Source organism: Chiloscyllium plagiosum, unplaced genomic scaffold, assembly GCF_037043375.1.
Source record: "Chiloscyllium plagiosum isolate Xiang-an unplaced genomic scaffold, Cpla_swu_hap1 HiC_scaffold_30, whole genome shotgun sequence".
NCBI classification, from domain to species: domain Eukaryota; kingdom Metazoa; phylum Chordata; class Chondrichthyes; order Orectolobiformes; family Hemiscylliidae; genus Chiloscyllium; species Chiloscyllium plagiosum.
Window position 1 is genome coordinate 5,105,260 of NW_028270168.1, and position 144,179 is coordinate 5,249,438.

At 44.7% G+C, this 144,179-nt stretch overlaps 1 protein-coding gene across 2 annotated transcripts; it reads right to left on the reverse strand.

Annotated features, from left to right (window-relative positions):
• Positions 1–1,836: 1,836 nt before the first annotated feature.
• Positions 1,837–83,751, reverse strand: LOC122563477 (S-adenosylmethionine decarboxylase proenzyme). Of its 2 annotated transcripts, none has more exons than XM_043717242.2 (6): positions 83,322–83,751; positions 55,589–55,646; positions 52,343–52,469; positions 50,957–50,999; positions 13,027–13,151; positions 1,837–2,815 (listed from the first exon to the last, which is right to left on the reverse strand). In XM_043717242.2, exons 1-6 carry the CDS (start codon positions 83,335–83,337, stop codon positions 2,645–2,647), a joined length of 540 nt encoding a protein of 179 aa, XP_043573177.1. In that variant the 5' UTR covers positions 83,338–83,751; the 3' UTR covers positions 1,837–2,644. The 2 variants fall into 2 exon arrangements, with proteins under 2 accessions (XP_043573177.1, XP_087833124.1); XM_087976998.1 differs by lacking the exon at positions 1,837–2,815 and adding an exon at positions 12,039–12,619.
• Between the last annotated feature and the right edge of the window lie 60,428 nt (positions 83,752–144,179).

The following is a 144,179-nucleotide window of genomic DNA, read 5'->3' on the forward strand; positions in this document are numbered from 1 at the left end:
AGGAAGGAGGCCCAGGCTTATGAAAAGATTTGGGAGCTGTTGTAATAGATTGGAAGTATGGTGTGTTAAGATATTTAATGTTGCAAATAATTTTATCCGCATTCTTCTGGGACAAGGTGGTGTCTGTAATAAAAACAGCAGGTGCTGGAGAAATTCAAAAGGTCTGGCAGCAAAGAGAAACAGGAGATATTGTCCACTTAGTTTTGAATGTCAGTATTAAGTATTTGTAGATCAGATATATCCTAGACTGAAAGCAGTGTTAGCACCCAAACCCCCGCCACATATTTGCCTGATAACGTTATCCCATTCCTAATGTCACTAAAAGAGAAATCTCGACTCAGCTTGAATGACTTTCCTCTTTCCAATAACTGCCCATCAGTATAGTCCCTTTCAGAAAATTCTTGTAAATGTATTAAATGCAAGGACCATTTTATTATATGGTCTTCTAACCACTGGGAGCTCAAGATGGCCCGAGTGTCTTTTGTTCGGACCTAGATGTCCCAGACAGAGTTTCATATCATCTGTTTTGGGCTAGATTCAAACCCAAATCTCAGTGTTAAATCCACTTTGTCATTCAGCTTTCTGTAGAAAAATACAGAAGTTTGGGAGTTGTATATAATTATTAAATAAACTTTTATTAAATTGTTTGTTAGTCCATTTTCAGTATTACCTTTGTTTTAAATGTATCATTTTAGAGCTTTCTACTTTTGTATTTGTAATGACCAGCAATTTGCATCTATACAGGAATTTTGTCAAACAAAGTTTGATACTGAGCTACATAAGGATCTATTGAGGCAGCTGGTCATGTGCTTGATCAAAGAGGTAGGTTTTAAGCAGCATCTTAAAGGAGGTGCGAGCATTGGAGAGGGTTACAGACAGAGTTCCAAAGCTTAGGACTAAGGCAACTAAAAGCATAACTACCAATGGGGAACACGTAAGTTATTTCCTTTTTTTTACTGTTAACTTATATTTTCTGAGATATTAACAGCCTGGATACATTTCTATTCTATTAATACACCAGGAAGAATTATATCAGAGCAGATTTATCTGACTGTCAACTAATCATTTATTAGAAGTTTTTTAAAGGGGAGACATCTGATTAAATGGAATAGGTAATAATTGTCTGCACCTTTCCATATGTTCAAAATGCAAAACATTATGTGTAACCATCAGTATAAATGTATTTTACTTTAAAGAATTAAAAAATATCAGATCCATTCAATCAAATGCATCCAAATGATAAAACCATTTCTCATTAATCTGCTCAGACTGCACAGCAGGAAGATATATCCTTTCCATAGAGTGACAGAAGTGCAAAGCTGCAGGCTGATTTTGGATATATGTCATATAAATTTGATACAAGAATCTGGATTACTCTTGTTTTGGAATATATAGTTGGGTTTTATGTTGGTGAACAGACTTTATATTAAGTCAATTGAAATTGACTTTGCATTAATATAGATTAAAATTCCCCTTTGAAATCATAAGTTCAGATGCTCAGTACCATTTCAATTGATATAAAATGGCAGCATTTTTTGAATGTCTGAACATCTGTTGAACCTCATGAGGATGTGTGAATATCCAGCCTCTTCCCTGCCACTATTAGACAGATGAATGGACTCTCTAACTTCAAATAATGTTGATGTGGAGGTGCCGGTGTTGCATTGGGGTGGACAAAGTCAGAAGTCACACAACACCAGGTTATAGTCCAATGGGTTTATTTGAAAATACAAGCTGTCGGAGCGCTGCTCCAAAGGCTTGTGATTTCAAATAAACCCGTTAGACTTTAATGGTGTTGTGTGACTTCTGACTTCAAATAATGTTGATCTTGTAAATGTTATTTTTGCCTCGCACAAGCCCATGTGTTGTAACCTGTATGTCTCACTCTGTCCAAATTTTTTTTCAACCTATAATCTGTATGGCCTTGCTTACAATGATCTGCCTCTACTGCTCACATACAAAGCTTTTCACTGTACTTAGGTACATGTGACAGTAAAATCAGTTGCAGTCAGTGGAATATTGAGGTACAAAGGTCTATAATATTGTAAATTATTTATTCATGATGATGAATACTATTCAATGCTTTTTGAGATGACCTGGAATTTCGTTTACAAAATGTGTTTTCCCAGAGCATATAACTTATTAGATGGAGGAAGTTAATTTCAGCTTTGACTTTTATACAACAGTTTTGCTAATAGTATAGCTCTAATTTTTTTAAGTAAGTCTTAAATGTTTCAAGTTTAAAATCTATCAATGAAAATCGTGTGCACCAAATCGCTGCGTATTGTACAAAGCTATTACCTTAACAATATTGCACAAGTTATTGTACACAGAAACAAACAGAGAGAACATTGAAGAATCCTGCAGGTCTGGCAGCAACTGTGGAGAGAGATACAGAGTTAACATCCCAAGTCTGATATGATTCATCTTCAGAGTCTGGCTGCAATGGCAAGACAGTAAAAGCTTAGGGAGGCACGCCGGGAAGGTGGAGTAGAGAGATCAGCCATGATCTCATCGAATGGTACAGCAGGTTTGAGTGACCTACTCCTGCTCCAAATTCGTACATTCATACTCAGTTTCTCCATCCTTTTTAACTATGACATGCAAGCTGTTACAAACAGATGAATGTAATTGATGCAGTAATTCATGTTTCACTCTGTGCAGCTGGGATGGTTTCTCCTCTGCTGTGAAGTGAATGCTTGACGTAACTCACAAATACAAAGCTGTAGTTGTTGAACTGAGCGTACAGCAAATCTTTGCGCTTGAATCCATCCACGGCTGGAGGTGCCGAACAGGAGATGTGACATTTCAAACTCTGCGGGGAATCACCAAAATTAATTACCATGTCTGGACTTAGCAGTGTGCTACTGCTATAGATTTATAAGCATGTTATTTTCTGTTTGTGCTAATATACTTATTAAATCTACAGATCTAATGCTCAGGAATATAATATTCATTTCCTCTTAATAATGTGACAGCATCAAGTAATGTGAGTTCAGCTGGAACACGTGGTCAATACACTGCAGGGATTTCTGTTCATCTTCCTGCACCAGCAAGATGCTCAAAAACCCAAACACACACTCTTCCTCTCTCTGTGATGCTTTTTTAAAAAGAAAACAAACTGTATTTTGTTCCTTTCTGATTGACATAGTAATCATTTCTGTGTAATTTTAACTGATATATTCATTTCTCATGAAATCATAAATTACAGAAATCATAGAAAAAATAATTGCATTCATTACTAAATGGAGTTGATCAATTAGAATTAAGCCAACCCAAAGACTTTAAAAATCATCGCAGATACATTCAATGGTTTTTGGGCAAAGGTGGTGTGAATGCCTTCAATAACTAGAGCAGCAGAACACAAAAAAGGAACAAATTTTATACCTAATTAATTTCATCTAACCTACTGTCTTCCTGGGGTCTAGATTAGATGCCTTCAAGGATGCCTGCCTTGAAGAAGTTTTCCTCCTCCCTCTACAAGAATATCAGTGAGGAGAAAGTGAGGACTGCAGATGCTGGAGATCAGAGCTGAAAATGTGTTGCTGGAAAAGCGCAGCAGGTCAGGCAGCATCCAGGGAACAGGAGAATTGACGTTTCGGGCATAAGCCCTTCTTCAGGAATATCAGTGAGTCTATGCTACTTTCTTCCCACCCCCCACTCTCCTCTCATTTATCTCTCCACTCTGCAGGCACCCTGCCTCTATTCCTGATAACCTGAAAACGTCGATTTTCCTGCTTCTCGGATGCTGCCTGACCTGCTGTGCTTTTCCAGCACCACTCTAATCTAGACTCTGGTTTCCAGCATCTGCAGTCCTCACTTTTGCCTACTGGCCTGTTTACATTGTTTACTAACTGGTCCTAGGAATGGTGAAGCTAAATGAAATGTTCATGACTCTTATGAGTACAACTCAATCTCTCTTCATCGGAGCACAGGAACAGAAGTAGGCCATTCAGCCCCCAAGCCTGTTCTACCATTTAATGGCTGATTTGTGAAATAACTCCATATTCCTGTCATTTATCTCTCTCAGATTTAAAATTAACAACTATTCCTGCATCAATTGCCATTTGTGGAAGAGAGTTCCAAACACCTACCACCCTTTGTGTGCAGAAGTGCTTCCTAACACCACTCCTGAACAGTCTGGGCCTAATTCTCAGTCTATCCTCAGTTCAAGAATCCTCATCCAGTGAAAATAGTCTATGTACCCTGGCTTTACCAGGAGACTGTCTTAAAGACTTTCATCAGTTGCCCCTTAACCTTCTATATTATAAAGAAAACAGACCTAATTTATATGCTCTTTTCCCATAACTTAACCCCTGAAGTCCAGGTATAATTGGCACAGCCCCGTATCTGCGTGGGTTTCCTCAGGGTGCTCCGGTTTCCTCCCACAATCCAAAGATGTGGGAATCGGTTGAATTGGCCATGCTAAGTTGCCAATAGTGTTGAGGGATGTGTGGGTTAGGTGCATTAGTCTGGGGTAAATGTAGACCAATAGGATAGGGGAATAGGTCTAGATGAGTTACTCTTCAGAAGGTCAGTGTGGACTTTTTGGGCCAAAGGGCCTGTTTCCACACTGTAGGGATTCTATGATTCAATGATAATTCTTGTAAACCTACATTGTACTTCCTCTAAGGCCAGTATGATACCCTGATCTGCGCACAGTATTCCCAGTGGGGTCTAACCAAGGTTTTGTATACCTACAGCATGATATCTCTGTCCTTGTTCTCAAGATATAAAGGCCAGCATTCGATTAGCTTTCTTGATTATTTTATGCATGTTTTCATGTCATTTTAAAGATCAATGCCCCTGAACACCCAAGTCTCTTTGGACATTCACTGTATTTAATGTTATACCATTCAGAAAGTACCATGATCTGTCCTTTTTCAGTCCAAAATAGATAGCCTCACACCTCCTTACATTCATTGAATCCCTGCAGTGTGGAAACACGCCATTCAGCCTATGCCAACTCTTCAAAGAGCATCTGACCCACACACTCTACCTTCTCCTTGTAACCCTGCATTTCCCCTGGTTAATCTACCTAGCCTGCACATCCCTGGACAATGCATGGCCAATTCACCTAACCTGCACAACTTTGGGCTGTGGGATCAATCCAGAGCAGATCCGCACAGATACGGGGAGAACATTTATACTCCAGACAGTTAGCCAAAAGTGGAATTGAACCCAGGTGCTGTGAGGCAGCAGTGCTAACCACTGAGCCACTCTGCCACCCATTGGCTCCATCTGCTATAATTTTGCATAGTCTGTCAGTATTCTTTGTGAATTCAGCAAATGTAAATATACGAGTTTCTAAGCCATTATCCATATCATTAATAAATAATGTGAATAATTGAGGCCCTAACACAGCTCCTCATGGGATACCACTGGGCACATGCTACCCATTTAAATTCATGGCTATTATTCCTACTCTCTGCCATCTCCCACTCAACCAATTTCCTGACCATGTTAGTAATGTGCCCTCAGGTTCATGGGTTTCTACCATAGTTAACAGCCTCTTATGTAGAACCTTATCATTTGCCTTATGGAAGACCGTGTAAATGGCATTCCCCTGTCCGCCACTTGTATCTAGGAACTCTGAAAAATTATAGTTAGGGTATTGACAATGTGCTTCCCTACTTCCTTTAACACCATCAAATGAAAACCATCAGATTGTGGGGATTTGTCACTCTTTAATTTCATTAATTTCCTAATTACCAATATTTTACTTAATTTTATTTCATTCAGTCCCTGTCCTGATTCACTATTAATTTCCATGGGATCTCCAGCAACGTTTCCTGCATTTTAATGTAAATACTGAGGCAAAGTAACTATTCAACATGTCCATCACTTCCATGTAGCCACTGACAATATCCCCATTTTCAGCCTTTATGGGCCAACATTGCTCCTGTCCAACCACTTGCCTTTTATGGAACTATAAAATTTCTTCTTATTGATTCTGCTGTCCCTGGCAAGTTTCCTTTCAAAATCCTGTTTAGTAGCTCCGAAAAGCCCCCTTGTGGTCCCTTTACTGGTCTTTGTATTTTTCCCATTTGACAGCATCTGTGTTTTTGTTTTGCATTTTTGTAAGCTCTTTCTTTTAGTTTTATGCTGTCTCTTATCTCTTTACTTGTCCTTGGTTGTTTTTTTTGCTCTGTGAAATGTAGCTTTTTCATTTCAGAGGTATAAATTGAGTGTGTATTGTGTTAAATGTTTCTTTAAACGTCCTCCACTATTCCTCAGTTGTTTTACCCATGAGTAGATTTTCCCAGTTTATTGTGGACAGTCTCTATCTCATCAAGTTAAAGTTGGCTTTACCTAAATCTAAAACTCTAGTAGCTGATTTATACTTTTTGCTTTCAAATACTACATTAAACTCTGTCATGTTATGATCACTATTTGATAAATGTTCACACACAATTAGGTTACTAATTCAATCCGGCTCATTTCTCATTACTAAATCTAATATTGCTTGTTCCCTTGTTGCATCCAAGACATATTGGTGCAGGGAACTATCCCAAATACATTCCTGAAATTCAGAACCTTTCTGGCAGCTGCTTGTCTATCTCCCAGTCTAAGTTAAAGTTAACATCCTCCATTAATACTACATTGGCTTTGCACACACTCACCTGATGTCTGCATTTATACAGTCTAGAACTTCAGAGTTGCTACCAGGGGTATCTACACAAAAATTATTACAGTTTTAGATTATTTACTGTTCCCCAATTCCACTGAATGTTTTCTCTGCATTATATCCTCTCTTGAAGAAATTTTGTTTCTAATTAGTAAGGCAACTTCACGTCCGCTGCCATTTTTCCTGTCAGGCCTGTGAACCCTATACCCTGGTATATTTAGTTTCCAGTCCTGAGCATCATACAGCCAGAAGACAATTCCTCCATACCCAATACCAGCCTAGTGAACCTTCTCTGGACACCCTGAAATGCCAGTCCATATTTCCTTAGATAAGGAAACTTAACAACCTCCTTGGAAACCTAAAACTAACATCCTGAGTTCCTGGCAGAGCTTGCTTTCAGAAACAGTTTTATGTTGACTAGTGAAAATTCCCATTTCCAAACCCATTGCTTCAAACTCTATTACGCACTGGTGTTTGGTGACATCAGTCATCGTGTTATCTCTGGAGTACAACCATTTGCATGCCCACCCTTTGCTTATCCATGCCAACCTGACTACAAACCATCCGCCAACTGTGAACATAACCTTCACCTCTCCACATTTGTAAAAAAAGCACACTAAAAGGAAGTTTACTTCCTGGAGTAGAAGGCATGCAATGTATCTGCAGTCTGCTGTGATGTGGTGTGTGAAAACTTTCAGAAAATATACTCAACGCGGATGGCAGGGCCTATGAAAAATACACTGAACCATGAGCTGCTTGTACCTGAATTGCTTCCCTAATGGTCTGCAATGAAAATGGAGTGGACATTTTGGGGTCTCTACTCACTTCCCCAATCCCTTGCATCAGATAAGAAATTCCCAGCTGAAAGACTTTTCTCAGAGGGACCTCAGAATCGCTCAGAAGCAGCTTTGTGCACTGAAGCTTAACTTTGGGCGGTTTTTAGTAGCTGCAGCACACAGTAAAAAGGAGCAGAGGCAGCAGTCAGATAAAATAATTATGTCTCTACCAGCCAGACAGTAGGGAAGTGTGTTCTAGCTGCATGGGTAAACCTGCACCTCCTACCCCAGGCCACTCTTCAGAACATAATAACAAATCATTTTGTCGCCATTCATGTCCACCTTTTCGAAGCCCAAATTAAGTCCAGGAAATGAGCATGTAGAAACTGTTGGTGTAAACTCTTACCCTCATGCTTCGTGGCAACTGGTTATTATAAGCACCACTAAACCACAAGCCCTGTCAGCAATCATCCGAATAAACTTCCTTTTGCATCAGTCGTATATTTTGCAGTTTAAAATGGATCTCAAAGTTTGCTCTATTTTACCTTTTAGATGTGGCCATGTCAGTATGTTAATGCATAAATGAAAAAAAAAATCCATACCAGACTTTGGAGGTTCAGAAATGTGCAATTAATTCAACTCTCATCGCTCCAGAAGTGCATTTGGATAATAGCCTCCATTTTTAAACTGACTACATAAATAAGAGTATTATAGATTCTGTTCCATGGGAATTATAATGAACCGTCAAAATTCATTTAATGAAATATATATCAGTAATAAAATCAACACCAGTATTTAAATCCCTCAACATTTCACTATTCAAAAGCAGTCTCACACTCAAAACCGACTAAGCAAAAAGTAACTATTTTGTAATATGATGTAATGGAGTCAATCTCAAAGTCAGAAGAAGAATTGGAAAATGTAATAACCGTAACTGGATAATAAGATGCAAGACTGAGGGCAACATACGGTCCATTAACCTCACTCTGTCATTTCATTCTGTATTTAGGACCTGGGTACGTTATTCTTTTTCTTTAAGTTAGGGGAAATGAAGATTGAATAAACAGATTAAATAAACATTCCAATTTACATGAGAGTAATTCGAACCATCTGTTCTCATATGTGATAATCACCAATGCTGAGTTTAGGGAGTTGTTACAGGCATCCATAGGAAGGCGGCAATGAGTTTGACAGTGAGGGAGGCTAATGCTGGAGCTCTCAGTGGCTCGACACTATTTCCTGATGCTCTCACATCTGCTCAATTTAAATGTATGAAAGTGGTGAAATACTGCCTCAGAATATTTGCAATTTTTTGTAACTTACAAATGATCTATGCCCCCATCTGAAAGTTGATTCAAGTGCAATGTTGAAATTCAGAAAATAAATCTAAATAATGACAATTCAAATAAATCTTCCTTTTAAAGAATTGCAAATGATAAACAACCATTCAAAACACAGGGCAGCAGGTTGTTCTCAGACTGGTACAAAGCAACTGTGTGCATTTAACAACAAATACTGGATATCACAGTGGGTCAGGCAGCATTCATGGAAAGAATGCATACTAACGTTTCAAGTCTAGATGACTCTTCATCAGAGCTGTCTCCCAATAAAAAGTCATCTAGACTCAAAACACTAGCTTGGTCCCTCTCCATGGATGCTGCCCGACTTGCTGCGATCTCCAGTGTTTGTTGTTTTCAGTTCAGATTCCAACATTGCAGTAATTTGTTGCTATACTATGTGCATTTAATATCCAGTTTTGGATATAATTCATGTTATTTCACATCATTTTCAATTTAGTTGAAAGTAATGACAATGCCTAATTAAATTGTGTAGAATACCGAATCTATGTGAATTTTAATACTGATTGGATCACTCAGTTTTGATTAAAAAAAGCTTTGCTTTCATAAAAAGTCTATCAAATTCAGAAGAAACCACGTGATAGGCTCTCAGATGCCACCTTAGTGTTGCAGCTAAATGCCTATTGAAACCAAAGTCAAGCTATCCCCAAATATAGGGATGAATTGTCTAATATCTGGATTTTGTAAGTGTCCTCCAATCCTTTCCAACTCTGTGCTTGCAGTTTTTATGTAGAGACTCATTGATATGCAATTTGCCACAGGCAAAAGCAATGCCATATGTCACCAGAAAGCGTTGTCTTGTACAGTAAGCGGGGTATTGACTTGCAGTGGATTTTAAATACCATGTCACAAACATCCTGTGTTAACTTAAAAAAAAATGATTGATCAGCCCACTGTGTAGTGAGAGGTTAGAAAAATAAATGTCGCTTCAAGATCTTGTGTGCTTGGAAAAACTGCATTTGAAGTTAAAGATTTCTGAAGGGAGAAGCCTCCTAGCAAGGCTGTCTTAATTGTAGATGAACCGCTTCCTGCTTAAATGTGTTGTTTATTTGACTTGATTTTATCCGTGAATTATGTTTACTGACTGGTGATAAATAAACCACCAAATCTTTTACTAAATTTTTGATGTTCTAACCTATTTATAAAAACAGTTTAATGTTTTACTGTACTCTTTGTTCCGAACACCCATCAGCATGAACCAGCGATGCCTTTAAAATGGAATGGATCCAACTAAGTAAACAACACACTTGGTTACACACATGTTACATGGATCCGATCCACGACGGTGCTATATATGTAAGATGCAACCCAAAATCTAATGTTCCACTCCAAACTCTCATTTCTTCACACATCAAATCAGTTCGCTTCTAAAATGATGGCCATTCACTTCATGAAACCTTCCATAAACTCTGACATCTATAACCAATTACAATCTGAAAAATCAAGAGGAAAATAGAAGGGAGGATCTTAAAAGCAATCACCAACTCCGATGAGAAGGTGCTGGGAAAACTACTAAACCCAAAGGCTGACAAGTTCCTAGGCCAATGCCCTCATTCTGGAGTCTTAAAAGAAGTAGCTACAGCAACAAAATAAGATTCCATACATTCTGCAAGTGTCCCAGCAGATTGTAAAATGGCCAATCTAACAATTTTATTCAAGAAAGAGAGAGACTGAAGTTAGTCTAGCAACTGTCCCAGGGAAATTGCTAGATTCCATTATTAATTATTAAGCAAAATAGAGCTCATGGTGTTGGATGTAAAATAGAAAGATAGATAGAAGATTAGTTAGCAATAGAAAATGGAAAGTGGGCACAAATGGGTCATTTTCAGATTGCTGGAATTAATTAAGATGAGGATATGTGTCATAAGGCTCAGTGTTTTGGGCCTCAATTGTTTCTAATTGTGGATGGCAAGTAGCTCAGTGGTTAGCACTGCTGCCTCCCAGTGCCAGGGACGTGGGTTCGATTCCACCCTCAGGCAACTGTCTGTGTGGAGTTTGCACATTCTCCCCATGTCTGCGTGGGTTTCCTCTGGGTGCTCCAGTTCCCTCCCACAGCCCAAAGATGTGCAGGTTATGTGAATTGGTCATGCTAAATTGCCCATAGTGTTCAGATATGTGCAGTTAGATGCATTAGTCAGGAATAAATGTAAAGTAATAGGGTAGGGGAATGTGTCTGGGTGGGTTACTCTTCAGAGGGTCAGTGTGGATATGTTGGGCCCAAATGGCCCATTCTCACACTATAGGGATTTTCTGAATTCAATGAAATAATTCATATCAATGACTAGGACAAATATATCAAAAGTATGATAACTAACTTTGCTGACGATACAGAGGTAGTAGGAAAGTAAGATTATGAGAGGACACAAAGAATTTGCAAAAGGGAGATAAACAGGTTGAGTGAATGGGCAAACCTTTGGCAAATAAGAGTATAGCATGGGAAAATGTAAACGTGTCTACATCTGACAGGAAAAGCAGCAGAGCAGCTGAGCAATCAGAATCAGGGTGTCCTGGTACATGAATTACAAGAGGTTAGTATGCAGATACAGCAAGTGATTAAGAAAGTAAATGAAACATTGTTGCTGGAATATAGAATGGAATTTTAAAAAGGTGTGTTGCTACAGCTTTAATAGAGTGTTTAGAAGGTCACATCTGAAGCACTGTATAAAACTTTGGTTTTCTTATTTAAAAAAAGGAATGGATGCATCAGACACAGTTCAGAGAAGATTCACTAAATTGGAACTCTGTTGGAATCACTCACATTCCTGGAATGGTGGGATATCTTAGGAGGCCAGTTTGGACAGACTGGGTCTGTGTCCACTGGAGTTTAGAAGAATTAGGTGATTTTATTGACACATGTACGATTGTGAGGGCAACTGACAGTGTGAATTCTAGAAGGATGCTTCTTTTTGTGGGAGCTGAGAGTGAGGAACATAATTTCAAAATAAGGTGTCTCCATTTAAGATGGTGATTAGATTTTTTTTTCTCAGAAGGTCTTTGGAACTCTTTCTCAAAGACATTGCAGGTGGGGTCATGGAATAACCAGAGGAAGATAGATCCTTGAGTCACAGGGTTTGTGGAGTAGACAAGAACATGGAGTTGACTATACTTGTCAGGCATGACCTTACTGAATGGCAGAACAGGCTCAAGGGGCTCAATGGCCTACAACTGTCCCTAATTCATATGTTCACGTCATGAAGCTATGGCAAAATACTTAGATAATCATAATCTGATCAAGCAGAGTCAATAAGACCTTTGTGAAAGAGAAATCATGCTGAATGCATTTATTAGGTAGTTGTTTGGTGATACAGAATTTGAGAATTGCTGAAAAAGATACATTTTGTGAAGCTTTTCATCTTACTCCCATCAGGACAATTCATGAGAATACCAATTCAAGGAGAAAACCAATATTTATACTACATGACAGGCAAGTAATGATTGATTAGCAAGAGAACTTTCGTTGGTAGAGGTGTTGCCATGGAGAAAGCACCAATTAAAGATAATTCATAATTAACTGCCAAGTTTTGTTTAAACATTATACCAAACAAGTTGGTCCTGAGAAGCAAGCCAGTAAATGATTGTCCCTTATTTTGTTGAGTTGAAACAGTTGCTGTGGATGTTCATGTTCTGTGTCTGTAAAGAACAGTGCTTTGGGTATTAACGCATGTCACATTCAGGATTATCCAACAAATGTCCAACTGTGGAAACACATCTATTGTTGGACACTTTGATATGGGCTTTGTAAGCATGGGGTGGTTATTTAAGGTCAGTAAATTGCTTGTGTAAACAGCCAAAGTGATATGCTGTTTGATACAGTCCATCAGTCTTGGGACATCCGGCCAACATACGTGACATCATACCTGTGCAAAAATTCATACATCACATGAGTAATGTTTCACAGGCAGAATTAGATTTTTGATTGCCAAGGATCTCAAAAGGTATAGGAGATGGATGAGAAAGTACAATCAAAGCTATTATCAGATGAGCAATGAACTTATTGGATGACAGTGGCAAAATAGGCTTGAGGGATCAAATGGCTTAATGTTTCTTCTAACATGTATGTTCATATGTTCAATACCATGTATCCAGTATTGGATACATAGTATTGAACATATGAACATACATGTTCACATTCTTTCTGAGAATACTGAGTTTTCAACATATCATGTTCCATCATGTAGACTGGATCTACACATGCCACTAATCTAGATTTACAAAAGTGACTTTACAAAATAAAACGATTACAAACTCACTAGTTGGAACTCACCTGGTTCGCAAACAGTGTTGTAACAAACTTCTCCAGCTTGAAGATGTCCGCAACCTTTTTAATCAGTTTGGTGTAAGAGTTCAAAGCGAGATTAGTTTCAAAGCCTACATAAGAGAAGTCAGGTTCTGGTGTGATGTGAATAGTCCAATATGTTCCCAGAGATTATGAAAAGACAAAGAGAAAAGAGCTGTCATAGAATGGATGCATTAACGAAAAAGCCAGACAAATAGCAGCTCATGCAGCAAAAAATATAAACCAGCAGTATTTACCATCGCTTGGAAAAACAACACAGGAAGAAGCGTGCATACATCTTCAAATCAAAGCTCGAAAGCTTTCTTGTAAAAATGTGGCAAATGCATTTTTCGGTTTAATATCCTCAATATTCTGCACAGATTGTTGAATATTTACAGGTAATCCTGGCAGCTCCGCCAGAAATTCCTAATTGCAAGACACTGTTAAAATTGACAACCTGAACAGTGAGAAATCATTTACTCAAAACCTATGTGAACATGATTATATCTTGACTTCTCCTGTTCTTGCTCCTTAGTATCCTGATCAAGCAACACCTTGATTTTAAAGTTGTATGTGCACATCCCTCTGTGGTTTCGCTCCTCCTTATCTTTGCATTGTCCTCCAGACCCACAATCTCCCACAATATCAGTGCGCACCCAATTCTGACGTCTTCAGCATGCCTGATTTTGTTCAAATCCCTGATGAGAAATGTCTCGAACTGTTCTCTGACATTAAAGGTGCTAAACAAATACAAGTTGATCTCATTATTATACGCTGACTTGACAGGAGTCATGATAATACAGATGTTCCTGTTGGATTGTGACAAAGATCTCTTTGATTTACATGTCTGATACTGTTCAATCTTATAAACATGTAATAAATTCTTCGTAAAACACAACTCAACTATGCAGGATACTGTGTCAATCTATAGTGTCTTATGAAGTATCTCAAACAGCCAAAAGCACTTCATAGAAAGTGAATTACTTGAAAATTCATTAACTGTTTTTCTGTAGATAAACACTAAAACATTAATTTTTAAAACTGCAAATATGAGATGTCGTTAGGGTAATAACAACAAAGTGCTTCACAAGGGCATTATACCACAAAAATGGCACTGAGCCAAATGAGAAGATATTACAGCAGGTGACAAAAAAGCTTAATCAAAGAGGGAGTTTTAAGGAACATCTTAAAGAAGGAAATAGAGATGGAGAGGATGGGGGTGGGGTGGGGGTGTTGCAGGATTTGCAATGCAGGCAGCTGAAGAGAGGGCCATCATTGGAGGACTGATTAAAATTGGAGATTCTTAAATAATACATTAAGATTCCACAAAACAGTACTGAAGTGAAGTCACAGTATATTTGTTTTTGGTGGCATTGTTCAATAATAGATTGTTGTAACAAGGGGAGCAGATGGTGTAATGATACTGTCACTGGGCAAGGAATCAGAAGCCTAGGCCAATGTTCTGTGTGCATGGGGTCAAGCCCCATCTTGGCTACTTTTTAATCAAAATTAGAATTTTGTCATTTAAATTTAATTATTAAATCTGGAATATAAAGTTAGCCTCAGTGAAGGCTACCTTGAAACTCTCATTCATTAGTTTTTACAATAATGTTCTTTAAGGAAGGAAATCTGCCATCAATACCTGGTCTGGCTTCTAGAAGACTCCAGACTCAGAACAATGCAGTTGACTCTGGATTAGCCCAGTGAGGCATATAGTTGTAACAAAGCCATCATAAATGTCTCATTCCTGATGGACTGCAATAACTGAAGGCAGCAGATCACTATCACTTTCTCAAGGGCATTGAGGGATGGGCAATAAATGTTGGCCTAGCCAGTGACGTCCATGCCCAATAAAATGATTTTTTAAAAATCAAGACCAAATTCCCGCTGTAATTCAGATAGGGCAAAGGAACATGTTATGGCAACATGAAGCATCTATAACAGCTAGTGTTTTGGTTAGAGTAAGATATTGAAATACAGGCATCTTTACAGAAGTAGAAACATGCATTTCCATGGAAAAATCTAGTTACTAAATTCATTTTGTATATATCTCAGATGAAAATATTTTTGACAATAAATTAACACATCAAAATATAGAGTGTATGTATATTTATGCTTATGATATTGATGTAAATCAGAGAAATACATGTAGTGTGTGTAGTTGTAACGTGGTCAGGCAGCTGGACATCATAGAATGAGTTCCCTGATTGGGGCTGTTAATCTGGTCCAATCAGGGAGCCCTGGCTGACATAAATGGATGAACGTCAGGGATACTGGGCTACCTATGTGCCCGACTAAGTGAGTGGCAGTGCTATTGTCAAAGACTATGCATTTGTCAATAAAGGATAATTGGTTATGGAGTGCTGGCCTCTGAAGAGTTATTTCACTGTCTGCTGTGATTATTCTGTTTTCACTCAACATTTAAAGATAAAGATTGTATGCTCATTATTAAACTAGTTTTTGTGGGAGCTCACTGTCTTCACATTGGCTGCTGCATTTCCTACATTAGAGCAACAATAATCTGGTGCTCCCTTGGCTGTAAACTGCTTTGTGATATCTTGAGATTTTGAAAGATGCTCAATTATTGAAAATTTCTGCTTTACTTTTTCATTCTTCCGAAGAGAATGGTTAGATTTTTGTGAAACAAAAAATTTTGTGATGGACAAGTTGTTAAGTAAACGTGAAATTTTAGTTTCCCTTCCACAAAAGGAACTGGAGTAAAATCGACAATGATCTTATTGAACAGTGGAGAAGGCATGATAGGCTGAATGGATCGTTGCTCTCATTTCTTACTCTGTTCCACTCCACCAGATAATTGGAAGGCGAGACTGGTTGTTGGGAAAGTAAAAGTATGCTTCTTTAAGAGCTTTCAGGCAGACAGGACAATTATCCCTTGCTGATACTGAAGGACAACCCACTTTGCTGCATTGTTCACTCATCACTCCACTGTTAAAGTCTGTTCCACAGTCGACAATTCACAGCACAGGATGGCAACAAGACCGCACAATTTCAATGCTCAGTAAAAACATGAGACTGCTTGGAACTCTTTCTCTGTAATTTTGTGGCACTTTCTGCTATCAAACTCTGCAAAGCATTCCCAACGACAAATGTACTGGCGCCTTTGGCATCGCCTGGAAGACCAGTTTTTTACGGCCTGTTAGATTTAGCAGCAATAAAGAACAGCAAACTCCACACTCTATCATTAATTGGATCAAGTGCTTCTGAACTCCAACAGCAAACCGACTAAAAAATACGTATTTGAAATCACAAGCTTTCAGAGCACTGCCCCTTCATCAAGTGAAGGAGCAGCACTCTGGAAGCTTGTGACCTCAAACAAACCTGTTGGACTATAACCCAGTGTTATGTGACTTCTGACCTTGTCCACCCCAGTCCAACACCAGCACCTCCACATCATTTCTCAGGTTCTATAGTGAATCGAAGGCTGGTTGCTGACAAGGTATTTACCCGATCTATTAAACTGTCCATGGAAATGAAAGATATTGAAACAGCACAATCTCAAACCAGTGATAATGACAGGAGGGAGACAACAGAAGTGACAAACAGGGAGCGACCAGTGGGACAATTTAGCTGACTTGTCTGTATGGGTGAGGTCAGATTCTGGGACATTTTCAACTCACTCAGGTTAAGAAATCAGAAATAACCCATGCCAATTTGGGAAAAGCAAAATCTGGGAAACCCCTCTCAACCCAACCACCATTTCCCCACAAAGGATTATCAAAACTAGACCAAGACTCAACTTTAAACCTGATTATAGAAAAAGATACAGAGAATGCTGGAGGAACTCAGCAAGTCTGGTCACATCTGCAAACAGAGAAACAGCGTTAATGTTTTGAGAAGGTCTGACTCTTCTCCAGAACCTTCCAGAAGTCAATGATGAAATTCTACCTCACAAAACTACTCTAATCCATTGCAAACAGGTCAGTGTCCTCTTCAGCTCAAACAGCAGAAGTAGTAGTAACTTTTGGAATACTACGTACAGTTCTAGTTGCTCTGCTATAGGAAGGTTATTACTAAATTGGAGAGGGTGCAGAAAAAATTCACCAGGATGTTGCCAGGACTGGAGTGTTTGCATAAGTAGAGGCTGGATAGTCATTGTCGTAGTCATAGAGATGTACAACAGATCCCAACTTGTCCATGCTGACCAGATATCCTAACCTAACCTAGCTCCATTTATCAGCACTTGGTCCATATCCCTCTAAACCCTTACTGCTGTCTTATGGTAATTGCTTGCAAGTGTTTATCCCAAAGGTGTTCTGCGTAATTTTAATCAAAGTACAAATCAGATTCCCTTTTCTTGAATTTTACCTACGTATAACAAATTCTTTTAATAGGCTGCAAAATCTCAAAATATTTTTTATCACCAGTTCAATAAAGTATTTGGATTTTTAATTATCTAGTTGAATACGTACATCTGTTTTCAGTCCATTCACTGAGTAGCCATAAGGGTTGAACATTGTTGCATTTATAACAGGGATCAGGTCATGTATCCCACTTATCTGAGGAGACAGATTATTTTAGGAAAGTGTAAGGAACACAATGTGCAAGTTGTACATTTCAAATCATTTGCAATCAGTCTTTATGAAACGTTTGTTTCAGGACTGGAGTTTTAGAATTCTGAGCATTTCAAAATGTTTAAAGATCCAAATGACAAATCAACAGAATGATTTCAGTTTTTAATTTGTTTCCTGTCTTTATTCTGCAAAATAAGCTACAGTTCATCTGATTTGAAGCATGAAATTGATAACTAAGAAATTGCATATTTTCTAAGTACACTGTGCTTAAATGCTTTGAAATTACACCTTTAATTTCTCTTTTATAATATTTCATTTGCAATTGTATTCCCCAAAAAGGGCAGAGCAATTAAATTATAACATTCCATTGTCTTGGATTCCCTGAATCATAAGCACAGAGAGTTCCTTGGCAAGAATTTGTTGAGTTCTCAGTAAGTGAACAGACATGAATATTACATGTTAATTCACCATTTACTGAAGTGAGTCAGGATCACTTCTCACCATGTGTCAGAAACCAATGTCTTTCATTGTAAGGAGATCGAAAATTTTTTTTGCATGTCCCAACTTCACTGATGAGACCAATCGTCAAGAATAGACAACTTTGCAATTGTTTATACTGAAATTTGAAACAATAGTGCAGATAAAAATATTATTTTTTTATTCTGTTACATCGATCCTTTCAAACCACTAGGTGTTGTGTTTGAAATCAACTACCCCAGACAGCTGTGAACTCAGTCATTAAGTCTCTCTCTTCTCATGTATTAGAGTTGATCTTTCTCTGCACTTTCTCTGTAGCTGTAACAGTGTATTCTGCATTCTGTTCTATTAGCCTAACATAATTACATAATGATTCGGAGATGCCGGTGTTGGACTGGGATGTACAAAGTTAAAAATCACACAACACCAGGTTATAGTCCAACAGGTTTAATTGGAAGCACACTAGCTTTCGGAGCGACGCTCCTTCATGGGAGCGTCGCTCCGAAAGCCAGTGCTTCCAATTAAACCTGTTGGACTATAACCTGGTGTTGTGTGATTTTTAATAATTACGTAAGGTATGATTTATCTGGGACTAGCAAATAAAACAATATGTTTCACTGTATCTCAGTACATGTGACAATAATAAATCAAATCAAAGTGTGTTCAGGACTGAGATCCAAAGGTTTTTGGGCTGAGGGAATTAAGGAATATGAGAATAATGCAGGAAAGTAGGATTGAGGTAGAAGATCAGTCAAGATCTTTTCAAATGGTGCAGCAAGCCAGTTGACTGATTCCAGCTATTATTTCTTATCCATGAGGCTGATGTGTCCACCTTCTCTTTAAAAGCATGTTTCTAGATCTATTAAAAATATACAGAAGTCACAAAAGCATGAAGTTCTAAATCAGACTAAAACAATAAATTGCTGTCTAAATGTTTTTCATGAATCATTAATGACAGATTTCCATCATCTACAGTGAAGAGGGAGATGGCACAGGGCAGGGTTACACTAGGCACACAGACACACAAGATGGCCGCTGAGCCATCAGTTAGCCAACTTGACACACAAGATGGCCGCAAGATCACAATATGGAGAGAAACAGCAGAGCAGATACAGACACTGCCTGAGGCCACCAGAATGCCAGCACACTGCACTCACAACCCAGTTGATTAGTTTAAGGCAGGTGGGGGAGAGAATACACATGAGTAACGTACACTGCCCGCCGAAGTGTCTGGGTCAAGCCACCACCTTTTATAGAAATGCTAACAGCTTAATACAGACTCAATACAAAATGCTAATAGCCAGGGCTGCAGTAATCGTTCTTCTTAGGCAAAGTGATTAGTGCCCATTACTATAGCAATAGATTTCCGTGCAGATATTGAAACTGACAATGACCACATGGAAATTGACAAAGGTTGCGCTGGAATTGACAAAGACTGTGTTGAAACTATCAATGATTCTGCAATGATTGCCATAAACCAACCATGTTACAAAGACAATAATCTCATCACTGACCTATTGTATCACAAGATGTATAAAAGTATCTTGACATGTGCTCCGGGTCAAGAGAAGACTCGCAGCTGACCACTGTGCTGTTGGTGTCTCTCTCTATCTCTTTCTCCCCAGAGCTCCGGTATTTCCTTGTGCAATGAACTCTGTCATTGAACCCTGATTCTGACTCCAAGACTGTGTTTGTCCCCACAACATACAGTATTAATTTTACAAAAATTAAATTCAAATTTTCCATTTATATGTCCATTTCCATGTGTCTGAATGATTGAGTGAGAGAGAGCGAGAGAGTGTGTGAGTGAGTGAGTGTGAAAGATTGCATATGTGAAAGTGAGAGTATCTGTGATTTAGTGAGTGAGTGAGAGGGAGCTATGGGGTAAGTGGGTCAGTGAGTTTGGACGATTGAGTCAGTGGGTGAGCAAGTGTTAATAATTGAGCGTCTGTGTGTGTGTGTGTATGTAAGCAGTTGAGTGCGTGATTGAATAAGTGGGTAAGTGAGTGTATCGGTGGATGACTGTGTGTGAGTGAGTGTGTAAGTGAGTATGTAAGTGGATGAGTAAGTGAGTGTATAGGTGGATATGTATGTGTGAGAGTGTAGAGTAGTAAGACATTTATTGTTAGGTTACAATTTCCATTCCACACTTTAGTATCACACCTTTTTTGCTGGTAAAAGTGTAAAGAAAATGTAATACAACTGTATAACCGTTCGCATTGGGAAAATTATCTAATAAGTACTTAATTTTACTTTGTTCCCTCTCCATGTAGTTTTACTCAGGCTTCATTGTACTCTTGGCAAAAGTGAGAACTGCAGATTCTGGAAACCAGAGTTTAGATCAGAGTGGTGCTGGAAAAGCACAGCAGGTCAGGCTGCATCCGAGGAGCAGGAAAATCAATGTTTCGGGCAAAAGCCCTTCATCGGTACTCTGCCAATGCTGGTCATCCTTACTGTCCGTCATAATATTGATAATAAAAAGATTTAGAAAGGAAGGTTCACAAATTAGGAAATCACCCTGGCAGACAAATAAATGTAGGTACTACCCCAATGTTTACACTTGCAATTTGAAGACAAATCCATATTTCCAAAAGATTTGTTTATCTTGCTGATGTGCAAGATTAATTTTGCAAAACTCCATGGTTCTGTCAGCGAATTAAAATTATGTTTTGAATTAACCTGATGATTATTTTCATTTTCTTGGGCAAAAACAGATATTAAAATACCTTGGGACTTCTGATGTGGAAACACAGCATTTTCTGGAAGTTTTCATGACGAATCTTTGCATTTGGTGTTCACTGAAAGTCCTGCTTCTCCCTTTAACTTCCAAATGGAAGGAACATTGCCAAGTGAATATTTATATTTGGAGGTGAAATTTATTTTATTAAACTAGCCATGTATTCTGGAAAAGCCCTGTCTGAGATATCGAGTGAACACTATTTATTTATCATCTTGTAGCAAAATTTACTCTTCACAAATTATTCATAAAACAGTTAACATGACACAAAAGACCCAGAGTGTCTAAACCTAGTGTTATCATTTCCAACAGCAAAGCCCTCTAAGATCTGTGTACCTAAATCTCCAGCCCCTTGAACATACTGTTTTACTTGTTCCATCATTAACAGTCATGCCTTCAACTGCTTCCAGAATTCCCTCTCTAACCCTGTCTCATCTTTCTGTCTCATTTTCCTCATTGAAGATGCTCCTCAACATTTTCTTCTTCAAAGATTTGTTATCTAGCCTGTCGACGCTCCACTCATACTATTTGTACTATCTTTTAACACTCTCTATTGCCTGGAATTATCTTGCCATTATCTCTCTGCATATAAACTCTGTGCCTGTGCGCTTCCCTTTACTTCACCTGATGAAGGAGCAGCGCTCCAAAAGCTTGTGATATCAAACTAACCTGTTGGGCTGTAACCTGGTGTTGTGTGATTTCTGACTTTTACCACCCCAGTCCAACACTAGCACCTCCATGTCATCTTAAGACCATCATTCAATGTTCCATCATTCAATCATGGCTGATAAATTCCTCAACCTCTTTCTCCTGCTGAGGTGTCAGTGGGGGAGCACTTTGGGGCCTGCGACCATAATTCTATTAGTTTTAAAATAGTGACTGAAAAGGATAGACCAGATCTAAAAGTTGAAGTTCTATTGACATTATTAGGCAAGAACATTCAAAAGCTGATTGAGGGCAGATGTTTGCAGGTAAAGGGACGGCTGGAAAATGGGAAGCCTTCAGAAGTGAGATAACAAGAGTCCAGATTTAGATTACTTTTTAGATTTCCTACAGTGTGGAAACAGGCCCTTTGGTCCAACTAGTCCACACCGACCCTCCAAAGAGTAACCCACCAAGACCCACTTCCCTCTGGCTAATGCACCTAAGACTATGGGCAATTTAGCATTGCCAATTCACCTAGCCTGCACATCTTTGGACTGTGGGAGGAAACCGGAACACCCACAGGAAACCCACACAGACACAGGGAGAATGAGCAAACTTCACACAGACAGTCGCCGAAGGCTAGAATCGAACCTGGGGCCCTGGGACTGTGAGGCAGCAGTGTTAACCACTGAGCCACCATGCCACCTCGTGGTGGGCAAGTTGTTGGAGGGAATCCTGAGGGACAGGATGTACATGTATTTAGAAAGACAAGGACTGACTAGGGATAGTCAGTCAACATGGCTTTGTGCATGGGAAATCATGTCTCACAAACTTAATCAAGTTTTTTGAAGAAGTAACAAAGAGGATTGATGAGGGTAGAGCGGTATATGTGATCTATTTGGACTTCAGTAAGGTGTTCAACAATGTTCCCCATGGGAGACTGGTTCGCAAGGTTAGATATCATGGAATACAGGGAGATCTAGCCTTTTGGAAACAGAACTGGCTCAAACATAGAAGACTGAGGATGGTGGCGGTAGGTTGTTTTTCGGACTGGAGGCCTGTGACCAGTGGAGTGCCACAAGGATTGGTGCTGGGTCCACTACTTTTCATCATTTATATAAATGATTTGGATGTGAGTATAAGAGGTATAGTTAGTAAGTTTGCAGATGACACCAAAATTGGAGGTGTAGTGGACAGCGAAGAGGGTTACCTCAGATTACGACGGGATCTTGATCAGATGGGCCAATGGGCTGAGGAGTGGCAGATGGAGTTTAATTTAGATAAATGTGAATTGCTGCATTTTGGGAAAGCAAATCTTAGCAGGACTTATACATTTAATGGTAAGGTCCTAGGGACTGTTGCTAAACAAGGTGACCTTGGAATGCAGGTTCATAGCTCCTTGAAAGTGGAGTCGCAGGTCAATAGGATAGTGAAGAAAGCATTTGGTATGATTTCCATATTGGTCAGAGTATTGAGTACAGGAGTTGGGAGGTCATGTTGCAGCTGTACAGAATATTGGTTAGGTCACTGTGGGATTATTATGCGCAATTCTGGTCTCCTTCCTATTGGAAAGATGTTGTGAATATTTGAAAGGGTTCAGAAAAGATTTACAAGAATGTTGCCAGGGTTGGGGGATTTGAGCTACAGGGAGAGGTTGAATAGGCTAAGGCTGTTTTCCCTGGAGCGTTGGAGGCTATGGGGTGACCTTGTACTGGTTTATAAAATCATGAGGGGCATGGATAGGATAAATAGACAAAATCTTTTCCCTGGAGTGGGAGAGTCCAGAACTAGAGGGCATAGGTTTAGGGTGAGAGGGGAAAGATATAAAAGTGACCTCAGGGGCAACGTTTTCACACAGAGGGTAGTACGTGTTTGGAATGAGCTGCCAGAGGAAGTAGTGGAGGCTGGTACAATTCCAACATTTAAGAGGCATTTGGATGGGTATATGGATAGGAAGGGTTTGGAGGGATATGGGCCAGATGCTGGCAGTTGGGACTAGATTGGGTTGGGATATCTGGTCAGCATGGACTCTATAACCCTTGATCCCCTTGGTACTCAAGAACCTATCTATCTCTGTCTTAAATATACTCAATGACCTGGCCTCCACAGCCTTCTGTGACAATGGTGAATGTATGAAATTCACTCTCTGGCTGAAGAAATTTCTCCTCATCTCCATTCTAAAAGGTCTTCCCTTTACTCTGAGGCTATGTCCCCGGGCTCTAGTCTCCCCTACCAAAGGAAACATCTTCCCAACATCCACTCTGTCCAGACCATTCAGTATTCTGTATGTTTCAATTAGATCCCCCCTCATCCTTCTAAACTTCATTGAGTATAGACCCAGAGTGCTCAAATGTTCCTCATATGTTAACCGTTTCATTCCTGGGACCATATTCATGACCTCCTCTGAATATGCTCTAAGGCCAGTACATCCTTCCTGGATTATGTGGCCCAAAACTGCACGCAATACTCCAAATGTGGTCTGACCAGAATCTTATAGAGCCTCACAAGTACACCCCTGCTCTTATATTCAAGTCCTCTCAAAATAAATGCCACCATTGCATTTGCCTTCCTAATTACTGACTCAACCTGCAAGTTTACCTTGAGAGAATCATGGACTAGAACTCCCAAGTCTCTTTGAACTTCAGACTCCTGAATTTTCTCCCCATTTGGAAAATAGTCCATGTCTCTGTTCTTCCTTACAAAATTACATGACCTCACACTTTCCCACATTGTACTTTATCTGCCACTTCTTTTTCCATTCTCATAACCAGGGCTTATGCCCGAAACGTCGATTCTCCTGTTCCCTGGATGCTACCTGACCTGATGCGCTTTTCCAGCAACACATTTTCAGCTCTGATCTCCAGCATCTGCAGACCTCACTTTCTCCTCAAATCCTTCTGCAGCCTCCCCGCCTCCTCAATGCTACCTGTTCCTCTACCTATCTTTGTATCATCTGCAAATGTAGCTAGAATGCCCTCAGTTCCTTCATCTAGATCCTTAATGTATAAAGTGAAAAGTTGTGATCCCAACACTGAGCCTTGCAGAACACCACTCAGCTGCCATCCTGAGAAGGACCCTTTTATCCCCACTCTCTACTTCCTGCCAGACAGCCAAGCTTCTATCCATGCTAGCACCTTGCCTCTGACACCATGAGTCCTTATCTTACTCAGTAGCCTCCCATGTGGCACCTTGTCAAAGGCCTTCTTGAAGTCCAGGTAGATAACATCCATTGGCTCTCCTTGGTCTAACCTGCTCCTTACTTCCTCTTCTTCAATGGCCAAGCTTTTGGCCATCTACCCTAATCTATATGAAGGGGACTTTGTGTTATATTGCATTTAAAAGTGCTTCAGGGAACTGTCTTGGGATTTTTTTTAATCATAAAGATGCTGGAGAAATGCAAATTGTTGGTATGGACTGGGTGTTCTGACTTTAATTCTTGAAGGATCCTGAGGAGTGTAGTGAGTTAAGTTCCATCTTTAATCACTCAACACCGGTTTTGCTGATCCCAAAATTCCCTCCAGCACAATTTGGCTGCATGCTTGCACTTTTAATTCCATCAATTCCAGGTCCATCCCCTGGCCTTGCAAAACAACATCCCAACCACTCACCCTAAACAACCACAGCCAACCCAATACATACTGCCCATCACATTACTGCGTGTCCTCACTTTCAATATTCCCCAGCTCTGGGATTAAACAGCCATGTAAAGATAAAGCTCCAGCTAGAATTCCATTAGTACTGACAGACATTTCCAGCCAGTTACTGGAATAACTTGTCTTACAGCCAGAAGGAGCTCGGTTTGATTCTGCTACCCTGTTTCATATTAGTGCTGGAATCAGTACAGCAGGGAAAGGGCCGGACGGGTACTCAATGTATGACTGACTGCATTAGTAATCAGCATTAAGCTGTCCTCATAGATACAGGCAGGGGACAAAACGTCGTGACTGTTAAGCACAAGTCTGCTTAAAACTGAAGTACCAGTGAAGCAAGAGGGAGTGACTTATAATCGAAAGAAAGTTATCCCCATGCCAAGTCACAATTTCTTTCTCGTCTGTGCTGCACTAAGCCATTTGCTTGAGGTGTAAATGGATAAATGAAATAAAAGGGATTTAGCTGAGGATCAGAATTTAGGATTCAATCTGACTACTAGTAATATCATGTCCTGGTTTATCATTTCACAAACATTGATCATCGTTTTACTCAAGAGAATGTACAGTACAGACCTATATTTAATTAATGAAAAAGTAAAGTTATTTAATATATATTTTTATTTTCATTGCATTCCTGTCAGCTTGATGGAAAACAATACCCTGATGTTTCTGCACTTCAGGAGAGAACTGACATCCTAAAATTAACAGGCTGACATTGGCAGCAATTGTTCAATATACGAATATCTTGTTTATCCTGCTATCAATATAGTATTCATTGTGATTTATAGGATACTAGTTGCTAATAATTATATCCTTTCATCACTCGTTGCCTATTCTGAATGAATGTTTAAAGTAGAAATTTTCTGACGTGAAGCTAAAGTTATTTTGTTTTTCAACTTCTCTGCCTCCCACCCTCTCCAGCACCTCACCTCCCACAATATTACATTTATATGCTTGACTCTCTAATTCCTGTTCTTGCCATGGTAGTATTGCTCATGTGTAGGGTGGGAGGATGGCCTGTTTTCAGCTTCTGTTGATGCTGCTGTGTAACCAGCAACTTTTTTTTTTAATTTCAAAAATATACTTTATTCATAAAATAATTTGATGGTCTGTACAGTTGGTCATGCCATACATATGTAAACATGTACATACAGAGATCAGAATTTATCATTTTTATACAGGTCTGTACATTTTTCAATCATATGTCCATATAATTAGTTGAGGCGTCAGCAGAGCCCAAATGACTGCATGGGCCCCCTGTTCTTCATTAGGCAGGCAGACTTTACACTGTGGTCTTTCCCCACCGTGCCTTGGCGGCAGCTGCCCCAAGCTTCAGCGTGTCCCTCAACACGTAGTCCTGGACCATGGAATGTGCCAGTCTGCAACACTCAGTCGGGGTCAACTCCTTCAGCTGGAAGATCAGCAGGTTTCGGACCACCCAGAGAGCGTCCTTCACCGAGTTGATGATCCTCCAGGCACAGTTGATGTCCGTCTCGGTGTGCGTCCCGGAGAACAGACCGTAGAGCACGGAGTCCCGCGTTACGGCGCTGCTCGGGACGAACCTCGACAAACACCACTGCATTCCTCTCCAGACTTCCTCTGCGTAGGCACATTCCAGAAGGAGGTGTGTGACAGTCTCGTCCCCCCCGCAGCCGCTTCGAGGGCAGCGTGCGGTGCGGCTGAGAGTCCGGGCGTGCATAAAGGATCTCACAGGCAGAGCCCTTCTCACCACCAGCCAAGCCATGTCTTGGTGCTTGTTGGAAAGTTCTGGCGATGAGGCATTCTGCCAAATGGCTTTGACAGTCTGCTCAGGGAACCACTCGATAGGATCCGCCCTCTCCTTTTCCCGAAGGGTCTCAAGGACACTACGTGCTGACCACTTCCTAATGGACTTGTGGTCAAAGGTGTTTTTCTTCATAAATTTCTCCATGAAGGACAGGTGATACGGAACGGTCCAACTACTCGGAGTGTTCCGCAGCAGCGAGGCCAGGCCCATCCTTCGCAACACCAGGGACAGGTAGAACCTCAGTACGTAGTAACACTTGGTGTTTGCGTACCGGGGATCCACGCACAGCTTGATGCAGCCACACACAAAGGTGGCCATCAGGGTGAGGGTGGCATTGGGTGCATTTTTTCCCCCGTTGCCCAGATCTTTATACAGTGAGTCCCTTCGGACCCGGTCCATCTTTGACCTCCATGTAAACTGCAAGATGGCCCAGGTGACTGCAGCGGCACAGGTTCTGGGAATAGGCCAGAACTGTGCCACGTATAACAGCAATGACAGTGCCTCACACCTGATGACCAGGTTCTTACCAGCGAAGGAGAGCGACCGTAGCTTCCATCTGCCCAGTTTCTGCCTCACTTTGCTGATACGCTCCTCCCAAGACTTGGCGCACGCCCCAGCCCCTCCGAACCAAATACCCAGCACCTTCAGGTGGTCGGTCCTGAGGGTGAAGGGGATTGAGGATTAGTCGGCCCAGTTCCCGAAGAGCATGGCCTCGCTCTTGCCTCGGTTTACCTTGGCCCCCGAGGCCCGTTCGAACTGGTCACAAATGCACATGAGTCTGCGCATGGAGAGTGGATCCGAGCAGAAAACGGCGACGTCATCCATGTACAGGGAGGCTTTAACCTGCAGGCCCCCGCTGCCAGGAATAGTCACCCCTCTCAGGCTCGCATCCTTCCTGATGGACTCGGCAAATGGCTCTATGCAGCACACAAACAAGGCAGGAGAGAGGGGGCAGCCCTGCCTGACTCCAGATCTGACTGGGAAGCTATCTGATTCCCACCCGTTGATTGAGACTGCACTGGCAATGTTGGTGTAGAGCAGTCTGTTCCAATTGCAGATTCCCTCCCCAAAGCCCATTTTGGAGAGAACATCTCTCATATACGTGTGTGATATCCTGTCAAAGGCTTTCTCCTGGTCCAGGTTGATCAGGCAGGTGTCCAACCCTCTGTCCTGCACGTAGGCGATCGTATCCCTGAGGAGTGCGAGACTCTCAGCGATCTTCCTGCCTGGCACAGCACAGGTTTGGTCAGGGTGAATCACCGACCCTAGAGCAGACCTGACCCGGTTGGCGATTACCTTTGACAGACCAGCAACAAAGAGGCAATGAAGCTGAGATAAGGTAATCACATTTTATCTCTAACATCCCTTTCCACGGGGGCATGTTTCTCTTCCACTCTTACAGTTCCACACCAACTGAGCAAGTCACAAGTACTGAAGGAACACAGAACCACAGCTGCCCAGGCTGACTGTAGAGAAAATAGCAGTCATGCATGGAAATCTGTTCACAAACAAATATCTATAAACATGCTAATTGACCTGGGATATGTAGCTAGATCACCAGATCACAAACCAATGTGGACATAAAATAACCAATAATGTTGCTTTAATTAACAACAGAGCAGCATAAATTGACCAGAATGATTCCTGGACTCCAAGGGTTTAGCTGCAAGGGGAGGGTCGAAGTAGGAGCAGCAGAACCTTGGGCAGAGTATTGTTGATGCTGACCAATCAAAGACAGGGATCCATCCCTATGAACTGTCCATTGAGGTAAAAGGTTGGTAGCCCTACAGTCTCAGCAGTGCCATCGCTGGGTCCAGGGGGAGAAGCCCTGAAGGAGCAGCCACTTATGAATACAGCGGAGTTGAATTGGGGACACTAGGGTCAGGCAGGAAGGCTCCAGCAACTGGGGTATGTGGATGGGGTGGGGCGTGTTGTGAAGCATCGGCAGTGCCATTGCTACCAGGGTAAACACTGTCACCAGGGAGTCCCTCTGTGGATCACAGAATGCCCACAACAGACACCTTTTTCTCTTCCTGTTACTTGCCTGCAGGATACCACGAGGCGAGAATTCACCCTTTGTTTACCACTTAATTGAGGGCCACTTAGCTCAGTTGGCTTGCAATGCTGAGAGACAGGAACAAGGGTTCAGTCGCCATACTGGCTGAGCTAATCATGATGGTTCCACATTCTCAAATTTGCCTGGGTGACACTCAGTTTACATCACCAGCAGTTGTCACTCTAATGAGTGGGACTGTGGTGACTAAGCATCTCGATTGGCTACCCAGTCAGCATCCAAGCTGCCGAGACTCCTGCCACTGACAACAGAAGAGTGGGCTCCATTTTTGATGTCTCCTTAACATTTTGCCACTGCCTCAGCCTCAGAGCAATTCATTTTGTGAACTTAGTTTTTCTCTCTCCAAAAAGGCTGCCCTGACCTGGAAATATTTCTAACATTTTCCATCTCAATGACGCAAACACTGATGGTCACCTCTGGAATATAGATTGTGGGGGTAACATAATGAAGGTTTGAGATAATAAGGTGTTAAGGGGAAGGGGACCTTCAGAGAAACTGTTTCTATGGATTGGGAAATCCAGAACTAAGAGGCAGAGTCTAAAAATTACAGCCTGATCTTTTGTGAGTGAAATTAGGAAACACTTCTTCACACAGAAGATTGTGAAACTTGGTTAACTCTTTGTAAACAGTAATTGATACTTCATCCACTTTAAATCTGAAATTGATAGACTTCCGTTATCAAAATGTATTAAGGAATATGGACAAAAGGTGCGTATATGGAGTTAAGTTACAGATCACCACAATTTCATACAGCCATCGAGTCCTTACATCATAGAAGGAGGCCCTTTGGCCCATCTTGTCCATGCAGTCAAACATCCATCTGTTCTAATCCCATTTTCCATTCTTGGCCCATAGCCTTGCCTGCTACGATATTTGAAACTTTATTACTGGAACAGCACAGCAGGTCAGGCAGCATCCAGGGAACAGGAGATTCGACGTTTCGGGCACAGGCCCTTCTTCAGGAATGAGCAGAGAGTGTTCAGCAGGAGAAGATAAAAGGTAGGGAGGAGGGACTTGGAGGAGGGGCGTTGGAAATGTGATAGGTGGAAAGAGGTCAAGGTGAGGGTGATAGGTCGGAGTAGGATGGAGGCGGAGAGGTCAAGAGGAAGACTGCAGGTCAGGAAGGCGGTGCCGGGCTGGAGGGATCCGGCTGAGACAAGGTGGGGGGAGGGGGGATGAAGAAACTGGTGAAGTCCAAGTTCATCCCCTGCGGTTGGAGGGTTCCCAGTCGGAAGATAAGACGCTCCTCCTCCGACCGTCGGGTTGTTGTGGTTTGGCGGTGGATGAGTCCAATGACCTGCATATCCTCGGTGGAGTGGGAGGGGGAGTTGAAATGCTGTGCTACAGGTTGGTTGGGTTGGTTCGTCCGGGTGGCCCAGAGGTGCTCTCTGAATCGCTCCGCAAGTAGGCGGCCTGTCTCCCCAATATAGAGGAGGCCACACCGGCTGCAGCGGATGCAGTAGATGATGTGGGTGGAGGTGCAGGTGAATCTGTGGCGGATATGGAAGTTTCCTTTGGGGCCTTGGAGAGAAGTGAGGGGGGAGGTGTGGGCGCAAGTGTTGCACCTCCTGCGGTTGCAAGGGAAGGTGCCGGGAGTGGAGGTTGGGTCGGTGGGTGGTGTGGATCTGACAAGGGAGTCGCGGAGGGAGTGGTCTCTACGGAAAGCTGATAGGGGAGGGGAGGGAAATATATCCTTGGTGCTGGGGTCTGTTTGGAGGTGGCGGAAGTGACGGCGGATGATGCGCTGTACATGGAGATTGGTGGGGTGGTAGGTGAGGACCAGTGGGGTTCTGTCCTGGTGGCGGTTGGGGGGGCGGGGCTCAAGGGCGGAGGAGCGGGAAGTGGAGGAGATGCGGTGGAGGGCCATCTGTGTTGTACGTATTTTGAACTACGTACAACACAGATGGCCTCCATCTTCAAGGACCGCAATTTCCCCCCCGACATGGTCGACGGTGCCCTCCATCTACTGCATCCGCTGCAGCCGGTGTGGCCTCCTCTATATTGGGGAGACAGGCCGCCTACTTGCGGAGCGATTCAGAGAGCACCTCTGGGCCACCCGGACAAACCAACCCAACCAACCTGTAGCACAGCATTTCAACTCCCCCTCCCACTCCACCGAGGATATGCAGGTCATTGGACTCATCCACCGCCAAACCACAACAACGCGACGGTCGGAGGAGGAGCGTCTTATCTTCCGACTGGGAACCCTCCAACCGCAGGGGATGAACTTGGACTTCACCAGTTTCTTCATCCCCCCTCCCCCCACCTTGTCTCAGCCGAATCCCTCCAGCCCGGCACCGCCTTCCTGACCTGCAGTCTTCTTCTTGACCTCTCCGCCTCCATCCTACTCCGACCTATCACCCTCACCTTGACCTCTTTCCACCTATCACATTTCCAACGCCCCTCCTCCAAGTCCCTCCTCCCTACCTTTTATCTTCTCCTGCTGAACACTCTCTGCTCATTCCTGAAGAAGGGCCTGTGCCCGAAACGTCGAATCTCCTGTTCCCTGGATGCTGCCTGACCTGCTGTGCTGTTCCAGCAATAAAGTTTCAACTTTGATCTCCAGCATCTGCAGACCTCACTTTCTCCTGCTACGATATTTCAAATACTCATCTAAAAACCTCTCAAATGTCTTGGGGTTTCCTGCCTCTACCACCCTTTCAGGTAATAGGTTTTAGAGACCCAACATCTCCTGGGCTAAATGTGTTTTCCTCAAAACCTTCTGTCCCTTTCCTCAAAGCTGTACCCCCCGATTACTGATCCCTCTATTAATGGGATAGGGTTTTCCCTATCTACTCTATTTACAGCCTTCATAAGTTTGTACACCTCTTTGAATACTGGAACAGGCAAAGGGGTAAACTATTTCTCTTGTTCCGGTGTACCTAGTGTTAAAAGACATTCAGAGGAATGTACTTGAGGTGGTTTCAAATAAGAATTTTTGTTAATTCTCCACCAGTTTTAAAATTTTAAAATTTCTTTTGAAGGTTTGCAACAACATTGTGTTACTTTTAAAATAAAGCACTCCATTTTTGAAGAAATGCAATTGAATCTAACAGACTGTCCAGCTGGCTCGGCTGTGAATGCCTTTGTGTGTAGTCTGACACAGCCATCAGACACATCAACCTGAAAGACCAACAAGCAATAATAATGAACATGATAAATAGTTTTCATGATGGAAATTCAGGTTTTCCAACAAAAAGTAATTGCCCTATGTATTTTATACAAATTGGCACCTGAGTGACATCATCAGCAATAACACTATCCTTCAGGAAGAATTGCTTAACTACATCCAGATCCAGTTGACTCAGAGTCATACAGATGTACAGCATGGAAACAGACCCTTCAGTCCAACCCGTCCACACCGACCAGATATCACAACCCAATCTAGTCCGACCTGCCAGCACCCGGCCCATATCCCTCCAAACTCTTCCTATTCATATACCCATCCAAATGCCTCTTAAATGTTGTAATTGTACCAGCCTCCACCACTTCCTCTGGCAGCTCATTGCATACACATACCACCCTCTGTGTGAAAAAGTTGCCCCTTAGGTCTCTTTTATATCTTTCCCCTCTCACCCTAAACCTATACCCTCTAGTTCTGGACTCCCCGACCCCAGGGAAAAGACTTTGTCTATTTATCCTATCCATGCCCCCCATAATTTTGTAAACCTCTATAAGGTCACCCCTCAGCCTCCGACGCTCCTGGAAAAATAGCCCCAGCCTGTTCAGCCTCTCCCTTTAGCTCAAATCCTCCAACCCTGACAACATCCTTGTAAATCTTTTCTGAACCCTTTCAAGTTTCACAACATCTTTCTAATAGGAAGGAGACCAGAATTTCGCATGATATTCCAACAGTGACCTAACCAATATTCTGTAGAGCTGCAACATGACCTCCCAACTCCTGTACTCAATACTCTGACCAATAAAGGAAAGCATACCAAACGCTGCCTTCACTATCCTATCTACCTACGACTCCACTTTCAAGGAGCTATGAACCTGCACTCCAATGTCTCTTTGTTTAGCAACACTCCCTAGGACCTTACCATTAAGTGTACAAGTCCTGCTAAGATTTGCTTTCCCAAAATACAGCAATTCACATTTATCTAAATTAAACTTCATCTGCCACTTCTCAGCCCATTAGCCCATCTGATCAAGATCCCGTTGTAATCTGAGGTAACCTTCTTCGCTGTCCACTACACTTACAATTTTGGTGTCATCTGCAAATTTACTAACTGTACCTTTTATGCTCGCATCCAAATCATTTATGTAAATGACAAAAAGTAGAGGACCCAGCACCAATCCTTGTGGCACTCCACTGGTCACAGGCCTCCAGTCTGAAAAACAACCCTCCACCACCACCCTCTGTCTTCTACCTCTGAGCCAGTTCTGTATCCAAATGGCTAGTTCTCCCTGTATTCCGTGAGATTTAACCGTGAGATCATTAAAATTTCTAGCGTTTGACCCGGCTAGAGGATCCCAAAATCTTCCCTGATCCAGGGTGTAGAAGTATCTGACAGATCAGTAAACACATGTGCGTAGGCACAGATGGTGAATCTCACTGCTCTGTCTGTCTCACTGGAATGTTCATGTTTTGGAAACTGCAGTTCACCTCCACAAACATTTTCACAGTCAAATTCCACACCTCTGATTGTTGAAGGTTCAAGTCCTACTCCAAGAAGCTCGAAGGCCAAACTAGATACCTCACTTTTGAACTACATGGGGAGAATCCTACATTGTCAAAGGCACCACCTTTTGGGGGGAATAAAAAGAACAAATGTGAAGTACAGTACAGGAGCCTGTACCGAGCCTCTGCCGATCATCATGCCCTAACTAAATTAAAGAAACAAACCTTCTGCCCTTATTAGGTCCATATCCCTCTATTTCCTTCCTATTCACGTAACCATCCAGCTGCCTCTTAAATATCACCAACGTGCTTCTTCCAGCACCTCTCCTGGCAGTGTGTTCCAGGCTCCTACCCACTCTCTGTGTGAAAATCTTCCCTCGTACACCTCCCTTAAACTTTCCCCCTCTCACCTTGAACCTGTGCCCCCCTATAATTGAAACTTCAACCTTAGGAAAAAGCCTCTGACTATCCACCCTATCTATGCCTGTCATAATGTTGTAGCTGTTAAGTGGAAGCCTGTTTAGGTAAATATAAACAATCTTAAAGATCCCACACGCTTCTTTACAGGACAGTACGGAGGTTTGACAGTATCCTCATTCATATTTATCCCTTTGCTAATGCAACCATTCATGCAAGATGGTTATTCATCTCATCGCTGTACATAGGCTGTGTTTGCTGATGTCAAATATAGTGGGAACTCTTCACAAGAGACGTGTTGATTGTGAAGATGCATCAGGTTCCTGTGAATACAAGACCTTTTCTTTTCGCTATAGAATACAGAACATTACATCACAGGAACAGGCCCTTCGGCCCACAATGTTGTGCCAAACATGACACCAAATGAAACTAATGCCTTCTGCCTGCCCTTGGTCCATATCCCTCCATTCCTTGCATATTCATGTGCTTATCTAAAATTCCCTTAAACCCCCCCATTCTATCTGCCTCCACCACCACCCCTGGCAGCATGTTCAAGACTCCTACCACTCTTTGTGAAAAAGTTGCCCCTTACATCTCCTTTGAACTTTCCCGTCATGTCAAATGCATGCCCCCTAGTATCAGATATTTCAACTCTGGGAAACAGATTCTGACCATCATCCCTATCCATGCGTCTCATAATTTTATAGCCTTCTATCAAGTCTCCCCTCAGCGTCTGCCATTCCAGAGAAAACAACCCAAGTTTTTCTAGCCTCTCCTTATAGCTCATACCCTCTAATTCAGGCAGCATCCTGGTAAACCTCTTCTGCACCCTCTCCAAAGCCTCCACATCCTCCTTGTAACGTGGCGACCAGAACTGAATGCAATACTCTAACTGTGGCCGAACTAAAGTCTTATAAGGTGCAACATGACATCCTGACTCCTCTACTCAATTCCCTGGCCAATAAAGACAAGCATGACATACACCTTCTTTACCACCCTATTACCTTCAAGGAGCTATGAACTTGAACCCCTATGTTAAATAACACTTCTTGCTTTTATAATGTGAAAACTGGTTGAATCTTTTGGCAGTTCCTAAGTACTGTGGATGAAATAGAGATTTTTTAAATTACATCTCAAACACCCCAAGAAAAGACATGAATTATTGCAGCAGATCCTTTTGGGTCCTTCTATTTAAAAAAAAAGTGCAATCCAATTGCAACAACATAGTCAGAGTCACACAGCACAGAAACCGACCCTTCAGTCCAACTCACCCATGCTGACCAGATATCCTAACCTGTTCTATCCATATACCTATCCAGATGTCTTTTAAATGATGTAATTGAACCAGCCTCTGCCATTTTCTCTGGCAACTCATTCCATACACACACCACCCTCTGTGTGAAAAAATGGCCCCTTAGGTCCCTTTTAAATCTTTTCTCTCTCACCCTAAACCTATACACTCTAATTCTCGATTCCTCTGCCCCAGGGAAAACACCTCGTCTATTTACCCAATCCATGCCCTTCATGATTTTTTAAACCTCTATAAGGTCACCTCTCAGCCTCTGATGCTCCAGGGAAAATAGCCTCAGCCTATTCAGCCTCTCTGTTTTGTTCAAACCCTCCAACTCTAGCAACATCCTTGTACAGAGGAACTTTGATTATCCATGGGAGCATGGTGGCTTAGTGGTTAGCATGCTGCCTCATAATGTCAGCGACCCAGGCTTGATTCCAGCCTCAGGCGACTGTCTGTGTAGAGTTTGTACATTCTCCCAGTGTCTGTGTGGGTTTCCTCTGGGTGCTCAAGTTTCCTCCCACAATCCAAAGATGTGCAGGTCAGGTGAATTTGCCAAGCTAAATTGCCCATAGTGTTAGGTGCATTAGTGATGGGTAAATATAGGGTAGGGGAATAAGTCTAGGTGGGCTACTCTTCGGAAGGTCGGGGTGGACTTGTTGGGCCAAATGGCCTGTTTCCATACTGTAGGGAATCTAATCTAATCTAAATATTAAATACTGCTTAAATGTTTCTGACTCAATTTCCCCTTTCAGACAGTGAGTTCCTGACCCCCAGCTCCCTCTAGAGTGAACACAGTTCATTTCAATTCTACTTCCTATCTTAGGTCAACGTTCCTTGGTTATTGATTCTCTATTGTTGGAAAAGGTGCCTTCCCATCCCTTTATCAGGCCTCTTCCCAACCTTCCCTGTTCCAAGCAAAACAACCTTAGCTGATTCACTCTGTCTGCACCATAAGGAAATGCAGAGTATGGACACAAATGGGATTCTCAACTTATGATCTAATTCATGCAGGGCACTCCCTGTATGGATGGGGCAGAGGTCACTCCATTTACCTCCCTTTCCCAGTGTTCTCTATAGCAGCATGATCTAGGTGAGGGTATACATAGCATTGGCCAGTACACTCGCTGTGTCCAACCAGGATGAATCACAGGGGTACAGATTGTCCTTTGGATGCCAATACAATTACGATTAAATAGTTTAATAAATTTATACAATTGTGCCCTTTATTGAGCAGACAGGACATTGGTGAGGCCACTTTTGAAATACTGCATTGAATTCTGGTATCCCTATAGGAAAGACATTAAACTTGAAAGGGTACAGAAAAGATTTACAGAGGAACCTCGATTATCTGGCATTCAATCATCCAAATTTCGGTTTATCCAAACAAGGTCACAAGGTCCCGATGCTTGGCTAAACTGTGTTATCCGGTATTTGATTATCCTAACATTCAATTATCCGAACAAAATACTCCCCACCTGTGTCATTTGGATTAGATTAGATTCCCTACAGTATGTAAACAGGTCCTCCGGCCCAACAAGTCTACCTCAGCCCTCCAAACAGTAATCCACCCAGATCCATTCCCATACTCTATATTTACATCTGACTAATCCACCTAACACTATGGGCAATTAAGCATGGCCAATTCACCTGACCTGCATATCTCTGGACTGTGGGAGGAAACCCAAGCAGACATAGGAAGAATGTGCAAACTCCACACAGATAGTCATTCGAGGCTAGAATTGAACTCAGGTCCCTGGCGTTGTGAGGCAGCAGTGCTAACCACTGAGCCCATTTAATTGCATTACTACAGCCTCAAAAGCTGTGAACCAACATCTGGAAAACAGGATTAGTGTTGTGAGATATTTGTTGATTGACACAAACCTGATGGACCAAATGGCTTCCTTGTGTGTTGTCAATGTCTATGGGTCTCTGAGGAAGGCACCCAGGACATGTTCAGCCAGTGGGTCACAGGCTCAGGCAATTAAGGGGACTGCCCTCCACCCCCAAACCCTCATGTTTGGAATTCTGGTCAGCCCATCATTACTGATCCTCCACATACCCCCACACCCCTTCTGGAACTGTGTCACATCATTACCTCCTCAACCAAGCTCTACCACCATTGTGTTGCACAGTGCCTCTCATCAATGTCCTGGAGGGGGTGACTGCTAATAACCCCCTCTCACTATGTCATCTCCTCTCATGCACTTGTAACTCCCTCCATTACATGGTGAACTAACCACCTGCACAATTCTTGTTGCCCCTGGCTTCCTGTTGCCTCTGCCCCTCTATCAGGTCCCTTCTCAACCTTTGCTGCTCCCTGGTTGCTGCCTCCAATTCCAGCACTGAATCCCCCTCAACTTCCCTAACACAACTTCACAGGATAACCCAGAACAGAATTACTGTGAAATTATTGTTAAATTAATTCTGAACACAATTAGTCAATGCTCGATAGCCAAGCTCCCTGTCTATTCACAGAGGCATATGCAGTTTCTGTCTGTTATTGGTTCACTTTTACTGTTACTGAAAAAAAAGTGAAAGCTTCAAAGTGTGTGATGGTCCCACATTGAACAATGGGACGATGTTGGACTAGTGGGCATTGGGGAAAGAGTAGCACTGACCTATACAGGGGTGTAGGCTGGGATGTGGCGAAGGAGAGGTAAGCTGTGTGGCCTGGTCTCAAACACAGATGTGCAATGAAGTGGTAGTGTGCCAATCACGTGCCCTAGTGAGAACTATTCAGTGGCTGCTCTCTCCCATCATGTGCACAGTGAAGGGCAACTCCAGACCAGATGCAGAACTCGTCTCCAAAGAATTTTTAATATTTATTCATGTGATGTGGGTGTCACTGGCTGAGCCAGCATTTATTGCCCAGGTGCCAGTTCAGAGCCAAACACATTGCCCCGGGTCTGGAGTCACGTGTAGGCCAGGCCAGGTAAGGGTGGCAGTTTCCTTCCCTAAAAGGCCATGGGGTTTACCCCAAACAACTGGCAACAGTTTCATGGTCACCATGGGTTTCCTCCTGGTGGTCCGGTTTCCTCCCACAGTCCAAAGATGAGCAGGTTAGGTGGACTGGCCATTCTAAATTACCCTGTGGTGTCCAGGGACCTGCTGGCTGGGTGAGTTTGCAACGGAAATTACAGGATTGGGGAGGTGGTGGGTCTAGGTGGGTTGCTCTTTGGAGTCAATAGCCTGTGTGGCCTGATTCCACACTGTCGGGACTCTATGATGATCAGACTTTTAATTCCAGATTTCTTTTATTGATTGAATTTAAATTCCACCATCTGTTATGGTCGGATTCAAACCCAGGTCTCCAGAACATTACTGGGGTCTCTGAAATAATAATCTAGGGACAGTACCACACAGCCATTGCCTGTACTGAGGATTCCAGGCTATCTGGCTGTGCCAAGGACTTGCACCCCCAGCGAGTCAGACAACAGGATGAGCAAGCACCAAAACAGAGTGGTGTTAGGTAAAGAGGCACAAGTTTGAGCATGAGGAAACTCACCAGGGGTCAGGGACAGAAACTCTCCATGGAAGTCACTGGTAATTTCTGGCGAGATATAGTCTATGGTTTCACTGGGTGCTTATGTGCTAAAAGCTAGCACTCAAGCTATTTAACTAAAGTATATGTGATCTCAAACTGTCCTAGCATGCTGCTTCATTGTATAGTGATATCTTTAAAATCCATCTGTTCTTCCCCTTCAAAGAGACTTGCAGATAAAAGCAGCTCTATCCACATCTTTGTTTTTTATACATTGTTAAAGAATGTTCAAGGTAAAGAAATTCTCTCCTGAGAGTCTCAGTTCAAAACAACATTCTGTGGCCAGGAGGGGAGAGAATTCCAGCTTGTTATCAGTCATTGTGCAGATACTGTGGACTTCATTTCAAGAAACTGCTGTTGGAGGCCTGGTGAGTAACTGGCAAACTGTGATACAAATCACCATTTCTCAAACCTTAATATCAGTCCAATTCCATGAACTGTATATCTCTAAACCCGATTTCAAATAATCTATTTTAGGTCGCTAATTATTCAAATAGATCTAAACTCAATCCTTCAACTGCAATTATTACTGTCCTTACCTGGTCTGGTCTACATGTGACTCCACACCCATAGCAATGCGTTTGACTCTTAACTGCCCTCCAGGCAATTAGGGATGGGCAATAAATGTTGCCCTCACTAGCAACACCCACACCCAATGAATGAAAACAAATTTGCAATTCTTAAAATATCTTGTTTCCCATCTATTTATTGATGAAATTGATTAAGTACAGATTTCAATCCCAAAAGGGATATGGTTAGGGAATGAGAAAGTGGTGCAAGAGATCTTAAATACCAGTGCTGAGCAAAAGGAGAATTTAGCACAGCAGGTAGTAGCATGGCTGAAAACTGATTTGTGTCTAAAAGTCAAATATTAAGCCTCTCAGGTGATATTGTACAGATTGGAAATTGTTCAGTTTGATCTCTAGCCTGTGCTAAATTAGCTGATCCCAGCAATTGATCTCAGGGAAGTGGGGTTAGATGGTGGGGTAAATAGTTAATATTTGCACAGACTTTCAATTACATTAAATACTTAAATGTCTAAAACTATTTTAAAGGACATAAACTAGGAACATAGGAACGGGTGTAGGCTATTCATCCCATCAAGTCTGACCCTCCATTTAATATGATCATGGATGTTCACACACTTCAATGCTTTTTACTCACCTCATGCCCACAACTCTATATCCCATTAGTCAGAAATCAACATTCCCTGTCTCAAATATACTCAAAGATTGAGTCTCCACGGTCTTCTCTGGTAGAGAATTGCAAAGGTTCACAACACTGAGTAAAAATTAAAGTCTCCTTATCTTGGACATAGTCTAAGGTGTTTTATTTTTAAATTCTGCTTGCTTGTTCTCAACTCCTGAACCAGGGGAGCCCTCTTACCTGTGTTTGCCCTCTCTACCGCTTTGAATATTTTGTAGGTTTCAATGAGCTCATCTCATTTCAGAACTCTAGAGAATACAAGCCCAGTTTGCCCAATCTCTCTTCGCAGGACTGTCCCACCATCCTGGGTGAACCTTCCTTACGCTACCTCTACGGCAATAATATCCTTCCAGAGAAGTGCAGACCAAAACTGCTCACAATACTCCACATGCAGTCTAACCATGCTCCCTCTCAATTGGAGAAAGACTTCACTACTGCAGTGCTCAAACCTTCCTGCAATAAAGGCTAGTATTCCTCTAGCATTCCTAATAGCGTCCTGCACGTAACCTTCTGTGATTTATCAACAAGGACACCCTGGTCTCTTTGTGCATCTACAATTTCCAGTCTCACCACTGAAGAAGTACTCTGCACATCAATTCATCCAACCAGTGAAACGGATTTCTTCCATTTTACCAACTGAAAGTTAAATAGCCAAAGAAACTTTAAGGCCAATTTTTATTTTAAATGTGTAGTCACTCCTGTAATGTGGGAAGTCTGGATACCAATTTGTAAACAGCAGGCTCCCACAGCCAGCAATCAAATAAATGAGTAGATCATCTGCTTTAGGTATTGTTTGAGGGACAAACATTGTCCAAGGCAGGGAGAGACCCCCTTTTCTTTTTAAGGATAATACAGTGGAATAGGCAAGCCCTTGGTTTAATGTATTATCTGAAAGGCAGCACAGACAGTTGCACACTCCCCAGGTGCCGCAGTAGAGTGTGTCAGCCCAGATTATGTCTTGAAGTGAAGGCATAAAGAGGTGAGAGAGCCACTGACTGATCTGTGGCTGACACCAATCCTCAAGCAGCAGTCACTGCCTGAACACGTACCCTTCTCAAGGTAATTCTGAGACCGGCAACAAATGCTGGACTTGCCTGGAGAGAGCACATCCCGTGGTGTGGAATGCTTGGAGGGCTGGTGTAGCCTTGTGAGGCTGTGCAGAGCATTAGTCAATACTGTTACAGGGATGTTACAGACGATAGAAAGCATCCTTTTTTAAAAACAAAAGCTTATCAATGGAATTATAGATTGTGGAGATTTTGACTTCCCCCACCCCCAAATCAATCTAAGCAGAGATGTTATTACACATTTCTGGAAGAGGTGGGACTTAAACTCAAGCCTTCTAGTGCAGTCATAGGAACACTGCCATCGCACCACAGGTGCGGAGGTTTTGATCAGTCACAGTAACACAATGTTGTAATGGTGAGCAGGATTTTCATGCTAGAGGTGGGAAAAGGTGGAATGCATTGTTTTCTGGAGCTCACAGAGGGTTGTGATTTTTATGGAGGGGCAGATAAACCCCCTATTTTGTAGCCTGGAAACAGAGAGCCTGTCACATTAACAATAGCTGGTCAGCTCTCAAAACAGGATGGCCAATTCAGTTTGGAATGGGCAGCAGGCTGCAATGGAATGTGGGGGAGAGAGAGGGCAAATTAAGATAGACACAGCCTTCCTGCAATATTTTTAAAGCCTTAAATTAACAGATGGGTTTTCCAGCCAGACCATTTCTGTTCATAAAAACACCTGTGTTCTCCCAGAAATTTCTGCTTTCAAAGCAAGAAAAGCCTATCTGGATGATTGGCTCCCAGACCTTTTTGTTTTAAATTCATCCACAGGACATGGGCATCACTGGTTGGCCCCAAGACCATCCAAAGTGGAGGAGGAACATCTGGGAAGGTGTCAGGCAGCTCAAGACTTGGATAAAAACAGAGGCCAGGTGAAAATAGTAAGGACCATGCTGTCACACCAACTCCCCACTCACCCACCTCCTTTCCCATGACTACCATCTGGCCTATGTGTAACAGAACCTGCATCCATCTGTACAGCCACCTACAGACTCACCCTGAGAGGGGAAGACCGTCATCCTCATCTGTGAGGGACCGCCTATGATGATGATGATGGCACTCAAGAGTCAACCACATTTCTGTGGGTCTGGAGTCACATGTACACCAGCCAGGAAAGGCCAGCAGTTTCCTTTCCTGAACAACATTTGTGACCCTGATGATTCTGCAACAATGATTAATAGCTGTTTCATGGTCATCATTACACTTTTAATTCCAGACTTTTTGTTTTGAATCAGACTTAAATCCCACCATCTGCTGTGGTGAGGTTCAAACCCAGGGTCCGAGGTGCTCACTGAACCCAATGCCAGTGAAGAATTGAAAAACAAAACTGATATCTCTGCCTCAGATTCTGTTAGGTTGCTGCAACTCCTTCATTCCTGCATTATGGAGCGGTGCACTTTAAGACAGGCGGACCCCCACTTTACAAATGCCCGATTTACACACACTCGCGTCGGTGAACGCAATCCCCCACTGGGGTATCATTTTAAAGACCCAACATACATTCCCTCACTGTGTTCCGACTCGTGTACAAAGCCCACTCACATCCCGGGGACTGCCGGAGTAATATTTCAATCCAGCCATTTCCGTGATTGATTTGCAGCAACTCCCACCAACTGCACACATTCCCGAATACCAGCTTCATCTACTCACACCCTTTAATTCAGCACATGTTGTCATGGATAGAATTGACGTTCATGACAGCGCAGACTCAAAATTTACACATTTATTCAGCAGGTAACCTCCAATTCCATAAAACCATTTGTAATTAATCTGATCTTACAAACAGTTAATGCTAGCAGGGCTACTGTTATATGTGCTGATCTTCCTTCCAATATTTCGATGTAATGCTGCATAATTGCTAACTCAAAAACCGTACACAGATCTGGGCTCGATCCGACATGAACTGTAACTGCTAGTAATTAAACGTCATTAAACTGGAGTGGGGAGTGTGGTGCTGGAAAAGCACAACAGATCAGGCAGCATCCCGGGGGCAGGAAAATCCACGTTTAGGGCATAAGCCCTTCATCAGGAATCGGGCTGAAACGTCGAATCCCCTGCCCCTCTGATGCTGCCTGACCTGCTGTGCTTTTCCAGCACCACATTCCCCATTCTGATCTCCTGCATCTGCAATCCTCGCTTCCTCCTGGTCATTAAACAGGACTACGTTTGAAATAGCAATGCTTGTTTGATAAAGAATTCCACACAGAATTGTTGGAGAAAGAGACCATTCAGCCCATCAGGCCTGTTAAACGAGTCTCATTACCTCATGCCAATCTTCTTTCACCCATAACCTGGCACATGACTTTTAGCCAGCTAACCCCCTCTTGAATGCCTGAGTTGAACGTGCCTCCACCATTTTTCAGGCAGTGCCTTACAGACTATAACTGCTCTAGTCTTTCCACACTGCACCATGGTTTCTTTTGCAGATCCCTAAGTCTACGCTCTTTTATTTTTTGTCCTTTTGTGAGAAGGAACAGTTTCTCCTGATCTACCCTGTCCAGCTCGTTCATGATCTTGAAAACCTCTCTCACATTTCTTTATTGCCTTCCGAAGAGAACAGTCCCAACTTCTTCAAACTCCCCTCGTCGCTGAAATTCCTCACCCGGGAACCATTCGTTTTAACCGCTTCTGCATTCTCTTCAATGTGTTCATAAAACCCCCTTCAGCCAATAATTTCTGAAGCTACTGGAAGTAATTGAAGTCAGATGTCTCTGTGAACTGCTGTGGGCTGCCTGAATTCAGGTGTCAGAATTCCCAAATGGAACAGTGTCAGGCCACATTCCGAGATGGTATTCCCATTGGTAGTAAATCTCCCGGCAGTCACAGGGAGCCTGCCACCCTGACTGTTTCTGAAGTTTGCAGCACTCCTCATCGAGCCTGAGAACACTTGCTGTTTCCCAAACTCAAAAAGACTGATCAAACAAAGAAACAAATATTATAAACCTCCCAACTCCTGAAAGATGTGTGCTGGGAATTTTACAGAATGCCTCCCGTTCTGACACAGTAATTATGGCAGAAACCTTACTCATGTCTAAATATAGAAGCTAGTGTTGGCATAGTGATAACATCCCTGGGCTAGTAAAGCAAGCCGAGGGATATTATGGCAGCTGGTGCAATTTAAATTCAATTAATAAGACAATTTATAAAAAGCGAGTATCACAACCATTGTCAACAGTTGTAAAAACCCACCTGGTTCACTAAGGGAAGGAAATCTGCCATTCTTTCCTGCTCTTGACTATAAGTCACTCCCGACCCATTGCAATGTTTTCAGAAAAGAGGTAACAGATTTCAAACAGAGATGAGAAATTACTTCCCTCAAAGGGTCATGAATCTGTGGAATTCACTCCCCCAGAGTGCAGTGGATGCTGAGCTATTAAGTAAATTTGAGGAAGAGATAGGCAGATTTTTAATGAGTAATGGGTTGAAGAGTTATGGAGAGCGGGCAGGTAAGTAGAGGTTGAGAAGAGATCAGCCACAGTCGTATTAAATGACAGAGCAGGCTTGAGGGGCTGAATGGTCTCCTCCTGCTCCTGTGTCTTATGTTCCTATGACTCTTAACTGCATCTGAAAGGGTATAGCAAGGCTCTTGGTTCATGGGCAATTATGACATGCCCAAGTGCCATGAAAGAATACAGAGAAATAAAACAAGGATTTTACCAAAATGGTAGTGGACATCCAAGGAAGCTGGGAGTATGATCTTGGAGCAATTATACTTATAGCATAATTTACAGAACATCAACAAAATCCTTGGTTAAGATGTGAATAAATTTGCTTACCTTTTCTCCTGTATTATAAATCAATTGTTTTGTGCTGCTTTCCCTCAGCAGATTTGCAATATTTATTTGCTTACGGAGCAAACACTTTGTTTATTTACTCTAATTCACTTTGTGCTTTTCTTGCCAACCTGCCTCCATTTTCCTGTTTTTTCCCATGATCACAAAATATATAATTCCTCTCACGTCACCCCTTTATTTCTCACTGTGAATGTCTGAGCACGAAACTACTACTGTTAACTTAAAACTCCAAATTCAAAGAACACAACATTGTTCTGGATATTCATTTCTATGCTACACATAATAAAATATTGAGGGAAAAAAACCTAATTTTAATTTTGATTGGTTACTCATCACTGTGTGCTCTTTGGTGTTATGACCACATTTCCTGCATCGCTCTGATTTAGCTAATGGCATTAATGTTCCAAATAGGGTGAAAATGATAAGAGTTCATTTACTGAGTCTGCACTCCAGATGGGGGAGCTGTGCCCACTGGGACCATGCATTCGAAGTTTGTGTAAACTATGCCCGCAATTTCCAACCCTCACTGCACGTCATCAATAGCTTTAATCCTATCCACCTTGTTTCAATCTGAGACACCGTATGGAAATAGGTCAGAATTCATACTGTGCACTGCATAAAATCACAGCAACCTGAGAATGAAATTTGGTAATCCATCCCGGAGACAGATGATGCTGACGCTCTGTTGGAGCTTTGTTGACTGGGTTAGGGTGTTATTGGAATTCTATACTGACATTGTCTGACTCATTTTACTGACTCACTGCCAGAGATTTGTTACTGTATATTTATCCACTAAATGCGTATCATACACAGTACAAAGTCTCCCGTTTTGTGTGAAAAATCTGTGGTTGTGGTATAACCAGCCAAACACTTTCTGCTCCCCTTACCATTGTCAGCATCAGATAAATGTTAGAGCGAGTGACACAGCCAACGATAATAGGAGGCTGTATTGTGGTATTGTTGCTGGAGACACAGGTAATGCCCAGAGGATCTGGGGTTAAATCCCACCATAGCAAATGGTGGAGCTAGTAGCATGAAAAATTGTGGAATTAAAGGTCAAACTGTCACAAAAAACCATTTTGATTGTTGTTAAAATTCATCTGATTCACTAATCTCTTTAAGCGAAGGGAAATGTCCACTTCCAACAAGAGAGAATCAAACCAATGCCCCTTGCCAGCTTAATGGCATTGCCATTTGCTGAATCCTCAACTATCAACATGAAGAAGCATTTAGACAGGTACATAGATGGGATCGGTATGGAGGGATATGGACCAAACACAGGCAAATGGGATTAGTTTAAATTGTGAAAACTGGATGACATGGGCAAGTTGGAGTGAAGGGCCTGTTTCCATGCTGTAGATCTTTATGACTCGAACATCCTGGGTGTTACCATTGGCCAGAAACTGAATCCGACTAGTCAGATAAATACAGTGACAACTAGGGCAGTTCAGACCCTAGGAGTACGGTAGTGAGGAGCTCACTTCCTAACTCCCCAAAGCCTGTTCACAAGGCACAAATCAAGAGTGTCACGGAACGCTCCCCACTTGCCCGGATGGGCGCAGCTGAAATAGCTACAAGAAGCTTAACACCAGCCAGGTGTGAGCCTGCTTGATTGGCTTCATAGAGTCATAGAGATGTACAACATGGAAACAGACCCTTCAGTCCAACTCGTCCATGCCGACCAGATATCCCAACCCAATCTAGTCCCACCTGCTAGCAGCCGGCCCATATCCCTCCAAACCCTTCCTATTCATAACCCTTCCAGATGCCTTTTAAATATTGTCATTGTACCAGCCTCCACCACTTCCTCTGGCAGCCCATTCTACACATATACCACCCTCTGCATGAAATGTTGGCCCTTAGGTCGCTTTTATATCTTTCCCCTCTCACCCTAAACTTATGCCCTCCAGTTCTGGACTCCCTCACTGCAAAGAAAGGATTTTGTCTATCTACGCTAACCATGCCCTCATGATTTTATCAACCTTTATGAGGTCACCCCATAGCCTCATACAGGGAAAACAGCCCGAGCCTATCCAACCTCTCCCTGGAGCTCAAATCCTCCAACCCTGGCAACATCCTTGTAAATCTTTTCTGAACCTTCTCAAGTTTCACAACATCCTTCCAATAGGAGGGAGACCAGACATGCATGCAATATTCCAAAAGTGACCTAACCAATGTCCTGTACAGTCACAACACAACCTCCCAAATCCTGTACTCAATACTCTGACCAATAAAGGAAAGCATACCAAATGCCTTCTTCATTATCCTATCTACTTGCTTTCAAGGAGCTATGAACCTGCACTCCAAGGTCTCTTTGTTCAGCAACACTCCCTAAGACCTTACCATTAAGTGTATAAGTCCTGCTAAGGTTTGCTTTTCAAAATGCAGCATCTCACATTTATCTAAATTAAACTCCATCTGCCACTCTTCAGTCCATTGGCCCATCTGATCTGATGTTGTAATCTGAGGTAACCTTCTTCACCATCCACTGCACCTCCAATTTTGGTGTAATCTACAAAATTACTAACTATACCTCTTATGCTCGCATTCAAATCATTTATATAAATGATGAAAAGTCCACCACCACCCTCTGTCTTCTACCTTTGAGCCAGTTCTGTATCCAAATGGCTAGTTCTCCCTTTATTCCATGAGATCTAACCTTGCTAACCAGCTTCCCATGGGGAACCTTATCAAACGTCTTACTGAAGTCCATATAGATCACATCTACCGCTCTGCCCTCATCAATCCTCTTTGTTACTTCTTCAAAAAAACTCAATCAAGTTTATGAGACATGATTTCCCACGCACAAAGCCATGTTGACTATCCCTAATCAGTCCTTGCCTTTCCAAATACATGTACATCTTGTCATAGAGATGTACAACATGGAAACAGACCCTTCGGTCCAACCCATCAATGCCGACCAGATATCCCAATCCAATCTAGACCCACCAGCTAGCACCCGGCCCATATCCCTCCAAACCCTTCCTATTCATATTCCCATCCAAATGCCTCTTAAATGTTGCAATTGTACCAGCCTCCACCACTTCCTCTTGCACCTCATTCAATACACGTACCACCCTCTGCGTGAAAAAGTTGCCCCTTAGGTCTCTTTTATATCTTTCCCCTCTCACCCTAAACCTATGCCCTCTAGTTCTGGACCTCCCGATCTCAGGGTAAAGTCTTTGTCTATTTATCTTATCCATGCGCCTCATAATTTTGTAAACCTCTATAAGGTCACCCCTCAGCCTCCGACGCTACAGGGAACACATGTCCTTCAGGATTCCCTCCAACAACTTGCCCACACCTGACATCAGGCTCACTGGTCTATAGTTCCTTGGCTTGTCCTTACCACCTTTCTTACATATTGGCACATCCACATCCATTCCATCCACCACTGGCCCTCAGTAGCAGCAGTGTGTACCATCTACAAGATGCAGTTAAGTAATTCACCAAAGATCCTTAGATAGCACTTTTTGAACCCATAACACCGGCTAGATGGCCAAGGGCAGCAAATATATGGAAATACCACTACCTGCAAGTTAACCTCCAAGTCACTCACCATCCTGACTCGGAAATATATTGCCGTTCCTTTAGTTAAAATCCTGGAATACCCTCCCTCAGGGCATTGTGGGTCTCCCTATAGGCAATGATCTCTAAAGGTTCAAGAAGACAGCGCACCACCACCTTCTCAAGGATAACGAGGGTCGGGTAATAAATACTGGCCCAGCCAGCAACACCATGTCCCCGAATAAATTTTTTAAAACTTGGCAGTAGTAGAGGTGGCTTGTAATTGGTTAACAGTTTGATTTGTGTGTGATTCATTTCAATCAGAGGTCATTAAAATATTCTTTAGCAAATCAGCACTTTGGTGCATTGACACAAGCACAATGTCAAAATGGTGTAGAATATAGAATCATGAAGCCTTACAGCATTGAATGAGGCTATTTGACCCATCAGGTTCACGTCAAGCCATCCAGCTTCATGTCAGCGCCCAGCTCTTGGACTATAGTTTTGTTGGGAGCGACACTACTTTATGACCAGATGAATATCCGTTTAAGCACAATGAAAGGTTCTGCCTTAACTATTATTTCAGGGAATGAGTTTCCATCCTCCAGGATTTTTCAAACGTGCAAAGTAACAGATTCATTCAACAGTTACAAAAATCTGCCCTAGTACTGATCTCGGGGTAGCAAGCCAGAATGATGACAGTGGCTGATTGGTGTTGCACATTCTTGCACAATCACTGATTCCCTGACTCAGAACGAGAAATTTGCGACAACTAAGAGACGTAACCTCATGCCTATTGATGTCAGATCACGTCCTGCAATTTATCCCCTTGGTTCAATCAAGTGGATACCCTTCAAAGAAAACAAGGACAAACGAAACACTCCTGCAACTGTTGGGTTGGGTTGCTCTTCGGAGGGTCGGTGTGGACTGGTTGGGCCGAGGGGCCTGTTTCCACACTGTAGGGAATCTAATCATATTGAACTTTTGCCTCATTCCTTCATCTAGAATGATCTTGGCTGATGTCTACCTCCAGACTAAACACCAGGCATGGCATCTGCTCCCAGAGTAAATAAGTGCTGTTACAATTATATAAGGCATTGGTGAAACTGGAATACTGTGTCCAATTCTGGTCTCCTGACTTGAGGAAGGATGTGGTGGCACTGGAGGCAGTTCAGAGGGGGGATTCACCAGGGTGATTCCAGGAATGAAAGGACTGTCGGACCAGGAGCGGTTGAATAGTTTGGGCTTGTACTCGCTGGAGTTCGGGAAAGTGAGAAGGGGGCAGATCTGATTGAGGTATGTAAAATGCTAAAGGGTGTTGATGAGGTGGATGTTGAACAGATACTTTTTTTTATTACTTATTAATAAGATTTTCAGGCTGCTATACTTGGTAGTGGTCAAAAACCTGGCAGATGGAATATAACACGAGAAAATATGATGTTATGTAGTCTGGCAAGAAGAATGGAATGGCTGAAGATTATTTGAATGGGGAAAGACTGCAGAAAGCAGTTCAAAAAAATTATCCATGGCATGAGGGCGTTGTTGGCTGGGCCAACATTTATGGCCATCCCTCATTGTCCTGAAGAAGGTGGTGGTGAGTTATCTTCTCAAACTGCTGCAGTCCATGTGTGGTAGGTTGACCCATAATGCTGTCAGGGAGGGGATTTCAGGATTTTGACCCAGTGACAGTGAAGGAACAGTGATTATATCCACAAATCAGGATGGGAAGAACTTGCAAGGGGTGGTGTTCCCATGTATCTGCCCTAGTCCTTCTAGATGGAAGTGTTCATGGGTTTAAATGGTGCTGACTAAGGAGCTTTGGTGAATGTTTGTTGTGCAGCTTGTAGATAGTACACACTGCTGCTGTCGGTCATGGAGAAAGTAGATGCTTGTGGATTTGGTACCAATTAAGCAGACTGCTTTGTCTTGGAGGTTGTCAAGCTTCTTGAATGTTGTTGGAGCTGCACCCATCTATGCAAGTGGGGAGTATTCGATTACACTCCTGACTTCAGAGGCCCTCATGTATAAACCACATAAAGCCAGTATTCAATTTCAGTAGAAAGCAAATGCAATGATGACCTTTATTCAAAGGGAATGGAGTATTAATAATAGGAAGTTCTTCTTAAAGCTATACAATAGTTTGACCACACCAAGAATAGTGGGAACTGTTTTGAACAGAGAAGGTCCATTCGATTGATTCTGGGTAGAGAGGCACTGTCTTCTGAGGAGAGGTTGAGTAGGTTGGTCCTGTACTTATTGAAATTAAGAAGAATGAAAGGCGACCTTATTGAAATGTACAAGATTCTTAGGGGACTTGATAAGGGAGATGTGGAGAAATTGTTTCCCCTTGTGGGAGAGTCTCGGACCAGAGGGTATCATCTTTGAGTAAGGAGTCACCCATAAGGAGGAATCTCTTCTCTCAGAGGGTTGAGAATATGTGGAATTCTTTATCCCAGAGAGGGCTGATCTTATGGTTTTACGTCAAAGTTTGTTATATTCTAGTGGCTGCTTACTGTCTTAAATTGGTTTATCCAAAAATCTGACAGTAAAGTGTATTCAGTATAACATACCAGCAGTCGGAATGAATACATCCCATACAATGGGCCGCACCATCTGGAACAGAAAGAGAAATTTAATCTCTCCATGTCAGTCAGCTTTAAAATATTGCAGCAAATTTAAACATTTTATTTCGGCTTACTTGGAAACAATTTGTTTAAGAACCCTACTTCTTCCTTAAAGCTCCTATGAGGATAATCTTGGCTCATAGGTTTTATAACGTTTATGTGAAAGTAAAGGATGTCCAGTAAAGAAAAAAGGTTCAAACATCAATTATTTCTCTTGTGAGCTGCTTGTCAGTTGCTTCTTTCTTTTTCAATCCTCGTCTTTTTTTCTGTCGGATTTATTCACCTTCACTGTTCTGCCATTTCTCACGGCATGTTTCTGAGTTCATGAAAAGCTGCTGGTTAACAGTCAAGGCTGAACCTTCCTGGCCAATGAATGAGGTAGGAAATGGAGAGGAAGGTGAGAGAACATAGAACAATACAGCACAGAACAGGCCCTTCGGCCTTCAATGTTGCGCCGAGCTGTGAGCTATTCGCAGCTCGTCCTCCTACACTATCCCAAAATCATCCATGTGCTTATCTAAGGATTATTTAAGTCTCCCTAATGTGGCTGAGAATCATGTTGAATTGCCCAGTGAGGAGCTCCTCAAAATCAAGAGCACAAGGTCCCATTTTCCAACTGAGTGTTGAACGATGAGATGAGATTTCAACTGAGGAGCTGTGAGAGGACTATTTACATAAATGAACATATATTAACATCCTCATTATTTCGCCATCTCTCATTAATATGCAGTCTCCCATTCCACAACCACTCCTCTCCAATAGAAACCAGATGGAGACAGTTCCTGACATGAAGTTCCGAGCAGGTTCCTAGTGACTCCAGTTCATCTCTTGCTCTGCTGGATCTTCATCAATCACCAGTGTCTCAGGGCACATGCCATGGGCAGTGACCACACACACAATCCCGTTCACACGGACCCCCAGGTGTCCAGCAGCACAGTAAGTGGCAATTCCCCTCTGCCTGACACATCTGGGGCAGTTAACAGGATCCGTGCAGGGTAGCTGTGAACGGTTGGCACTTGATTGGGTGCCCAGCTGCACTTTAAAGATGGCACCAGGAATCCCATCAATGGACTGTATTGTGGTGAGTGGGACAATGGTGCATCGGTAATGAAGAGAGTTTGGAAAGATAATGCGAGAAAACCCACTAATGCTCACGGAGAGAATCCCTCCATGAAATTCACAAAATTTACATTTTGCCGATATCTAGTAAGATTCAGCCCATAGTCCAGACTCCTGTCACTTGAGTTGGATCGTAAGTAGTCCTTTCATTTTGCACTGTATCCTTCCTTGACTTGTTGGTGAAAAAGTGAAATATCCCCGGTTATTTCTTACCTCAATGGTGTCAAAGCCACAATATGTTTGTGCCAGCTCAAAAAGGGGTCCCATTGCTTGTAATAAGATGGTGGTACCACAGGTCTTCAGAATGTAGCATCTCTTCGACACAAACATACTGCTCTCACTGGCAAGAAACAAGCAATAAAAAGGATTGCACCTCACACAACAACAGATTATACTTAAACGGCATCTTTAACATCATAATATATCCCAAAGCACCTTACACAAATGTTGTAAAGCAAAATTATACAGGTAGTTCTGCTATAACGCATGTTTCGTTAACACGAATTCGCTACAACGTGATTGACAGTTTGGGAACACTGTTTGTAAAGCGCGAACTTTTAAAAACGTGTGTTGGCTGTAATGCCATTACGTTGCCAACACGTTAAGCGCTGTTTCTAAAGCACAATGTTTCCATAATATGGGGGTGCTCAAGAATACAATCATCGCGTTATAGAAGAACTGACTGTAATCAGAGAAACTCTACAGTGTGGAAGCAGGCCATTCAACCCATTGAATGCACACCAACCCTCTGAAAAAGCATCACACCCCCTCCCATGGCTAATCCACCTAACCTGCATATCTTTGGACTGAGAGAGGAAACCCAAACAGACACAGGGCGAATGTGGAAACTCTGCACAGACAGTCACCCAAGGCTGGAATTGAACCTGGATCATTGGCGCTATAAGGCAGTAGTGCTAACCGCTGAGTCACCATACAGTGATGTGTGACATGCTGAACCAAATAGTTCAATATAAAAAAAAGCAGGTAGCCAAACACTTGGTCACAGAGTACTTTAAAGGCAAATAGATCGGTTGGATAGGGATCTGTAGAGCTTAGGGCTTTGGCTGCTGAAGGCATGGCCATCAATGATGCAGCAATTAAAACTGGGAGTTGATTAACAAGCCAGAATTATATGAACACAAACGTCCTGAAGGCTTTTAAAACTGGAGAACATTTCCTGGAGGTGAGGGATTTGAGAATGAGGTGGAGAATTTTAAAATTTTCAATGCATGTCTGATCTAGTCCAAAACATCTAGCAAAAGAAATGTTGAAAGTGTTTGAGCTTTCACAGATCATTTACAATCGATTTTGAAGGGGATAATTTTTTTGATTTACTTATTTTAGCAAAAGAGGTCAGAAATTGGATTTATATTCAAGCCAGCATTTTGACAACAAAAGAAAAATACTCAGCTGGTGTAACATCAGTCCCAGAATAATACCATGGGGCTCCAGCATAAGAAAATCTGCTGTATTTATTTATATACTGGGAGAGAAATTTCAGATAAAAAGGTGTTTAGTGCAAGTGTGTAATACCCAATCACGTAATTTCACAGTTACTGAAGTTTATAACTGAGAACAAGGGTCCTTTTGTTTCATTTCTTTTTCTGGTATTTCTCTGATTACGCTGTGAGGAGATGATTGAGAGTGACCTGAAATTACTTTCCTGGCAAATTTCCTTACTTTCCTGTGCCAGCTTCCACTCAGTGTCTCTCCACAATGACAAGCTAAGATTACAATCTCACCACTTGGGAAATCACAAGCATGGCCGATGTCCCACTCCTCTTTAATTCTGTGTGTTGCTGTTCAAATGTGCTTCACTGTTATTAACACTTCTGATAATTACTCAGATTCTTATTTTTGCTGTAAGCTTACCCAGTCGAAATTGCACGGACAAGAAAAGGATTAAATGCTTCTAAACTGTACAATGCAATAACAATGTATGACTGCCTAAGACTCCAATCTAAATGTCTTCTCTTTGGTCTTTTGATAAAAGTTAGCCCATTTATTTTAAATAGCAGAGAGAGAAGCTTCATCCGAATGAGTAGATTCACAGCATCTTTTCTATGTTTTATTGTTTTCTGTCTCCTTTAACCTAATTTCCTAGCAGTCTCCTTTCCGATCCTGGAGAAGTCACCTTCACGGGGCATCACCTTGCCCAGCATTGGTCAGCAGCAACCCTGTTCATGCATCCGCCTCACCAGATGGCCCTGCAGTTTTACACACACTCAGCTTGGGGTCTGTCTGTGATTAAAAATGTAAAGTTGACGTGCCAAGTGTGAAGCTGATTTTGGCTCTGGGAGATTGCCCGTAGGAGAGTTAAGTTGAGATGGTGAAAAAGCAAGGCAATTTTAATGCTTCATTGCTCAAGGTTAAATTTCAACCCTTTACTTTAAATATTCAGCCTGATGATTCCAGTGAATCATTGTGAACTGAGCAATTTATTTGCTAACCCAGATTCTGATCGTGATCAAACTGAAACTTATTGGACTTTTTGATGTTAATGTAGAAAACAATACAGACTCACTACAATGCTGCTGAAACTGGTTATCAGCAAAATATTGGAATTCCTTCTAAAAATCTCAAAACTGTGCTGAAGAGAAAGAATGAAATTCAATTATCTGGCTAAACATTAGGTTTTAGGTTAATGTGCTTTTAAGTCAATGGGAACAAAAGGGTTGACCTTCTCAATGACACTTATGCAAACATCACTGATGGATAATTTTTCACTTGAAGTGACTTATATCATTCTCTCCTTCTTATTTGGTTTCGATGTGGAGCATTCCCCTGTCCAAGGGAAACCACTCGATTTGTTCTTGGCTCCCTATCACAGCCACTAGAACTGACAGAGATCTCCCTGCAGTTTGGGCTAATACACCTTCTGTTTTCATTTCCTTCCTGTGGGGAATCATCTGGTGGGGTCTGCATGGACTGCACAACTCAGATCAAGAGCTTACTGTGTGGGCATGTGAGGGTGTGAAGCTGTAACCCACTGCTCCTCTGTCACATGGCATTGCTTGTCATTCAGGGTGGTTTTTGATACCAGCTGTATCAGGAACGGGCAGCAGCACTGAAACTGAGATATGACATGGAACTTTGGAAAAGGATAGTCAGTTGCATAGAGAGGCTGACTGCTTATGGATGGGGTGGTGCTGGGGGCGGAGGATGGACCTTAAAAGAAAGCTTCACAGTGGTGATTGGAATCAGTGGTTCCTGTCGATGCACTCATTCATGTGGTTGAATTGTGACGTTTACATTTAGAAGATAAACAAGGACAACTTAAGCCCAAAAAAATCATTGCATTGTTGTTTCATTTAATTGAGTCTGACACGTCATTTATTTATTTTAAATATCTTTTCACTCTATTTTACTCTGTTTCATTTAAATAAACATAGTCATTTCACATGTGTACACATAACTTAAACACGATGTACAAATGTAGGATTTCAGTAACAGACTTACCCAGCTGCTTCCTCTGTGCTCCCTGTTTGCTCGTTCCCACATTTCTTTTCAATCAAAACTGTAGGGACATCATTAAATACTTTCACCCCATTGCCAAATAACTGAGTTAGGTCTATTACGTTCTTCTGCACAAATGTGAGTGGTCGTTGACCTATTATTTGTGCACATGTTTAACAAATACAACGCTAATCTTATACCAGTGTTCCCGAGAACCTCAAATGGTTAATTTGAGTCCCATTTTATAGTTTTACTCCCATAATTTTTGTTTCCGCACTCTATCCTAGAATTTTCAAGGTTGTGTACATTATGGAAACCTTGACAGTGAAATATTTGCAGACTGCACATTGAGGTAAAAGTACAAGTCTATAAATTCATCCGGCTCTGACTATGGAATACAATGGTGAAAGACTGAGTCAAACCGTTGGGTTTAACAGCAGATGGAATACACCTTCAGTACAAAGACTGGATTAAAAGATGTACTTGGCTGATTTACTGGGTGACTGGAATAATTCATTGACTTACTTAGCCTCTGTTTAAATGTACTGAGCAAGTGAGGTTTTTCACCTGAGTGCGAAGTTTTGTCAATATATTGAAAAGAGCAGAGCTCTGTGTCAGACCAGTAACTTATTACAACTGCAAGATAGACATGAGTGGAAGAATTTTCCAGGCTGTAAGGAGATGAAGGTGGGGATTTATAAGAAAAATAGCAGTGAGCCACGTCAAACATTCTGATAAAAAGCCATCAATCTGAAAGGTTAGCTCAGCCTCTCTCTCCATAGATGCTCCCTGACCTGCTCAGCATTGCCAACATTTTCTACTTTTATTAAACTCCCTTTGTTAAGAATTTAATTAAAGACAAAACTCTGCAGATGCTGGAAATTTGAAACAAATACAGAGAATGCTAGAGAAACTCAGCAGCTTCTGTGTGGACAGAAACAGTTTACATTTTGAGTGCAGTGTGGTTCTGAAAAAGAGTCATAGCCTGTAACTTATGAAAAAGGTATCATTCTCCTTATTTTTTTATTTGCTTATTACGAACAAAATATTCAAAGCTTAGTCAAAATTTGTACAGATTCCTGACTTACATTTCTATGTTGAGTTCATGATAAAACAAAAATTAGAGCATAAGACCATTCGAAATAGGAACCAGAGGATGCTGTTCGGTCCCTCGAGCCTGCTCCACAGGATCATGGCTGATCCAACATTCCTCACATCCACTTTCCTGCTCTTTACCTGTAACTCTTCTTTCCCTGACTGATCAAGAATCTATCTCAGCCTTAATTATACACAAGGACTCTATTCCCACTGCTCTCTGTGGTAAGGAGATCTGAAAGACTTACAACTCTCTGAGAGAAAAAAATCTTTCTCATCTCAGATTTAGATTGGTGCCCTTTATTCTGAGATAATGCCATCTGGTCTTAGACTCTCCCATGAAGGGAAACAACCTCTCAGCATTTACCCTGTCAAGCCCCTTAACAACCCTATATGTTCCAATGAGATCACATGTCATTCTTCTAAACTCTAATGAGTAGATTCCCAACATGTATAAACATTGCTCATAAGACAATCCCTCCATACGAGGGATCATCTGACTAAACTTTCTGTGAACTGTCTCCAATGAAATACTGTCTTTCCTTAAATAAGGGAACCAAACCTGCTCACAGTGCTCCAGATGTTGCTTCACCAGCACTGTGTACAGTTGAAGGGAGACTTCCCTGCTCTTATAGGGAACACAACAGGCTGGTGGTATTATTGCTAGACTATTAATACAGACACTCAGCTAATGATATGAGGACCCAGATTCGAATTCCACCATGGCAGATGGTGGAATCTGAATTCAGTTAAGTATCCACTGATGACACGAAACCACTGTCATAAAAGCCATCTGGTTCACTCATGTTCTTCAGGGAAGGAAATCTGCCATCATGTGACTTCAGACTCACAGCAATGTGGTTGACACTCAAGTGCCCTCTGGGTAATGAGGGATGGGCAATGAATGTCGGCCTAGCCAACAACGCCCACATACTGTGAATGAAAAAAAGAACTCCAAACCTTTGAAATAAGAGCCAGCATTTGAATGAATGAATGAATGATTTTATTGTCATGTGTACTTTACAGTAAGAACATAATAAGTGAAAAGCTTTCATTTGTCACTACGATTCAGCACCATTTTGAATAAATTAAGAATAAGAGAAAAAAAAAGCTTAAAGAGAGTGCCTCAGTCCTGAGCCAGCTAATCACCAACAACGTTTGCACAACCATCCTTCTTCCACTGCTTTGCCGCTGTCTCCACCGAACCCAAACAACACCAAAGTCGCCAATCTTCAGGTGGTATTTTTCACCACTGGGCTGATTCTCCTCCGTCACCACCTCAGCATCTGCACCAGACCAATTCCTGAGACTTCGCTGCTGTACCTGTGTGCTAGCTTTCTGTAAAAGATTCCCCCCCCCCCAAATACCCTTCTGCAGCTTTTCTCCATTTTAATAATACCCTGCTCTTTTGTTCTCCCTTCTGAAATGAACAACTTCACATTTTTCCTACATTATACTCCATTTGCCAACATTCTGTCCACTCATTATCGATATCTCTCTGTGAACTATTGTATCCCTCTCCCAACCAGCTCTTCCACCTATTTTAGTGTAGTCTGCAAATTTGGCTGTAGTGCATTCGCCTCCTTCCTGCAAGTTATTAATATATATTGTAAAAAGTGGTTTATTGAACACTTTTAGAGAATTCAAATGGATTGTTTAAATAGCTTGGAGGTCTTATTGTACAATAAGCAGCACTCCTTCCTGCCTCTCAGCTGCAAGGTCTGGGTCTGAGATTGCCCCAGGAGTTATTGGCTCGGGAAGATGCATCCACAATAGGACCCGACAGTATCAACCTGCAAATCCCGCCAGCTCATGCCAATAGCAGGTGATAAGAGTGAGAGAGACTCCTGGTCAGCTACTGGATGGAAAGAAACCTGAGCCTCTCTCATCATTATCCACAGTTTCAGGCTACAACAGACACGTAAAAGGTGCACGTTGCCACGGCAACGTGGACTCCCTGAGTGAACTGTAACACACTAAAGCCACTGCAGTAGCAGGAGCAGTGAATAATATGGTGCAATAAATTTTTTTTTTCTCTTGATTTTATGGGAATGCCCAAGAAAAGATATTTAAGTCGTTCTGAGTTACTGTAGACCTTTAAGTCTTTTGGGTGGAAAGGTTCAAACTCCATTACAGAGCTGCTGCAATGCGGTTCTTAGTGAATACTCACTGTCTGAAGTGCTATTGTTCAAACGAGATGGAGTCAAACAGTCAGAGAGCTGTACAGCACGGGAACAGACCCATTGGCCCATTCGTCCATGATGGCCAGATATTCAAGATTAATCGAGTCCCATTTATAGAGTCATAGAGTTATAGAGATGTAATGCTGGCTCTTATTTCAAAGGTTTGGAGTTCTTTTTTTCATTCACAGTATGTGGGCGTTGTTGGCTAGGCCAACATTCATTGCCCATCCCTCATTACCCAGAGGGCACTTGAGAGTCAACCACATTGCTGTGAGTCTGAAGTCACATGATGGCAGATTTCCTTCCCTGAAGAACATGAGTGAACCAGATGGTTTTTATGTCAGTGGTTTCGTGTCATCAGTGGATACTTAACTGAATTCAGAAAACAGAAACAGATCCTTCGGTGCAACACGTCCATGCCGACCAGATATCCCAACCTAATCTAGTCCCACCTGCCAGCACCCGGCCCATATCCCTCCAAACCCATCCAGATGCTTTTTAAGTGTTGAAATTGTACCAGCCTCCACCACTTCCTCTGGCAGCCCATTCCACACATACATACCACCCTCTGCATGAAAAAGTTGTCCCTTAGATCTCTTTTATATCTTTCCCCTCTCACCCTAAACCTATGCCCTCTAATTCTGGATTCCCCCATCTCAGGGAAAAGACCTTGCCTATTTACCCTATCCATGCCTCTCATGATTTTATAAACCTCAATAAGGTAACCCCTCAGCCTCCAATGCTCCAGGGAAAGAGCCTATTCAGCCTCTCCCTATAGCACAAATCCTCCAACCCTGGCAACATTCTTGTAAACTTTTTCTGAATCTGTTCAAGTTTTACAACAATCTTCTGTTAGGAAGGAGACCAGAATTACACACAATATTCCAACAGTGGCCTATCCAATGTCGTGTACAGCAGCAACATGACCTCCCAACTCTGTACTCAATACTCTGACCAATAAAGGAAAGCATACCAAATGCCTTCTTCACTATCCAATCTACCTGCGACTCCACTTTCAAGGAGCTATGAACCTGCACTCCAATGTCTCTTTGTTCAGCAACACTCCCTAGGACCTTACCATTAAGTGTATAGTGCCCTGACTTGCCTTTCCAAAACGCATCATCTCACAATTATTTAAATTAAACTCCATCTGCCACTCCTCAGCCCATTGACCCATCTGATCAAGATCCTGTTGTAATCTAAGGTAACCTTCTTCGCTGTCCCCTACACCTCCAATATTGGTGTCATCTGCAAACTTTCTAACTGTACCTCTTACATCCAAATCATTTATATAAATGATAAAAAGTAGAGGACCCAGCACCGATCCTTGTGGCACTCCACTGGTCACAGGCCTCCAGTCTGAAAGGCAACTCTCCACCACCACCCTCTGTCTTCTACCTTTGAGCCAGTTCTATATCCAAATGGCTAGTTTCCCCTCTATTCCATGAGATCTAACCTTGTAAGCAGTCTAACTTGGGGAAACTTGTCAAATGCCTTACTGAAGTCCATATTGGTCACATCCACTGCTCTACCCTCATCAATCCTCTTCGTTACTTTGTGAAAAACACACTCAAGTTAGTGAGATATGATTTCCCATGCACAAAGCCATGTTGGGTATCCCTGATCAGTCCTTGCCTTTCAAAATACATGCAAATCCTGCCCCTCAGGATACCCGGCTAACTGGTCTATAGTTCCCTGGTTTTTCCTTTCCACTTTCTTAAATAGTGGTACCTCTAGTCTTCCGCACCTTGCCTATGGCTATTGATGACACAAATATCTCAGCAATTACCTCCGCAGCTTTGCACAGAGTTTTAGGGTACACCTAATCAGGTCTAGGAGATTTATCCACTTTTATGCATTTTAACGTGCCCAGCAACACATCCTCTGTAATGTGGACATTTTTCAACAGGTCATTACTTATTTCCCCACATTCTCTATCTTCTGTATCCCTCTCCATGGTAAACACTGATGCAAAATATTTGTTTACTATCACCCCCATCTTCTACAGTTGCACACATTGGCAGCCTTGCTGATCTTTGAGGGGGAAGTGAGGACTGCAGATGCCAGAGATCAGAGTTGAGAGTGTGGTGCTGGAAAAGCACAGCAGGTCAGGCAGCATCCAAAGAGCAGGAGAATCGACGTTTCGGGCATAAGACCTTCATTAAGAATGATGTTTGAGGGTCCCTATTCTCTCTCTAGTTATCCTTTTGTCCTTAACATATTTGTAGAATCCCTTTGGATTATCCTTGACCCTATTTGCCAAAGCTAACTCATGTCCCCTTTTTGCCCTCCTGATTTGCCTCTTAAATATACGCCTGCTGCCTTTGTACTCTTCAAGGGAGTTATTCAATTTCTGCCATCTTTATCTGACACATGCTTCCTTCTTACTCTTGACTAAAACCTCAATTTCTCTAGTCATCCAGCATTCCCTACACCTACCAGCCTTTCACCCTAACAGGAACATACTGTCTTTGGACTCTCGTTATCTCAATTTTGAAGGCTTCCCATTTTATAGCTGTCCCTTTACCTGCGAACATCGGTCCTCAATTAACTTTTGAAAGTTCGTGCTTAATACCGCCAAAATTGACCTTCCTCCAACTTAGAACTTTAACTTTTAGATCTGGTCTATCCTTTACCATCACTATTTTAAATGTAATTGAATTATGGTCACTGGTCCCAAAGTGCTCCCCCACTGACACCTCAGTCACCTGCCCTGCCTTATTTCCCAAGAGTAGGTCAAGTTTTGCACCTTCTCTAGTAGGTACATCCACATACTGAAACAGAAACTTTTTTTTGTACACACTTAAATTCCTCTCCATCCAGGTCCTTAACACAATGGTAGCCCCAGTCTATGTTTGGAAAGTCAAAATACCCTAACATAACCACCCTAGTATTCCCACAGATAACTGGAGTCTCCTTAAAATTTTTTTCTGACTTTCCCCCAACTGCTGAGGGCTGTATAGCACAATCCCAATAAAGGGATCATCGCTTTGTTTTTTTTTAGTTCCACCCAAATAACTTCCCTGGACATATTCCCAGAAATGGAAAAATTGGCAGGATCAATGTGTGGCTTGAGAGATGGTGCAGCAGGGAGGGGTTCAGATTTTTGGGACACTGGGACCAATTCTGGGGGAGGTGGGACTATAATAAATTGGACGGTCTACACTTGGGCCTGACTAGAACCAATGTCCTTGGGGTGCTTCTGCTAACACTGTTGGGGAGGGTTTACACTATTGTGGCAGAGGGTTGGGAACCAAATGAGGAGGTTAGTGGACAGTAAGGAGGTAGTAACTAAACCCTGTAAGGAACTAGATAATGAAGTCACTGTGACTAAAGGGAAGAGTAAGTAGAGAGCAGATGCTGAACGCAAAGGAACAGGTGGTACGAGGTGCATTTGTTTTAATGCGAGAAGTGCAGTAGGTAATGCAGATGAACTTAGGGCTTGGATTAGTACCTGGGAGTATCTTGTTATTGCTATTACTGAGGCTTGGTTGAGGGAAGGACATGATGGGCAACTAAGGATATTGATGCTTCAGGCGGGACAGAGAGGGAGGTAAAAAGGGTGAAGGAGTTATATTACTGGTCAGAGAAGATATCATAGGTGAGCTGAAGGAGGGCACTATGGAAGACTCGAGCAGTGAGGCAATATGGGCAGAGCTCAGAAATAAGGGTGCGGTAACAATGTTGGGGCTGCACTACAACCCTCCCTACAGCAAGCATAAATATGTCAACAGATTATGGAAAGATATAAGAGCAATAGCGTGTTGGGGATAGGAGATTTTAATTTTCCCAACATTGACTGGGGTCACTTAGTTGGAAGTGGGTACTGCAGATGCTGGAGATTAAAGTCAAGATCAGCGTGGTGCTGGAAAAACACAGCAGGTCAGGCAGCAACCGAGAAGCAGGAAAATCAACTTTTCGGGCAAAAGCCCTTCATCAGGAATGATGAAGGGCTTTTGCCGAAACATTGATTTTCCTGCTTCTCGGATGCTGCCTGACCTGCTGTGCTTTTCCAGCACCACGCTGATCTGGAATTCACCTAGTGTTAGAGGTCTAGATGGAGCAGAATTTGTAAGGAGCATCCAGGAGAGTTTGCTAGAGCAGTATGTAAATAGTCCAACTTGGGAAGGGGCCATACTGGTGTTGGGAAATGAGCCCAGCCAGGTGGTTGCAGTTTCAGTAGAGGATTACTTTGGGAATAGCGATCACAATTATGTAGGTTTTAGAATACTCGTGACAAAGACAAGAGTGATCCTAAAGGAAGAGCGCTAAATTGGGGGAAGGCCAACAGTAACAAAATTCGGCAGGAGCTGGGAATGTAATTGGGAGCAACTGTTTGAGGATAAATCCACGTTTGATATGTGGGAGGCTTTTAAAGACAAGTTGATTAGAATGCAGGAGAGATATGTTCCTGTGAAAATGAGGGATAGAAATGGCAAGATTATGGAACCATGGCTGACAGGTGAAATTGTGAGACTAGCTAAGAGGAAAAAGGATGCATACATAAGATCTAGATGACTGAAAACAGACAAAGCTTTGGAAGAATATCGGGAAAGTAGGACCAATCTGAAATGAGGAATTAAGCGGGCTAAAAGGGGTCATGAGATATCCTTAGCGAGCAGGGTTAAGGAAAGTCCTAAAGCCTTTTATTCATATATAAGGAGCAAGAGGGTAACTAGAAAAATGGTTGGCCCACACAAGGACAAAGGAGGAAAGATGTGCGTGGAATCAGAAAAAATGGGTGAGATTCTTAATGAGTACTTTGCATCAATATTCACTGAGCAGAGGGACATGATCGATGCTGAGGTTAGGGATAGATGTTTGATTATTCTCAGTCAAGTCAGCACAAGGAGGGAGGAAGTGTTGGGTATTCTAAAAGGTGAACAAGCCCCCAGATCCAGATGGGATCTATCCCAGGTTACTGAGGGAAGCGAGAGAGGAAATAGCTGGGGCCTTAACAGATATCTTTGCAGCATCCTTGAACACGGGTAAGGTCCCAGAGGACTGGAGAACTGCTAATGTTGTCCCCTTGTTTAAGAAGAGCAGCAGGGATAATCCAGGTAATTATAGACCGGTGAGCCTGACATCAGTGTAAGAAAGCTGCTGGAGAAGATACTGAGGGATAGGAATGTATTTACATTTGGAAGAAAATGGGCTTATCAGTGATAGGCAACGTGGCTTTGTGCAGGGAAGGTCATGTCTTACCAACTTAATAGAATTCTTCAAGGAAGTGATAAAGTTGATTGATGAGGGAAGGGCTGGAGATGTCATATACATGGACTTCAGTAAGGCGTTTTATAAGGTTTCCCCATGGTAGGCTGATGGAGTAAGTGAAGTCACATGGGGTCCAGGTGTTTTAGCTAGATGGATAGAGAATTGACTGGGCAACAGGAGACAGAGAGTAATAGTGGAAGGGAGTTTCTCAAAATAGAGAACTTTATCAGTGGTGCTCCACAGGGATCCATGTTGGGACCACTGTTGTTTGTGAGATACATAAATGATCTCTCGGAAGGTTTCGGTGGTCTGATCAGCCAGTTTACAGATGACACTAACAGTAACGTAGTAGCAGATAGGGAAGGGAACTGTCAGAGAATACAGCAGAATATAAATAGTTTGGTGAGTTGGGCAGAGAAATGGCTGATGGAATTCAATCCAGGCAAATATGAGGTGATGCATTTTGGAAGATCCAATTCAAGAACGAATTATACAGTAAACGGAAAAGTCCTGGGGAAAATTGATGTACAGAGAGATCTGGGTGTTCAAGTCCATTATTCCTGAAGGTTGCAATGCAGGTTAATAGAGTGGTCAAGGCGGCATGTGGCATGTTTTCCTTCATTGGACGGGTGTTGAGTACAAGAGTTGGCAAGTCATGTTATAGCTGTATAGGACTTTGGTTCAACCACATTTAGAATACTGTGTACAGTTCTGGTCACCACATTACCAAAAGGATGTGGATGCTTTGAAGAGGGTGCAGAGGAGGTTCACCAGGATGTTGCCTGGTATGGAGGGTGCTAAATATGAGGAGAGGTTGAGTATATTAGGATTATTTTCATTGGAAAGGAAGAGGTTGAGGGGGGACCTGATTGGGGCCTACAAACTCATGAGAGCTGTAAACAGGGTGGATAGTAAGAAACAGAGTGGAGGACTCAATAATTAGGGGTCTCAAGTTCAAGGTAAGAGGGAAAAGGTTTAAGAGAGAGATGTGTAGCAAGTTCTTTATGCAGAGGGTGGTGAGTGCCTGGAACGCATTGCCAGCAGAGGTGGTAGAGGCAGGCATGATTGTGTCATTTAAGATGTATCTTGACAGATACATGAATGGACAGGGAGCAAAGGGATACAGACCCTTAGAAAACAGGCGATCGGTTTACATAGAGGATCTGGATCAGCGCAGTACTGGAGGGCCAAAGGGCCTGTTCCTATGCTGTAATTTTCTTTGTTCTTGTTCTTCAAATATCCTCCCTAAATACAGCCAATAATGTTATCACCCTGGAACATTAAGCTGCTAGTCCTGTCCATCCCTGAGCCACATGTCTGTAATCGCTATGATATCAGAGTCCTATGATCCCAACAATGCCCTGAGTTCATCTGCCTTACCTGTTAGGCCTTTTGCATTGAAATAAATGCAGTTGTTGTGGTTCTGTTCGCCGAGCGGGGAATTTGTGTTGCAGACATTTCGTCCCCTGTCTAGGTGACATCCTCAGTGCTTGGGAGCCTCCTGTGAAGCACTTCTGTGATGTTTCCTCCAGCATTTATAGTGGTTTGTCTCTGCCGCTTCCAGTTGTCAGTTCCAGCTGTCCGTTGCAGTGGCCGGTATATTGGGTCCAGGTCGATGTGCTTATTTATTGAATCTGTGGACAGTCTTACCGCAAATTCAACCCAAACTCTGGGTCAGATATGTGGATGACACCTTTGTAATCATTAAAAAACACAGAAATATAGAACACACACCGGATCATCAATGCCACACTCACAGGAATCTGATTCACTAGAGAGGAAGAAAAGGACAACCAACTCCCATTCCTAGACGTGATGGTACAAAGAACACCGAACGGAGAATTCACCACAAAGGTATACAGGAAAGCCACACACACAGACCAAGTCCTGAACTACGAAAGCAACCACCCCAACACACACAAAAGAAGTTGCATCAAGACACTGTTCAAAAGGGCCACAACACACTGCAGTACACCAGAGCTGCAAAAAGAGGAAGAAGAACACCTCTAAAATGTATTTGCCAAAAACGGATACCCCCGCAATTTCATCAACAGATGCCTAAGGGAAAGACAACGAAATGAGGACATGCCACAACCCAAAGGACTAGCCACACTACCATACATCAAAAACATTTCTGAACTGACAGCCAGACTACTGCGACCACTAGGACTCATAACAGCACACAAACCAACAGCCACTCTCAGACAACAACTCACCAGGACGAAGGACCCGATACCCAGTATGAGCAAAACCAATGTAGTGTACAAAATCCCATGCAAGGACTGTACAAAACACTGCATAGGACAAACAGGAAGACAGCTAACGATCCGCATCCATGAACACCAACTAGCCACGAAACGTCACGACCAGCTATCCTTAGTTGCCACACACTCAGATGACAAGCAACATGAGTTCGACTGGGACAACACTACTATTATAGGACAAGCCAAACAGAGAACAGCCAGGGAATTCCTAGAGGCATGGCACTCATCTTCAGATTCAATCAATAAGACCTGGACTCAATATACCGACCACTGCAACGGACAGCTGGAACTGACAACCGGAAGCGGCAGATTCAAACCACTACAAATGCTGGAGGAAACACCACAGAAGCGCTTCACAGGAGGCTCCCAAGCACTGAGGATGTCACCTAGACAGGGGACGAAACGTCTGCAACACAAATTCCCAGCTCGGCGAGCAGAACCACAACAACGAGCACCCGAGCTACAAATCTTCTCCCAAACTTTGAATAAATGCAGTTTAATTTATCAGTCCTACCTCATTTTCTGCTTTGTTCCTGCCTGCCCTGTCTATTTGACTTACTCCTTTTCCCAACTGCACCAGTCTCAGTCTGATCTCTTTCCTCACTATCTCCCTTGGTCCCCCTGTCACTCGTTCAAATCCTCCAAGTAGCTCTAGCAAATCTCCCTTCCAACTCAGGTGCAATCTGTCCTTCTTATACAATCACTTCTACCCCAGAAGAGATTCCAATGATCCAAAAATGTGAACCCTTCTCCCCTGCACCAGCCCCTCAGACATGCATTCATCTGCTCTATCTTCCTATTCCTATCCTCACTAGCAAATAGCACCGGGAGTAATCCATAAATTACCAGCCTCAAAGACCTCCTTTTTAAATTCCTGCCTAACTTCCTATATTCTCCCTTCAGAATCTCATCCTTTTCTTTCCTATTTCATTAATTATGGAACATAGAACATTACAGCACAGTACAGGCCCTTCAGTCCTCGATGTTTTGCTGACCTGTGAAACCAATCCAAAGCCCATCTAAACTACACTATTCCATTTTCATCCATATGTTTATCCAATGACCATTTAAATGCCCTTAACATTGGTGAGTCTACTCCTGTTGGAGGTAGTGTGTTCCACGCCCCTACTACTCTCTGAGTAAAGAACCTACCTCTGACATCTGTCCTATATCTATCACCCCCTCAATTTAAAGCTATGTCCCTTTGTGGTAGCCATCACCATCCAAGGAAAAAGGCTCTCACTGTCCACCCTATCTAAGCCTCTGATTACCTTATACGTCTTGATTAAGTCACCTCTCAACCTTCTTCTCTCCAACAAAAACAGCCTCAAGTCCCTCAGCCTTTAGTCATAAGACCTTTCCTCCATACTAGGCAACATCCTAGTAAATCTCCCCTGAGCCCTTTCCAAAGCTTCCACATCCTTCCTATAATGCAGGAACCAGAACAGTACGCAATACTCCAGAGTGCAGCCACACCAGAATTGTGTACAGCTGCAGCATGACCTCAAGGTTCCGAAACTCAATCCCTCTACTAATAAAAGTTAGCACACCGTATGCCTTCTTAACAACCCTATCAACCTGGGTGGCAACTTTCAGGGATCCATGGACATGGACACAGAGATCTCTCTGCTCATCCACACTACCAAGGATCTTGCCATTAGCCCAGTACTCTGCATTCCTGTTACTCCTTCCAAAGTGAATCACCTCACACTTTTCCACATTAAACTCCATTTGCCACCTCTCAGCCCAGCTCCGCAGCTTATCTATGTCCCTCTGTAACCTATAACATCTTCAGCACTATCCACGACTCCACCGACCTTAGCATCATCCGCAAATTTACTAACCCATCCTTCTACACTCTCATCCAGGTCGTTTATAAAAATGACAAACAGCAGTGGCCCCAAAACAGATCACGGTGGTACACCACTGGTAACTGAGCTCCAGGATGAACATTTCCCATCAAACACTACCCTCTGTTTTCTTTCAAAGGGCCAATTTCTGATCCAAACCACTAAATGCCTCCGTATTTTGTGCAACAGCCTTATCAAATGCTTTACTAAAATCCATATACACCACATCAACCACTTTACCCTCATCCATCTGTTTGTCACTTTCTCAAAGAACTCATTAAGGTTTGTGAAGCACAACCTACCCTTCACAAAACCATATTGACTATCCCTAATCATCTTATTCCTCTCTAGATGATTACAAATCCTAGCTCTTATAACATTTTCCAACACTTTACCCACAACCAAAGGGAGGCTCACTGGCTATAGTTACCAGGGTTGTCTCTACTCCCCTTCTTGAACAAAGGAACAACATTTGCTTTCTTCCAGTCTTCACGCACTATTCCTGTAGACAATTCTGACATAAAGATCAAAGCCAAAGGCTGGGTAATCTCCTTCCTGGCTTCCCAGAGAATCCTTGGATAAATCCCATCTGTCCCAGGGAACTTATCTATTTTTACACTTTCCAGAATTGTTAACACCTCCTCCTTTCTATCGGGGATCTGAGGTGGAGGGTGCTGCACGCAGCAGTCCCCTGCAACCGCAGGTTGCGGTGGTTCACGGACTCCCAGCCCAACTGCTTGTTCTGTGGCACTGTGGAGTCCGTGGACCACGTGTATATTGGGTGTGTGCGTTTGCACTCCCTTTTTGATTTTCTGAAAAACCTTCTCCTCTGTTTTTGGCTGCACTTCAGTCCCACGCTCCTGATCTTTGGGCACCCGGTACGGAGGAGGGAGGGCAGGTCTGAAGACCTCCTCGTGGGTCTGCTCCTGGGCCTGGCCAAACTGGCCATTAACAGGTCCAGGCAGCGGGCCGTGGAGGGGGTCGTTAGGGCCGACTGCCTGCCCCTCTTCCGCAGTTACGTTAGAGCCCCGGTGTCCTTGGAGAAGGAGCACGCGGTGTCGACCAACACCCTGGAGTTGTTCAGGGAGAGGTGGGCGCCGCAGGGAGTGGAGTGCATCATTTCTCCCTCCAACTCTATTTTGATTTAGTCCCTACCCTCGCCCTCACTGTTTTGATCACACAGCACTGCCCTTTGATGTGAAGGGCAGTGTTTGTCACTGGCCACCCGGTTGTTTTCCTGTCTTCCTGGTGGTGGAATTTGAATAAAGATTCGTGCACTTTGTGTCTTTCACTGTGTCTCACACCTGCACACACACACCATGGGTGCTGTGGAAAAAAATAAGCACTACCGCACTTAGGTGGTAGTGTGGGGGTTAAAGAAAAAAAAAAGAAAAAAAAACAGGTGTGCTTGCCCTTTGATGAAAAAAAATAAAATGGACTGCTTTCACTGTGTCTCACACCAGCGCACACACACCATGGGTGCTGGGGATAAAATAAGCACTACCGCACTTAGGTGGTAGTGTGGGGGCTAAATTTAAAAAAAAAAGAAGAAACAGAAAAAAAAAGAAAAAAAAAACACAAGTCCCTGTATAGACTGCTGCTGCACACCGTCCACCTCTTCTCCCTCATCCACCATCCGGACACGCCTTGGTGTGCCCATTTGCCACAGGGCGGTGGGGATCCCCAGTGCAGGGCTCTCTACGCGGGAGTCCTCCCCCTTTCTCTCGGGGATCTGGGGTGGAGGGTGCTGCACACAGCGGTCCCCTGCAACTGCAGATTGTGGTGGTTCACGGACTCCCAGCACAACTGCTTGTTCTGTGGCGCTGCGGAGTCTGTGGACCACGTGTATATTGGGTGTGGGCGTTTGCACTCCCCGTGGGTCTGCTCCTGGGCCTGGCCAAACTGGCCATCAACATGTCCAGGCAGCGGGCCGTGGAGGGGGTCGTTAGGGCCGACTGCCTGCCCCTCTTCCGCGGTTACGTTAGAGCCCGGGTGTCCTTGGAGAAGGAGCACGCGGTGTCCACCAACACCCTGGAGTTGTTCAGGGAGAGGTGGGCGCCGCAGGGAGTGGAGTGCATTATTTCCCCCTCCAAATCTATTTTGATTTAGTCCCTCCCCTCCCCTTCACTGTTTTGATCACACATCTTTTGATGTGAAGGGCACTGCTTGTCACTGGCCACTCGGGTGTTTTCCTTTCTTCCTGGTGGTGGAAATTGAATAAAAGATTCGTACATCTTGTGTCACTCACTGTGTCTCACACCTGTGCACACACACCATGGGTGCTGGGGAAAAAATAAGCACTACCGCAGTTAGGCGGTAGTGTGGGGGTTTAATTAAAAAAAAGAAAAAAACACAAGTGTCAGAGGTTCTGTTCACTCTGAAAGCTGGCGCTGAGGGAGCTGGATCAGTGTCAAGGACTCTCCACATGTAAATAATGGGAGATTTGGTGATGGGATACTGGCCTCTGGGGAGTTATTTCAGAACCCTTTAAAAGAATTTGCCTGTGTGTCTTAGCCATCCAGAAAACAATATACAATACTAAAACAGATCTTCCACCAGTCATTTAGCTCCATGGTGTTTTTGGAATGAATAAGTTTCTTAAGTTATTAAACTAGGTGTAAGTTTTTGACACAGTTGTTTGCACTCATGTCTCTGTGTCAAAACATATCATGTTCAAATCCCACTCTCAGACTTGACTACAGAATCACAGCTGCATTGGCAATGATTCCGGCTTTTGGATGAGAAGTTAACCAAGTGTCCTCTGTCATCTAAAGTGGCTGTAAACTACCCTACGACAATATTTCAAAGAGTAGGAGAGTTCTCATCAGCATGCGGACCAATATCTATGGCCTTATCAACATCACAAACTGATTAGCTGATCAGCATCACATTTCTGTTGTTGGGATGTTGCATTGTGCAAATGACCAGCCACAAGTTCTATATTCCAAAAGTGTTTACAGGGTGTTTTGAGAAGATTTGTAGCTCAGATTGAGGTTCTAGATGTAGGTTTGCTCGTTGAGCTGGAAGTTTCATTTCCAGACATTTTGTCACCCTACATTTCCTGACATCACCAACCCAAAGAAACCCAAACATATAAATAGACAGCTGGAATCAGCAGCAGTGCTTCACCTGGAGGCTCACTGAAGATATTACCTAGTAGGGTGACGAAATGTCTGGAAATTAACCTTCCAGCTCAGTGAGCAAACCTACATCCAAAAGTGATTACACTTCAGCACTTCACTGGCTGTGAAGCATGTTCTAAGGGCAGGAATGGGGCTATAGAAATGCAGGAATTACTGAAAGCAACTTGTTCACTGCATATTTTAACAGTGATTACACATTTGTGTAAAAGCAGTCAATAGACAATAGGCCATTCTGCCCTTCGAGCCTGCACCATCATTCAATGTGATCATGGCTGATCTCCTTAATCAGTATCCTGTTCCTGCCTTATCTCCATAACCCTTGATTCCACTATCCTTGAGAGCTCTATCCAACTCTTTCTTAAATGAATCCAGAGACTGGGCCTCCACTGCCCTCTGGGGCAGAGCATTCCACACAGCCACTACTCTCTCATTGGCTATGAAGTATTTTGGATAACCTACATCATGAAGATTTACCTCAATAAGTATGAGATGTTTGTTAGCCCTCTGTTAGACAGAGTGCAGATGCAATTTACAAAAATGGTTCCGGGGATGAGGATCTTCAGTTATGGTGAGGAGTTGGGGGGGTGGGGGTGGGGGCAGAAAAATTGGGGACTGCTATGCTTGTACAGACTGTTGAAAGGGGACTGTCTTGAGATTTTCAAAATCACGAGCAGGCTGAACAGAGTAGGAAGGGAGAAGCTGCTTTCAAGACAAAAGATCAAGGAGGCACAGATTTAAAGTGAGGTGCAAATAAAGATAATGTGAGAAAAAAAACTTTTTTCACATAGCAGGAAGTTAGGCCTAGAAATATGGTGAAGACAGGTTCAATTGAGGCATTCAAGAGGAGCACTGAATAGATATTTGGATAGATTTGGTCTGCAAAGGTATGGCATGGAATTAAAGATCCTAATTTGAAGACATGGTGCAGAATCAATGGGCCGAATGGCCTCCCTCTGTGAATTAATGCAGGCATTTCCTTTTCTTCAATGCTGAGCAGAGAATGCTATTCCCAATGGATGTAAACCCAAGATGCTTTCATCCTGGCATTGCCAAGCCTTTAACCGAAATATTAAAAATGGCCTTTTGGGCTTAACTGATCAGAATAGACAAATTATTTAACACCAGGCATAGTTCCAGGATTCACTTCCAGAATTTTCACAAATGAAAAGAAGTAAAGAATTTCTCAAAGATTTCTAGCTTTCTGGAGAAGATCGAATTGATGCTAATCACTCTCATGTCCCAAAGGCAATGATCAGAGAGATGGCGAATGAATATACTGTAGAAAAATAAGTGAAATTCCATAGAAGAACTGAGGATATCGATTAGGTGGCAAAGTGCTTGAGGTAACAGCAGAGAGGAGATCTGGCAGTAATGATGACTAGGTTGTTAAAACTGTGTGTTCAATGCTCAAAGGTGGTGCAAAAAGCAAATAAACTATTTGAATGTGCAAGTTAAAATGTCAGAGGGAAACAGGAAATAAAGCAGTTTCAAATGATAGGATTATGCAATAGTTTATTAGACAGGATGGTAAAATTCAGCAGTAAATTATGGCAAAGTATATTTTTTAAGGAATGGACAATATCCCATTTGAAAGAGCTTAAACTATGAGTTCCACAATTACTGATGACATGGTTTTGAGGGAGGGGATGAAGTTAGAGAATGGAGTCAATGGGGAGCATAGGGATCTGGATGTGGTTTGGAAGGATAGACTAGGTGGACAAATGTCACCATTCCTTTTATGGGTTCATGTTGACTGATGGGTTGAGATGTGCTATGGGGCCACTTTAACTAACTCCTCAGAAAGACAACAGTACTCCTGTGTTTCTATGTGTATGAGTACACATAGCTTCCAGCAGGTATAAGTGAGCCACTTTGCAAACCAAACTGATAATCTTAAATTGCTCATGAGTGTAATTTCTGGCACACTTGAGATTGGTCAGTAAATTGGGCTGATAAGAATGGACTCGCCTTTTATAAATTTAAATTGAAGTTTGGGGTTAACTGTTCCTGGGTGCAATCTCTATGACAATGCCTTAACGAATCAGAATCCACAACCAGCCAAACAGTTCCCTGTCCCTCATGCAATATAAATTGTTGTTCCCTTTGAAATTTGGCATTCTTGCATCTGTCCTGATGAGTGTAAGATGAAAGGCTTTCATAGCATGCTTCTTTTGTTCAAATGATTAGCTTTTAATTTCACACAGCAGATGCCTTTTGTCTATTCTAGTCTCATTAATCCTTATAAAAGTTCATTAGTTGTAAAAATGAATACCTTTCTGAGGAATTAGTTAAAGTGGCTAAATGCACCAAATCCATGATTCAAACTCCAATGAGTTTGCAATTTGTTCCCCAGTGTTTGGATCTAAAACTTTGCTGCAAGCAACTGCAATTTCGATAAATTTTTCATGGGCTGACACCACATCACGGTATAATTGCTGCAACTATATTTATTAGTTGAAGAAAATGTTTGTTGTATCGCACAACAAAAACCTAATTAGTGCCCACAGTCCCTTTAGGTACACTGGAACTAAAGCACAAGATGCACCATTAAATCCATCTTTTTCTCACTTACCTAATTCATTTTAATTGTTAATTAAACAATTTCCCATGGCATTACTCACAGGCAGTCTGGGAGCTAGAATAGATGATCAGTGTGTCCCCTCCCAGCCAGGAAGTGGACATTCAGCAGGAAGGGAGTGCGGAGGCAGAGAGTGTTAAGCAATGCACTTTGGAGGAGGGGGGCTATGACAGCAATATTGTGTGGTAGGGTGGAGGAGAGGGGACAATGAGCAATAGATTGTTAAAATTAAAATCACTGGGTCTTTAGATTACTTTCAAGACTGCCTCGGTTGTGATTAAATGAGATGCCAGCTGTTTCGAGAGATTTTTTTTTTCCCCCAAGAGCTGAATTCCAATTGGAAAGCTGTATGTGGGAGAATTTTTTCTCCATCCAATTCTGGAATATGTCTTTAAAGCCTAAACAAAATAATATGCAGTAAAACAGTATTCACAGCTGGAGGCAGAATCCCTGGTTGTATGCCCCAGTGTACCTCTCTACCATTGTATTAGGGAGCATTAATTAGAACAATTAGAACAATTTGGGACTGATAATCTATTAGAGTGAGACACAAATTGACACTTGTGCAGTTTCAGAATCCATTATTGTGTTCCAATTTAGAGAAATCCAAAAACACAATGGAACAGGAAAATTAAGCATAACTCTGGCCTTGCACTGCAAGGAGATGGGCAGGGAAAAAAATGGAGAATTAATTTTGACATATTATGGCCGATCTGTATGTATATTTGAAGAGATGCGGGAGAATCATGTATTTGTTTCTTATTATTTCTCCTTAAGGCTGAGCGGAGCCATTTTGTTCAAGTGCAATTGTGGAAGGACAACAAATGTGAGAATTGGCAGGGACTCCCTCATCATATGAAAAGTACAAAAAATAGAGTCAGAGAGATATACCACACAGAAACAGACCCTTCAGTCCAACTTGTCCATGCCAAACTGATATCCTAATTTAATCTAGTCCCATTTGCCAGCACTTGGCCCTCAAAACCATTTATATTCGTATATCTATCCAGATGTCTTTTAAATGTTGTAATTATACCAACTTCCACCACTTGCTCTGGTAGTTCATTCCAGACACACACCATCCCTGAAAAAGTTGCCCCTTAGATCCCTTTTAAATCTTTCCCCTTTCACCTTAAACCTATGCCCTCGAGTTTAGGATTCTCTCATCCCAGGGAAAAGACCTTGTCTATTTACTCTATCCATGCCCCTATGATTTTTTAAACCTCTATAAGGTCACCCCTCAGCCTCTGATGCTCCAGAGAAAACAGCCCCAGCCTATTCAACACCACCTTATAGCTCAAACCTTCCAACCCTGGTAACATCCTTGTAAATCTTTTCTGACCCTTTTCAAGTTTAACAACATCTTTCCTATAGCAGGGAGACCAGAACTGAACACAGTATTCCAAAAGTGGTCTAACCAATGTCCTGCACAGTTGCAGCATGACCTCCCAATTCCAATACTCAATGCACTGACCAATAAAGACAAATATACCAAATGCATTCTTCACCATCCTATCTACCTGTGATTTCACTTTCAAGGAATAATGAATCTGCACTCCAAGATCTCATTGTTCAGCAACACTCCCCAGGACCTTACCATTAAGTAGGAGAAAGCGAGGACTGCAGATGCTGGATATCAGAGACGAAAGTGTGGTGCTGGCAAAGCACAGTAGGTCAGGCAGCATCCGAGGAGCAGGAGAATCAACATTTCAGGCATAACAACTCCTGATACAGGGCTTATGCCTGATACGTCGATTCTCCTGCTCCTCAGATGCTGCCTGACCTGCTATGCTTTTCCAGCACCACGCTCTCGATCCTTCCCATTAAATGTATAAGTGCTGCCCTAATTTGCCTTTCCAAAATGTAGCACCTCACATTTATCTAGATTCTACTTCATCGGCCAATTAATTTTTAAATTTGATATTCAGCTCAATCAAGAATCAAGATAGCAACAGTTTGAAAACATAAAATGTTGTGATGAGTTTATTCTGATAGCTGCAACTATCATAACAAGTTTTTAGATATAAATGGGTGATTAAGATTATATTAAAATTTATTCTGAGTGACATCCATCTTCCCGCCTGGTAGCTTTCTTGATCTACATTTCAGTGATGTCCAGGTTTACATAGAAAGATTCGACTGAATACATTTACTTTTCCTGGAAAATAGATTTTGGGAGAACATGTATGAGGCTTTTAAGAAAGAATGCATTGCATTTATGTCGGACAGTTAGGTTCTTTTCCCAAGGTTTCACACAGGAGATGTAAATTGCACACACCAACTTGTGCAAACAGTTAAAGTTTATTAAAGCCTGTACAAGCTAGGTGACCCCCTTTGACCCTCTTCACAGACATGCGAACTCAAGTCAAAGTGAGGCCCCAAACAAAGGAAACCCATCCTCTTCATACAGGTCAGTTGGTAATGCTCACAGGTACTCTGGTTACTCACTGCAGCCCCCTCCCCCTCCCCCCAAGAATCACGTTACCTCAGATACAAAGGCAGGATGAGGTCATCCTCAGAGATAATGTCAATGTAAACGCCCTAATGCTGCAGAATCGTTTTGCAGACGATTTCCTGACTCCGTGATCCCCCAAGACAACATAGGTGTGAGCTGTCCTAGCTTCGGGGCAGCCCTGCAAATAAGTTCCGGCTCTGCTAATTCCCTAGAAATTCTAGGTATGATAGGCTTCAGCATCAGGGAACCTGATTGGCTGGAGAATGGTATTTCTGAATGGAAAGGGCTGAATGAGAATTTAATTTGAAATAGTAAGAGAGTAGTAGTAAATGACTGTATAAATGGAGTGGGAGTCATCTGCCTTCCTGCCTAAATGTCATCCCTACCCAATTCCAGAATACTCAGCTTCTGGAGGAAGACAGTGCAGTTTAACCCTGTGATATTACATTCATGTCCAGGGAGATAGTCCAATTTAATCTTTTAACATGACAGGAGCTTTTAATGATCAGTGCATCAGTCCTGAGGGCACAGCCTCAGAGTGAAGGGATGACTCTTTGGACTGAGATGAGGAGGAATTTCTTCAGCCAGAGAATCTGTGGAACTCATTGCTCTGAAGGCTGTGGAGGCCAAGTCATTGAGTGTATTTAAGATAGAGATAGATAGATTCTTGATGACCAAGGGGTTCAGGGGTTACAGGGAGATGGCAGAAGGATGGCATTGAGAAACATGTCAGTCATAATCATTTCTGCTGTTTCTTATGGTATTATGGATGTCCCAAAAGCTTTTACGCCGTTGAAGCAATTTTGAAGTGTAGTCACTCTTGTAGTGTAGAAACAAGGACAGAACGCCCCTGGTGCTCACCTTCCACCCTACAAACCTCCGCATAAACCAAATCATCCACCGACATTTCCGCCACCTCCAAAAAAGACCCCATCACCAGGGATATATTTCCCTCCCCACCCCTTTCCGCCTTCCGCAAAGACCGTTCCCTCCGTGACTACCTGGTCAGGTCCACGCCCCCCTACGACCCACCCTCCCATCCTGGCACTTTGCCCTGCCACCGCAGGAACTGTAAAACCTGTGCCCACACCTCCTCCCTCACCTCTATCCAAGGCCCTAAAGGAGCCTTCCACATCCATTAAAGTTTTACCTGCACATCCACTAATATCATTTATTGTATCCGTTGCTCCCGATGCGGTCTCCTCTACATTGGGGAGACTGGGCGCCTCCTAGCAGAGCGCTTTAGGGAACATCTCCGAGACACCCGCACCAATCAACCAAACCGCCCCGTGGCCCAACATTTCAACTCCCCTCCCACTCTGCCGAGGACATGGAGGTCCTGGGCCTCCTTCACCGCCGCTCCCTCACCGCCAGACGTCTGGAGGAAGAACGCCTCATCTCCCGCCTCGGAACACTTCAACCCCAGGGCATCAATGTGGACTTCAACAGCTTCCTCATTTCCCCTTCCCCCACTTCATCCTAGTTTCAAACTTCCAGTCCCCTTGACTTGTCCGGACTTGTCTGACCTGCCTAGCTCCTTTTCCACCTATCCACTCCACCCTCTCCTCCCTGACCTATCACCTTCATCTCCTCCCCCACTCACCCATTGTACTCTATGCTACTCTCTCCCCACCCCCACCCTCCTCTAGCTTATCTCTCCACGCTTCAGGCTCTCTGCCTTTATTCCTGATGAAGGGCTTTTGCCCGAAACGTCAATTTTGCTGAAGCTCCTCGATGCTGCCTGAATTGCTGTGCTCTTCCAGCACCATTGATCCAGAATCTGGTTTCCAGCATCTGCAGTCATTGTTTTTACCTCATTGATTTTAACCCTACTGTGAATCCTCTTGCAAGGATGCCTGCCTTGAAGAAGCTTTCCTCCTCTCTCTACAAGAATCTCAGGGAGTCCCTCTCCCACTGCAACTCCCAGGTCATTTCCTCTGCCCTGAAGCTCTTCAACCATGTCCTGAAACAAACTCGCTATCACAGCCACATCTGCTTCCTCAGTGCCTGCCTCCGTAACCAACTCATCCCACACGGACTCTGGACCACCTTTAAACCGGCAGCGTTCGGACCCGAACAGGACAAACAGTACAGACGACAGATTCAAAAACTCCAGCAACAGTTCTCCTTCAAGATCCTCCGCTCCACGCTTGCAGCAATGCGCCGGTACCTAACCTCTCTACAGTCTGCCCTGCCTCAGCTGAGGGCCACACTCTCTCAGAATTGCAAAGGACCCACTCTGTACTACATCCTCAGGAGAATTCATACTCTCAACAAACAGTATTTCAATTCCATCTCAAACATCAAAAACTGTAAGTACAACAAATATTTATCCACCCACCTCCATAACCAGCGATCCTCAAACATTCCAGAAGATTCCCCTGGCCTCGGAATCACCATTAGCCACGTGGCTGATGCAGCTGCCACCCCTACGCTGATTGATGATGTCACTTCCGCCCCCACCATGGCCACTCCCACAGCCACTTCCGCCCCTCACATCATCGCTGATGCCACATGCTCAGTGACTTCCGCCACCCCTACTGCCGTGTCTGCCACCACTTCCGCCCCCACCAGTGCCACTCACCTGCATTCTGCTGACACGCCCCCCACAGACCCCACTGTCACTATCCCCACCCCCCAGAACCCCGAGGGGAACACTACCCCTGCTCATGACTCTACCCCCATTCCCCCCACCATCACACCCACTCCAGGTACTGGCTCCGACCCCACTCCCAACTCTACACCCACATCCCAGCTCCCAGCCCTGCCGAGTTTTCACCATCCCTCCAGACCTCCCCCTCACTGAGGACGAACGATCAGTCCTCAGCAAAGGACTCACCTTCGTCCCCCTCCGTCCACGCATCAATGAATTTAATACACGCCATGACATTGAACACTTCTTCCGTCGCCTTCGCCTCCGAGCTTACTTTCACAATCAGGACCCCCGCCCACCTTCCGAGGACCCCTTCGCCCACCTCCAACACACTGCATCCACCTGGACACCCCGCGCTGGCCTATTACCTGCCCTCGACCTCTTCATTTCCAACTGCCGCCGGGACATTAACCGCCTCAACCTGTCTACCCCCCTCCCCCACTCCAACCTCTCACCCTCACAACACACAGCCCTCCAATCCCTCTGCTCTAATCCCAACCTCACCATCAAGCCAGCGGATAAAGGGGGCGCAGTGATAGTCTGGCGCACTGACCTCTACACCGCTGAAGCCAAACGCCAACTCAAGGACACCTCTGCCTACTGCCCACTCGACCATGACCCCACCCCCCCATCACCAAACCATCATCTCCCAGACCATACATAACCTCATCACCTCAGGAGATCTCCCACCCACAGCTTCCAACCTCATAGTCCGGGAACCCCGCACTGCCCGGTTCTACCTCCTTACCAAGATCCACAAGCCTGACCACTCTGGCCGACCCATTGTCTCAGCATGCTCCTGCCCCACTGAACTCATCTCTACCTACCTCGACATTGTCCTATCCCCCCCCAGTCCAGGAGCTCCCCACATACGTTCGAGACACCACCCACGCCCTCCACCTCCTCCAAGACTTCCGTTTCCCCGGCCCCCAACGCCTCATCTTCACCATGGATATCCAATCCCTCTACACCTCCATCCGCCATGACCAGGGCCTCCAAGCCCTCCGTTTTTTCCTCTCCAGACGTTCCCAACAGTACCCCTCCACCGACACTCTCATTCGTTTGGCCGAACTGGTCCTCACCCTTAACAATTTCTCCTTTGAATCCTCCCACTTCCTCCAGACCAAAGGGGTAGCCATGGGCACCCGTATGGGCCCCAGCTATGCCTGTCTCTTTTTGGCTACGTAGAACAGTTGATCTTCCGTAATTACACCGGCACCACTCCCCACCTCTTCCTCCGCTACATTAATGACTGCATTGGCGCCACCTCGTGCTCCCGCGAGGAGGTTGAGCAATTCATCAACTTCACCAACACATTCCATCCTGACCTTAAATTTACCTGGACCATCTCTGACACCTCCCTCCCCTTCCTGGACCTCTCCATCTCCATTAGTGACGACCGACTTGACACTGACATTTTTTACAAACCCACCGACTTCCACAGCTACCTGGATTACACCTCTTCCCACCCTATCTCTTGCAAAAATGCCATCCCGTATTCCCAATTCCTCCGCCTCCACCGTATCTGCTCCCAGGAGGACCAGTTCCACCACAGAACACACTAGATGGCCTCCTTCTTTAGAGACCACAATTTCCCTTCCCACGTGGTTAAAGATGCCCTCCAACGCATCTTGTCCACATCCCGCACCTCCGCCCTCAGACCCCACCCCTCCAACCGTAACAAGGACAGAACGCCCCTGGTGCTCACCTTCCACCCTACAAACCTCCGCATAAACCAAATCATCCGCCGACATTTCCGCCACCTCCAAAAAGACCCCACCACCAGGGATATATTTCCCTCCCCACCCCTTTCCGCCTTCCGCAAAGACCGTTCCCTCCGTGACTACCTGGTCAGGTCCACGCCCCCCTACGACCCACCCTCCCATCCTGGCACTTTCCCCTGCCACCGCAGGAACTGTAAAACCTGTGCCCACACCTCCTCCTTCACCTCTATCCAAGGCCCTAAAGGAGCCTTCCACATCCAAAGTTTTACCTGCACATCCACTAATATCATTTATTGTATCCGTAGCTCCCGATGCGGTCTCCTCTACATTGGGGAGACTGGGCGCCTCCTAGCAGAGCGCATTAGGGAACATCTCCGAGACACCCGCACCAATCAACCAAACCGCCCCGTGGCCCAACATTTCAACTCCCCTTCTCACTCTGCCGAGGACATGGAGGTCCTGGGCCTCCTTCACCGCCGCTCCCTCACCGCCAGACGCCTGGAGGAAGAACGCCTCATCTTCCGCCTCGGAACACTTCAACCCCAGGGCATCAATGTGGACTTCAACAGCTTCCTCATTTCCCCTTCCCCCACTTCATCCTAGTTTCAAACTTCCAGTCCCCTTGACTTGTCCAGACTTGTCCGACCTGCCTAGCTCCTTTTCCACCTATCCACTCCACCCTCTCCTGCCTGACCTATCACCTTCATCCCCTCCCCCACTCATCTGTTGTACTCTATGCTACTCTTTCCCCACCCCCACCCTCCTCTAGCTTATCTCTCCACGCTTCAGGCTCTCTGCCTTTATTCCTGATGAAGGGCTTTTGCCCGAAACATCGATTTTGCTGAAGCTCCTCGATGCTGCCTGAATTGCTGTGCTCTTCCAGCACCATTGATCCAGAATCTGGTTTCCAGCATCTGCAGTCATTGTTTTTACCTAATGTAGAAACATGGCAGCCCATTGTGCACAGGAAGCTCTCACAAACAACAATATGATAATGGCTAGACAGTCTACATTTCTGACACTGATTAAGGGATAAATATTTGACCAAGAAATGGGCATAACTCCACTGTGGTCCGTCGAGACAGTGCTATGAAGTCTTATACATTCTCCAAAGGGAAAAGTTAAAAGTGTTAGTTTAATATCTCACCCAACAGTCAGCACCTCTGACAGTGCAACACTCCCTCAGCACTGCAGTGGATTATTATATTAGATTATCACCATTTGGAAGAACAAACAAACAAAATTCCTAAGTCTTGAGCAAGGTGAGCAATTTAGAAATCCTTTTCCTCCTTCCATGAGATCATGAAAATGTGAAATTCTATGTAATTGGGCAGCAAGGTGACTCAGTGTTTAGCACTGCTGCCTCACAGCACCAGGGGCCTGGGTTTGGTTCCTGCCTCGGGTGACTGACTGTGTGGAGTTTGTATATTCTCCCCATGTCTCCGTGGGTTTCCTCCGGGTGCTCCGGTTTACTCCCGCAACCTAAAGATGTACAGGTTATGTGAAATGGCCATGCTAATTTACCCATAGCATTAGGTGCGTTAGTCAGGGGGAAATATAGGGTAGTGCAATGCGTCTGGGTGGGTTACTGTTCAGAGGGTCAGTGTGGATTTGTTGGGCTGAAGGGCCTGTTTCCACACTGGAGGGAATCTAATCTTGGAAGAGAATAGTTGCCTTCAAAGCAGAGCTGGTTTGAGATGTTTACATTGAATGAACAAACTTAGGCATAACATCCCTTGGTTTCTTTTCACAGGAAGGCAGGAGAAGGAAATGTGTTTTGCTAAATTAATGCATTGTTAATTATGTCAATCAGAAAACATTATTCTTGTTTTTTGAGCTTTAAGCATTGATATACCAGCCTCAAATTTAAGGTATTATACAAAAGATTTAATTCACAGGGAGCTTATATATAGAATACAGATTGAACCCTTACTTTTCTACACTTGCAAAATGCAGCTGAAGTTTCTAAAATAAATAATGAGTTCAGGTTTTTGGTTGTAAATAGTTTAAATGTGCCTTCCCTATAAGAGTACAGCCTTGAGTGCACAAACAGTGCCTGGAGCCAACGCAACATCCTCCATTCCTCTTGTGAGGCTTACAATCTTTTACCATTAATCACTCAGTTCTCATCATCACAGGAAGTTACAATGGACTCTGGAGGCCAGTAGGAAGACAGAGCAATTCATTCTATTGCATAATTCTTCAATATTTGGCTCTGGAAAATCATTACAACTTTCTGTCTTCCTATTATAAATTAATGAGTACAGCAAGTCACTTTTAAAAGATCTCCACATTCCTATATGATGACTTTACAAATGTTTGACTCCTGAATAAGATGCATTCTTTGGAATATTCATACAAGAAGTTATTAAGTTGGAATATCTTTGTCAAAATTAAAGCCTGTCTTACACTTTTAAAACTGCTGCTCAAGTTTTCTTTGAAAAAAGTGTGGAAAACAAGACCTAGCTAGTTTTTGTCTTCAATAATGAAGAATAAGAATTGTCAAACAATGGATTTCAGGGGTCCTTAAAACAGTCCACAATCAGCAGAGTATTATATCCCAAAGCTGTCACTTACCTGAGCACATAAGCATCTTGCCAGTCTGTTCTTGTCATACTGACAATCAAACAATGCACATTTTTCAGCAGCTTGTTCCATTCAAATCTATTTTACACAAAAGATGGCAGCAGTTACTGACAAGAAAGCTTTCCTATCATCTTCATTGTGACTACCTGTCCAGTCACAGTAACTGTTTTTTGAGAACAGGAAGACCTTACTGTTAGATTAATACTGTCAGGCTCTGTTATCTGTAACAGCATGTTATAAGAGTGTTATATGTAATCACCCACGAAAACGACATGCTGAAATTTGGTGGATCAAAAATAAATTCTGAGGAAAGAGGTAATTATGATTTCTGATTCATTGCAATGTTACCTTTTGCAATCAGTTTTCAACCTGGTACACTGTATAACAAGTGAACAAGTTATGATTTTAGCTACACTAATCAGGTGATGTTACGTGTGCTAACATCAAATGGCATATAACATCGTCTAGCAGCAATGATTAATGATAAATATTCACATTTTTTTCAAATAATTGCAGTTAAAAGGTTCCTCAGGTTAAGGTATCAATTTTCTGCAAACCAAAGGTAATAGGAATTGAGCAAACATAAAGGATGGCATTGATGCAAGGGTAGCCTTGACACAGGTCTGCCAAACACTTGGCCAGTGTGAATGATCTGTCCAAGATAACAGTGGGTTATCTTCTCATTTTCCCATTTATGGTGAATATTTCTTAAAATAGCAATTCATGAATTTCACTCTGATCAGGAGTCAAGGAGGACATTTCTTTTTAAGATGAATTCCACATACACTAAAATTGTCATCTGCCCAGTTTTCCTGAGTGTGTAATAATTTGTGGTTCAAGAAAAGAGTAGACAATTAAAAAATGTGGTTTGTGATTCATTCCCGCACAGCACCCAAGGTTTTTCATTCTATCTTTTCTTCACTGGCCGTCCTGAGCATCCTGTCAGTGGCTATTCTTCATCTGTAAGCTCATCCCAAATGGGTATTGAGTATTCTCTAACTGGGAGGAGAGAGGGACATGAGCAACAGGTATGCGGTGTTCCGGTCCGGTGTCCACATACCAACCCTTCCCAGCTCCAGTCATCAGATTGTGAGCAGGAGCAGAACCTTGGTAACCCTTGCTACTTCCTGAATTGGAGATTGATGAGAACAAAGCAATGGTTACTATCCAGATGTTTTTAAACAATAGATATTCACATCCTAAAATGAATCATGCTTTTACAGGAAAAAAAGTGAAATCTGAAGAATCTCAAAACAAAATATTAGAGTTTGAAAAAGTTCTCTTGCAGTAATACAGTCCAATAATTATCTTTACTGTAACACAGCAACATGGGAATAGGAGGAGACCATTCAGCCCCTCCAGCCTGTTCCACCATTCAATGAGATCACGGCTGATCTGCGACTTAATTCCATCTACCTGCCTTTGGCCCGTATCCCTTAATACCTTTGCTGAACCAAAACTTATTTATTTTAGATTTAAAATTAACAACTGATCCGTATCAACTGCTGTTTGTGGAAGAGAGTTCCAAAACTCTCCCACCTTTTGTGTGTAGAAATGCTTCCTAACATCTCTCCTGAACAGTCTGCCTTTAAAACATGAGAGGCCGGCCTAATGTTTCTGGAAACGTTGACTGGGATAATGCGCTTTGTTCCTAATTATAACTGTGCACAGTGATCGTAAAAGCACTGTCAGGAAATGGTCCACCGACAATGTGTGTTGTATTTTTAATGAGCCTGCTCGGGGACTCAATATTAATATTAATAGTCAGTATGTTTGTAACAAGAGCTTACTACATTACTCAATAACTGCACTACTGCAACCCTGTTCTACCAACAACACCTACTTTAACCAAATTTGGACATAAGAATATTTAATTTAATAAGTAGATAGTAATAAGTTCAATTCTGAAGCAGTCAAAAAGGCTTTTGTTATCCTTTACAATATTTTGAAACTCTGATATTGTTTCACATTTTTAAAAAAATATTTACTACATCAGCGATTGCACTTCCCCCAAATACTTCATGTGTCTTGAAAATGAACAGCAACAAGCAAACTTACCACAGGCAGCTACACAAAAACACCACTCCCCCCCCCCCCCCAAAACGCCAGTGGTTGGACTACCGTCTGCAGGAAAATAACTCCAGCCATTTCCCCCACTCCGTTTACTGAGCCAGGATTGAAAGTTCCTGTGGCTGAAAGTCTCCAGATTGCAAAGGGCTGTGAGGTTATTTTAAAAAAAAACACAAGCAGCTGAACACCGACCCAAACCATGTGAAGAATAAACGCATTTCCTGAAACTGACATTTTAAACAATGTTACAGATGAATTGTTTGGGACAAAATTCTCCCAAGGGATTGAGCACACTCCTGCCAGCCCCTATCAGCACACTGAGAGAACCTACAGCAAACAGAGGCCTCGAAATGACCAGAATTTGATGTCGGAGCGAATCACTGCAGATGCTGGAATCTGTACTGAATAAACAACAAAAAAAATGGTGCAGAGCTCCAGCATCTATCTTTTTTCAGGCCAGAATTTGATGTTTTTGTTCTTTTGGGGGGGCATGTTGAAGTCAAGATTATCTCAATATATTATTAAATAAGGCACCAAAAAGTTTGATATCAAACTAATTGGAGGTTTTTCTTTGTTGTAAATCGGCCTGGTTTTAGGAAATGAGCCACTTCCTTCTCCCACCTTTAATTTTCAGCAACAAAAGTTCACACTCTTTAAAGGTGAGTTACAGCTGACCGAAATTGAGTTTGAGGGCTTAGTTGATTCTGTACAAATACAATTCATCAGGAATATTGGGCAGTTTGTTGTGGAGTTTTAAAAATTGTTTCCGTGTTAAAATTGCGCTACCTGATGGTTTCCCTGGAGGTGAGCATTGGGTGGGATTCATTATACTACAGACTGAAAACAGAGTCACCTCCTGTAACCTGCTCCTTTTACACTCCCTCCCCCGAATGGGTTGGCGTGCAGCTATCATCAGGCACCAAGTCTGTTTTAATATTTCACAGCAGCTATGCTGTGTACTTTAGCCAAGTGCTGTGTGTGCATTTCTGTATAAGTAGATAGCCCCAAATGGATTTCTGCTGCCCTTTCCCTTCACTGCTTGGATCTGGGGATGTAAAGGAGATCTCCTGAGCCTTTCATTTCATCCGCCCGAGTAAACCACACCTCCAACAGCTTCTCGGTGCCTGCAAAACAAAAAATGAACACTTTGTTCCATGGCGAATTAATTCACTTCCTGCAGGTAGTTTGGCGGATTGTGTGTGTGGCGCTGCTAAAGTAAGAAGTCGCTCGCTGATATCGCCATCCATCTGAGTTCAGCAGCAGTGAACTAACAGCGTGATCTTTAGTCGTGTTGATTTAAACTGGATATTGGGCTCAGTCTTTGAGGTGTACCCTGGGAGTTGTGGTCTGCCATCCTTTCATGTTGAGCTGTCAAACTGTGGAACTTGAGTTCTCACTTTCTCCAACTTGAGTTTGACCCCTTAACGACACTTTGCATGTAAACGACCCTGTGCACTAATGTGAGTTTATCTAAGAAATACTGAAAGTATTAAAAAGTCCATTTTCTTTCTTTTTTATAAAGCAAAGAACTGTGGATGCTGGAGATCTGAAACTAAATCAGAAATTGCTGGAGAAACTCTTCAGTTCTGATGAAGAGTCAAAACGTGAACTCTGCTTTCTTTCCACAGATGCTGCCAGACCTGACGAGTTTCTCCAATTTCTGTTTGTTCTTTTTTTCTTTACCTTACACCCTCTGTCATTTTCCTTTGCTCACCAGAATGACTGACATGAGTGTAACCCCCTTCCCTACTGAAGCATTCCTCCACCCATGTTAGTTAGCCAATCCTCCATCTATGTCAGTATACTACCTGCAAAACCACGAGCTCTTAACTTATTCAGTAGCCTAACACGTGGTATGCTCTCAAAAACCTTTTGAAAATCCAAGTATATTACATCCACTGCTTCCCCTTTACCTATCCTGCTTGTCCCCTCCTCAAAGTATATTTTGCAGGTATGATTTCCCCTACATGAACTTATGCTGACACTGGCACGGTGATTAGCACCACTGTCTCACAGCGCCAGGGACCTGGGTTCGATTCCTGTCTCTCGGTGGCCATCTGTGTGGAGATTGCACATTTTCCCTGTGTCTGCGTGGGTTTCCTCCAGTTTCCTCCCACAATTCAAAGATGTGCAGGTTGGGTAAATTGGCCATGCTAAATTGCTCACAGTGTTAGTTGCATTAGTCAGGGGTAAATATCGGGGAATGGGTCTGGGGGGGATTACTCTTCGGAGGGTCGGTGTGGACTTGTTGGGCTGAAGAGCCTGTTTCCATACTGTAGGGAATCTAATCTAATCATTTCACACGTTTTGAAATGCTCTGATTTACATTCTTTATGATGGACTCAAACAATTTCCCAATATCAGACACTGAGCTAATTGCCCTAAAGTTAATTGTTCTTTGCCTCCTTTCTTTTTAAGTAAATAAATTGGCAGTTTTCCAGTCCTCTGGGACTTTCCAGAATCTATCTACCTAATAACGTAAGAACTTAAGAAATAGCAGGAGTAGACCATCTGGCTCTTCGAGCCTGCACTGCCATTCAATATGATCATGGCTGGTCTTTTCGTGGCCTCAGCTCCACTTACCCGCCCCCACTCACCATACCCTTAATTCCTTAACTGTTCTAAGCTTACTTACTACTAGTGCATCCACTATCTCTGTAGCTCCTTACTTTAATATACTAGGATGCATCCGATTAGGCCTAAAGATCTTATTGGTCTTTAGCCTCGTTATTCCCTGACAGATATTCTCTAGTGATAGAGAATTTGTTTTAGAACATAGAACAGTTCAGCACAGTACAAGCCCTTCAGGCCTTGATGTTGTGCTGGCCTTTTATCCTACTCGAAGATCAGACTAACCTATATATCCTTTCTTGTCCTAACTTCCATGTGCCTCTCCTCCTTTTACCCCTGCTTAGTTAATAGCATTGAAATGCTATCAGTCTCACTGTAAAGGCTAATGCAATGTATTTATCCAACTCCTCTGTCATTTCAAAGTTTGTGAGAAGATTTGTAGCTCGGATGCTCGTTGCTGTGGTTCTGTTCTGACAACCGGAAGCGGCAGGGACAGGCCACTATAAATGCAGGAGGAAACACCACAGAAGCGCTTCACAGGAGGCTCCCAAGCACTGAGGATGTCACCTAGACAGGGGACGAAATGTTTGCAACAAAAACTTCCAGCTCGGCGAACAGATCCTCTGTCATTTCCTTGTTCCCCATGATTATTATCCCAGCCTCACTTTTTAAGAGGCCTATGTGTGATTGGCCTCTCTCTTCCTTTTTATATATTCAAAGAAGCTTCTACTGTCCATTTTGATTTTACTATCAAAGTACTTTGGCAATCTTTTGTTGGTTTTTAAAACTTTCTCAATGCGCTTTCAATTTAATACAATCTTTAAATACAATCTCCCTCCTGGAATCCCCTTTCCTTACTGGGATATATCTTTGCTGTGAGCTCTGAACTACTTTTAAAAGATCTGCTAATGTTCCTCAGCTAGGTGGGATGCTCTTCGGAGGGTCAGTGTGGACTCAATGGGTCGAATGGCCTGCTTCTGCACTGTAGGGGTTCTAAGTAAGTGAAATTTTGAGTTGGTAGATTGGTCAAAGTTATTTACTCCAGGTATGTCAGTACAAGAATTAATTTGGAGTGGAATAGTTGTAATAAATTATAAAATAAACCATTTTTACAATCTGATTTTTTTTCCAACATGAGAATCAATATCTGAGGCACTGTATTGTCAGGCAATTTCCAGTTTAATCAGATCATGTGTTGCTAACATTTAGATTAGATTGGATTCCCTAAGTGTGGAAACAGGCCGTTCGGCTCAACAAGTCCACACCGACCCTCCTAAGAGCAATCTACCCAGGCCCATTCCCCTGCTCCCTACTAATGAACTTATCACTATGGGCAATTTAGCATGGCCCAATTCACCTGACCTGCACATCTTTGCACATTTAGCTCCACCTCACAGAGGCAAGCTAAGCTCGATGTTTCTGAGAAGTCTGAGTAGAATGTGTAACTTGTGTTCAGGAGTGCTGAGTAAAGAGAAGGAAAGGATGTCCTTTATATGGCAGGGTAGCTTCAGAGTCTTGGCGTTTTTCACCAATATAATGGACTCTTAGCAGAAGCAGTTATGCAGAGTTTAGAGTCGACAGCTCTTCCCATAATCCAGCCCAAACTTTCGGTCTGCTATGTGGATGATACTTTGTCATCATGAAATGTAACAGATTAGAAGAAACCCATAAACATATAAACAACAGCCTTACTGGTATAATGTTCACCAAAGAGGAAGAGAACAACAGCAGACTCCCCTTCCTAGGAATCACGGTAGAACACAAAGCCAATGGAGAGCTGCAGACCAGTAACTACAGGAAAGCCACACACACTGACCAGGTATTCAACTATAGGAGCAATCACCCTAACACCCACAAACAGAGCTGCATCAGGACGTTATTTAAATGACCACAATACACTGCAGGACCCAGGAACTGAGAGAAGCTGAGGAAAAACACCTGTACACATATTCAGGAACAATTGGTACCCGATAAGCGCAGTCCACCAATTCCGACACAACAGACCTAAACAAGAAGACACAACACACCCAGAGACTCTAGCCACCCTGCCATACATTAAAGACATCTAGGAGATACCAACCAGACTACTCCAGCCCCTTGGCATCATGTTAGCTCACAAACTAAAAACTAGGACAGACAGAGTCGTCATCTCTGGGTTGTTGCCGGTGCTTGTGACAGTGAGGCAAGGAATAGGGAGAGAGTGCAGTTGAACACGTGGCTGCAAGGATGGTGTAGGAGGGAGGGCTTCAGGTATTTGGACAATTGGACTGCATTCTGGGGAAGGTGGGACCTGTACAAGCAGGACGGGTTGCACCTGAACCAGAAGGGCACCAATATCCTGGGGGGTAGGTTTGCTAGCACTCTTCGGGGGGGTTTAAACTAATTTGGCAGGGGGATGGGATCCGGACTTGTAGTCCAGCAAGTAGGCTAGCTGTTTGTCAGGATGTCCAAGAATGTAGGGAGGCTGTGAAGAAGGTAGCACTGACAGGGAATACTTGCGGACACAGAGATGGGTTCAAGTGCGTATACTTCAACGCAAGGAGTATCAGAAATAAGGTGGGTGAACTTAAGGCGTGGAGCGGTACCTGGGACTACGATGTTGTGGCCATCACGGAAACGTGGATAGAAGAGGGACAGGAATGGTTGTTGGAGGTTCCTGGTTACAGATGTTTCAGTAAGATTAGGGAGGGTGGTAAAAAAGGAGGAGGGGTGGCGTTGCTAATTAGAAATGGTATAACGGCTTCAGAAAGGCAGTTCGAGGGGTATCTGCCTTTGGAGGTAGTATGGGCTGAAGTCAGAAATAGGAAAGGTGCAGTCACCTTGTTGGGTGTTTACTACAGACCCCCCAATAGCAGCAGAGATGTGGAGAAACAGATTGGGAAACAGATTTTGGAAAGGTGCAGAATCCACAGGGTAGTAGTCATGGGCGATTTCAACTTCCCAAATATTGATTGGAAGCTCTTTAGATCAAGTAGATTGGATGGGGCGGTGTTTGCGCAGTGTGTCCAGAAAGCTTTTCTAACTCAGTATGTAGATTGTCCGACCAGAGGGGAGGCCATATTGGATTTGGTACTCGGTAATGAACCAGGACAAGTGATGGGCTTGTTAGTGGGTGAACATTTTGGTGATGGTGACCACAATTCTGTGACTTTCACCTTGGTTATGGAGAGAGATAGGTGCGTGCAACAGGGTAGGTTTTACAATTGGGGGAAGGGTAATTACGATGCTGTAAGACAGGATCTGAGGAGCATAAGTTGGGAGCATAGGCTGTAAGGGAAGGATGTCGTGGAAATGTGGAACTTTTTCAAGGAACAGATACGACGTGTCCTTGATATGTATGTACCTGTCAGGCAGGAAAGAAATGGTCGTGTGAGGGAACCTTGGTTGACGAGGGAGGTTGAATGTCTTGTAAAGAGGAAGAAGGAGGCTTACATAAGGTTGAGGAAACAGGGTTCAGACAGAGCAGTGGAGGGATATAGGATAGCCAGAATGGACCTGAAGAAAGGGATTAGGAGAGCTAAGAGAGGGCATGAAAAATCTTTGGCAGATAGGATCAAGGATAACCCAAAGGCATTTTATGCCTATGTGAGAAACATGAGAATGACGAGAACGAGGACAGTAGTGGGAGACTGTGTATTGAGTCGGAAGAGATAGGAGAGGTCTTGAATAAGTACTTTTCTTCAGTAGTTACGAACGAGAGGGACCGTATTGTTGAAGAGGAGAGTGTGAAACGAACTGGTAAGCTAGAGGAGATACTTGTTAGGAAGGAAGATGTGTTGGACATTTTGAACAACTTGAGGATAGACAAGTCCCCCGGGCCTGATGGGATATATCCTAGGATTATGTGGGAAGCAAGAGAGGAAATTGCAGTACTGTTGGCAATGATCTTTTCGTCTTCACTGTCAACGGGGGTGGTACCAGGGGACTGGAGAGTGGCGAATGTTGTGCCCCTGTTCAAAAAAGGGAATAGGGATAACCCCGGGAATTACAGGCCAGTTAGTCTTACTTCGGTGGGAGGCAAAGTAATGGAAAGGGTACTGAGGGATAGGATTTATGAGTATCTGGAAAGACACTGCTTGATTAGGGACAGCCAGCACGGATTTGTGAAAGGTAGGTATTGCCTTACAAGTCTGATTGAATTCTTTGAGGAGGTATCAAGCACGTGGATGAGGGTAGAGCAGTGGATGTAGTATACATTGATTTTAGTAAGGCATTTGATAAGGTTCCCCATGGAAGGCTTATGCGGAAAGTCAGGAGGCATGGGATAGAGGAAAATTTGGCCAATTGGATAGAAAACTGGCTAACCGGTCGAAGTCAGAGAGTGGTGGTAGATGGCAAATATTCAGCCTGGAGCCCAGTTACAAGTGAGTTCTGCAGGGATCAGTTCTGGGTCCTCTGCTGTTTGTAATTTTTATTAATGACTTGGATGAGGGAGTCGAAGGGTGGGTCAGTAAATTTGCAGATGATATGAAGAGTGGTGGAGTTGTGGATAGTGAGGAGGGCTGTTGTCGGCTGCAAAGGGACTTAGATATGATGCAGAGCTGGGCTGAGGAGTGGCAGATGGAGTTCAACCCTGCCAAGTGTGAGGTTGTCCATTTTGGAAAGACAAATAAGAATGCGGAATACAGGGTTAACGGTAGGGCTCTTAGTGAGGTGGAGGAACAGAGGGATCTTGGGGTCTATGTTCATAGATCTTTGAAAGTTGCCACTCAGGTGGATAGAGCTTGTAAGAAGGCCTATGTTGTATTAGCGTTCATTAGCAGAGGGATTGAATTCAAGAGTCGTGAAGTGATGTTGCAACTGTACAGGACTTTGGTTAGGCCACATTTGGAGTACTGTGTGCAGTTCTGGTCGCCTCACTTTAGGAAAGATGTGGAAGCTTTGGAGAGGGTGCAGAGGAGATTTACCAGGATGTTGCCTGGAATGGAGAATAGGTCTTACGAGGATAGTTGAGAGTGCTAGGCCTTTTCTCGTTAGAACAGCAAAGGATGAGGGTGACTTGATAGAGGTTTATAGGATGATCAGAGGAATAGATAGAGTAGACAGTCAGAAACTTTTTCCCCAGGTGCAACAGAGTGTTACAAGGGGACATAAATTTAAGGTGAAGGGTGGAAGGTATAGGGGAGATGTCAGGGGTGGGTTCTTTACCCAGAAAGTGGTGGGGGCATGGAATGCACTGCCTGTGGGAGTGGTAGAGTCAGAATCTTTGGTGACCTTTAAGCGGCAATTGGATAGGTACATGGATGGGTGCTTAAGCTAGGACAAATGTTCGGCACAACATCGTGGGCTGAAGGGCCTGTTCTGTGCTGTATTGTTCTATGTTCTATGTTCTATAAACCTAACAACACACTGAAACATCTCCTGATGAATCTGAAGGGCCCCTTACCAACAACCAGCAGAATGACCATCATATACAAAATACCCTGCAAGGACTGCAACAAACATTACATTGGACAGATGGGCAGGAAACTAGCCACCAGGACACATGAGCACCAACAGGCCACCAAAAGAATGTACAACGATCACTAGTAACCATATACACAGACGAGAAGGGACACCAGTTTGACTGATCCATCCTGAGACAGGCGAAACAAAGACACGCACGGGAATTTCTAAAGGCATAGCAATCAAGCCAGAACTCCATTAGCAAGCATATTGATTTGTACCCCTTGCCAAACTCTCAGAAACAGAATCAGAAGTGATATCACCCACCACAACAGACTGAAACACATAAATAGCAAGTGGGACAGAACACTAGTACTTCATCAGAGGCTCACTGATAATGTTACCTAGCAGGGTGATGAAGCATCTGAGACCAAATCTACCAGCTCAGCGAGCAAATTTACAACCTGATCCACAACCTGTGCTACAAATCTTCAAAATTACAATAGTTTAAAAGATGTGATTTTTCCATGAATACATAAAACAAATATAATTGGATGTTCTTAGTTTACAGTGTACATTCTGTCAGAATAGGCATCAGAATGTACACAGCATATATAAGATCAAATTGCAGTTGTTGGGAAATGTGTGTTTAATATAGCAAACTTGGGGTCACAAGTTATTTTGTTTTATTTGTGGGTTTTTAAAACTTAATTCAGGAAATGTAGGTATTTCAAGTCAGGCCAGCATTTATTGCCCATCCCACAATGATTTTAGTGAGAGTTCCAAGATTTGGACGCAGCGACACTGAAGGAATGGTGAGAGATTTCCAAGTCAGGATGGTGAATGGTTTGGAGGAGACCTTGCAGGGGGTGGTGTTTCCTGTTGGCGAATCTTGCAAAGGCATAAATGATGTGGGTTATGACCGGACATCTGGGAGAACTGCTGAAGAAGTCACGTGAGATCTGACTTGTTGTTGACGACATGATGAGGTTCACACTAGTGAGTGGAGAAATGATGCCTATTAATTGGAATTATTGCTCGTTAACACCATTATTATTTCCAAAGGTCTCCCCATTTGTATACAGGATCCTATTACACCATGTGCTAGAGAGAGGTTAGATATCCAGAAGTTAACATAAAAGTCATGATTTGGATGTGCTGGTGTTGGATTGGGATGGACAGAGTTAAAAAACACAACACCAGGTTATAGTCCAACAGGTTTATTTGGAAGCACTAGTTTTTGGAGTGCTGTTCCTTAATCAGTTGGTTGTCAGGAGGAGCGCTCCAAAACCTAGTGCTACACCACATACAGCACGATGCTACATCACCTACAGCGTAACACTACATCACGTACAGCGCAGTGTTACATCAACTACAGCACAGTGTTACATCACCTACAGCACAGTGCTACATCACCTACAGTGCAGCACTACATCATCTACAGTACGGTGCTACATCACCTACAACACAGTGTTACATCTCCTACAGCACAGTGTAACATCACCTGCAGCACAGTGTAACATCACCTACAGCACAGTGCTACATCACCAACAGCACAGTGCTACATCACCTACAACAGTGTTACATCACCTAAAGCACAGTGTTACATTACCTACAGCACAGTGTTACATCTCCTACAGCACAGTGCAACATCACCTATAGCACAGCGCTACATCACCTACAGCACGGTGTTCCATCACCTACAGCACAGTGTTACATCACCTACAGCAAAGTGCTACATCACCTACAGCACAGTGCTACATCAACTATAGCACAGTGATACATCACCTACAGCACAGTGTTACATCAACTATAGCACAGTGTTACATCACCTACAGCAAAGTGCTACATCACCTACAGCACAGTGCTACATCAACTATAGCACAGTGATACATCACCTACAGCACAGTGTTACATCAACTATAGCACAGTGTTACATCACCTATAGCACAGTTTTACATCACCTACAGCACTGTGCGACATCACCTACAGCACAGTGTTACATCACCTACAGCACAGTGCTACATCACCTTCAGCACAGTACGACATCACCCACAGCACAGTGCTACATCACCTACAGCACAGTGTTACATCGCTTACAGCACTGTGCAACATCACCTACAGCACAGTGCTACATCACCTACAGGACAGTGCTACATCACCTTCAGCACAGTGGTACGTCACCTACAGCACAGTGTTACATCACATACAGCACAGTGCGACATCACCTACAGCACAGTGCGACATCACCTACAGCACAGTGCTACATCACCTACAGCACAGTGTTACATCACCTGCAGGACGATGCTACATCACCAACAGCTCAGTGCTACATCACCTACAGCACAGTGTTACATCACCTACAGCACAGTGTTACATCACCTACAGCACAGTGTTACATCACCTACAGCACAGTGCGACATCACCTACAGCACAGTGCTACATCACCTACAGCTCAGTGCTACATCACCTACAGCACAGTGTTACATCACCTACAGCACAGTGCTACATCACCTACAGCACAGTGCTACATCACCTTCAGCACAGTGGTACGTCACCTACAGCACAGTGTTACATCACATACAGCACAGTGTGACATCACCTACAGCACAGTGCTACATCACCTACAGCACAGTGTTACATCACCTGCAGGACGATGCTACATCACCTACAGCTCAGTGTTACATCACCTACAGCACAGTGCTACATCACCTACAGCACAGTGTTACATCACCTACAGCACAGTGTGACATCACCTACAGCACAGTGTTACATCACCTACAGCACAGTGTTACATCACCTACAGCACAGCGCTACATCACCTACAGCACAGTGCTACATCACCTACAGCACAGTGTTACATCACCTACAGCACAGTGCTACATCACCTACAGCACAGTGTTACATCACCTGCAGGACGATGCTACATCACCAACAGCTCAGTGCTACATCACCTACAGCACAGTGTTACATCACCTACAGCACAGCGCTACATCACCTACAGCACAGTGCTACATCACCTACAGCACAGTGTTACATCACATACAGCACAGTGTGACATCACCTACAGCACAGTGCTACATCACCTACAGCACAGTGTTACATCACCTGCAGGACGATGCTACATCACCTACAGCTCAGTGCTACATCACCTACAGCACAGTGTTACATCACCTACAGCACAGTGTTACATCACCTACAGCACAGTGTTACATCACATTCAGCACAGTGTTACATCACCTACAGCACAGTGCTATATCACCTGCAGGACGATGCTACATCACCTACAGCTCAGTGCTACATCACCTACAGCTCAGTGATACATCACCTACAGCACAGTGTTACATCACCTACAGCACAGTGTTACATCACATACAGCACAGTGTTACATCACCTACAGCACAGTGCTACATCACCTGCAGGACGATGCTACATCACCTACAGCTCAGTGCTACATCACCTACAGCTCAGTGCTACATCACCTCCAGCACAGTGCTACATCACCTCCAGCACAGTGCTACATCACCTACAGCGCAGTGCTACATCACCTACAGCACAGTGCTACATCACCTACAGCACAGTGCTACATCACCTACAGCACAGTGCTACATCACCTACAGCACAGTGCTACATCACCTACAGCACAGTGCAACATCACCTACAGCGCAGTGCTACATCACCTACAGCGCAGTGCTACATCACCTACAGCACAGTGCTACATCACCTACAGCACAGTGCTACATCACCTACAGCACAGTGCTACATCACCTACAGCACAGTGTTACATCACCTACAGCACAGTGTTACATCTCCTACAGCGCAGTGTTACATCACCTACAGCACAGTGTTACATCACCTACAGCGCAGTGTTACATCACCTACAGCACAGCGCTACATCACCTACAGCACAGTGTTACATCACCTACAGCACAGTGTTACATCACCTACAGCACAGCGCTACATCACCTACAGCACAGTGTTACATCACCTACAGCACAGCGCTACAGCACCTACAGCACAGTGCTACATCACCTATAGCACAGTGCTACATCACCTACAGCACAGCGCTACATCGCCTACAGCACAGTGTTACATCGCCTACAGCACAGCGCTACATCACCTACAGCACAGTGTTACATCGCCTACAGCACAGTGTTACATCACCTACAGCACAGTGCTACATCACCTATAGCACAGTGCTACATGGCCTACAGCACAGTGCTACATCACCGACAGCACAGTGCTACATCACCTACAACATTGTTACATCACCGACAGCACAGTGCTACATCACCTACAACATTGTTACATCACCTACAGCACAGTGTTACATCGCCTACAGCACAGTGTTACATCGCCTACAGCACAGTGTTACATCGCCTACAGCACAGTGTTACATCGCCTACAACAGTGTTACATCACCTACAGCACAGTGCTACATCACCTACAACATTGTTACATCACCTACAGCACAGTGTTACATCGCCTACAGCACAGTGTTACATCGCCTACAGCACAGTGTTACATCGCCTACAGCACAGTGTTACATCGCCTACAACAGTGTTACATCACCTACAGCACAGTGCTACATCGCCTACAGCACAGTGTTACATCGCCTACAGCACAATGTTACATCACCTACAGCACAGTGCTATATCACCTACAGCACAGTGTTACATCACCTACAACAGTGTTACATCACCTACAGCACAGCGCTACATCACCTACAGCACAGTGTTACATCACATACAGCACAGTGTGACATCACCTACAGCACAGTGCTACATCACCTACAGCACAGTGTTACATCACCTGCAGGACGATGCTACATCACCTACAGCTCAGTGTTACATCACCTACAGCACAGTGCTACATCACCTACAGCACAGTGTTACATCACCTACAGCACAGTGTGACATCACCTACAGCACAGTGTTACATCACCTACAGCACAGTGTTACATCACCTACAGCACAGCGCTACATCACCTACAGCACAGTGCTACATCACCTACAGCACAGTGTTACATCACCTACAGCACAGTGCTACATCACCTACAGCACAGTGTTACATCACCTGCAGGACGATGCTACATCACCAACAGCTCAGTGCTACATCACCTACAGCACAGTGTTACATCACCTACAGCACAGCGCTACATCACCTACAGCACAGTGCTACATCACCTACAGCACAGTGTTACATCACATACAGCACAGTGTGACATCACCTACAGCACAGTGCTACATCACCTACAGCACAGTGTTACATCACCTGCAGGACGATGCTACATCACCTACAGCTCAGTGCTACATCACCTACAGCACAGTGTTACATCACCTACAGCACAGTGTTACATCACCTACAGCACAGTGTTACATCACATTCAGCACAGTGTTACATCACCTACAGCACAGTGCTATATCACCTGCAGGACGATGCTACATCACCTACAGCTCAGTGCTACATCACCTACAGCTCAGTGATACATCACCTACAGCACAGTGTTACATCACCTACAGCACAGTGTTACATCACATACAGCACAGTGTTACATCACCTACAGCACAGTGCTACATCACCTGCAGGACGATGCTACATCACCTACAGCTCAGTGCTACATCACCTACAGCTCAGTGCTACATCACCTCCAGCACAGTGCTACATCACCTCCAGCACAGTGCTACATCACCTACAGCGCAGTGCTACATCACCTACAGCACAGTGCTACATCACCTACAGCACAGTGCTACATCACCTACAGCACAGTGCTACATCACCTACAGCACAGTGCTACATCACCTACAGCACAGTGCAACATCACCTACAGCGCAGTGCTACATCACCTACAGCGCAGTGCTACATCACCTACAGCACAGTGCTACATCACCTACAGCACAGTGCTACATCACCTACAGCACAGTGCTACATCACCTACAGCACAGTGTTACATCACCTACAGCACAGTGTTACATCTCCTACAGCGCAGTGTTACATCACCTACAGCACAGTGTTACATCACCTACAGCGCAGTGTTACATCACCTACAGCACAGCGCTACATCACCTACAGCACAGTGTTACATCACCTACAGCACAGTGTTACATCACCTACAGCACAGCGCTACATCACCTACAGCACAGTGTTACATCACCTACAGCACAGCGCTACAGCACCTACAGCACAGTGCTACATCACCTATAGCACAGTGCTACATCACCTACAGCACAGCGCTACATCGCCTACAGCACAGTGTTACATCGCCTACAGCACAGCGCTACATCACCTACAGCACAGTGTTACATCGCCTACAGCACAGTGTTACATCACCTACAGCACAGTGCTACATCACCTATAGCACAGTGCTACATGGCCTACAGCACAGTGCTACATCACCGACAGCACAGTGCTACATCACCTACAACATTGTTACATCACCGACAGCACAGTGCTACATCACCTACAACATTGTTACATCACCTACAGCACAGTGTTACATCGCCTACAGCACAGTGTTACATCGCCTACAGCACAGTGTTACATCGCCTACAGCACAGTGTTACATCGCCTACAACAGTGTTACATCACCTACAGCACAGTGCTACATCACCTACAACATTGTTACATCACCTACAGCACAGTGTTACATCGCCTACAGCACAGTGTTACATCGCCTACAGCACAGTGTTACATCGCCTACAGCACAGTGTTACATCGCCTACAACAGTGTTACATCACCTACAGCACAGTGCTACATCGCCTACAGCACAGTGTTACATCGCCTACAGCACAATGTTACATCACCTACAGCACAGTGCTATATCACCTACAGCACAGTGTTACATCACCTACAACAGTGTTACATCACCTACAGCACAGCGCTACATCACCTACAGCACAGTGTTACATCACCTACAACAGTGTTACATCACCTACAGCACAGTGCTATATCACCTACAGCACAGTGTTACATCACCTACAACAGTGTTACATCACCTACAGCACAGTGCTATATCACCTACAGCACAGTGCTACATGACCTACAGCACAGTGTTACATCACCTACAGCACAGTGTTACATCGCCTACAGCACAGTGTTACATCACCTACAACAGTGTTACATCACCTACAGCACAGCGCTACATCACCTACAGCACAGTGTTACATCACCTACAACAGTGTTACATCACCTACAGCACAGTGCTATATCACCTACAGCACAGTGCTACATGACCTACAGCACAGTGTTACATCACCTACAGCACAGTGTTACATCACCTACAGCACAGTGTTACATCACCTACAGCACAGTGCTACATCACCTACAGCACAGTGTGACATCACCTACAGCACAGTGTTACATCACCTACAGCACAGTGTTACATCACCTACAGCACAGTGCGAAATCACCTACAGCACAGTGTTACATCACCTACAGCACAGTGCTACATCACCTACAGCGCAGCGCTACATCACCTACAGCATAGTGTTACATCACCTACAGCACAGTGCTACATCACCTACAGCGCAGCACTACATCACCTACAGCACAGTGTTACATCACCTACAGCACAGCGCGAAATCACCTGCAGCACAGTGTTACATCACCTACAGCACAGTGTGACATCACCGACAACAGTGTTACATCACTTACAGCGCAGCGCTACATCACCGACAGCAGAGCGCTACATCACCTATAGCGTAACGCTACATCACGTACAGCGCAGTGTTACATCAACTACAGCACAGTGTTACATCACCTACAGCACAGTGCTACATCACCTACAGCACAGTGCTACATCACCTACAGCACAGTGCTACATCGCCTACAGCACAGTTCTACATCACCTATAGCACAGTGCGACATCACCTATAGCACAGTGTTACATCACCTACAGCACAGTGCGACATCGCCTACAGCACAGTGTTACATCACCTACAACAGTGTTACATCACCTACAGCACAGTGTTACATCGCCTACAGCACAATGTTACATCACCTACAGCACAGTGCTACATCGCCTACAGCACAGTGTTACATCGCCTACAGCACAGTGTTACATCGCCTACAGCACAGTGTTACATCACCTACAACAGTGTTACATCACCTACAGCACAGCGCTACATCACCTACAGCACAGTGTTACATCACCTACAACAGTGTTACATCACCTACAGCACAGTGCTATATCACCTACAGCACAGTGCTACATCACCTACAGCACAGTGCTACATCACCTACAGCACAGTGTTACATCGCCTACAGCACAGTGTTACATCACCTACAACAGTGTTACATCACCTACAGCACAGTGTTACATCACCTACAGCACAGTGTTACATCACCTACAGCACAGCGCTACATCACCTACAGCACAGTGCTACATCACCTACAGCACAGTGCTACATCACCTACAGCACAGTGCTACATCACCTACAGCACAGTGTTACATCACCTACAGCACAGCGCTACATCACCTACAGCACAGTGCTACATCACCTACAGCACAGCGCTACAGCACCTACAGCACAGCGCTACAGCACCTACAGCACAGTGTTACATCACCTACAGCACAGCGCTACATCACCTACAGCACAGTGCTACATCACCTACAGCACAATGTTACATCACCTACAGCACAGCACTACAGCACCTACAGCACAGTGCTACATCACCTAAAGCACAGTGTTACATCACCTACAGCACAGTGTTACATCACCTACAACAGTGTTACATCACCTACAGCACAGTGCGAAATCACCTCCAGCACAGTGTTACATAACCTACAGCACAGTGTTACATCACCTACAGCACAGTGCGAAATCACCTCCAGCACAGTGTTACATCACCTACAGCACAGTGCTACATCACCTGCAGGACGATGCTACATCACCTACAGCTCAGTGCTACATCACCTACAGCACAGTATTACATCACCTACAGCACATTGATATATCACCTACAATACAGTGCTACCTCACGTACAGCACGGTGCTACATAACCTACAGCACAGTGCTGCATCACCGACATCGCAGTGTTACATCACCTACAGCACAGTGTTACATCACTTACAGCTCAGTGTTACATCACCTACAGCTCAGTGTTTCATCACCTACAGCACAGTGTTACATCACCTACAGCACAGTTCTACATCACCTATAGCACAGTTCTACATCACCTATAGCACAGTGCGACATCACCTATAGCACAGTGTTACATCACCTACAGCACAGTGCGACATCGCCTACAGCACAGTTCTACATCACCTATAGCACAGTGCGACATCTCCTACAGCAAAGTGGACATCACCTACAGTGCAGCGCTACATCACCTAAAGACTAATGCTAAATTACCAACAGCACAGTGCTACATCACCTACAGCACAATGCTACATGACCTACAGCACAGTGTTACATCACCTACAGCACAGTGTTACATCACCTACAGCACAGTGTTACATCACCTACAGCACAGTGCTACATCACCTACAGCACAGTGTGACATCACCTACAGCACAGTGTTACATCACCTACAGCACAGTGTTACATCACCTACAGCACAGTGCGAAATCACCTACAGCACAGTGTTACATCACCTACAGCACAGTGTTACATCACCTACAGCGCAGCACTACATCACCTACAGCACAGTGTTACATCACCTACAGCACAGTGCGAAATCACCTACAGCACAGTGTTACATCACCTACAGCACAGTGCTACATCACCTACAGCGCAGCGCTACATCACCTACAGCATAGTGTTACATCACCTACAGCACAGTGCTACATCACCTACAGCGCAGCACTACATCACCTACAGCACAGTGTGACATCACCTACAGCACAGTGTTACATCACCTACAGCACAGTGCTACATCACCGACAGCAGAGCGCTACATCACCTATAGCGTAACGCTACATCACGTACAGCGCAGTGTTACATCAACTACAGCACAGTGTTACATCACCTACAGCACAGTGCTACATCACCTACAGCACAGTGCTACATCACCTACAGCACAGTGCTACATCACCTACAACAGTGTTACATCACCTAAAGCACAGTGTTACATCACCTACAGCACAGTGCTACATCACCTACAACAGTGTTACATCACCTACAGCACAGTGATACATCACCTACAGCACAGTGTTACATCACCTACAGCACAGTGCTATATCACCTGCAGGACGATGCTACATCACCTACAGCTCAGTGCTACATCACCTACAGCTCAGTGATACATCACCTACAGCACAGTGCTACATCACCTACAGCTCAGTGCTACATCACCTGCAACGCAGTGCGACATCACCTCCAGCACAGTGTTACATAACCTACAGCACAGTGCTACATCACCTACAGCACAGTGCTATATCACCTGCAGGACGATGCTACATCACCTACAGCTCAGTGCTACATCACCTACAGCTCAGTGATACATCACCTACAGCACAGTGCTACATCACCTACAGCTCAGTGCTACATCACCTGCAACGCAGTGCGACATCACCAACAGCACAGTGCGACATCACCTACAGCACAGTGTTACATCACCTACAGCACAGTGCGACATCACCTACAGCACAGTGTTACATCACCTACAGCACAGTGGTACATCACCTACAGCGCAGCGCTACATCATCTAAAGACTAATGCTAAATTACCAACAGCACAGTGCTACATCACCTACAGCACAGTGTTACATCACCTACAGCACAGTGCGAAATCACCTCCAGCACAGTGGTACATCACCTACAGCACAGTGCGAAATCACCTACAGCACAGTGCTACATCACCTACAGCGCAGCACTACATCACCTACAGCACAGTGTTACATCACCTGCAGCACAGTGCGAAATCACCTACAGCACAGTGCGAAATCACCTACAGCACAGTGCTACATCATCTTCTGCGCTGCGATACATCACCTACAGCGCTGTGATACATCACCTACAGCGCAGTGCGACATCACCTACAGCACAGTGCTACGTTACGTACTGCGCAGTGCTACGTCACCGACAGCACAGTGCTACGTTATGTAGCGCATTGTTACATCACCTACAGCACAGTGCTACATCACCTACAGCACAGTGTTACATCACCTACAGCACAGTGCTACATCATCTACAGCACAGCGTTACATCACCTACAGCACAGTGCTACATCATCTACAGCACAGTGTTACATCACCGACAGCACAGTGCTACATCATCTTCAGCGCTGCGATACATCACCTACAGCGCTGTGATACATCACCTACAGCGCAGTGCGACATCACCTACAGCACAGTGCTACGTTACGTACTGCGCAGTGCTACGTCACCGACAGCACAGTGCTACGTTACGTAGCGCATTGTTACATCACCTACAGCACAGTGCAACATCACATACAGCACAGTGTGACATCACCGACAACAGTGTTACATCACTTACAGCGCAGCGCTACATCACCGACAGCAGAGCGCTAAAAAACCTACAGCGTAACGCTACATCACGTACAGCGCAGTGTTACATCAACTACAGCACAGTGTTACATCACCTACAGCACAGTGTTACATCACCTACAGCACAGTGCTACATCACCTACAACAGTGTTACATCACCTAAAGCACAGTGTTACATCACCAACAGCACAGTGCTACATCACCTACAACAGTGGTACATCACCTACAGCACAGTGCGAAATCACCTACAGCACAGTGTTACATAACCTACAGCACAGTGTTACATCACCTACAGCACAGTGCTACATCACTAGCAGGACGATGCTACATCACCTACAGCTCAGTGCTACATCACCTACAGCACAGTATTACATCACCTACAGCACGTTGATATATCACCTACAATACAGTGCTACCTCACGGACAGCACGGTGCTACATAACCTACAGCACAGTGCTGCATCACCTACATCGCAGTGTTACATCACCTACAGCACAGTGTTACATCACTTACAGCACTGTGTTACATCACCTACAGCTCAGTGTTACATCACCTACAGCACAGTGCGACATCGCCTACTGCACAGTTCTACATCACCTATAGCACAGTGCGACATCACCTATAGCACAGTGTTACATCACCTACAGCACAGTTCTACATCACCTATAGCACAGTGCGACATCACCTATAGCACAGTGTTACATCACCTACAGCACAGTGCTACATCACCTACAGCACAGTGTTACATCACCTACAGCACAGGATGACATCACCGACAGCACAGGATGACATCACCGACAGTGTTACATCACCGACCGCACAGTGTTACATCACCTACAACAGTGTTACATCACCGACAGCACAGTGCTACATCAGCTACAACAGTGTTACATCACCGACAGCACAGTGCTACATCACCTACAGCACAGTGCTACATCACCTACAGCACAGCGCTACATCGCCTGCAGCACAGTGTTACATCACCTACAGCACAGTGATACATCGCCTGCAGCACAGTGCGACATCGCCTACAGCACAGTGGTACGTCACCTACAGCACAGTGTTACATCACCTACAGCACAGCGCTACATCGCCTGCAGTACAGTGTTACATCACCTACAGCACAGTGTTACATCACCTACAGGACAGTGCTACATCACCTACAGCACAGTGTGACATCACCTACAGCACAGTGATACATCGCCTGCAGCACAGTGCGACATCACCTACAGCACAGTGCTACATCACCTACAGGACAGTGCTACATCACCTTCAGCACAGTGGTACGTCACCTACAGCGCAGTGTTACATCACCTACAGCACAGCACTACTTCGCTTGCAGCACAGCGCTACTTCGCCTGCAGCACAGTGCTACATCGCCTGCAGGACAGTGCGACATCACCTACAGCAGTGCTACATCACCTACAGCGCAGCGCTACATCACCTATAGCGTAACGCTACATCACGCACAGCACAGTGTGACATCATCTACAGCACAGTGTTACATCACCTACAGCGCAGTGTTACATCACCTACAGTGCAGTGTTACATTTCCTACAGCACAGTGCTACGTTACATACAGCGCAGTGCTACATCACCTACAACATAGTGTTACATCACCTACAGCGTAATACTAAATCACCTAGAGCACAGTGCTACATCACCTACAGCACAGTGCTCCATCACCTACAGCACAGTCATACATCGCCTGCAGCACAGTGCGACATCACCAACAGCACAGTGCAACATCACCTACAGCACAGTGCTACATCACCTACAGCACAGTGTTACATCACCTACAGCACAGTGTTACATCACCTACAGCACAGTGATACATCGCCTGCAGCATAGTGCGACATCACCTACAGCACAGTGTTACATCTCCTACAGCACAGTGGTACGTCACCTACAGCACAGTGTTACATCACCTACAGCACAGCGCTACATCGCCTGCAGCACAGTGTTACATCACCTACAGCACAGTGTTACATCACCTACAGCACAGTGTTACATCACCTACAGCACAGTGCTACATCACCTTCAGCACAGTGGTACGTCCCCTACAGCACAGTGTTACATCACCTACAGCACAGCGCTATCACCTATAGCACAGTGCTACATCACCTACAGCACAGTGTTACATCACCTACAGCACAGTGCTACATCACCTACAGCGCAGTGTTACATTACTTACAGCACAGTGTTACATCATCTATAGCACAGTGCGACATCTCCTACAGCACAGTGCGACATTTCCTACAGCACAGTGTTACATCACCTACAGCACAGTGGTACGTCACCTACAGCACAGTGCTACATCGCGGACAGCACAGTGCTTCAGCACCTACAGCGCAGCGCTACATCACCTATAGCGTAACGCTACATCACGCACAGCAGTGTTACATCACCTACAGCGCAGTGTTACATCACCTACAGCACAGTGTTACATTACCTACAGCACAGTGCTACATCACCTACAGCACAGTGCGACATCTCCTACAGCACAGTGTTACATCACCTACAGCACAGTGTTACGTCACCTACAGCGCAGCGCTAGATCACCTATAGCGTAACGCTACATCACATACAGCACAATGCTACATCACCTACAGCACAGTGTTACATCACCTACAGCACAGTGCGACATCAACTACAGCACAGTGTTACATCACCTACAGCGCAGTGTTACATTACCTACAGCACAGTGCGACATCACCTACAGCACAGTGCTACATCACCTACAGCACAGTGCGACATCAACTACAGCACAGTGTTACATCACCTACAGCGCAGTGTTACATTACCTACAGCACAGTGCAACATCACCTACAGCACAGTGCTACATTACATACAGCGCAGTGCTACATCACCTACAACATAGTGTTACATCACCTACAGCGTAATGCTAAATCACATAGAGCACAGTGCTACATCACCAACTGCACAGTGCAACATCACCTTCGGCACAGTATGACATCACTTACAGTGCGGTGCTACATGACCTACAGCACATTGCTACATCGCCTACAGCACAGTGTTAAATCGCCTACAGCACAGTGCTACATCGCCTACAGCACAGTGCTACATCACCTACAGCACAGTGCGATATCTCCTACAGCACAGTGCGACATTTCCTACAGCACAGTGTTACATCACCTACAGCACAGTGGTACGTCACCTACAGCACAGTACTACATCGCGGACAGCACAGTGCTTCAGCACCTACAGCGCAGCGCTACATCACCTATAGCGTAACGCTACATCACGCACAGCACAGTGTTACATCACCTACAGCACAGTGCTACATCTCCTACAACAGTGTTACATCACCTACAACATTGTTACATCACCTTCAGCACAGTGTTACATCACCTACAACAGTGTTACATCACCTACAACATTGTTACATCACCTTCAGCACAGTGTTAAATCACCTACAACATTGTTACATCACCTTCAGCACAGTGTTACATCACCTACAATAGTGTTACATCACCTACAACATTGTTACATCACCTACAGCACAGTGCTACATCACCTATAGCACTGTGCGACATCACCTACAGCACAGTGTTACATCACCGACAGCACAGTGCTACATCACCTACAACATTGTTACATCACCTTCAGCACAGTGCGACATCACCTACAACATTGTTACATCACATTCAGCACAGTGTTACATCACCTACAGCACAGTGTTACATCACATACAGCACAGTGGTACATCACCTACAGCACAGTGTTACATCACCTACAGCACAGTGTTACATCACCTACAGCACAGTGCGACATCTCCTACAGCACAGTGTTACATTACCTACAGCACAGTGCGACATCACCTACAGCGCAGTGTTACATTACCTACAGCACAGTGTTACATCACCTACAGCACAGTGCTATATCACCTACAGCACAGTATTACATCACCTACAGCACGTTGATATATCACCTACAATACAGTGCTACCTCACGGACAGCACGGTGCTACATAACCTACAGCACAGTGCTGCATCACCTACATCGCAGTGTTACATCACCTACAGCACAGTGTTACATCACTTACAGCACTGTGTTACATCACCTACAGCTCAGTGTTACATCACCTACAGCACAGTGCGACATCGCCTACTGCACAGTTCTACATCACCTATAGCACAGTGCGACATCACCTATAGCACAGTGTTACATCACCTACAGCACAGTGCTACATCACCTACAGCACAGTGTTACATCACCGACAGTGTTACATCACCTACAGCACAGGATGACATCACCGACAGCACAGGATGACATCACCGACAGTGTTACATCACCGACCGCACAGTGTTACATCACCTACAACAGTGTTACATCACCGACAGCACAGTGCTACATCAGCTACAACAGTGTTACATCACCGACAGCACAGTGCTACATCACCTACAGCACAGTGCTACATCACCTACAGCACAGCGCTACATCGCCTGCAGCACAGTGTTACATGACCTACAGCACAGTGATACATCGCCTGCAGCACAGTGCGACATCGCCTACAGCACAGTGGTACGTCACCTACAGCACAGTGTTACATCACCTACAGCACAGCGCTACATCGCCTGCAGCACAGTGTTACATCACCTACAGCACAGTGTTACATCACCTACAGCACAGTGTTACATTACCTACAGCACAGTGATACATCGCCTGCAGCACAGTGCGACATCACCTTCAGCACAGTGGTACGTCACCTACAGCACAGTGTTACATCACCTACAGCACAGCGCTACATCGCCTGCAGCACAGTGTTACATCACCTACAGCACAGTGTTACATTACCTACAGCACAGTGATACATCGCCTGCAGCACAGTGTTACATCACCTACAGCACAGTGTTACATTACCTACAGCACAGTGATACATCACCTACAGCACAGTGTTACATCAACGACAGCACAGTGATACATCGCCTGCAGCACAGTGCGACATCACCTACAGCACAGTGCTACATCACCTACAGGACAGTGCTACATCACCTTCAGCACAGTGGTACGTCACCTACAGCACAGTGTTACATCACCTACAGCACAGCGCTACTTCGCTTGCAGCACAGCGCTACTTCGCCTGCAGCACAGTGCTACATCGCCTGCAGGACAGTGCGACATCACCTACAGCAGTGCTACATCACCTACAGCGCAGCGCTACATCACCTATAGCGTAACGCTACATCACGCACAGCACAGTGTGACATCATCTACAGCACAGTGTTACATTACCTACAGCGCAGTGTTACATCACCTACAGCACAGTGATACATCACCTACAGCACAGTGTTACATCACCTACAGCACAGTGATACATCGCCTGCAGCACAGTGATACATCGCCTGCAGCACAGTGCGACATCACCAACAGCACAGTGCAACATCACCGACAGCACAGTGCTACATCACCTACAGCACAGTGTTACATCACCTACAGCACAGTGTTACATCACCTACAGCACAGTGTTACATCACCTACAGCACAGCGCTACATCGCCTGCAGCACAGCGTTACATCACCTACAGCACAGTGTTACATCACCTACAGCACAGCGCTACATCGCCTGCAGCACAGTGTTACATCACCTACAGCACAGTGTTACATCACCTACAGCACAGTGCTACATCACCTTCAGCACAGTGGTACGTCCCCTACAGCACAGTGTTACATCACCTACAGCACAGTGCTACATCACCTTCAGCACAGTGGTACGTCCCCTACAGCACAGTGTTACATCACCTACAGCACAGCGCTACATCACCTACAGCACAGTGTTACATCACCTACAGCGCAGTGTTACAACACCTACAGCGCAGTGTTACATCACCTACAGCACAGTGCTACATCACTTACAGCACAGTGTTACATCACCTATAGCACAGTGCGACATCTCCTACAGCACAGTGCGACATTTCCTACAGCACAGTGTTACATCACCTACAGCACAGTGGTACGTCACCTACAGCACAGCGCTACATCGCGGACAGCACAGTGCTTCAGCACCTACAGCGCAGCGCTACATCACCTATAGCGTAACGCTACATCACGCACAGCACAGTGTTACATCACCTACAGCACAGTGTTACATTACCTACAGCACAGTGCTACATCACCTACAGCACAGTGCGACATCTCCTACAGCACAGTGTTACATCACCTACAGCACAGTGTTACGTCACCTACAGCGCAGCGCTAGATCACCTAAAGCGTAACGCTACATCACATACAGCACAATGCTACATCACCTACAGCACAGTGTTACATCACCTACAGCACAGTGCGACATCAACTACAGCACAGTGTTACATCACCTACAGCGCAGTGTTACATTACCTACAGCACAGTGCTACATTACATACAGCGCAGTGCTACATCACCTACAACATAGTGTTACATCACCTACAGCGTAATGCTAAATCACATAGAGCACAGTGCTACATCACCAACAGCACAGTGCAACATCACCTTCGGCACAGTATGACATCACTTACAGTGCGGTGCTACATGACCTACAGCACATTGCTACATCGCCTACAGCACAGTGTTAAATCACCTACAGCACAGTGCTACATCGCCTACAGCACAGTGCTACATCACCTACAGCACAGTGCGACATCTCCTACAGCACAGTGCGACATTTCCTACAGCACAGTGTTACATCACCTACAGCACAGTGGTACGTCACCTACAGCACAGTGCTACATCGCGGACAGCACAGTGCTTCAGCACCTACAGCGCAGCGCTACATCACCTATAGCGTAACGCTACATCACGCACAGCACAGTGTTACATCACCTACAGCACAGTGCTACATCTCCTACAACAGTGTTACATCACCTACAACATTGTTACATCACCTTCAGCACAGTGTTAAATCACCTACAACATTGTTACATCACCTACAACATTGTTACATCACCTTCAGCACAGTGTTACATCACCTACAACATTGTTACATCACCTACAGCACAGTGCTACATCACCTATAGCACTGTGCGACATCACCTACAGCACAGTGTTACATCACCGACAGCACAGTGCTACATCACCTACAACATTGTTACATCACCTTCAGCACAGTGTTACATCACCTACAACATTGTTACATCACCTACAGCACAGTGCTACATCACCGACAGCACAGTGCTACATCACCTACAGCACAGTGTTACATCACCTACAGCACAGTGCGACATCTCCTAGAGCACAGTGTTACATTACCTACAGCACAGTGCGACATCACCTACAGCGCAGTGTTACATCACCTACAGCACAGTGTTACATCACCTACAGCACAGTGCTATATCACCTACAGCACAGTGTTACATCACCTACAGCACAGTGTTACATCACCTACAGCACAGTGCTACATCGCCTACAGCATAGTGCTTAATCACATACAGCACAATGGTACATCACCTACAGCACAGTGTTACATCACCTACAGCACAGTGTTACATCATGTACAGCACAGTGCTACATCACCTACAGCGCAGTGCTACATTACCTACAGCACAGTGCAACATTTCCTACAGCACAGTGTTACATCACCTACAGCACAGTGGTACGTCACCTACAGCACAGTGCTACATCGTGGACAGCACGGTGTTACATCACGTATAGCACAGTGATACATCACCTACAGCACAGTGCAACATCACCTAGAGCACAGTGCGACATCACCTACAGCACAGTACTACATCACCTACAGCACAGTGCGACATCACCTAGAACACAGTTGTATGTCACCTACAGCACAATGTTGCATTACCTACAGCACAGCGCTACATCGCCTTCAGCACAGTGCTACATCACCTACAGCACAGTGTTACATCACCTGCAACAGTGTTACATCACCAACAGCACAGTGTTACATCACCTACAGCACAGTGTACAGCACCTGCAGTGCAGTGCTACATTGCCTACAGCATTGCGCTACATCACCTACAGCGCTGTGTGACATCACCTACAGCACAGCGCTACATCGCCTTCAGCACAGGGCTACATCAACAACAGCACAGTGTTACATCACCAACAGCACAGTGTAGAGCACCTACAGCACAGTGTTACATCACCTACAGCGCAGTGTGACATCACCTACAGCACAGTGCTACGATATGTACAGCGCAGTGCTACATCACCTACTGCACAATGCTATATCACCTGCAGTGTTGCACTACATCACATACAGCGCAGTGCGACATCACCTACAGCACAGTGCTAGGTTACGTACGGCGCAGTGCTACATCACCTACAGCACAGTGCTACGTTACATACTGCGCAGTGCTACATCACCCGCAACATAGTGTTACATCACCTACAGCATAATGCTACATCACCTAGAGCACAGTCCTATATCACCTACAGCGCAGCGCTACATCATCTACAGCGCAGCGCGACATCAACTACACCATAATGCTACGTCACCTACAGCACAGTGCTACATCACCTACAACAGTGTTACATCACCTACAACATTGTTACATCACCTACAGCACAGTGTTTCATCACCTTCCGCACAGTGTTACATCACCTACAACAGTGTTACATCACCTACAACATTGTTACATCACCTACAGCACAGTGCGACATCACCTACAACATTGTTACATCAACTACAGCACAGTGCTACATCACCTACCACACAGTGCTACATCACCTACAGCACAGTGTTACATCACCTACAGCACATTCCGACATCACCTACAACATTGTTACATCACCTTCAGCACAGTGTTACATCAGCTACCGCACAGTGCAACATCACTTACAGCGTTGCGCTACACCACCTACAGCGCAGTGCGACATCACCTACAGCACAGTGCTACATCACCTACAGCACAGTGTCACATCACCTACAACAGTGTTACATCACCTACAGCACAGTGTTACATCACCTACAGCACAGTGCTACAGCACCTACAGCACAGTGCTACATCACCTACAGCACAGTGTTACATCACCTACAACAGTGTTACATCACCTACAGCACAGTGTTACATCATGTATAGCACAGTGCTACATCACCTACAGCGTTGCGCTACATTACCTACAGCACAGTGCTACGTTACATACAGCACAGTGCTACATCACCTACAGCACAGTGCTACATCACCTACAGTGTTGCGCTACATCACCTACATCACAGTGCTACGTTACATACTGCGCAGTGCTACATCACCTACAGCACAGTGCTATGTTACGTACTGCGCAGTGCTACATCACCCGCAACATAGTGTTACATCACCTACTGCATAATGCTACATCACCTAGAGCACAGTCCTACATCACCTACACCGCAGCGCTACATCACCTACAGCGCAGCGCGACATCAACTACACCATAATGCTACATCACCTACAGCACAGTGCTACATCACCGACAACAGTGTTACATCACCTACAACACAGTGTTACATCACCTACAGCACAGTGCTAAATCGCCTACAGCACAGTGCGACATCTCCTACAACAGTGTTACATCACCTACAACATTGTTACATCACCTTCAGCACAGTGTTACATCACCTACAACAGTGTTACATCACCTACAACATTGTTACATCACTTTCAGCACAGTGTTACATCACCTACAACAGTGTTAAATCACCTACAGCACAGTGATACATCGCCTGCAGCACAGTGTTACATCACCTACAGCACAGTGGTACGTCACCTACAGCACCGTGTTACATCACCTACAGCACAGCGCTACATCGCCTGCAGCACAGTGTTACATCACCTACAGCACAGTGTTACATCACCTACAGCACAGTGATACATCGCCTGCAGCACAGTGCGACATCACCTACAGCACAGTGCTACATCACCTACAGGACAGTGCTACATCACCTTCAGCACAGTGGTACGTCACCTACAGCACAGTGCTATATCACCTACAGCACAGCGGTACATCACCTATAGCACAGTGCTACATCACCTACAGCGCAGTGTTACATCATCTACAGCGCAGTGTTACATCACCAACAGCACAGTGTTACATCACCTACAGCGCAGTGTTACATCACCTACAGCACAGTGCGACATCACCTACAGCACAGTGTTACATCACCTTCAGCACAGTGTTACATCACCTACAGCGCAGTGTTACATTACCTACAGCACAGTGGTACGTCACCTACAGCACAGTGCAACATCACCTAGAGCACAGTGCGACAACACCGACAGCACAGCGCTACATCACCTGTAGCACTGTGCGACATCACCTACAGCACAGTGTTACATCACCGACAGCACAGTGCTACATCACCTACAACATTGTTACATCACCTTCAGCACAGTGTTACATCACCTACAGCACAGTGGTACATCACCTACAGCACAGTGTTACATCACCTACAGCACAGTGTTACATCACCTACAGCACAGTGCGACATCTCCTACAGCACAGTGTTACATCACCTACAGCACAGTGCTACATCACCTACAGCGCAGTGTTACATCACCTACAGCACAGTGTTACATCACCTACAGCACAGTGCTATATCACCTACAGCACAGTGTTACATCACCTACAGCACAGTGCTACATCACCTACAGCACAGTGCTACATCACCTACAGGACAGTGCTACATCACCTTCAGCACAGTGGTACGTCACCTACAGCACAGTGTTACATCACCTACAGCACAGCGCTACATCACCTATAGCACAGTGCTACATCACCTACAGCACAGTGTTACATCACCTACAGCGCAGTGTTACATCACCTACAGCGCAGTGTTACATCACCTACAGCACAGTGCTACATCACCTACAGCGCAGTGTTACATTACCTACAGCACAGTGTTACATTACCTACAGCACAGTGCGACATCACCTACAGCGCAGTGTTACATCACCTACAGCGCAGTGTTACATCACCTACAGCACAGTGTTACATCACCTACAGCGCAGTGTTACATCACCTACAGCACAGTGCTACATCACCTACAGCGCAGTGTTACATTACCTACAGCACAGTGCTACATCACCTACAGCACAGTGCGACATCTCCTACAGCACAGTGCGACATCTCCTACAGCACAGTGTTACATCATCTACAGCACATTGTTACGTCACCTACAGCGCAGCGCTACATCACCTATAGCGTAACGCTACATCACATACAGCACAATGCTACATCACCTACAGCACAGTGTTACATCACCTACAGCACAGTGCGACATCAACTACAGCACAGTGTTACATCACCTACAGCGCAGTGTTACATTACCGACAGCACAGTGCTACGTTACATACAGCGCAGTGCTACATCACCTACAACATAGTGTTACATCACCTACAGCGTAATGCTAAATCACATAGAGCACAGTGCTACATCACCAACAGCACAGTGCAACATCACCTTCGGCACAGTATGACATCACTTACAGTGCGGTGCTAAATGACCTACAGCACATTGCTACATCGCCTACAGCACAGTGCTACATCACCTACAGCACAGTGCGACATCTCCTACAGCACAGTGCGACATTTCCTACAGCACAGTGTTACATCACCTACAGCACAGTGGTACGTCACCTACAGCACAGTGCTACATCGCGGACAGCACAGTGCTTCATCACCTACAGCGCAGCGCTACATCACCTATAGCGTAACGCTACATCACGCACAGCACAGTGTTACATCACCTACAGCACAGTGTTACATCTCCTACAACAGTGTTACATCACCTACAACATTGTTACATCACCTTCAGCACAGTGTTACATCACCTACAACATTGTTACATCACCTACAGCACAGTGCTACATCACCTATAGCACTGTGCGACATCACCTACAGCACAGTGCTACATCACCTATAGCACTGTGCGACATCACCGACAGCACAGTGCTACATCACCTACAACATTGTTACATCACCTTCAGCACAGTGTTACATCACCGACAGCACAGTGCGACATCACCTACAACATTGTTACATCACCTTCAGCACAGTGTTACATCACCTACAGCACAGTGCGACATTTCCTACAGCACAGTGGTACGTCACCTACAGCACAGTGCTACATCGCGGACAGCACAGTGCTTCATCACCTACAGCGCAGCGCTACATCACCTATAGCGTAACGCTACATCACGCACAGCACAGTGTTACATCACCTACAGCACAGCGCTACATCACCTACAGCGCAGCGCGACATCAACTACACCATAATGCTACATCACCGACAACAGTGTTACATCACCTACAACACAGTGTTACATCACCTACAGCACAGTGCTAAATCGCCTACAGCACAGTGCGACATCTCCTACAACAGTGTTACATCACCTACAACATTGTTACATCACCTTCAGCACAGTGTTACATCACCTACAACAGTGTTACATCACCTACAACATTGTTACATCACTTTCAGCACAGTGTTACATCACCGACAACAGTGTTAAATCACCTACAGCACAGTGATACATCGCCTGCAGCACAGTGTTACATCACCTACAGCACAGTGGTACGTCACCTACAGCACCGTGTTACATCACCTACAGCACAGCGCTACATCGCCTGCAGCACAGTGTTACATCACCTACAGCACAGTGTTACATCACCTACAGCACAGTGATACATCGCCTGCAGCACAGTGCGACATCACCTACAGCACAGTGCTACATCACCTACAGGACAGTGCTACATCACCTTCAGCACAGTGGTACGTCACCTACAGCACAGTGCTATATCACCTACAGCACAGCGGTACATCACCTATAGCACAGTGCTACATCACCTACAGCGCAGTGTTACATCACCTACAGCGCAGTGTTACATCACCTACAGCACAGTGCTACATCACCTACAGCGCAGTGTTACATTACCTACAGCACAGTGTTACATTACCTACAGCACAGTGCGACATCACCTACAGCACAGTGTTACATCACCTTCAGCACAGTGTTACATCACCTACAGCGCAGTGTTACATTACCTACAGCACAGTGGTACGTCACCTACAGCACAGTGCAACATCACCTAGAGCACAGTGCGACAACACCTACAGCACAGCGCTACATCACCTGTAGCACTGTGCGACATCACCTACAGCACAGTGTTACATCACCGACAGCACAGTGCTACATCACCTACAACATTGTTACATCACCTTCAGCACAGTGGTACATCACCTACAGCACAGTGGTACATCACCTACAGCACAGTGTTACATCACCTACAGCACAGTGTTACATCACCTTCAGCACAGTGCGACATCTCCTACAGCACAGTGTTACATCACCTACAGCACAGTGCTACATCACCTACAGCGCAGTGTTACATCACCTACAGCACAGTGTCACATCACCTACAGCACAGTGCTATATCACCTACAGCACAGTGTTACATCACCTACAGCACAGTGCTACATCACCTACAGCACAGTGCTACATCACCTACAGGACAGTGCTACATCACCTTCAGCACAGTGGTACGTCACCTACAGCACAGTGTTACATCACCTACAGCACAGCGCTACATCACCTATAGCACAGTGCTACATCACCTACAGCACAGTGTTACATTACCTACAGCGCAGTGTTACATCACCTACAGCACAGTGCTACATCACCTACAGCGCAGTGTTACATCACCTACAGCACAGTGCTACATCACCTACAGCGCAGTGTTACATTACCTACAGCACAGTGTTACATTACCTACAGCACAGTGCGACATCACCTACAGCGCAGTGTTACATCACCTACAGCGCAGTGTTACATCACCTACAGCACAGTGTTACATCACCTACAGCGCAGTGTTACATCACCTACAGCACAGTGCTACATCACCTACAGCGCAGTGTTACATTACCTACAGCACAGTGCTACATCACCTACAGCACAGTGCGACATCTCCTACAGCACAGTGCGACATCTCCTACAGCACAGTGTTACATCATCTACAGCACATTGTTACGTCACCTACAGCGCAGCGCTACATCACCTATAGCGTAACGCTACATCACATACAGCACAATGCTACATCACCTACAGCACAGTGTTACATCACCTACAGCACAGTGCGACATCAACTACAGCACAGTGTTACATCACCTACAGCGCAGTGTTACATTACCGACAGCACAGTTCTACGTTACATACAGCGCATTGCTACATCACCTACAACATAGTGTTACATCACCTACAGCGTAATGCTAAATCACATAGAGCACAGTGCTACATCACCAACAGCACAGTGCAACATCACCTTCGGCACAGTATGACATCACTTACAGTGCGGTGCTAAATGACCTACAGCACATTGCTACATCGCCTACAGCACAGTGCTACATCACCTACAGCACAGTGCGACATCTCCTACAGCACAGTGCGACATTTCCTACAGCACAGTGTTACATCACCTACAGCACAGTGGTACGTCACCTACAGCACAGTGCTACATCGCGGACAGCACAGTGCTTCATCACCTACAGCGCAGCGCTACATCACCTATAGCGTAACGCTACATCACGCACAGCACAGTGTTACATCACCTACAGCACAGTGTTACATCTCCTACAACATTGTTACATCACCTTCAGCACAGTGTTACATCACCTACAACATTGTTACATCACCTACAGCACAGTGCTACATCACCTATAGCACTGTGCGACATCACCTACAGCACAGTGTTACATCACCGACAGCACAGTGCGACATCACCTACAACATTGTTACATCACCTTCAGCACAGTGTTACATCACCTACAGCACAGTGCGACATCTCCTACAGCACAGTGTTACATCACCTACAGCACAGTGCGACATCACCTACAGCGCAGTGTTACATCACCTACAGCACAGTGCTATACCACCTACAGCACAGTGTTACATCACCTACAGCACAGTGCTACATCACCTACAGGACAGTGCTACATCACCTACAGGACAGTGCTACATCACCTTCAGCACAGTGGTACGTCACCTACAGCACAGTGTTACATCACCTACAGCACAGCGCTACATCACCTATTGCACAGTGCTACATCACCTACAGCACAGTGTCACATCACCTACAGCGCAGTGTTACATCACCTACAGCGCAGTGTTACATCACCTACAGCACAGTGCTACATCACCTACAGCGCAGTGTTACATTACCTACAGCACAGTGTTACATTACCTACAGCACAGTGCGACATCACCTACAGCGCAGTGTTACATCACCTACAACATTGTTACATCACCTTCAGCACAGTGTTACATCACCTACAACATTGTTACATCACCAACAGCACAGCGCTACATCACCTGTAGCACTGTGCGACATCACCTACAGCACAGTGTTACATCACCGACAGCACAGTAATACATCACCTACAACATTGTTACATCACCTTCAGCACAGTGTTACATCACCTACAGCACAGTGCTACATCGCCTACAGCATAGTGTTTAATCACATACAGCACAGTGGTACATCACCGACAGCACAGTGTTACATCACCTACAGCACAGTGTTACATCACCTACAGCACAGTGCGACATCACCTACAGCGCAGTGTTACATCACCTACAGCACAGTGTTACATCACCTACAGCACAGTGATACATCACCTACAGCACAGTGATACATCACCTACAGCACAGTGCGACATCACCTACAGCGCAGTGTTACATCACCTACAGCACAGTGTTACATCACCTACAGCACAGTGATACATCACCTACAGCGCAGTGTTACATCACCTACAGCACAGTGTTACATCACCTACAGCACAGTGATACATCACCTACAGCGCAGTGTTACATCACCTACAGCACAGTGTTACATCACCTACAGCGCAGTGTTACATTACCGACAGCACAGTGCTACGTTACATACAGCGCAGTGCTACATCACCTACAACATAGTGTTACATCACCTACAGCACAGTGATACATCGCCTGCAGCACAGTGTTACATCACCTACAGCACAGTGTTACATTACCTACAGCACAGTGATACATCACCTACAGCACAGTGTTACATCAACGACAGCACAGTGATACATCGCCTGCAGCACAGTGTTACATCACCGACAGCACAGTGCTACATCACCTACAACATTGTTACATCACCTTCAGCACAGTGCGACATCACCTACAACATTGTTACATCACCTTCAGCACAGTGTTACATCACCTACAGCACAGTGCGACATTTCCTACAGCACAGTGTTACATCACCTACAGCACAGTGGTACGTCACCTACAGCACAGTGCTACATCGCGGACAGCACAGTGCTTCATCACCTACAGCGCAGCGCTACATCACCTATAGCGTAACGCTACATCACGCACAGCACAGTGTTACATCACCTACAGCACAGTGTTACATCTCCTACAACAGTGTTACATCACCTACAACATTGTTACATCACCTTCAGCAGTGTTAAATCACCTACAACATTGTTACATCACCTTCAGCACAGTGTTACATCACCTACAATAGTGTTACATCATCTACAACATTGTTACATCACCTACAGCACAGCGCTACATCACCTGTAGCACTGTGCGACATCACCTACAGCACAGTGTTACATCACCGACAGCACAGTGCTACATCACCTACAAATTGTTACATCACCTTCAGCACAGTGTTACATCACCTACAGCACAGTGCTACATCGCCTACAGCATAGTGCTTAATCACATACAGCACAATGGTACATCACCTACAGCACAGTGTTACATCACCTACAGCACAGTGTTACATCACCTACAGCACAGTGCGACATCTCCTACAGCACAGTGTTACATCACCTACAGCACAGTGCGACATCACCTACAGCGCAGTGTTACATCACCTACAGCACAGTGCTATATCACCTACAGCACAGTGTTACATCACCTACAGCACAGTGCTACATCACCTACAGGACAGTGCTACATCACCTACAGGACAGTGCTACATCACCTTCAGCACAGTGGTACGTCACCTACAGCACAGTGTTACATCACCTACAGCACAGCGCTACATCACCTATAGCACAGTGCTACATCACCTACAGCACAGTGTCACATCACCTACAGCGCAGTGTTACATCACCTACAGCGCAGTGTTACATCACCTACAGCACAGTGCTACATCACCTACAGCGCAGTGTTACATTACCTACAGCACAGTGTTACATTACCTACAGCACAGTGCGACATCACCTACAGCGCAGTGTTACATCACCTACAACAGTGTTACATCACCTTCAGCACAGTGTTACATCACCTACAACATTGTTACATCACCAACAGCACAGCGCTACATCACCTGTAGCACTGTGCGACATCACCTACAGCACAGTGTTACATCACCGACAGCACAGTAATACATCACCTACAACATTGTTACATCACCTTCAGCACAGTGTTACATCACCTACAGCACAGTGCTACATCGCCTACAGCATAGTGTTTAATCACATACAGCACAGTGGTACATCACCGACAGCACAGTGTTACATCACCTACAGCACAGTGTTACATCACCTACAGCACAGTGCGACATCACCTACAGCGCAGTGTTACATCACCTACAGCACAGTGTTACATCACCTACAGCACAGTGATACATCACCTACAGCACAGTGATACATCACCTACAGCACAGTGCGACATCACCTACAGCGCAGTGTTACATCACCTACAGCACAGTGTTACATCACCTACAGCACAGTGATACATCACCTACAGCGCAGTGTTACATCACCTACAGCACAGTGTTACATCACCTACAGCACAGTGATACATCACCTACAGCACAGTGCGACATCACCTACAGCGCAGTGTTACATTACCTACAGCACAGTGCTACATCGCCTACAGCATAGTGTTTAATCACATACAGCACAGTGGTACATCACCTACAGCACAGTGTTACATCACCTACAGCACAGTGTTACATCACCTACAGCACAGTGCGACATCTCCTACAGCACAGTGTTACATCACCTACAGCACAGTGCGACATCACCTACAGCGCAGTGTTACATCACCTACAGCACAGTGCTACATCACCTTCAGCACAGTGGTACGTCACCTACAGCACAGTGTTACATCACCTACAGCACAGCGCTACATCACCTATAGCACAGTGCTACATCACCTACAGCACAGTGTTACATCACCTACAGCGCAGTGTTACATCACCTACAGCGCAGTGTTACATCACCTACAGCACAGTGGTACATCACCTACAGCGCAGTGTTACATTACCTACAGCACAGTGTTACATTACCTACAGCACAGTGCGACATCACCTACTGCGCAGTGTTACATCACCTACAGCGCAGTGTTACATCACCTACAGCACAGTGTTACATTACCTACAGCACAGTGCTACATCACCTACAGCACAGTGCGACATCTCCTACAGCACAGTGTTACATCATCTACAGCACAGTGTTACGTCACCTACAGCGCAGCGCTACATCACCTATAGCGTAACGCTACATCACATACAGCACAATGCTACATCACCTACAGCACAGTGTTACATCACCTACAGCACAGTGTTACATTCCCTACAGCACAGTGGTACGTTACATACAGCGCAGTGCTACATCACCTACAACATAGTGTTACATCACCTACAGCGTAATGCTAAATCACATAGAGCACAGTGCTACATCACCAACAGCACAGTGCAACATCACCTTCGGCACAGTATGACATCACTTACAGTGCGGTGCTAAATGACCTACAGCACATTGCTACATCGCCTACAGCACAGTGCTACATCACCTACAGCACAGTGCGACATCTCCTACAGCACAGTGCAACATTTCCTACAGCACAGTGTTACATCACCTACAGCACAGTGGTACGTCACCTACAGCACAGTGCTACATCGCGGACAGCACAGTGCTTCATCACTAACAGCGCAGCGCTACATCACCTATAGCGTAACGCTACATCACGCACAGCACAGTGTTACATCACCTACAGCACAGTGTTACATCTCCTACAACAGTGTTACATCACATACAACATTGTTACATCACCTTCAGCACAGTGTTACAACACCTACAACATTGTTACATCACCGACAGCACAGTGCTACATCACCTATAGCACTGTGCGACATCACCTACAGCACAGTGTTACATCACCGACAGCACAGTGCTACATCACCTACAACATTGTTACATCACCTTCAGCACAGTGTTACATCACCTACAACATTGTTACATCACCTTCAGCACAGTGTTACATCACCTACAGCACAGTGCGACATTTCCTACAGAACAGTGTTACATCACCTACAGCACAGTGGTACGTCACCTACAGCACAGTGCTACATCGCGGACAGCACAGTGCTTCATCACCTACAGCGCAGCGCTACATCACCTATAGCGTAACGCTACATCACGCACAGCACAGTGTTACATCACCTACAGCACAGTGTTACATCTCCTACAACAGTGTTACATCACCTACAACATTGTTACATCACCTTCAGCAGTGTTAAATCACCTACAACATTGTTACATCACCTTCAGCACAGTGTTACATCACCTACAATAGTGTTACATCATCTACAACATTGTTACATCACCTACAGCACAGCGCTACATCACCTGTAGCACTGTGCGACATCACCTACAGCACAGTGTTACATCACCGACAGCACAGTGCTACATCACCTACAACATTGTTACATCACCTTCAGCACAGTGCGACATCACCTACAGCGCAGTGTTACATCACCTACAGCACAGTGTTACATCACCGACAGCACAGTGCGATATCACCTACAGCGCAGTGTTACATCACCTACAGCACAGTGTTACATCACCTACAGCACAGTGCTACATCACCTACAGCACAGTGCTACATCACCTACAGGACAGTGCTACATCACCTTCAGCACAGTGGTACGTCACCTACAGCACAGTGTTACATCACCTACAGCACAGCGCTACATCACCTATAGCACAGTGCTACATCACCTACAGCACAGTGTTACATCTCCTACAGCGCAGTGTTACATCACCTACAGCGCAGTGTTACATCACCTACAGCACAGTGCTACATCACCTACAGCGCAGTGTTACATTACCTACAGCACAGTGTTACATTACCTACAGCACAGTGCGACATCACCTACAGCGCAGTGTTACATCACCTACAGCGCAGTGTTACATCACCTACAGCACAGTGTTACATTACCTACAGCACAGTGCTACATCACCTACAGCACAGTGCGACATCTCCTACAGCACAGTGTTACATCATCTACAGCACAGTGTTACGTCACCTACAGCGCAGCGCTACATCACCTATAGCGTAACGCTACATCACATACAGCACAATGCTACATCACCTACAGCACAGTGTTACATCACCTACAGCACAGTGTTACATTCCCTACAGCACAGTGGTACGTTACATACAGCGCAGTGCTACATCACCTACAACATAGTGTTACATCACCTACAGCGTAATGCTAAATCACATAGAGCACAGTGCTACATCACCAACAGCACAGTGCAACATCACCTTCGGCACAGTATGACATCACTTACAGTGCGGTGCTAAATGACCTACAGCACATTGCTACATCGCCTACAGCACAGTGCTACATCACCTACAGCACAGTGCGACATCTCCTACAGCACAGTGCAACATTTCCTACAGCACAGTGTTACATCACCTACAGCACAGTGGTACGTCACCTACAGCACAGTGCTACATCGCGGACAGCACAGTGCTTCATCCCTAACAGCGCAGCGCTACATCACCTATAACGTAACGCTACATCACGCACAGCACAGTGTTACATCACCTACAGCACAGTGTTACATCTCCTACAACAGTGTTACATCACCTACAACATTGTTACATCACCTTCAGCACAGTGTTACATCACCTACAACATTGTTACATCACCGACAGCACAGTGCTACATCACCTATAGCACTGTGCGACATCACCTACAGCACAGTGTTACATCACCGACAGCACAGTGCTACATCACCTACAGCACAGTGTTACATCACCTACAGCACAGTGTTACATCACCTACAGCACAGTGCGACATCTCCTACAGCACAGTGCTACATCACCTTCAGCATAGTGTTACATCACCTACAGCACAGTGCGACATCACCTACAGCGCAGTGTTACATCACCTACAGCACAGTGCGACATCACCTACAGCGCAGTGTTACATCACCTACAGCACAGTGTTACATCACCTACAGCACAGTGCTATATCACCTACAGCACAGTGTTACATCACCTACAGCACAGTGCGACATCTCCTACAGCACAGTGTTACATCACCTACAGCACAGTGCGACATCACCTACAGCGCAGTGTTACATCACCTACAGCACAGTGTTACATCACATACAGCACAGTGCTATATCACCTACAGCACAGTGTTACATCACCTACAGCACAGTGCTACATCACCTACAGCACAGTGTTACATCGCTTACAGCACAGTGCAACATCACCTACAGCACTGTGCAACATCACCTACAGCACAGTGCGACATCACCTACAACATTGTTACATCACCTACAGCACAGTGCTACATCGCTTACAGCATAGTGTTTAATCACATACAGCACAGTGGTACATCACCTACAGCACAGTGTTACATCACCTACAGCACAGTGTTACATCACCTACAGCACAGTGCGACATCTCCTACAGCACAGTGTTACATCACCTACAGCACAGTGCGACATCACCTACAGCACAGTGTTACATCACCTACAACATTGTTACATCACCTTCAGCACAGTGTTACATCACCTACAACATTGTTACATCACCTACAGCACAGTGCTACATCACCTATAGCACTGTGCGACATCACCTACAGCACAGTGTTACATCACCGACAGCACAGTGCGACATCACCTACAACATTGTTACATCACCTTCAGCACAGTGCGACATCACCTACAACATTGTTACATCACCTTCAGCACAGTGTTACATCACCTACAGCACAGTGCGACATTTCCTACAGCACAGTGTTACATCACCTACAGCACAGTGGTACGTCACCTACAGCACAGTGCTACATCGCGGACAGCACAGTGCTTCATCACCTACAGCGCAGCGCTACATCACCTATAGCGTAACGCTACATCACGCACAGCACAGTGTTACATCACCTACAGCACAGTGTTACATCTCCTACAACAGTGTTACATCACCTACAACATTGTTACATCACCTTCAGCACAGTGTTACATCACCTACAACATTGTTACATCACCTACAGCACAGTGCTACATCACCTATAGCACTGTGCGACATCACCTACAGCACAGTGTTACATCACCTACAGCACAGTGTTACATCACCTACAACATTGTTACATCACCTTCAGCACAGTGTTACATCACCTACAGCACAGTGGTACGTCACCTACAGCACAGTGTTACATCACCTACAACATTGTTACATCACCTTCAGCACAGTGTTACATCACCTACAGCACAGTGGTACGTCACCTACAGCACAGTGTTACATCACCTACAGCACAGTGGTACGTCACCGACAGCACAGTGCTACATCACCTACAACATTGTTACATCACCTTCAGCACAGTGCTACATCACCTACAACATTGTTACATCACCTTCAGCACAGTGTTACATCACCTACAGCACAGTGGTACGTCACCTACAGCACAGTGCTACATCGCGGACAGCACAGTGCTTCATCACCTACAGCGCAGCGCTACATCACCTATAGCGTAACGCTACATCACGCACAGCACAGTGTTACATCACCTACAGCACAGTGTTACATCTCCTACAACAGTGTTACATCACCTACAACATTGTTACATCACCTTCAGCAGTGTTAAATCACCTACAACATTGTTACATCACCTTCAGCACAGTGTTACATCACCTACAATAGTGTTACATCATCTACAACATTGTTACATCACCTACAGCACAGCACTACATCACCTGTAGCACTGTGCGACATCACCTACAGCACAGTGTTACATCACCGACAGCACAGTGCTACATCACCTACAGCGCAGTGTTTAATCACATACAGCACAGTGGTACATCACCTACAGCACAGTGTTACATCACCTACAGCACAGTGTTACATCACCAACAGCACAGTGCGACATCTCCTACAGCACAGTGTTACATCACCTACAGCACAGTGCGACATCACCTACAGCGCAGTGTTACATCACCTACAGCACAGTGTTACATCACCTACAGCACAGTGCTATATCACCTACAGCACAGTGTTACATCACCTACAGCACAGTGGTACGTCACCTACAGCACAGTGTTACATCACCTACAGCACAGCGCTACATCACCTATAGCACAGTGCTACATCACCTACAGCACAGTGTTACATCACCTACAGCGCAGTGTTACATCACCTACAGCGCAGTGTTACATCACCTACAGCACAGTGCTACATCACCTACAGCGCAGTGCTACATCACCTACAGCACAGTGCTACATCACCTACAGGACAGTGCTACATCACCTTCAGCACAGTGGTACGTCACCTACAGCACAGTGTTACATCACCTACAGCACAGTGCTACATCACCTACAGCACAGTGCTACATCACCTACAGCACAGTGTTACATTACCTACAGCACAGTGCTACATTACCTACAGCACAGTGCGACATCACCTACAGCGCAGTGTTACATCACCTACAACATTGTTACATCATCTTCAGCACAGTGTTACATCACCTACAACATTGTTACATCACCTACAGCACAGCGCTACATCACCTGTAGCACTGTGCGACATCACCTACAGCACAGTGTTACATCACCGACAGCACAGTGCTACATCACCTACAACATTGTTACATCACCTTCAGCACAGTGTTACATCACCTACAGCACAGTGCTACATCGCCGACAGCACAGTGTTACATCACCTACAGCACAGTGTTACATCACCTACAGAAAAAAAAGTGCGACATCTCCTACAGCACAGTGTTACATCACCTACAGCACAGTGTTACATCACCTACAGCACAGTGCTATATCACCTACAGCACAGTGTTACATCACCTACAGCGCAGTGTTACATCACCTACAGCACAGTGTTACATCACCTACAGCACAGTGCTACATCGCCGACAGCACAGTGTTACATCACCTACAGCACAGTGTTACATCACCTACAGCACAGTGCGACATCTCCTACAGCACAGTGTTACATCACCTACAGCACAGTGTTACATCACCTACAGCACAGTGTTACATCACCTACAGCACAGTGTTACATCACCTACAGCACAGTGCTATATCACCTACAGCACAGTGTTACATCAGCTACAGCACAGTGCTACATCACCTACAGCACAGTGCTACATCACCTACAGGACAGTGCTACATCACCTTCAGCACAGTGGTACGTCACCTACAGCACAGTGTTACATCACCTACAGCACAGCGCTACATCACCTATAGCACAGTGCGACATCACCTACAGCACAGTGTTACATCACCTACAGCGCAGTGTTACATCACCTACAGCACAGTGTTACATCACCTACAGCACAGTGCTACATCACCGACAGCACAGTGTTACATCACCTACAGCACAGTGTTACATCGCCGACAGCACAGTGTTACATCACCTACAGCACAGTGTTACATCACCTACAGCACAGTGTTACATCACCTACAGCACAGTGCTATATCACCTACAGCACAGTGTTACATCACCTACAGCGCAGTGTTACATCACCTACAGCACAGTGTTACATCACCTACAGCACAGTGCTACATCACCTACAGTGCAGTGTTACATTAACTACAGCACAGTGTTACATTACCTACAGCACAGTGAGACATCACCTACAGCGCAGTGTTACATCACCTACAGCGCAGTGTTACATCACCTACAGCACAGTGTTACATTACCTACAGCACAGTGCTACATCACCTACAGCACAGTGCGACATCTCCTTCGGCACAGTGTTACATCATCTACAGCACAGTGTTACGTCACCTACAGCGCAGCGCTACATCACCTATAGCGTAACGCTACATCACATACAGCACAATGCTACATCACCTACAGCACAGTGTTACATCACCTACAGCACAGTGTTACATTCCCTACAGCACAGTGCTAAATTACATACAGCGCAGTGCTACATCACCTACAACATAGCGTTACATCACCTACAGCGTAATGCTAAATCACATAGAGCACAGTGCTACATCACCAACAGCACAGTGCAACATCACCTTCGGCACAGTATGACATCACTTACAGTGCGGTGCTAAATGACCTACAGCACATTGCTACATCGCCTACAGCACAGTGCTACATCACCTACAGCACAGTGCGACATCTCATACAGCACAGTGCAACATTTCCTACAGCACAGTGTTACATCACCTTCAGCACAGTGGTACGTCACCTACAGCACAGTGCTACATCGCGGACAGCACAGTGCTTCATCACCTACAGCGCAGCGCTACATCACCTATAGCGTAACGCTACATCACGCACAGCACAGTGTTACATCACCTACAGCACAGTGTTACATCTCCTACAACAGTGTTACATCACCTACAACATTGTTACATCACCTTCAGCACAGTGTTACATCACCTACAACATTGTTACATCACCGACAGCACAGTGCTACATCACCTATAGCACTGTGCGACATCACCTACAGCACAGTGTTACATCACCGACAGCACAGTGCTACATCACCTACAACATTGTTACATCACCTTCAGCACAGTGCGACATCACCTACAACATTGTTCCATCACCTTCAGCACAGTGTTACATCACCTACAGCACAGTGCGACATTTCCTACAGCACAGTGTTAGATCACCTACAGCACAGTGGTACGTCACCTACAGCACAGTGCTACATCGCGGACAGCACAGTGCTTCATCACCTACAGCGCAGCGCTACATCACCTATAGCGTAACGCTACATCACGCACAGCACAGTGTTACATCACCTACAGCACAGTGTTACATCTCCTACAACAGTGTTACATCACCTACAACATTGTTACATCACCTTCAGCAGTGTTAAATCACCTACCACATTGTTACATCACCTTCAGCACAGAGTTACATCACCTACAATAGTGTTACATCATCTACAACATTGTTACATCACCTACAGCACAGCGCTACATCACCTGTAGCACTGTGCGACATCACCTACAGCACAGTGTTACATCAACGACAGCACAGTGCTACATCACCTACAACATTGTTACATCACCTTCAGCACAGTGTTACATCACCTACAGCACAGTGCTACATCGCCAACAGCACAGTGTTACATCACCTACAGCATAGTGTTTAATCACATACAGCACAGTGGTACATCACCTACAGCACAGTGTTACATCACCTACAGCACAGTGTTACATCACCTACAGCACAGTGCGACATCTCCTACAGCACAGTGTTACATCACCTACAGCACAGTGCGACATCACCTACAGCGCAGTGTTACATCACCAACAGCACAGTGTTACATCACCTACAGCACAGTGCTATATCACCTACAGCACAGTGTTACATCACCTACAGCACAGTGCTACATCACCTACAGCACAGTGTTACATCGCTTACAGCACAGTGCAACATCACCTACAGCACTGTGCAACATCACCTACAGCACAGTGCGACATCACCTACAGCGCAGTGTTACATCACCTACAGCACAGTGCAACATCTCCTACAGCACAGTGTTACATCACCTACAGCACAGTGGTAAGTCACCTACAGCACAGTGCTACATCGTGGACAGCACAGTGTTACATCACCTACAGCACAGTGTTACATCACTTACAGCAAAGTGCTACATCACCTACAGCACAGTACTTTATCGCCTACAGGACAGTGCTACATCACCTAGAACACAGTTGTATGTCACCTACAGTACAATGTTGCATTACCTACAGCACAGTGCTACATCACCTACAGCACAGTGTTACATCACCTGCAACAGTGTTACATCACCAACAGCACAGTGCTACATCACCAACAGCACAGTGTTACATCACCTACAGCACAGTGTTACATCACCAACTGCACAGTGTAGAGCACCTACAGCACAGTGCGACATCACCTACAGCACAGTGTGCCTTCACCTACAGCACAGTGCTACGATATGTACAGCGCAGTGCTACCTCACCTACAGCACAGTGCTATATCACCTGCAGCGTTGCGCTACATCACATACAGCGCAGTGCGACATCACCTACAGCACAGTGCTAGGTTACGTACTGCGCAGTGCTACATCACCTACAGCACAGTGCTACGTTACATACTGCGCAGTGCTACATCACCCGCAACATAGTGTTACATCACCTACAGCATAATGCTACATCACCTAGAGCACAGTCCTACATCACCTACAGCGCAGCGCTACATCACCTCCAGCGCAGTGCGACATCAACTACACCATAATGCTACATCACCTACAGCACAGTGCTACATCACCTACAACAGTGTTACATCACCTACAACACAGTGTTACATCACCTACAGCACAGTGCTAAATCGCCTACAGCGCAGTGCTACATCGCCTACAGCACAGTGCTACATTGCGTACAGCACAGTGCTACATCGCCTACAGCACAGTCCGACATCTCCTACAACAGTGTTACATCATCTACAACATTGTTACATCACCTTCAGCACAGTGTTACATCACCTACAAAATTGTTACATCACCTTCAGCACAGTGTAACATCACCTACAACAGTGTTACATCACCTACAACATTGTTACATCACCTACAGCACAGTGTTACATCACCTACAGCGCAGTGCTACATCACCTACAGCACAGTGTCACATCACCTACAGCGTTGCGCTACACCACCTACAGCGCAGTGCGACATCACCTACAGCACAGTGCTACATCACCTACAGCACAGTGTCACATCACCTACAGCACAGTGTTACATCACCTACAGCACAGTGCTACATCACCTACAGCACAGTGTTACATCACCTACAGCACAGTGCTACATCACCTACAACAGTGTTACATCACCTACAGCACAGTGTTACATCACCTACAGCACAGTGTTACATCACCTACAGCACAGTGCTACATCACCTACAGCACAGTGCTACATCACCTACAGCACAGTGTTACATCACCTACAGCACAGTGCTACATCACCTACAACAGTGTTACATCACCTACAGCACAGTGTTACATCACCTAGAGCACAGTGCTACATCACCTACAGCACAGTGTTACATCACCTACAGCACAGTGCTACATCACCTGCAGCACAGTGTTACATCACCTACAGCACAGTGCTACATCACCTACAACAGTGTTACATCACCTACAGCACAGTGTTACATCACCTACAGCACAGTGGTACGTCACCTATAGCACAGTGCTACATCACCTACAGCACAGTGTTACATCACCTACAGCGCAGTGTTACATCACCTACAGCTCAGTGTTACATCACCTACAGCACAGTGTTACATTACCTACAGCACAGTGCTACATCACCTACAGCACAGTGCGACATCTCCTACAGCACAGTGTTACATCATCTACAGCACAGTGTTACGTCACCTACAGCGCAGCGCTACATCACCTAGAGCGTAACGCTACATCACATACAGCACAATGCTACATCACCTACAGCACAGTGTTACATCACCTACAGCACAGTGTTACATTCCCTACAGCACAGTGCTACGTTACATACAGCGCAGTGCTACATCACCTACAACATAGTGTTACATCACCTACAGCGTAATGCTAAATCACATAGAGCACAGTGCTACATCACCAACAGCACAGTGCAACATCACCTTCGGCACAGTATGACATCACTTACAGTGCGGTGCTAAATGACCTACAGCACATTGCTACATCGCCTACAGCACAGTGCTACATCACCTACAGCACAGTGCGACATCTCCTACAGCACAGTGCAACATTTCCTACAGCTCAGTGTTACATCACCTACAGCACAGTGGTACGTCACCTACAGCACAGTGCTACATCGCGGACAGCACAGTGCTTCATCACCTACAGCGCAGCGCTACACCACCTATAGCGTAACGCTACATCACGCACAGCACAGTGTTACATCACCTACAGCACAGTGGTACATCTCCTACAACAGTGTTACATCACCTACAACATTGTTACATCACCTTCAGCACAGTGTTACATCACCTACAACATTGTTACATCACCTACAGCACAGTGCTACATCACCTATAGCACTGTGCGACATCACCTACAGCACAGTGTTACATCACCGACAGCACAGTGCTACATCACCTACAACATTGTTACATCACCTTCAGCACAGTGCGACATCACCTACAACATTGTTACATCACCTTCAGCACAGTGTTACATTACCTACAGCACAGTGCGACATTTCCTACAGCACAGTGTTACATCACCTACAGCACAGTGGTACGTCACCTACAGCACAGTGCTACATCGCGGACAGCACAGTGCTTCATCACCTACAGCGCAGCGCTACATCACCTATAGCGTAACGCTACATCACGCACAGCACAGTGTTACATCACCTACAGCACAGTGTTACATCTCCTACAACAGTGTTACATCACCTACAACATTGTTACATCACCTTCAGCAGTGTTAAATCACCTACAACATTGTTACATCACCTTCAGCACAGTGTTACATCACCTACAATAGTGTTACATCATCTACAACATTGTTACATCACCTACAGCACAGCGCTACATCACCTGTCGCACTGTGCGACATCACCGACAGCACAGTGTTACATCACCTACAGCACAGTGTTACATCACCTTCAGCATAGTGTTACTTCACCTACAGCACAGTGCTACATCGCCTACAGCATAGTGTTTAATCACATACAGCACAGTGGTACATCACCTACAGCACAGTGTTACATCACCTACAGCACAGTGTTACATCACCTACAGCACAGTGCGACATCTCCTACAGCACAGTGTTACATCACCTACAGCACAGTGCGACATCACCTACAGCGCAGTGTTACATCACCTACAGCACAGTGTTACATCACCTACAGCACAGTGCTATATCACCTACAGCACAGTGTTACATCACCTACAGCACAGTGCTACCTCACCTACAGCACAGTGTTACATCGCTTACAGCACAGTGCAACATCACCTACAGCACTGTGCAACATCACCTACAGCACAGTGCGACATCTCCTACAGCACAGTGTTACATCACCTACAGCACAGTGGTAAGTCACCTACAGCACAGTGCTACATCGTGGACAGCACAGTGTTACATCACGTATAGCACAGTGATACATCACCTACAGCACAGTGCAACATCACCTAGAGCACAGTGCGACATCACCTAGAGCACAGTGCGACATCACCTACAGCACAGTGTTACATCGCTTACAGCACAGTGCAACATCACCTACAGCACAGTGTTACATCGCTTACAGCACTGTGCAACATCACCTACAGCACAGTGCTACATTACCTACAGCACAATATGACATCACTTACAGTGCGGTGCTACATCACCTACAGCACAGTGCAACATCTCCTACAGCACAGTGTTACATCACCTACAGCACAGTGGTACGTCACCTACAGCACAGTGCTACATCGTGGACAGCACAGTGTTACATCACGTATAGTAGAGTGATACATCACCTACAGCACAGTGCAACATCACCTAGAGCACAGTGCGACATCACCTACAGCACAGTGTTACATCACCTACAGCACGGTGCTACATCATCTACAGCACAGTGGCACATCACCTACAGCAAAGTGCTACATTGCGGACAGCACAGTGTTACATCACTTACAGCAAAGTGCTACATCACCTACAGCACAGTACTTTATCGCCTACAGGACAGTGCTACATCACCTAGAACACAGTTGTATGTCACCTACAGTACAATGTTGCATTACCTACAGCACAGCGCTACATCACCGACAGCACAGTGTTACATCACCGACAGCACAGTGTACAGCACCTACAGCACAGTGCTACATCACCTACAGCACAGTGTTACATCACCTACAACAGTGTTACATCACCTACAGCACAGTGTTACATCACCTACAGCACAGTGCTACATCACCTACAGCACAGTGTTACATCACCTACAGCACAGTGTTACATCACCTACAGCACAGTGCTACATCACCTACAACAGTGTTACATCACCTACAGCACAGTGTTACATCACCTACAGCACAGTGTTACATCACCTACAGCACAGTGCTGCATCACCTACAGCACAGTGTTACATCACCTACAGCACAGTGCGACATCACCTACAACAGTGTTACATCACCTACAGCACAGTGTTACATCACCTACAGCACAGTGTTACATCACCTACAGCACAGTGCTACCTCACCTACAACAGTGTTACATCACCTACAGCACAGTGTTACATCACCTACAGCACAGTGTTACATCACCTACAGCACCGTGCTGCATCACCTACAGCACAGTGTTACATCACCTACAGCACAGTGCTACATCACCTACAACAGTGTTACATCACCTACAGCACAGTGTTACATCACCTACAGCACAGTGCTACATCACCTACAAAATTGTTACATCACCTTCAGCACAGTGCTACGTCACCTACAACAGTGTTACATCACCTACAACAGTGTTACATCACCTACAGCACAGTGCTACATCACCTACAACAGTGTTACATCACCTACAGCACAGTGTTACATCACCGACAGCACAGTGCTACATCACCTACAAAATTGTTACATCACCTTCAGCACAGTGCTACGTCACCTACAACAGTGTTACATCACCTACAACATTGTTACATCACCTACAGCACAGTGCTACATCACCTACAGCACAGTGCTACATCACCTACAGCACAGTGTTACATCACCTACAGCACAGTGCTACATCACCTACAAAATTGTTACATCACCTTCAGCACAGTGCTACGTCACCTACAACAGTGTTACATCACCTACAACATTGTTACATCACCTACAGCACAGTGCTACATCACCTACAGCACAGTGCTACATCACCTACAGCACAGTGTTACATCACCTACAGCACAGTGCGACATCACCTACAACATTGTTACATCACCTTCATCACAGTGTTACATCACCTACAACAGTGTTACATCACCTACAACATTGTTACATCACCTACAGCACAGTGCTACATCACCTACAGCACAGTGCTACATCACCTGCAGCACAGTGTTACATCACCTACAGCACAGTGTTACATCACCTACAGCACAGTGCGACATCACCTCCAACATTGTTACATCACCTTCAGCACAGTGTTACATCACCTACAGCACAGTGCTACATCACCTACAGCACAGTGCTACATCACCTACAGCACAGTGTTACATCACCTACAGCACAGTGTTACATCACCTTCAGCACAGTGTTACATCACCTACAAAATTGTTACATCACCTTCAGAACAGTGTTACATCACCTACAACAGTGTTACATCACCTACAGCACAGTGCTACATCACCTACAGCACAGTGTTACATCACCTACAGCACAGTGCTACATCACCTACAACAGTGTTACATCACCTACAGCACAGTGTTACATCACCTACAGCACAGTGTTACATCACCTACAGCACAGTGCAACATCACCTACAGCACAGTGTTACATCACCTACAGCACAGTGCTACATCACCTACAACAGTGTTACATCACCTACAGCACAGTGTTACATCACCTACAGCACAGTGCTACATCACCTACAACAGTGTTACATCACCTTCAGAACAGTGTTACATCACCTACAACAGTGTTACATCACCTACAGCACAGTGCTACATCACCTACAGCACAGTGTTACATCACCTACAGCACAGTGTTACATCACCTACAACAGTGTTAGAACACCTACAACATTGTTACATCACCTACAGCACAGTGCTACATCACCTACAGCACAGTGCTACATCACCTACAGCACAGTGCTACATCACCTACAGCACAGTGTTACATCACCTACAGCACAGTGTTACATCACCTACAGCACAGTGCTACATCACCTACAACATTGTTACATCACCTTCAGCACAGTGCTACATCACCTACAACAGTGTTACATCACCTACAACATTGTTACATCACCTACAGCACAGTGCTACATCACCTACAGCACAGTGCTCCATCACCTACAGCACAGTGTTACATCACCTACAGCACAGTGTTACATCACCAACAGCACAGTGCTACATCACCTACAACATTGTTACATCACCTTCAGCACAGTGTTACATCACCTACAGCACAGTGTTACATCACCTACAGCACAGTGCTACATCACCTACAGCACAGTGCTACATCACCTACAGCACAGTGTTACGTCACCTACAGCACAGTGTTACATCACCTACAGCACAGTGCTACATCACCTACAGCACAGTGTTACATCACCTACAGCACAGTGCTACATCACCTACAGCACAGTGTTACATCACCTACAGCACAGTGCTACATCACCTACAACATTGTTACATCACCTTCAGCACAGTGTTACATCACCTACAGCACAGTGCGACATCACCTACAACATTGTTACATCACCTTCAGCACAGTGTTACATCACCTACAGCACAGTGCTACATCACCTACAGCACAGTGCTACATCACCTACAGCACAGTGTTACGTCACCTACAGCACAGTGTAACATCACCTTCAGCACAGTGTTACATCACCTACAAAATTGTTACATCACCTTCAGCACAGTGTTACATCACCTACAACAGTGTTACATCACCTACAACATTTTTACATCACCTACAGCACAGTGCTACATCACCTACAGCACAGTGTCACATCACCTACAGCGTTGCGCTACACCACCTACAGCACAGTGCGACATCACCTACAGCACAGTGCTACATCACCTACAGCACAGTGTCACATCACCTACAACAGTGTTACATCACCTACAGCACAGTGTTACATCACCTACAGCACAGTGTTACATCACCTACAGCACAGTGCTACATCACCTACAGCACAGTGTTACATCACCTACAGCACAGTGCTACATCACCTACAACAGTGTTACATCACCTACAGCACAGTGTTACATCACCTACAGCACAGTGCTACATCACCTACAACAGTGTTACATCACCTTCAGAACAGTGTTACATCACCTACAACAGTGTTACATCACCTACAGCACAGTGCTACATCACCTACAGCACAGTGTTACATCACCTACAGCACAGTGCTACATCACCTACAACAGTGTTACATCACCTTCAGAACAGTGTTACATCACCTACAACAGTGTTACATCACCTACAGCACAGTGTTACATCACCTACAGCACAGTGCTACATCACCTACAGCACAGTGCTACATCACCTACAGCACAGTGCTACATCACCTACAGCACAGTGTTACATCACCTACAGCACAGTGCTACATCACCTACAACATTGTTACATCACCTTCAGCACAGTGCTACATCACCTACAACAGTGTTACATCACCTACAACATTGTTACATCACCTACAGCACAGTGCTACATCACCTACAGCACAGTGCTCCATCACCTACAGCACAGTGTTACATCACCTACAGCACAGTGTTACATCACCAACAGCACAGTGCTACATCACCTACAACATTGTTACATCACCTTCAGCACAGTGTTACATCACCTACAGCACAGTGTTACATCACCTACAGCACAGTGCTACATCACCTACAGCACAGTGCTACATCACCTACAGCACAGTGTTACGTCACCTACAGCACAGTGTTACATCACCTACAGCACAGTGCTACATCACCTACAGCACAGTGTTACATCACCTACAGCACAGTGCTACATCACCTACAGCACAGTGTTACATCACCTACAGCACAGTGCTACATCACCTACAACATTGTTACATCACCTTCAGCACAGTGTTACATCACCTACAGCACAGTGCGACATCACCTACAACATTGTTACATCACCTTCAGCACAGTGTTACATCACCTACAGCACAGTGCTACATCACCTACAGCACAGTGCTACATCACCTACAGCACAGTGTTACGTCACCTACAGCACAGTGTAACATCACCTTCAGCACAGTGTTACATCACCTACAAAATTGTTACATCACCTTCAGCACAGTGTTACATCACCTACAACAGTGTTACATCACCTACAACATTTTTACATCACCTACAGCACAGTGCTACATCACCTACAGCACAGTGTCACATCACCTACAGCGTTGCGCTACACCACCTACAGCACAGTGCGACATCACCTACAGCACAGTGCTACATCACCTACAGCACAGTGTCACATCACCTACAACAGTGTTACATCACCTACAGCACAGTGTTACATCACCTACAGCACAGTGCTACATCACCTACAGCACAGTGTTACATCACCTTCAGAACAGTGTTACATCACCGACAACAGTGTTACATCACCTACAGCACAGTGCTACATCACCTACAGCACAGTGTTACATCACCTACAGCACAGTGCTACATCACCTACAACATTGTTACATCACCTACAGCACAGTGTTACATCACCTACAACAGTGTTAAACCACCTACAAAATTGTTACATCACCTTCAGCACAGTGCTACATCACCTACAACAGCGTTACAACACCTACAACATTGTTACATCACCTACAGCACAGTGTTACATCACCTACAGCACAGTGCTACATCACCTACAGCACAGTGCTACATCACCTACAGCACAGTGTTACATCACCTACAGCACAGTGCGACATCACCTACAACATTGTTACATCACCTTCAGCACAGTGCTACATCACCTACAACAGTGTTACATCACCTACAACATTGTTACATCACCTACAGCACAGTGCTACATCACCTACAGCACAGTGCTACATCACCTACAGCACAGTGTTACATCACCTACAGCACAGTGCGACATCACCTACAACAGTGTTACATCACCTTCAGCACAGTGTTACATCACCTACAGCACAGTGTTACATCACCTACAGCACAGTGCTACATCACCTACAGCACAGTGCTACATCACCTACAGCACAGTGTTACGTCACCTACAGCACAGTGTTACATCACCTACAGCACAGTGCTACATCACCTACAGCACAGTGTTACATCACCTACAGCACAGTGCTACATCACCTACAGCACAGTGTTACATCACCTACAGCACAGTGCTACATCACCTACAACATTGTTACATCACCTTCAGCACAGTGTTACATCACCTACAGCACAGTGCGACATCACCTACAACATTGTTACATCACCTTCAGCACAGTGTTACATCACCTACAGCACAGTGCTACATCACCTACAGCACAGTGCTACATCACCTACAGCACAGTGTTACGTCACCTACAGCACAGTGTTACATCACCTTCAGCACAGTGTTACATCACCTACAAAATTGTTACATCACCTTCAGCACAGTGTTACATCACCTACAACAGTGTTACATCACCTACAACATTTTTACATCACCTACAGCACAGTGCTACATCACCTACAGCACAGTGTCACATCACCTACAGCGTTGCGCTACACCACCTACAGCACAGTGCGACATCACCTACAGCACAGTGCTCCATCACCTACAGCACAGTGTCACATCACCTGCAACAGTGTTACATCACCTACAGCACAGTGTTACATCACCTACAGCACAGTGTTACATCACCTACAGCACAGTGCTACATCACCTACAGCACAGTGTAACATCACCTACAGCACAGTGCTACATCACCTACAACAGTGTTACATCACCTACAGCACAGTGTTACATCACCTACAGTACAGTGTTACATCACCTACAGCACAGTGCTACATCACCTACAACAGTGTTACATCACCTACAGCACAGTGCTACATCACCTACAACAGTGTTACAAAACCTACAGTACAGTGTTACATCACCTACAGCACAGTGTTACATCACCTACAACAGTGTTACATCACCTACAGTACAGTGTTACATCACCTACAGCACAGTGCTACATCACCTACAACAGTGTTACATCACCTACAGCACAGTGTTACATCACCTACAGTACAGTGTTACATCACCTACAGCACAGTGCTACATCACCTACAACAGTGTTACATCACCTACAGCACAGTGCTACATCACCTACAACAGTGTTACATCACCTACAGCACAGTGTTACATCACCTACAGTACAGTGTTACATCACCTACAGCACAGTGCTACATCACCTACAGCGTTGCACGACATCACCTACAGCACAGTGCTACGTTACATACTGCGCAGTGCTACATCACCGACAGCACAGTACTACGTTACGTACTGCGCAGTGCTACATCACCTACAGCACAGTGCTACGTTACATACTGCGCAGTGCTACATCACCCGCAACATAGTGTTACATCACCTACAGCATAATGCTACATCACCTAGAGCACAGTCCTACATCACCTACAGCGCAGCGCTACATCACCTACAGCGCAGCGCTACATCAACTACACCATAATGCTACATCACCTACAGCACAGTGCTACATCACCTACAACAGTGTTACATCACCTACAACACAGTGTTACATCACCTACAGCACAGTGCTAAATCGCCTACAGCACAGTGCTACATCGCCTACAGCACCGTGCGACATCGCCTACAGCACAGTGCGACATCTCCTACAACATTGTTACATCACCTTCAGCACAGTGTTACATCACCTACAACAGTGTTACATCACCTACAACATTGTTACATCACTTTCAGCACAGTGTTACATCACCTACAACAGTGTTAAATCACCTACAAAATTGTTACATCACCTTCAGCACAGTGTTACATCACCTACAACAGTGTTACATCACCTACAACATTGTTACATCACCTACAGCACAGTGCTACATCACCTACAGCACAGTGCGACATCACCTACACCATTGTTACATCACATACCGCACAGTGCAACATCACCTACAGCGTTGCGCTACACCACCTACAGCGCAGTGTGACATCACCTACAGCACAGTGCTACATCACCTACAGCACAGTGCTACATCACCTACGTCACAGTGTCACATCACCGACAACAGTGTTACATCACCTACAGCACAGTGTTACATCACCTACAGCACAGTGCTACATCACCTACGTCACAGTGTCACATCACCGACAGCAGTGTTACATCACCTACAGCACAGTGCTACAGCACCTACAGCACAGTGTTACATCACCTACAACAGTGTTACATCACCTACAGCAGTGTTACATCATGTACAGCAGAGTGCTACATCGCCTGCAGCACAGTGTTACATCACCTACAGCACAGTGTTACATCACCCATAGCACAGTGCTACGTTACATACAGCACAGTGCTACATCACCTACAGCACAGTGCTACATCACCTATAGTGTTGCGCTACATCACCTACAGCACAGTGCTACGTTACGTACTGCGCAGTGCTACATCACCCGCAACATAGTGTTACATCACCTACAGCATAATGCTACATCACCTAGAGCACAGTCCTACATCACCTACAGCGCAGCGCTACATCACCTACAGCGCAGCGCGACATCAACTACACCATAATGCTACATCACCTACAGCACAGTGCTACATCACCTACAACAGTGTTACATCACCTACAACACAGTGTTACATCACCTACAGCACAGTGCTAAATCGCCTACAGCACAGTGCTACATCGCCTACAGCACAGTGCGACATCTCCTACAAGTGTTACATCACCTACAACATTGTTACATCACCTTCAGCACAGTGTTACATCACCTACAAAAGTGTTACATCACCTACAACATTGTTACATCACTTTCAGCACAGTGTTACATCACCTACAACAGTGTTAAATCACCTACAAAATTGTTACATCACCTTCAGCACAGTGTTACATCACCTACAACAGTGTTACATCACCTACAAAATTGTTACATCACCTTCAGCACAGTGTTACATCACCTACAACAGTGTTACATCACCTACAACATTGTTACATCACCTACAGCACAGTGCGACATCACCTACAACATTGTTACATCACCTTCAGCACAGTGTTACATCACCTACAGCACAGTGCTACATCACCTACAGCACAGTGCGACATCACCTACACCATTGTTACATCACCTACCGCACAGTGCAACATCACCTACAGCGTTGCGCTACACCACCTACAGCACAGTGCGACATCACCTACAGCACAGTGTTACATCACCTACAGCACAGTGCTACATCACCTACAGCACAGTGTCACATCACCGACAACAGTGTTACATCACCTACAGCACAGTGTTACATCACCTACAGCACAGTGCGACATCACCTACAA

Coding starts and splice junctions, on each gene's coding strand:
- LOC122563477 (XM_043717242.2), bottom strand. Junction 52,470..55,588: donor AGCACAGAGGAAGCAGCTGG/GTAAGTCTGTTA, acceptor GTTTCTTGCCAG/TGAGAGCAGTATGTTTGTGT. Junction 2,816..13,026: donor CAACACTGTTTGCGAACCAG/GTGAGTTCCAAC, acceptor GATTCCCCGCAG/AGTTTGAAATGTCACATCTC.